The following is a 118734-nucleotide window of genomic DNA, read 5'->3' on the forward strand; positions in this document are numbered from 1 at the left end:
GTAAGATCAATTTCCTTTAAAAAAAAATAAATACAGAGATAATTAATTATTATGATTATTAAATTACATGTTGCATGAGGCAGTAGTTATGCAATCAACAATTTAGGGCAAAATATTATTGAATCTTGCAATCATTTAATATTTTGAAGCAACTACAAGTTACTTCAATGGGTCAACATGTGAACAATCAATCTCAGCAGACATCGTTAATTTACATGACTGCATGGGAAGTAGACCCTTTTTTGTAATTTTTTTTATTTTGCCAGTTATTTACAAATTGTTACATATTTTGTTAATAATATAGGATACATATTTATATAGTACCCATTTACATTAAAAGTAGAATTCTCACAATAACTTAAACTTATTTACAAATCCAATGAGCCATCTCTTGCTTTGTTCATTCAGTTCTGGTGAAACAATTAGATCCATGATGGGTGTTTATAGTTCTTAGTTGATTCTCCACAAATATATTTTTTTTGTATTTACAATAGAAAATCAGGCCTTAGAGTGGGCACTGATTTATATGGGAGCATACTGGATACAGCACAGTGTGTATGTACACAATGCATGTAGCATGTCTGAGATGAATTGGGCTTTAATCAGTTAATCATTTATTCAGCTGCTTTGTCTTAGTTATTATATGTTATTAAAAATCTGTCCTGCACACTTATGTACTTTTTGCTTAATCTTTGAAAAGGATGTTAAAGTAAGTCCTTACTATAGTGAAAAATAAAGTTGTAAATAAACTCAATAAATGAAGGCCTTTCCCCTGCAAGAACCCTAATATTATATTGTCATATAGCTGTAATTAGGTTGAGACTCTGTGGAAAAGACAACATTGGGACAACGTTGTTTTTAAAAGTTATAATTACTTTGATAAAATGACCCCAACACAATGTTGCAAATATTCAAAATGACAGAATATCAAACTTTATTTTATTGTAAGCATTTATGCTAAACATTTAGTAGTATAGAAATACTTATCGCAGAACAGGACAAAGACACATTTCCAGACACAGCATGTGTCTCATGTCTATGTACACAAAGTGCGTGTGCATGTCTTGGGTGTTGTAGTATTATCTCTTTGTAAAATATTATCATGAAGTGAATCCTGGCTCCCAAATGCAGCAAAATCAATGCTAGTGATTGCAGCAGGGAGTCGCTAGTAAAGTATCAATTTGGAAGTGAAACAAAAGGTAATTAAATGATGTCAGAAAATCTGTGCATATTACTAATAATTTAGGCATGTTGCACTTGTACACTTCAGCTACACTGCAATAGCCTATATAGCTTTACTGTCTAACTACAAAACTCTACTGTAATATGGTGAATGCAGAACGTCCAAACTGTAAAACCTCCGATTTCACAAAAGAGGATTTTTCCCCCTTTTGACTCCTTCCTAATTTACTGGTTTGGTAACTTTCAGCTTTCTAGTATTTTGTCTTGGAGGAGTTACTGTATTTTATGGTGTTTTTTTCTTTCTTTTGGACAAAGCAATATGTGTGCCTTTACTTGCATATAACAGCAGATTTTCTAATGGACCAGTGATTAACATTCAGCACTCTTACCATTTATAGGTCCTGCTCCGGGCATCATCATAGTTGCAGTAAGAAAAGTAAAAAAAAACAACAACAACACAGCACTGCAACATTGCATTGGGATCATTCCTTTAACATTATCACAATGCCAGGTGGTCCAAATCCATTTAGTCATTCTACTGTAATTTAACTAACCTTCAAATACAACCTAATACCAATGGTGTTCCAACTTCCATGAAATTGTCAAATTAAAGTTGCTACATCATTCTGACAATTAAAAAATTCTGCTTAAGCTTAACTCCCCACGGCTGACATCCCTCAGGAAATTTCATAATGACATAATTTTTAAATTCAATGCAGTTGACACTTTTAATCAAAGGAAAGACAACAATGCTACATGTGATTTTTTTTATTTATCCTGAATAAATTTATCCTGGAAGTTGGTAAAACCAAACGTAACTGATGTGTTACTTTGAGGGTGCTAAATTCTATATGGCTTAGATCTTACAGAAGTAGCATGGTCTGTACTGTATGTTAAAAAAAGAAGAAAAGAAGCCCAATTTTAAATGTGAGGATTTGCCAAAATATCTAAAGTTTAAAAGTTAAATTTCACATATAGCTACTCCATCTACAGTGATACCAATAGCAGGGCTTATTTATGATTCCAATATCTTACAAAAGAATTAGATGAATCTTCCCTCTGTGAGTTATGCTAGGTAAATAAGTTGGGTATTTCATTTACAGCTTGTGATTTAAATAGATTTTTGGTGACTAAATAGGCAATTTCTTTCAGAAGAAAAAAGGACCAATTGCCCATTACTGTCAAAGTAAACAAACTGAACAAAAGAAAATGGTAGATACATTTTAAAACAGATAATTAAAAAATCATATCCTGAAGTGATAAAAACTGATAAATACAAGTGCATGCACACACACCTGTACACACCCGTAAGATTGAAAAAAAATATATTAAAATATTCTTATGCATTTTTTCAGCTACTGTAGCTAATTGATTAATTACAAGTAATCATTTCTTTATTATTGTTTTTTATTTATTTTTTTTTTTTACCAACAATAATTTTATGAATTTATATAAATGGTAGTGGCACAAGCAATGGTGAATAATTGAATAATTAAAGGTTATGTTGCACAGATGTTTACATTAATCTAGTGTCAATATTTTTGCCAGGACACAATAAAATTTTTTGCTGTGACCCTAAATAGAGATTTAAAGGAAAAAATTACCAAACCATCAAGGACGGACAACATTTAAGTACATGACCTACTGTATGTGCAGATAACCTCATTTCGACCCACAAATGTCAAAATTCATTTTTCTGAAAGGTTTAACTTTAATGTTTATCATGCCGCTTTGACCACCTAATGATAAGCGTACAATCATATAAATGCATGTCACAAAATTGTATAACATATTAAGCCCTATTTTTAATATGTATACTGTAGTCTCCAACATGTTCCAATGTTCCATCTCTACAAATGATTACCCCATATCACCACAGAACCACAAAAAAAAGAGAAACCTGATACTCAGGTATTAAAAGTCCATAGTACATTTATATCATCTAGTATATCATAGTGAAACGTACATTGTCAAAGTATTAAAATATTTTAATACTTTGTAATGTCAACAGAGATACGTAACAGGAGAAAGATCGCATGAGGTCACACTCCTCTGTAATAGCACTCTCATGAGGCATGAAGTGAGAAGCCAGTTAATCATCTGTGCTTGTCTGCCTGAATAAGGTAAAGGATTGAATGGCATCCCAAGCTACGTACAAACAAGGCTTAATTTAAATCTAAATTGCCATACATGTCTTTGGAAACGTACCAGAACCTTGTGTGCTTGTATAAATGACAATAAAGATATTATTGTCTTATCTTTCTTCCTTAAGATAAAACATCATTTAATATCACTCTAAAGCAACTAACCACATGCCTCTCAGCTATCCATTTAAACATCACCTCAATATTTTCAATATTTTAACACCCATAAAGTGGGAAGACATTACAAAATAATCATCACATTTGAAAAGACACAGGTACTGATAGTAAAACAGTTTTTAAAAAATATAATACATCCAGTGTAGGACTTTCACAAGATGGGTGAAAACTCACTCATTACAAAGTCTGTTTTAATACATTTAATACAATGATAGAATTGTAAAAAAAAAAAAAAAAAGAAAGACAAATTATATTAATAATAATGCACCATAAAAGTTTCAAGCAAATGGCCTGTACAGCTTCAGGAGTCAATTGTGATTGGCATGAGTGAACGATCACACCTCTTTTCACTGCTGTACCAGGTTAAGCCGTTAGCATGTGTAAATATTACGATGTTGATTTGTCAGTGCTGCAAGCATTTTTTTTTTCATGTTCATGTTCCATTAAATGTATTTTGATGGGGCAGAGGTTGCCGGTTTGGAGGATGAGGGATGGAATAAGGACTGGGATGGGTAGAAGGCTTCTAGTGATGGAGATGAAGGGGTGTGGTAGAATGCATGTAATAGCAGGCTAATGTTGATCTCATTTTTGTTGCTACACTACACATACCACTCTTTCTTTGAAATGACAGAGCCGTCAGTTTGGGAAACCATATCATCAGCAATCTCAGCCTCAGGCTCATACTGGAAAGCTAGAGTCCGCTCATCATAATCATGACTCTCACCTTCATCCACAGTGAAATAAGGTCTCTTTAGGTCTTCAGAGTTACCATCGAAATCATGTTCTGTGCCCTCAAATGATCCTGGCCCCCCAATCTGCGAGGCCTTCTTCTCGTCGTCTGGGTCATCTGGGTACTGCAGGTTTTTGGGCACATTGGGATGGGCAGGCACAGGCCCCGCCTTACTGTAGCCATTGCCAAAGACATGCTTCTTGGTGCTGTAGTCCCCTTTGAAGGTGCGCTGTCGGCGTCGCAGGAAGTAGATGAGCAACGCAACACCAATGACCAGTACAACCACAGCACCCACACCGCCCCATAATGCAGCACTGGGTGCGGTTTGCTTCTGCTCATTGCCATCGTTGTCTCGAGGGATATGACTGGGGAGTTCTGGGTAGGAAAACACAGATGGAAGGGAGTGTCAGTGCTCAGGTGGGAAGGAGTGCACATGCTCATTTTTAGGAAAGGAACATGGGAAAGGGTAAGCCAAAAGGGAAAAGTACAAAAAGGGTCTCTGCCCCCCCACCAACCCTACCACCTTTTTCCCAAGCCCCACCATATCAGCCCACACCAGTGAGAAACATTTCACATAATATAAAGGCTTCGAACATCCACATGCATTAGAAAAGCACATATTATTTTACGTTACATACTGTACACAAGTACGCAAACATAGCTGCAAATGCAAACTTGCACATCTTGCAATGATATAAAATGGCCACTATTTCCATATATGTGTTCTTCTTCCTTCTTTTGTGTATATAGTGCCTCAGTTGGCAGCAATTGAAAGAATGTGTCCCTTTACAAATTTTGGGAGCGCACATATTCTATGTGCATATTGCAAGTACACTGCTTTTGTAAACCCTTGTGTCACTGTGTATATTAACTTGTGTATAGTATGTAAACATGTCAATTTCACTTAAATTTAAACTACAGTGAAACCTTGGATTGCGAGTAACGCAGATTGTGAGTGTTCCGCAGGACAAGCAAAGATTTTTAAAACATTTTGACTTGGAAAACGAACAAGGATGCGCTTCTATTTTTGACGCTGAGCATCACGTGATCACAACTGAGCCAACAGTTTTTCTCTCTCTTGTACTGCGGAATTGTGGGTCTGCTGGGTCTTAGTCTCTTATTGGTGTAATCAACATCCGTGCGCACGTGTACTGTTTACTATAACACTGTGACCACGTGTGTGTGTAAAACATATTTTATTTTGTGTCTGTATGCGTGTGTGTACAGTGTGAGTGTAAAGCAAAGGCTCAGCCCGCTCTTTGTGGCTGTGTGCGAGCGCGTCACTGGACACCGTGCCACACACACATACAGACAGACCCTTCCTACTTTCGCCTTTTTTGTTGCTAGGTTAATTTGTTTCATTTTTACGTTACAGCAGTGATTCCGTTAGTGTGTTGCTCAATTGAGTGTCATTAGAGAGATTTCTTGTTTCATTTTCCGATAAAACACTTTTTCTGTTGTGTGAAAAGAGTGGAGGAAGTGTAACTGTGTAAGACAAGAAGGAGAAGAGGGGGAGAGGGGCTCCTTACTTTAGCTTCACACACACACACACACACACACACACACACACACACACACACACACACACACACAGCGCCTGCATGTTAATAATTTTTACGTCTTTATTTTTTTGGGCTGTGAAATGAATAATTAGAGTTTCCATTATTTCTTATGTAAAAAATTTGATTTGGTTTATGAGTGTTTTGAGATACGAGCCTGCTTCCGGAAAGAATTATGCTCGTGATCCAAGGTTCCACAATATTTATTTGCACGTCATTTATTTGCACGTCATTTAAAATAATAAGCTACATATGATACTTTATGATAGACTGGCAAAGATATTTAGATTAGCACCTAATATGTGGCATCTGAACCATGCTTTTTTTTGCCATATTCTGATTTCATATTACATATTCAAGTACAGCAATATGAGTTACAAAGTGTGAAACATTTTTAAAGCACAATTAAAAGCAACAAGCAAAAGAGGAGTGTAATTAATTAGTAAGTAGCAGAGAGAGAGAGAAAGAGATAGAGAAAGAGAGCATTTTTTTCTAGCTACCATTCTGTAAAACAAAAATTTAAATAAAAAAAAGGAAATAGCTGGAAATATAAATTTATATACTCATAACTGTTTATGGAATCCTTAGGTTGATAAAGCATATTAATATTAATACACAATAAAATACATAAAATGTGACATGTTATAATTATTCACAATTACAATTACAAATGCACTGCTACATAAGAAATGTATGGAAAGTATACAATTATCATTCTTTGTAAAGAACTGAACTGGAGTCTCATAGACTTTTTTTAAGAACTGAATAAGGTGGCCTTAATAAAATAGCACAGATTGAAAATATAGTAGCCCATCATTGTGTCAACTATCCCAGTTTGCTTCTTAACACTGTTCTTAAAACTGAGGGATCAAGAATGCCTCTGTAATTCTTTTTAATTTTAATTCCCCCAGTTGCCTCATGAATTATAAAAACCCAAGTGTTGATCATATCCTCCCCTCTCTTTTAATCATTTAACATTCTTTTAGGGTTAAGTATTTGTGGATGTATAACCACTCGAGTCTGGTTCCTAATGAGATTAGAAATAATAAGGGGCTTTATTGCCTACATGACTAAGAGAGCAAATAGAGGTCACCTCTGGCTAGTGAGAGTGAATGAGAGAGAGAAACTCATTTAATCATGACTTCCTTTCTTCACTTTACACGTCAATTAGCATGCGCTTACTTTTTAAATATTCTTTGCTATCATGTAAATTCTTGTCTTTTATCTCTCCAGGGTATGGGTTTGCATTCATGATGAATTTATGACAAAATGAAAAGAACATGAACGTGTTCTGGTCTGAAATGTTCCAAATGAATAACTATGAAAAGAATACAGATCTTTCATGACTTAAGGGAAGAACAGGGACACAAACATATATGCATCTAGCAAACTGCATATTAAAAAGATTGTTCAGAGCTGCAAAGAAAGTAATCAACAGTTGGGCCAGACAATTATGTGGCATTGCAAATATGATCATGTACACAGGATCAGAACTTTTTTTTGTTGGTGTAATATTAACTTTGGCTTTTATCTCATGAATGTGCCTTAATATACACTTTCTTAACTTGACTCCACTAAGGTAGTGTATGACAGCAGTAATATAATGTCTAAATGTACACTAGGTGGCAGTCTTGCATGTACCAACAAATAATGTACAATTCTTTTTTTGTTTCACAGTAATAGAGAAAATAAAGACTGGATGTAATATAGATAGATTTTGTTGTGAATACTGTACAGAAAAAATAATAGTGTTTTTTTTGGACTTAAATATAGATAGATTACTTTCCATATAAATATGTTTATGAATAATGTATCCTTTATCCTATCCTCATTGTCAAATGTCTGTTTTTGTATTTTAAATATATTTAAACATACTTGATATATGTATTAAACTGATCAGCCATGGCATTATGATCACAGACAGACAGACAGGAGAAGTGAATAACTGGTTATCTCGTTACAGTAGCACCTGGCCTGGCCTGGAAGTCAGTGGGATATATTAGGCTCAAGTGAACCTTTTGTCTGGAAAGTTGATGTGTTGAAAAAAGAAAAGTTGGAAGGTTTGAGGTTGGCTTGGATCAAGCTTGTTCTAGGTCTCCATGCAAGTACATTTCCTTGCACTTGTTTTATTAATAGTACCAAAAGTTTATGACAAAAAAAAAATTCTTGTTTTCTTTTTAAGGCACATTTTCAATCTGATTGCTTCTTTATTGTTGTTTTTCCTTTTTTTTTTTGTAGCCACTGTTCAAGTGCCATCCTGACTCGCTTAGCTTGCCTTGACAAGCCCATGGATGTTCTGGGGCTGCTGTCATATTTCAAATACTGGAAGAGAAATGCATCTCTGCAGCTCAAATTTGGCCTTGAGCATAAATTAAAAAATAAACAAGCAAACAAAAAGAGAGGAACATGAATGCTTGAAATTCGAAACAGTTTTCAGAAAATTTACACTCCTCCCTAAGAATGCATAGTACTGATTTTAATTGCTTTGATGATATCACAGATTAATCATTTTCTGGCAAAATGCCGGATTTAATTTGATGTGGAGTGGAGTGGAGCATTTACAGTAGCTGTAAGGACATGCAAAGTAAGGGTGGCAACAGATACAGAGGGGAAATAGATAAGGCTTCCCTGTCAGCAGGCTGATAAAATTCAGCTAAAAGCTCCCTGTCAGCTGCTTCGGTAATGTTCCACAAAACAAAAGATACGGCTATTTAGCATGTGCCTGGGAATGTGCCAGTAGTGAGCCTGCCTTAATTGGAACAGCTAAACAGTCCTTAGTTAGTATAGTAGTTGATAATTTTTTTAATCACATGGATTTCACCTTATTTATTTACAGCATTTATTTATTTATAACTTTTTGCACGGCCCATATATTCTTCAACTGCATCTAGTGAATGTATATTCCTAAGATTAAGCATGATCTCCAGCAAATTCTAATCTCACGGTGCTAAACGAATAATTCAATCTGCTTCACTATGCACATGCATTTTGATCAGGCTTTACTGTATACTCATTTTTTTCTTAAACGTCCATAAATCATGGCAGAGACAGAACCAGACACAAAGCTCCTTTAGCACTTGTAAAAGAAACATTGATAAATGTTGGTCATTCACTTTCATATCACTGCAACAACTCCAATGTGAGCACCAACTTGTTTCCTTTATTCTGGTACTGACAACAATTAAGCTGCTTTTTCCGCCTACCAACACAATACACTCATCGTCTAATTAGTCTACATTACAAGTCGTCAACGCAGTCTGGATTTGGACTCAGCAAGGTATTTCAGCAAACTGAAAACTGAAATACTTGGAAAAACGCAGTAGGCAAAGAAGAACAGTGTATAAAAAATAGTTTTGTGATGTCTTTAATATTTAACATGCATGCATGACCAGAGACTAGCTACAGTGATGGAGACAAAATGTTTTTTAGATCATTATGGATTGGTAAATTTAGTTTCTCTTCCTGTGCTGATTGGCAAACTGTCACTTGTTTAAAAAAACATGCTGATGATCGAGACAAATATAAGTGAACAAAGAAGTATGTTTTCATTCTATCCACATAAATTTTAAACAGATGTGCCATCTGTTCAGCATCCATGATGCTAGGCCAAAGGGGCAATGCCATGTGCCACAATTTATTGTAATAAACTAGTGCTGCAACTAACATTTATTTTGATAATCAGTAGTTCTATCATTTTTTTCAATACAATGTTTAGACTAAAATATTTAAGTTATTAAATAACAAACAAAAAAGCTGCTTTGAACAGCCTAACTGTTCCACACTATATATACGCACGGATTTAAATGCAAATGTTGGGTTCATTTCTACCTCTTTAGCAGTAAGTCCATAAATGTAAATGGAAATTAGTTTGAAAAATTAATGTAGTCTGATTAATGATAAGTGCAAGTGGAAGAAGTCAACATCAAGTACTTAAGACATGACATGAGAGACCTGAACGTGTGCCTTTACCCTGGAACCAGCAGATCTCTACTGGGGGTACAGTAGAATAAGTGTTTCATTTATTTTAGGCAGTGGATAAGTCAGTATAGAAATACAGGAAGATAGAAATATAAAGCAGGGGAGAAAAGAGTAGAGAACAGAGAGCAAGTATGGAAAGAAAATAAAGAGAGAGGAATGAAGGTGAAAAGGTGAAAAAAGAGATAAAAGTGAGAGAAGATTATTCTAACCCTATCATTGTGATGAGTGAATATTTATTGCTACAGGTGTGTAGGGGACATACTGTATATTGACCTACCTAAATACGCTATAGGGGGATGGGCTATGGCAAAATTCACAACCAAAAAGGATTCCCCATCCCAAACTGCCGAAAATCCTATATCTGTCTATTGCAACCAGTCCCCAGAGAGGCAAGGGTTTCTGTAACAGTTTAATGCAGTTTATACTCTCTGTCCTACTTGCACTAGGACTATATTCCTTTTTATTTGACCAGCTTACTCTCTACCTCTTGCTAAAGGCACTAGGGTTACTGCTTAAAAAAAGAAACAAGAAGAAAGGAGAGAAATAGAGGGAGGTAAAAAAAAGAGAAAGAGATCAAGAGACTGAGAATACCTAAGCTTATGTAGATAATAAGAAAAGTGCAGAATCACCTTCTTGTTTAGAGCTGATTTTTTTGGCTTCACACTCCATAAACACTGTATAACTAAATTTTGCCAGGTGCTGAGTTGCTGAGCATCATGATCATCTTGGTGCTTTAAGTTCAGGACCAACGCCATGCACATTTTTTATAATGAGGGAGGTGCAATTTTACAAAGAATTTTATGATGCACATCACTGTGTGCCACTGTGTGCCATGAATAATGCAATAGGCATGATGGAGTGTGAAGGTTTGTGAGCATTTTAATGAGTCACACAACTCAAATTAAGACAACATAACTGCACTGGCATGCCAGTGGCATATTTCTCATAATCTGCAAAAAGATTACATTGATCCATCAGGGTTTTACCCCTTGTGCCAGTCGCTGTGGCTCTTGGTGCACACAGAAACTTACAGGGCAAGGGCTATGGTATGTGTAAGGAAGGGAGTGCAAAATGCAGCAGCAAAAGCACATAGCTCCTGGCAGTGCTCCCCCAATGTTTTAAAGCAGGGTTTGATTGGGGAGGGTTTTCATCATGGCAATTTAGTGCTTCTTCCTGGCACAAAAACAGCGCTGGTTAAAGTGCTCAATGTCCTAATATGTGGCATGGTCAGGGTTATGTCTCCTTGCTTTTGTTTTTTGGTTCTGTTTCTTCCAAGCAGACAGCAATTTGCCCTTTTTACAGTATGTACTGCCAAAGAACTAATATAAGCTCATGGTAAATTATGCAATACATAGGTTTTTACTATGCAATTTATGAGTGGTACTAGCAAAACCAGGAATTTCATACAAAACAGCCAAATCTGGTTTGTTAAGATGGACGCAGTTACATGACTGATTTCATGGAGCTTAGGCTTTAAACTGTTTCAAATATTCACTGTATGGTAAGGGTTTATGGAGACCTGAAATTTATATCTGGAGTTGGAAGCATACAGTTTTTAGGATGTGCCTTTGTGCTCGAGGATTACAATTTCTTTTCACTGGAACTAAGGAGAGCAAACCTGTTCCAGCATGTCAATGCCCCTGTGCACAATTCATGGTCCATGACGATACTGTTTGGCAAGTTTTGTGTTGAAGTACCCCCTGACCTCAACCCCACTGAACTCTTTTGGCATGAACCGGAGCACTGACTCCACTCCAGGCCTCCTCATCTACTATAAATTCCCGAGCTCACTAACACTGTTGTGGCTGAATTGGCACAGATCCTCACAAATCCTCACAACGCAAAGAAATCTGGAATGGAATGTTCAAAAACATTTTTGGATGTGATAGTCAGGTGTCCATAAACCCGTGGCCATATAGTGTAGATGAACATAGTGTAGAAAACATGCATGTGTCACATCTGAATGTGTATAAGCACATCAGTACGAAGCTGCTGACAGAATATGACTCAGTGGCCTCTCAATGGAGTGATCCATAATAGCAAAGACAGGCCAACTATTACCCAGATGTAAATTAAGTAGACTGACCTATGGACACTGTGAAATGGATGCTTGAGAGAGAGAAGAAAATAACAGCTTTGTACTTCTTGGATGACTAGATGACTTAAAGCCATGTAATAAAAGGAAATGAATTGTGGGGAAGTATCTTAGAGATACTCAGTGCTGAAATTAGTTTATTCCTTTCCTTATACCAGTCAATATTTACAATCTGAATATTGAAATTCTTTCAGCACACATTAAATCCCTGCATTTTATAACCCCATACAATATTAACCATGACAAGCTATTTGCTTAATTTATCAATTGCATGTAAGCACGGAATGATTTAAAAGTCAAAATCACCTCTCATTGAGCAAAATTACCCAATGCACTTAGCATTTGCAGAGAATGGACCCAATTTCCATTTTGTTAGAGACAGTTTTTCAGACTGTCTCTAATCATTAACCCTTTCATCATGTTGGAATAGCAAGGAATTAGAATTAGCCAGTGTATCGGTTAATATTACTCTACATACATCAATACCATGATATTACTTAGAATTACCAGGAAGCAAGAAGCCATGTAAGTAAATGCAATGCAAGTAAAACGAACTGTAGTAGCCAGCACAAAGCATGCAAAGGTAGCATTTTCAAGTCTGACACATGAGAAAGCATGCACAGAGAAAACACCCCAATACCAAGAATCACATGAGAATGAGAAACTGAGAAGAAACTGAGAAATGCATCATCAGAAGGAATCCAGACACTCCAAAACCAATAAGAGAAAAAATATCTATTCAGGACAAGCTCATCAGGCACGGACTCAAATAATTTAAACAACAGCATTTAATTGCATTTTAGGGAAAAAGAAAAGAAGCTGGGGAATTAGTCTAGCTTTGTTCTTTGTTCTTTTGAATTTATATGACATTATATGAGCACTTTATTCTGCCTTTTACAGCTGTGTGTCTGTGTTTCAAGTGTAACAAGTAGAGGCTACAATGACTCTACTTTATTATTATGTCTGTAACTGCTTGAGTTACAAGTAGACATTTTTCCAGATGCTTGTGCTGATTGCTCAAGTCCAGAATGCCTGATAGAATTCTCTCCCCAGTCTACCCCCAAATCACACACACACATAGGAAAAATAAGAGAAAAGAATCCTCTGCAGCCTGAGCATACCTGTCACGTTGACCTCGACTTGGCCAGAGCGAGTACCGATGCTGTTGGTGGCATCACATATGTACGTGCCACTGAAGTCATATGTCACGGGCCCCCTGAAGACCAGCGTGTTGTTCCTGATTTCCACATTCTTGGGCATTGATCCATTTGATCTGTCAGGAAAATGAGATACAGGTGATTCAGGATTCTGTTTGAAAATATTAGAAACCAAACACAAATCCCTTCCTAGATGATGCAACCTAAGCACCTTAGAACATCACGCCAAGTTGGTTTCAAATGAGATATTTTCCAGACTTCAGCATATTAATTTGATACCATAAATAGATTTCCATTCAGCCTACCCTGCAAACATAACATAAATTCTTATTTTTTTGTTTTTTTATTGCATGTTGTACAATTTGTCAATGCATCTTAAAGTCTGTAATAAAAGCAATACTGTGGCTAGGCTTAGGCTTGCTTTACTTTAGTTTTAGTTTTTCTCTTCCAGGAGTCTCCAGCACAAACAAAACCTAATTTAGTTTTCTACCTCTACTTCGCATATGACAATTTACACAGTGATTCTTTGCAAATTACTTGCAACCATTTGTTGTGCAAGCAATATATATTCCATTGCACATGCAAATTGGTGTATTATTTGTTACCCAACATATTTTCCACCTATTTTTTAATTACTAAGAAATACAGATGAACACTATGTTGAACTTTCTAGTTCGCACATCAGCACAAAAACTTGCGCAATTTGTAAAAACGGCTAAAAAGCACATAGAATTTTTCAACTTTAAATTATTATGTTCAAAAAAGCAATGTCTGGTTTTTATTAGTCAATGTTTATTCAATTATTGTTTATTATTCCTTTTGTCAATTTCAAGTTATTTACAGTAAGTGACCATGGTGGGTTTTTCTTTCTTTAATGGAAAGGGTGTATTTGTGTGGTTGTGTATAACAAAAAAAAAAAAAAAAACAGCAGGAGTACAAACAAGTGTGCTATATAGCTTTTAATAACCTAAATTCACAACTTTAATTTAGAAAATTCCATTTAAAAGTCAAATGTAGGCTACATCTTGTTTAATCTTTCGTTTCATGTTTTTGTAGCTATTTTCTGTATGTACAGTATGTAACATCAGACTTCACAACCCCGCTACCCACTGTGATACAGACACATGAGAATACCATGTGAACAGTTTTCCAGCACATTTCTTCACTTGTGATTGGTTTTAACAGACCATATTTTAATACTAAGTCTGGGCAGGACCATAAGCTTGTAACCCTGGTTATACTGTACTATTGTTTTGGTGTAGAAGAGATATGAAACGTGGGAGTATGTTTGGCTTCCAGAGAGCGCTTAGTAACACAACACCATAAAATTCTGTGTATTTCTGTAACTTCATGGCCTAGACTTGCTTTGTTCTTATTCTCCTGGCCTGGAGAATACCAGATGTTCCTCTGATTGTTCTTAAAACATCTGATAATAGCAATGTCTCAACTACTGCTCCTCCCAGATGTCCACCAGTCTCCCTATTATAGAGCAAAAACATTAACTTTGAGCTGTAAAGCTAATTCAATTCAACTGTGCAGCTTATATTCATTAGCCACTTCCATTTAGTAAACGTAATGAATTTTGGGAAGAGGAGGAGCTATTCTGGCTGCTACATGCTGAGGCTAAATTAGGCATCAGACGCAAGAATTTAGCACTGCAACCTTCATCATTTTGATCCTGGATAGAATTACACATTACTTTTAACAAGATATGTTTTTATTAATTTCCCCTTATTGGTTATCCGTCACTTTGCATAACTTTATTTGCAGGATTTGTTACCTTGAGAATGCACGTTTACAGAGAGGTGTGCCGTTTATGTGTATGTGTGTTCTTCCATCTATGTGCATGTGTGTACATGCTCCATAGCGAGCTACAGTTGACCTCCATAAAACAGCTCCAGGGAAGCTTCACAACACATTTGGTATGTGCTGTACATTGCTACAGTGGCTGTCCTCTTCAATCCATCAGCACCATGGCGCAGTCTCTCTCCTATCAAAACCACCCCTGCTTTCATCCATCTCTTGCTCTACCATCCTTACCTATCCAACCCTCTCTCCTTCCTATTCATTTTTTATTTACTCTTGTCATCCCTGTCTCTATACTTCACCCCCACTTATCTCATATATCTGATCATTTCTCTCCTCGTCTAACTTCTACTACTCTGCATCTCCCCAATTTAACATAACCTTGCCTTGAAGGCCTGCTGCTGCGCTGAGAAAACACCACACCCGAAATGAATTTCACTGCATTAATATTTGCATTATGCATAAAGCTCAGTGTTAAAGCAGCAACAAGAGGATATATTTACAGTTCTCATCTGTTATTCAAAGCAACGATGATACAATCTAAGGCAAAATAAGTGTACCTATAAACAGCAACGCTATAATGCTCAGTCATCAAAAAATGTTGGTTGTTTGAACAACACTTTTCCCATTTCTCTATCTTACACCAGATAAAATGCTTACTGCCTTTTTTCTCACTTGTGAAAAATGAATCTATCTGCAGCCATACACAGTATATGCCAATCTGGTTATTCTATGTTTGATTGCAGAAATACGTGGGGAGAGAAAATGACATTGGAAAACGTATTTCTTAAGAAGCAACAGTAGACTCACAGTTTCCAATGGTAGCTGGTGACAGCTGGATTTGCATCTGCATCACAAGTGAGTTTTACATCCTGACGGTTCAGATACCAATTTCCATCAAAACCTTCAATCTTTACCTCGGGTTCATCTGTAAGAAAACAATGTCCTTGATTATACTTTATTCCTTCCTTTTTTTCATGCTTTCATTTAGAACTTTTTAATTGTAAAGCATTAACTTAATGTTCCAACAGACTGATACAAATTAGTTAATATAGTTTCACACACACACTTGCCATTTTCCCAACCAGTTTCATAATTGAAAAATACATGACCATCAATGGGACTTTCTCTAGCAACTGTACTACTTCCTTTATGTAAAGTCCATTATTCTTGTAACATGCTCTGGACAGGCCATTCCACAGAAGTCCCTTCCTCTTCACAAATCGTTTTGCATAGCTCTGAAGTATGTTTGTTACTGAACGCTAAAGCAGTCGCCATGCTTTGGACAGATATAGCACATATACTTTTTATTTCCATAATAATAAGGTACTTACACTGAACATTGAGGACGACACTGTCACTGAAGTGTTCATTGTTATAGGTCACAATGCATGTGAGTTTCTGCCGGTGACACTCACGACTTGGCACAATAACATAGCTGCTGCGTGTAGTGACTGTGCCATTGGGGTTACGTGTCTCCTGGAACATGGCTTCGCCGTTTAGTTTGGTATCCCACTTAATCACACTAGGTGGCTTTCCATTGGCTGACAGACATGTGGCAACTGTCATCTTATGCTTCTGGGGCCGTGCGATGATGATGGGTGTTGTGAGGGTCATATGCGTCATGGGACGTGCTAGATTGAAAAAAGAAACCCACACAGGTGAATTTTTGATTGTGCAATAGTATTTGCGTGCACCAAAAATCATTTACACTTTGAAGCTATTAATATATCACTCTTATAACATCTATATATACTCCATTCTACTGTTTTAACATTCAAAAAAATCTATTTCCTAACATGTTAAAGTATAGTCAGAAGAAGATGAAGAAGGCACTAGTGTATCCAAACACCCAAAGTAATCCAATCCAAATTCTGGTAATGGCGACATGAAGCAGCAAATTAGCTCTGTATCTAAATTAAAAATGTGCAACTGTGCAAATGTGTGTGCACTGAAAGCTGATCCTATTTCATCCCTCTTAACAGCCAGAAGTGAGGAAAGGCCATCTACATAACCCATTCTGTGCATGTCCTTTCATGCAGAGATATTCCAACGAAGTGAGGTAGGCTGCTGGCTTCTTCCACAGGCTTTCATAGGCTCTGTCCTCAAATTAGAGTCAGGTAGAGCCAAGCTGGCAAAGAAGTACTACTTTAGAATTTTCCTTCTTTTGAAAAGCTTCATAAAAACACAACAAAATCTCATTTTTAAATGTAATTTTCCTCGAAAGGTCCTACATAAATTTTCCACGAGCTGCAATTCACCCTTTCCATTCTTCCCCAATCTGAATTTTGCTTTAAAATATACAAATTAATAATAATACTACTACTTACTAAGAACATGCAAACTCCACGCACTCCAAGGCCCGAGGCGGGACTCGAACTTTCCACCCTGGAGGTTTGAGGTCACAGTGCTAATCACTGCACCACCATCCACCACCAATAATAATAATAATAATAATAATATGGCGATTAAATTTTAATGTGTGCTTGTGCTACATGTATAAGCTGACTTGAAGCAGCATAAGCAAATGGATTGATATAAGTCATAACCCACCTCAGGCACATTGAACTTTTGAATTCACATGACATATGAGCACTGAGACCAGTCTAGCATATGAAGGATTTTCCTCTTAGTACCTCTGAATCATAAATAAATAAGTAACACTTATTTATAAAATAGCCGCAAATGACAATCCTGCATATCATACTCTCCCATGTATTACAATTATAAAGTACATATTAGGTCATTATTGAATACATTATACAATGTATTCAATAATGACCTAATATGTACTTTATAATTGTTACAGTATGTATACAGTGCAGTGAACGAGTCTCAGGCACCCATTTTTTGTCGGAGGTCTTTGATGTCTATTTGACCGCTTCCGCTGTAGTTTCATTCCATGAGAGGTTAAATCTCCAAACATTATTCTTTACAATGATTAATGAACCACATCAGTCAGTTTATAGACAACATTTCAGATTAAACAAACAAAAAATATATCATCTAGGTTTTTACATGCAGACACAAAAGCAAGTGAGACGTATTAACACTCTCAGTAAAGAGTAGAAAAAATGCTATAAAATAAAAAAAAAACTTATGGTTAATTAGCATAATCTTACAATAAAAATATGACTAAGAAATCTAACCTTTGATTAAAGTTAATGTATTTTAAAATGTCAGTCATGTATGTATTAATATATTTCTTTCCCCCCTTTTTCTACTATTACCTGATTATCCATTATTTCCTGTTGCACGTCGTATAAATATGAGATGAATCAGAGGTCAGATTGCTTTAGTCATTTATCAACATGGGGAAAATTTGAGAATACACAAATTAAATAAGACAAATTTTTGCTGACCTCAATGAGTCAGTGGCAGTGGCTATAAAAATAGCCACTTGCATGAAATGTCCATATCTAGTGTTAGGGAAATGATTTAAAACAAGCAGCACTGTGTAGAAAAATTATGTTTTTTGCCCTTATGCACAGTCGCTAAAGAGGCAAACAAATTTCTGTGAATTTGCAGTGGATTTTTGGGTCTCCAAGTGCTCAAATCTTCAATTAGACAGCATCGTCCACTATTAGAAAAGGACTTAATGCTGAAATACAAATAATTGTGAGATATGGTTCTGTTTGAGCTTTTTTTTTTCCCTTCTTAAAATAATTAAATTTTAATTAAAATTTAGATTTCTTCAGGTCGAGAATTAGGTCAAAATGAATCTAACCAACTACAGCCATTTAGAAAAAATGTGTTATAGACTTTATGATGCGCAATTAATTAAACATTTATATATGTAACAATCCAAAAGGTCACTCTACATGCTTGGAATAATAGCTGAAGTTGAATATGCATTACCGTAGACAGTGAGATTGACCATGTTTTCTCTGTTGCCTGCTGGGAAAGTGGTGTACTCGCAGATGTAGGCAGCCTCATCTGAAAGGCGCAGGTTGCTAAAAACAATGGTGGTGTCCTCAAGTGAAGGATTTGACTGTGCGCCCAAATGCTTAAAGCTGACTCGGTCTTTAAAAGCAGGCAGCACAGAGACACCTAGTGCTGGGTTGGCGATGGCCACATTCTGCTTGGTGCCATTGAAGGACTTCTGCCAAGTGACCTGCGAGATCTTCACCGGGGGTTTGCTGTTGATGAAGAGGCAGCTCAGCTCCACTGTAGAGCCCACGAAGCCAGATACCTCTGGGTCCATCTGCACAGACTGCCCATGACCCTCTGTAAAGAAAGACAAAGCAAGAAGGAAGAATGTTATAAAGTCAAACACATGTCCTCTAAAAAAGTATTGGGGTTGAAATGTCCACAATGATAAGAAAAAGGTGTAAAGCCGCAGTGCTATATTCTTCTTCAGGTATAAAGTACAGAAATATGATGATGATAATATTTCTCATATTTGACATCAAAATGCTGGACTGCTGCGCCTGCAAAAACTGCAAGTTGCACCTTATCTAGTGCAATACAGAAAAGAAATATTTACTTGTACATACTGGTAGGCCAAAAAATCCAAGGTTTATAAGAATTTAGTCCCACCAAGAAAAAAAGTTTTATTGCAAAAGATGCAGAAAAAGCCATACTATTGTAGGCCCATTTCTCACGTCCAGTAGTGCCAGTTTGGTGCTGGCATTAGCACTTATCACTCAGACACACACTAACATTAAAAGCACCTAAGTTTGGGTTCCATCTCTGGGGCAGTTTGGAGACCTTGAGGCCTGGCTCCACTGGAGCTGGTGCTGTGGTGTCTGGCACATCCCATGGATACTTCATCAGATTTGGCTTTAAAGAATTTGGAAGCTGAATCAACAACCTTGAACTCTTGCCTGCTAAGTCCCATGTATGGTAGGCTGTGATGCACTGGGTGTTCTGATATCTCTTTGTCATGGCCAATGTTAACTTTTTTCCGTGGTTTGTCTGGCAATGGCCTTTATGTGGAATTGAGCTGGGCGGGCTAGCCTTTGGTTCCCACAGACACAGATGGGCCTTGGGTGCCCATATTTCTGTCACCAGTTTACTGGAATATAATTGATAAGCCATATAAATAAAAGAACACATTATGACCAGTTTTGTGCAGATTAAATCACAGCATCCAGTTCTTTTTTTGGACAAATATAGTGCTTTTCCCCCCCAAGGTGGGCGTGGCTATATGCATCACCTAACAGAGCCAATCAAATCTGTGCTTTTGCCTGAGGTGGGCATGGCCATACTCGTCAATCACTGAGCCAACCAATCAGTGCTCTTCCCCTTAAGGTGGAAGCGGCTATGCGCATCACTTAGCAAAGCCAGTCATCGCGTTAGTTAACTGTGTATAGAGTATGCAGAAGACACAGAAACGATGATCCTTATATGTATATGGCATAAGCCCTAGATATGTTTGACAACTTAGAATATTGTGCCTTTTGTTTTAACCCACCCAATTTCTAGTGGAAATATAGACATTTGACTGACATGTGGTTATTGTTGCTTAGATGTGCCCCGTTAGATTGACTGTTAAAACAATTTATAGCATTGAATGTCTAGTCTTGGCATAAGGCCTGGGCTTCCCTGTGAACAATACATAAAAAAAAAGGATAAACCAACGTGAAAACTGTTGAAACATGAAGCTGAGAAAAAAAGAGAAAATTTACCAAGAGGAAAAATACTGGTGTGTTAACTAATAGACACTGAACTAATAGACACTGAACTAATAGACACTGAACTAATAGACACTGAACAGGTTCCCCAAAGAAAACAGGGCAGGGGTGAAGTTATCACAATCCTCATCAGCAGCAGAATCAGAAAGCCAGATTGGAATTTTCAGTTTCAAATGTTCTGGAACTAAGATTAACCTCTCCCAAAGTAATGATATGGCTCAAGAAGGATAGGATATGCTTGTGATCTAAAAGAGCTCATCAGTCAAGCACAGCGGAGGTAATGCCACTGCATGGATTGCTTCTCAAATAGACTGGCTAATCTTTTCAGTGCTCTAACACATGATGGTAGCAGCAGAGTAAGTTCAGATGTCTACAGAAAAGTCTGCCAATTTACAAAAAAAAAAAAAAGAAATGCATCCAATCGAACTGGGAGGAACTTCATCATGCAGGAAGACAATAACCCAAAACACATCACCAGCACAACAAAGGAGTTTAAAAGAGGAAAGAGTGGAAGGTTTTAGACAGGCCGAGTCAATGACTAGACCTTAACCAAATTGAGCGCACGCTTTCCAAAGAGGAGATTAAATGCAGACCTTGCCAACGAAAACAACAACTTAAAGAAGCTACAGGACAAGCATCTGGAAAAGCATCAGACAAGAAGATCTGAGTCACTGATTTCATGCAGCTACTGCAAGCAAGGCATATCAAATCAAATATGACGTATTATTGACTTTAGTTCACTTTAAGACTCTCTGTTTAAAATACGTTTGCTCATCTTAGGAATGAGTGGTCTATCACCAACCCTGACATGTAAATATCATAAAATTAACTGGAATCTATTCCTTATTAGATCTTAAACCCATGCATTTAAAGTGCTGTTCCAATACTTTCAGGGGGGACTGTACTATATATGTGCAATTCACTGAAAAGCAACGCCCGGTCAGTTTCAGTGTCAGTATTCATTTACCCAACAAAATGCAATACAATCCACATGTTGCCTGCAAACACTTACTTCTTTGCATATGCTTTGCATCCAAACACTTCCTGTCTTACTGTAGGTGGTAACAGAGCCCGTTCCAGTGGCGGCTACACTCTATCAATATTTTTATGAAGGTATTTACAAGAATGACTGCTGGGACTAAACATTTATTGTCTTGCTGATGAGGAAGTCTTGGAGGCAGCCCACCCAGGACCCCTGTAGAAAGCATTTACCGTTGGAATTCTCAGCAAACCCCCGCAAAGTTCACCTTCTTTAATTACTCCACTTCTAAACTGTCTCGTAGCAGCCCAGAATGCCTATTAAACCAAACTTTAAACTAACTCCAGAGTCAGGGTGCCCACAGCGAAAAACATTTGCATTGCATTATCTTAAACCCGAAGCTATTGTATTTTTAATACGAGTGAGAGAACATCCACCAGTCAAATGTTCGGACATATTTTGCTATATTACAAAGAAACACTGAAGATTTTAAAACTATGAAATAACACATGTGACATTAGGTAATTAAGTAACAACAACAACACCAACAACAGTCACTTGTTATTTTAAGACACTGTTCTGGAAATAGTTCTTGCAAGAACAGTATTGTCAGGTGCATTTGCAAAAATCCATCAGGCACCAGGATGAAGCTGGCTCTCATGAAGAACATCCCAGGATTTAGAATTACCGGCCTCAGAAATCACCAATTTACAGCACCTCAGATTAGAGCCGTGAGCCATTATGAAGGCTTTACGGAGCATAAGCGGCCGACACAGGAGATTATCGCAAATTTTGGCTCCCTTCACCATCATGTAGGAAGACATAAAAGTCAAGAAAGACCATGGAATTAGAAGGTGTGTCCAAACTTTTGACTGCTTGTGTGTGTGTATATATATATATATATATATATATATATATACAGGTTGGACCTATGGAACCTTTGGACAGGTTAGACAGGAACTTCCTTCTTTTAAGAATTTAAATTCTGATCTGAGTAATAGGCAATGTCTTGTCCAATAGTCTCTCTTATTGGAGCTGGACAGACAGCACACCCCCACTAACAACCACAATAGTGCTAGCTCCACTCCCACAAGAGATAAACTACAAACAACACAAGCGAAGTGTGAATGCAGGGTTACTGTACTATTCTCCTTGGTGACTCTCTTACACAAACACACACACATACACATGCACACTCACACACGCACGCACACACAACGTATGCCTCTTCTCTGTGTGTTTGTGCATGTGTGTGTGCGTGCAATTGTGCGTGTATGTGTGGATATGGACAGATGTGCCTCCAGCAGCTCTTGGTTCCTGCCGTAAACGATTTGGATTGTCCTACGAGGCACAGGTGAGATTTATCTCTTCTTGACTGCACTATGCCTTCAGGTGCTCCACAAACGTTGCCTGCACAGACTTATTACAAAACACACATGTGCACACACATACACACTGCCGCGTAGACAATGTAAATGTCACAATAGCAATGAAATACAGGGAGAATTTATATTACAGAACTCTCTTAAGAAATGTTTGAAAAGGTAGAATCAACTCGAGTTAAATTCTTTCACTATGCAGGCTTACTATAAACCATTTTAAACCAAGCAAAGAAGCTGGCTGAGAAACAAGCCTTCAGGGGAACTTTAGTTTCACCCCTTAGCAGACCATAACAAGATTAGCTTTGGGCTCTAGTCACCAATGGGAAGCCTTTTATTCATTTAGAAATCTACAAAACCTGACGGTGTAAATTAATCTGAATTTCCTGGCATAGGCAAGGGGGAGACATAAACGGTTAAGGTCCTGCCGCAGGGTTTCATCTAAAAACAATGCTCTTTTGGTTTTATTATCAGAAGCTGGTCGCAGTTGTTATGCAAGTTTACCCTTATGTTTGGAGTGGCAGTTATGGAAATGTTGACCTTTTAGGCGATGCATAAACCCACATTTCTGTATCATCTCAGCATCATCTTCCATTTCAGAATCCTCGGGAGAGAGATGGAAAGACTAACTGATTATTGGGGTTTGATGATGTGAAACTGTTGATCCAGAAAAATTCACTCGCAGGAACACCTGTGTCCCTGTCTAATTCTGGACACCCAGCGGTGTTTGCCTGATAGAGTTTGAATAAAATACAAAGAGAATATCTGATAAAAAGCATGCTTTACAATATCCTCACTCAAATGAGAAAACCATCGATGTAAGCCTTGTGGCAGAAGGGCGTAATGTTTATATGTCATGTCCCACGAGATGGAGGAGGCACTGAGACAACGCCTGACTGGGGAACACAGGGAGACAGATTCACTCCTACACTGCTTTCCTGCTTCAGTCTACATGCGCAATGCAGCAAAGCAACAACAGCCCTGGCATGCAAGGTTCCAGAGAAGGTATAATTACACATTTTCAGACCCCCCTAGTCTAAAAGCTGAGAAAAACAGGGCCTCCAGAGTCTCATTTAGGGCTGGATGAGGTCCTTGTGAAACAGATGGCAGGAGACTGTAATTACAGTGTACACATTAAAGATGCAGGGTGCAGTAAGAAGGAAAGAAAAGCGGAGAGGTAAAAAAAAAAGGAAAAAAAAAGGAAAAGGATATATGTTTTTTTTTTCATTAAATACACAGAGTATTCATTAGAATACCATAGCAGACACATTTAATTACAAGCATATTGATTAGAGGATGCAACTGTTAAAGCTACCCTTTTTGCACCAAAAGTAGTCCACGAGCTTAAAGATAACATACTCTCCCTGGAAACTGAACAGGAAGGTGACGAACAATTCTAAGCAGCCTGTCCTGTCATGGTCTCCATTTGTTTCGCCTACTCCACAATGAGGAACATTTGCTACTTCATGTGTCCATATGGCCTACCCTAGCTCATGTAAACCAGAGACTTAAAGCTAAATCAGATGAATGACCTTGAGTATCATGCTAATACCTATAACTTAAAGCCTAGAATTATCGCTTTTATGTCATAAAGGCAGTCGTCCTTGCAAACACTATTGCTAAGCATCTGCTATAGTTGATAAGTGACTAGAAAAAAGTCTCTCGGGCTAGTGGGTCAGAAGAGCGTTCCAGCACTTTTTTATAAATAAAAAAAATCATCAGACTGGCAGTTCATACGAAAGATTTTAGAAGGCTACCCACTATAATCTTTGGTTCCTACAAATGTTAAGCAAACTGTTAAATTAACCTTTCATGCGTTGCAGTCTGGTTGCAACATGGCTTTCCTTCAAACTCCTACCATTGACACAGTTTCTCAGTATCTCGTCCAGTAACAAATCAGAACCTAATACATGGCGTTTTTCCATTATATATTTTTCTTTCTTTGTTTGTAATAATGGCCACTTATGTCAAAAATAAGGCAGTCTTCGTAAAAAGTTGGAAAGACTTTGTGCACGCCACCAAACTGGAAAATGGAACCAAAATATAAACTGGCATGAATATTATTAAACCACTTGCCAGGGCCAACTAGCACCTGCTTTTGATTAGCCTTATTTTTTCCTCCCTAATATAGCCATGGCCAATTCCCATCTTCACCATAACATATGACAGCCACCAACCAGGGGAGGGGGAGGCTATCACATTACATGAGCAGCAGTTCAGAAGATGCTGTCAGCTATTCTACATGCTTTCTCCAAGACACTTAAAGATGACTGACCACATCTTCTGAACTGCTGCTCATGCAATGTCAGGGTCCAGCGTAACTCACTCTGAAGAAAGCAACCTCCAGGCCCTGCTGCATGCATGTACTCACAGGTGACCAAGACTGGTTAGTTTTACTGTGATTGAAAGTGGACAGAGAGTATTTCAGCCCCAGGGCCCCTGGCTAGGAAGGATTCAAACTCCCAATCTCCAGATGTGAGGGGAGAAGTTTTTAGGACTGCGCGACTTACTGTAGGTGCCGTGCTTTTCATTATCTTTAACATTAATATCAACTGGCAAATAAACGGCAGGTTAAAGGTCCTAAAAAATACTCACTGGACGTTGACAAGAATTGTTTAAATGAGACATGCAAAATAAAAAACAATTCTCCATGCAGGATTGTCGCCTTGATTCTGTCACGAAATACCAAACTACAATACCAGATTTAAGTTTTCGTCTATTTCATACCCGGGGGGGTCGGCTAAACCATAATTTCACAGCATAAGTAAAGCAGAGGAAGACATGTTCTACGATATAGATCAGGTGATATATATATATAAAATATGTACATGATTCATGTGTCTGGTACAGTGTGTATCAGCCAGATATAATTTAATGCATAGTCTGTTTTTTTTGCAGACACATTCTGGAATTCTGGACGCACTTAAATTCAAGTCAAGCGTATCTGTATAGCATTTTAAGCAATTGACATTGAAGCAAAGCAGCTTTACAGAAAGATACGGATTCTGGATAAGAAATGATCCCCAATGAGCACGCCAGAGGTGACAGCAGCAAGAAAAAAATCTTCTCCGCATAAAAGAAAGTCGATTTTTTTTTTTTATGACTGTACATAGTTTTATAAGTTAAAATAGACATCAGTTTCCAAAGTCACTTTCAGGAGGAAATAACTAGAGATAAAAAAGCAACAAATAGTGATGGAAGGTCTTGATTAAATGTTTGTTTTGTGTAGCCTCTGGCATTAGATATATAATTTCTATCATTAACATATACACAGACATCATTATAAATCATTTACAGGTAATTTTATATAATGATGTCTGTGTATATGTTAATGATAAAAGGAATGCAGAATGCATCTGGATAAACAGTGCATTTTTTTTTTAAACATTCTGTATGCATTGTATATAAAAAACTATTTACTGTGCATTAGCATGGATGTGTAATCTCTTAATAGCATGGACGGCTTTTTGGAACTTGTCAGAACCAGGACTGCAACTAACAAGAACTCTATATCTGCACCAGCAACCTGAATTAAAATTGTTAAAGTACCTTTTAAGGTCCTAATGAAATGACACACTCCAAACGGAGCGAGCGAGCGGTCTGTAAAAGCCGCAGTCCAAGCAGAATAGAACAACAGCATCACTTTTTTCATTTCACAAAAATGAGTGCTCTACGTTCTTCTCAACAGAAGACCATTAAGTGACTTGTTTGGCATACTGTAAGCAGCCTTTGACTAAATAGTGCTTTCTTCAGCTCGGAAAAATAAGTGCTCCAATTTTTCATAGATATCTGATACACTGCCATTCACACTCTCGCAGCCATTTCACAGAAACAGTCCGTCTTCTCAAGATTCTAATCACCACACCCGGGACGACGGCAGAATCCGAGATGTGATTCTCCACTTTGAAGAGGATCAAGACCTTCCTGAGAAACACTGTGACACCAGATCTCTTTAATGTGCTGGCTATGCTCTGCATTAAGAGGAAACTTGTCAAGGACATTTCTGACTTCAATAAGAAGGTCATTGAGAGTTTTGCCGCTCGGAAAGCGAGGAGGGTAAATTCCCCGACAAATACGCTGTCAGAAAAACATTCATGTTCCAAAACATTCTTTTTCTCACCATATTGTTTTTGTTTTCTTGTACATAGTGTTCCCCATTTTCATTTGTTTTCATACTTCATGGAAGCATCAATTTGCTTTTTGCATTTAATCTGCAGTATTACCATGGATATGTTGTACAGCTTCGACCACAAGGTTGTGCCTTTGAATAAAGTAACAGAGTTTGTAAGTATACAGTAAGTTTCTAGTTCTCGATGTCTACACCCCCGAACATGCTACTCTCATGCTAATGTCTATTGTCTAGTGTCTCAATAGCAAGCACATTACGACAATGACGACAATGAGATGTCCTGATGTGTTCCCCAAGGTGTTATGTTCATACGGTACATAAAATGGTATATTTCATATTTTTTATAATATGATTGTTAAATATTTAACTCCAACGGAGCAATGCATTTTGGATAACTTCACTTTTAGCACTAAATCATATGGGGATATTTGCTGAACTTTATTCAATGTGGCACAGCCCCACCTACGTACAAAATTTTCCACCAGCCGCCACTTGCAACGACCAACAAGTTAGCACAAGACTCATTAAGCACAACACACATACATGAATAGGACAGAATATTTCTTGCATTTTCAAGTGGTTTTCTTTTAAGTAATAGCTCAGTCCTCTTGTTTCAGATACATTTCCTGGTTTTTGTATCACTGCTTCCCCTTCCATAAATATTTGCATTTAGTAGGAAAGGATACAACAGATGGCCAGCACCGCTGTTTCTCTCCACTTCTTATTTACCAAAATCTTATCAGACTACCTGCCATCTGTGTATCAGACAACTGCGCGTTAAAAGAGAGCCATTTTGCTTATTAAACATCCTGTACGGCGGCTATAAAAAGAGTACCCACCTGTCCTAAAACTGCTAGATTTGTGACCCAAAATTACACCCAAGATAAATCGTATTAGACATTTTCATTAACCTTTAATGCGATATACCAACCAACAAAATTCAAATGAGCAACATTAAAAGAACATTTTAGGAAACAAAAAAAAAAAAAAGAGCAGTAACAACTGGGTGTGTGAGCTCATGCTGGGATAACTCCTGGAGGGTGCGTCACATCCCTGTTTTTTAAACTTTGTGTTTGGTGCTTGGGACTTTTATTTTGCCATGAGTGTTCATTGTTTCTTGTTTTACAGTTGTTCACAGCTGTTCAGTATTGTCTTGATTAGTGTTCTTATTTAGGCCTTGGTCTAGTTTAGCGCTTGATTCCACTGGGCACTTAGAACACAGACCGGCATTGGCGAATACATGAGGCGTGCAAACTTCACAGGCAGCTGCCTCACAATCCAGCAACATTAAGGTGAATTGCGCGGGCGAGAGAGACAGAGAAATGCGAGATCCCATATGCGATCCGTAAAGAGACTAGGGGAAATGGGCGAGCAATGCTGCCAAGCTGGCAAGGCTTCCATCTTGCCATAAGGTATAAGACCTTTGGCACAAAATCTAAAGGTGTGCAGGGTGAAAAGGCTTTGTGTACCTACTGTGAGGGAGGAACCAATGGTTCAGAGCACAGCGGGGTCTAGAGTGACGCACAGCACATCAGCAGTAAGTAATGAAGCTCGCTATACAGCTGGACATTTGCAAAACTGTGCTCCCAACACATGTGGCGGAGTGGGTGCGGGAGCTCATGGACATGGGGGCAATGCTCACCATCCACACCTGTTATAATTCTTGATACCCATATTAATCATGTTTTATTTCCTAATAGCCGGGATTTGTCCCCTCATAGTCCTGCTATGGCTCCTGAATCATGTCTTGTTCCATGTTTTGTGATGCTTGAACCATGCCATGCTCTGCCTCACATATGCCCTGCGCAGCCCGAGCCACGCATTGCACTGCGTGGTCCATGCCCTGCATTGCAAGAGCCACAACATCCCTGTCTCCACCTAGCTCAGTAATATCCTCTGGAAAAAACTGCAGTTTCCACCGGCTGAGATTGAGTCTGGTGTACTCCTTCTACCACCTCGCTGCAAGGACACAATGTTTGCTCTGATTTGAGGACATCATACAAGCAGCACACCCCATCCTCGTGAGTCAGTTTGTTGCTGCCACCACCTGGATCTAGGGACCTCATGCTCATCCCTCCTCCGGGTTTTGAAAACCTCATTCTTGCTCTGCACCCAAGCTACAAGATGCCGGACCCATCTCCCAGCTTTAGGGACTCAATGCCTGGCATTGAGAACACTGGGACATCAGAAGCAACCCCTGAGGGGGCTCTATGCCCCAGGGAACTTCATGTGTTTGGTGATTGGGACTTTTATGTTGACACGAGTGTTCACTATTTCCTTACTTAAGCCTCAGTCGAGTTTAGTGTCATTGTCATCTTTTTATTTACTTGCTGTTGTTTGTACTACTGTTTACCACTCTATTTGTTACTCGACCCTGTTTTGTTGGTTTTATATTCAATACACCTACACCTGCACTTGGCATGCCTGTGACCTTGAATTCGCGTGACATTGTTCACCTAATTAGACATGAGTGCAGAAGTCTTTGATCACCTCTGATTACCATACACCTGTCATCGGGAAGTGACTGACTTTCTTGACAGCTTCACATCCAAAGGTTAAAGCCATGGTCCACAGCTTACAAAATATGTATGAGGTTTCGCTGTTCAAGCATATTGATCAGACTTTTAAAAGAAAAAAGAACATTAGTTGTACCATGGAACACTATGAAGGTCATTAACAACAAATGGAGAAAATGGAGCACCACATTGACATTCACAAAAACAAAATGTCCATCCTAAACTGAAAAAAGGATAAGAAAAAATCTCCAGGTCGCCACCAAGACCTCCAGCAATATTAAACCTACAAGAATGTCTGGTGGTACTGATCACTTCCTGCATGTGACAAAGAAATCCTGTATTCTTTACTTTTGGGGTATGGTGTAGGGGGAGGGAGGTTAGAGGTTTCTTCCTATTCTAAAAATGTTCCAGCAAAAAGGAGACAGTCTATTGCTCAAAGAGCATCATACCCATGGTGAAGCATGGTGGTGGCAGCATCATGCTGTGGGGCTTCTTGTTTTCAGCTGCGACTGAGGTTTTAATCAAAATAGACAGACTCATGGACAGTTCCAAATACCAGTCTATTTTGGCACAAAACCTGCAGGCCTTTAACACAGGCGAAGATGAAGGCAAACGACATGTTTCAGCACAACAACAACCCACAGCAACTAAGAGCTTAACTGAATAAAAATGGTTAGTGATGTATTATGAACAAAAGTTGTTTTATTTCTTTTGTATTATTCATTCATTTATTTTTTATTTTTTTACCTAAAATGTATTTATTTATTTATTTATTATATAACTTGGTGTCTTAGTTTAATTTTGTACATTAAAAAAATGAATTTTTAATGTATAATAAAAATTTTCAATCATACAATAAAGTATTCAGATGTTACAGTTTTCCAATATCGTAATTCGGAAATGGTTTTAATTTGCATATTAATAATAATAATAACATAATAAAATATGTTTAAAAATAATGCCATTTTTAAACATACTACAGTAACTATATTTTTCTTGCTAATCAAAGTGAATATGTTATTAATATGATTAATAACTTATGTATTAAGAGGTAATGAATGATGCATTCAGAGGATTTTGCAGCTGTTTAGCATGACAAGTACCAGCAGCAAAATCGTTAAGAGCAGCATAGTTTTCTACATATGCAACCTTTGATAAAGGAGAAACCTGCCAGTGTCTGGTCCAAAATAATGCAATGGAGGTCAACAGTGCATACCAACCATAAACAGAATAAGTGCAAGCACAACTGACACACACACACACACACACACACACACACACACACACACACACACACACACACAGTAAATAAACAAGGGCTTTGTCATGGTTTCGGTTGCACTGAGAAAAAGAGCAAACACTCCTCAGTCACCACCTGCCCCATTAGCCAATGACCTCATGGCTGATACTAGATAAGGAGCCACCTATAGTGTTTGGTTCCAAATGGGGGATGTGAGTAAAATCTGCATGGCTAATGATTACACAAGGAAAAGTCGGGCAACCGAAACTAGCTATTTGCAAACAGAACAGAAAAAAGTAAAGAAATTGACATGAGGAGAGGGTACACCGGAGCAAAAGACTGTTGTACCCACTGGCATTACAAAAACACATGCAGGTATAAAGACACGAGATCATTCAGACCAGCATTCTAATAAATAATTAACACCCGTATAAATATGACAGCTGTTGTAATGAATAAGCCAGGATAGATGCTGGGGACATTTAGCATGTGCTAATGAGAAAACTGTTTCCTTTTAAAATTAAAAAGTGGATTTTATAAAAACAAAACAATCAATCAAACTAAACTAAAAGAGCCAAATGGTTTCATGTACTAAGATTTACAGAAGATGAAGGTAAAGCATTAATTATCTCTACTGAACATAATGCTAGTGGCAGGTCCTCATAAACTGAATTCATAAAGGAATTGTTAATAAAGTATGTGTGTGTGTGTGTGTGTGTGTGTGTGTGTGTGTGCGTGTGTGTGTGTGTGCAACTAATCAGCATATTTGTTTATGGTGGGATTATTGGCTTGGATTACTCGTCTATACCGATTTATCCTGTATACAGGGTTACAGGGACCTGGAGCCTATCCCAGGAGACTTACGGCATGAGGCGGGGTACACCCTTGACAGGGTGCCAATTCATCGCAGGGCACACACACACACAAGCAGACACACACACAATCATTCACACACTACAGGAAATTTGGGAACGCCGATTAGCCTAATCTGGATGTCTTTGGAGTGTGGGAGGAAACCGGAGAACCCGGAGGAAACCCACCAAGCACGGGGAGAACATGCAAACTGTTTAGACTACTGACCCCCCCAAACAAACTGACCCCCTGAATTCAAATAAGTTTTAAAAGCTGTAAAATGTAATGCTACACCATTATATCAACTACCATCTGGCTCTAGACTAAGAACTGTCTGGACGCATGCCATTTTTTAAATGATGCAGATCTCTTCCCAGTACTAAATTTGTAATAATGCCTGTCTTTTCTCCTAAATAACTAAACAATATATAAATAATTACAGATGGGCCCTAAATAAAAGATTCTTAACCTGAGAGAACCAATATCCCCCGTGGAACAAACAGGTAACACGCTATGGTAAGTTATGTAAAATGTAAACTATCCATAAAACTTTGGATGGAAATAAATGTTATCACATAACGTCACCGAAACGAAACCAAGTCTAACAAAACAATACGGTGTCGCTCTTTTTTTTTTCAGGTAGGTAGGGGCAAGGACAATAATAGTAAGGATGATAATAATAAAAATAGATTGACAGAGGATTCACTGTATAACCACCTGGTCCATTTATAACAAGGCCCAGAGGCATTGGAACACCTGAAAACAGTGCTTATGTGCCATCACTGCAAGTATAAAGGAACTTATTAGACTTCCACTTTCTCTCACTTTTCAGGAAACATCGCTCCTCATAATGCAGTGTGGAGCTTTTAGATTTCTCATGCAGGTATTATCATTCCTGTGTTTTTGCTGTATTCTTTTAAGACATAATGTAAAACATGTGGCAGATTGTGTGTGTGTGTGTGTGAGTGTGTGTGTGTGCGTGTGTGTGTGCGTGCGTGCGTGCGTGTGTGCGTGTGTGTGTGTGTGTGTGTGTGTGTGTGTGTGTGTGTGTGTGTGAGTGTGTGTGTGTGTGTGTGTGTGTGTGTGTGTGTGTGTGTGTGTGTGTGCGCGTGTGTGTGTGTGTGTGTGTGTGTGTGTGTGTGTGTGTGTGTGTGTGTGTGTGTGTGTGAGTGTGTGTGTGTGAGTGTGTGTGTGAGTGTGTGTGTGTGTGAGTGTGTGTGTGTGTGTGTGTGTGTGTGTGTGTGTGTGTGTGTGTGTGTGAGTGTGTGTGTGTGAGTGTGTGTGTGAGTGTGTGTGTGTGTGCATGTGTGTGTGTTGGAGGCGGAGTCCTCAGTTTACTGCAGGCTGTAGCCTCAGCTCAGAAAAGCCTGCAAGCATGGGGAAATGGTCCGGCGTAGCAAATTCGACCCATCTGCTTCCACAGTCAAAATTCCAGACAAAGTTTGGTGCTTTAAGTAGCAATCAATAACTGTGTTCACATGAAGAAGAAAAAAACTCAGAAAAATGAATTGGTCTGGAACGTTCCCCACTTTTTACATACCCACCATTGTGAAGCATCTAAGCACCATGAGATGATGCGACTGTGGGAGAAAAAATATTTTCTGAAATACTTAAAATACCTCACTGCGTGTCCTTCTGATAGAAGAGGATGATGTGGAGAAACATAAATGTTGTCAGCTTGCTCAAAGAGCATAGCTAATTTGCAGCAAGGACAGAAAGCAGGACAGCTGCTGTGATCTCACTGCGCGAAAGTGTGTGTCAGTTGTGCCAAAGATGCACTTGTGTTGAAAGTTGTGCCTCACACATGTGCGTGATTTGCTAACATTCCCAAGTGTGAATTGACATCTTATCTAAAATGGGATAGTGGGAGAAAGAATCCCATCTATGTGCCATTAACACACCCTCGCCACTTGACGATTAAAAGTACAACTGATGCGATTGCTGTATAGACATCTACCTCAATAGAAAAACACTCTACAAAGAGAACTTGCATTATAAAAGCTAATGAGTCGGATGAGTTACAGCTATCTATTTATCCATTGAGAACACGTGTATTATGCATTCCACACAGTGACTACATTTCACAAGACCGAATGTTACGCTTTAAAGAACAACACTTGCATTTCAACACTTAACACCCAACATTGCCTTAACGTACCCCTGTGCTTAAAAGTGACTTTGAGAATCGGAAATTATTGATGCATCCACTTAGCATTTCAAAACGATCTCAGAAAACGTTTCCTAAGGTTAATTTGATATTGTTTTTTTTTTTTTTGGCTACGCACTCAAAGCTCAAACATAATATGTGATTTCTGAGAGCGAAAGCAAGAAAAAGGGGGGAAAAAAAACACTTTTTGTTTCTGTAACAACTAAGCTGTACAATTTCCATAACCGTAACCACAATGGATCCTGCCAGTGGGATTTGGGAAGGCATCCAGGTTCCATACACAACCTTCGGAATGCTCACCACAACTCAACTACCATTTCACTCACTAATGCATATGCTACCCATCTGCGTACTAAACCTCACCTCCTCTTCACTTAACCACACACACACACACACACAGACACACAAACACACAACCACAATGAATGAGTCATTCGCTCCAACTCATTCTTTCCCACACACACACACACACACACACACACACACACTACTGTAAAGACCCTTGACTCCAACCCTCCTTCACACATAGGAAGATTAAACTAGACGAACAGACACAAACACATCTAGAACATCACCTAGATTAGAAACAAACAGCTCTTTAAAAAGTGTCTGTATCGAGATCCATCCATCCAGCTCATCCTATTCAGCCTACACACGATTAATACCAGTCACACACAAGATGCTGGAGAAAGATCAGTCTAAATAGCAGAATAATGCTTGTCTGTCTGTCAAGAAATTTTCACTCCAACTAGCACAGTCAGTCTAGAGTGAATCTCACTCCACTCCATTCGGTGTCATTAGCAAACTGTACAGAACTACTCAGTCAGTGTTTGACAGAAACACCAGTGAAACTGATGAAATAAAAGCAGCAAGTTCTAAAGTTAATGTGTACCAGAGCAGTCGGACTGCTTAAGAGCTTCTCTGATTGAATTTATTAACATGCATGATACAGATGTATGAAATGCACCAGGCCTTTCAATTTAGTGAAAAATGTATGAGCTGGATCGAAGTTAAAACGGCATATACACGGTTGAAGTAAAGAAGAAAGGCTTTGGTCCCATAAATAATATATAAAATCCGAACGCTATCTAGAAAGCTGGATGGGTTTGGGTCCTGGCCTGATGAAAGGTCTGGAAATAGGAATGAAGGTAGTCATCGGGCCTTCCTGAGCACTTCATCTTACCGCTGGCCCTGACGCACTACTCCTCTGTAAATGGTCTGCTGGGTGGGCTGATGACAAGAGAGCTTAGACAGAAAGAAAGTAGAGAGACTCTGTGGGATTCAGTGCTTGTGTTGAAAATATAAAATACAGCCAACAGATAGTAGCTTTTCCTGTTCGGAGAGCCACCTGAAGTGGCGTGACATAACAGATGTACCGCCTCAACTACAGACGATCCTTGTTAACTCCAGCTCGCAAAAGAAAAAGAAAAAGAAGAAAGAAAAAACCAATGCAGATTAAAAAAGAGAACAAAGTTAAAGCACTGGTCTGTGTGTGCAGATTATGGTGGAGTTCAAGGTAACTTGCAAAAGTCACACTGTACTTATTGTGCAGCTGACAAAATAAGACTATGCTACAATTGATCAGAGAGCAGAAAAAAGAGTTGAAGAGGGCTTATTATCTCAGATTTAGATTGCTGTCACTCACTAGCCTTTCACTCAGACAGGATGCCGGTGCTGTTTCAGGACAACAGAGATATAGTCCATTCTCCCACCAGGTTAAGGGCTAAAGCATATTCATATTCCACAAGAAAATAGTAACAAAAGTTGTACTTTTGCTTTTGGAAATGTTTCACCAACCAAAAATCAAAGTATCATCAAATGCATAAACTGTATTCAAGCTGGAATGAAAAGACCTTGGTATAGACGTGTGCAATACTGATTCTCAGCTAGGGCTAGGGCTCAGGACGGGGGGTGGGGGGAGCATGTAACTGAGAAACAACTGTAACTGAGCTAGGGCTCGAGGCATATGAGGCCATTTTGAGGGCCTTTAGGAAGAGCTCGGGAAGAGTGCTTAAAGCCAGGAGGCACATTAGAGTGGAAACCGGAGCATGTGGAGAAAACCCACCAAGCACAGGAAGAACATGCAACTCCATGCACACAGGCGCGAGTGGGACCCTGGCTGTGGAAGGCGATGGTGCTAACTGGGGACAGAATAGATTTTCTTCACCTCTGTTTTCTCGTCAAACGGTTGTTTCACATGATTTATAGGTAATTCATCTCATCTGTACTGCTCACCACAGTTTAGCCTTTTTAGGCGCTGATGCATTGCCAAATAATATTCTTACTTTCATACACAAGAGACAAAATAACTTCCACTACGGTATCTGAGTAAATAAAAAAAAAATTGCAGTTTAGTAGTCATGTCATACTTCCAGCCGTCTGTCAGTTTTCCCATTTAAAGAGTTTTATAGATGTCACTAAATTCAAATGTACTGGGAAAATACTTGCGCTTGTGAAATTAATCAAAAGGATATGTGCCAATACAAATAAATGAACAAATAAATACATCAATAAATAAATAGCCATTTGTTTGGTGTTAATACAAATACTACCCTTGATGAAGGTGCGAAAAAAAATGATATGCTCATCAAAAAATATACCTTCTGGTTTTTAGTGTGCAGATGAATATCAGTTTAGCATAGTCAGTGACAACAGTGATCAAAAGAAGGTTTTAGATATTAGACCTTAATTATTCTGTAGCTTCTGATTAGGTAAACTGCATGAGTAAAATGTCTTTTATTCTCCCACTTACTCCCTCTGCCTTGCTTTGAGTTGTTCACAGCTGACCAGAATGATAAACTTCTCTGGCAGAGTTGATGAACAGCTTCAAGATTGAAGAAGCAGGAAGAAGGTTATTGACCCAATACTTGCCTCACCTCTCAGTCAGACAACCAGACAGCAACCCACTAGGCATGGCCTCCGTCTGGGCTGGATCAATGGCCACGTTAACCTCCTATACCCATTTCTATCTGTCAAAGTAAAGTCTCTTCACAGCAAAACAGTAGACATTTTCAATGAGCAAGTAGGCCTACCAAAATTTCTCCCAACCTGTATGTGTCCCAGAGAGTACACATACGTTTTGCCGACATCTTCCTAAGGGTGGCATGTCGGCCTCCGATTGCCATTTCCAGCTCTTCTATCTAACGTCTGACAAGCAACCGCAACATGCTGCTGAGACGTTGACATTTAATCGAAAATGCCCACCAGACGATGTTTAGAAGAAAGCAGACATACGTCTAGTCAACGTCGACCCCATATATAAAGTTATATTGGCAAATTCGAGCACAGGGAGAGTTCGTAAATTGGCAATATGTTACTGAGATGTCTGCATTTAATCCAAAATGCTTACCAGAGGATGTTTGGACGATAAATCAAAGCTAATAATATCCAAGTATTACACAATTCTCACAGATCATCCTTTATGTCAGTCTGTCCAGCTTTCCCTTTATATTGTATGCGCATAAAAAAATTTAATGTCGACTGAATGCCATCAGAAAGCACTCCATGTCTAACCATTTCCAAGTGGACGTAAACCTAAGAGGGCAGCGGTGAGACCGACCCTAATGTGACGCAAGTGCGAGCTACAGTCTTAGCAGGCATTTTCGTTTAAAACAACAATTTTGTTGTTTATTCTGGTTGTTCATTCTGGGACAACCAGAATGAACAATGCTGTACATACTGCTGGCAGAAACAATCATATATTCGTTGCCTTTGCAGACATCCAGTTCTTAATCTAGATAAAATAAACAGTTAAAAGTACTTAAAAAGTCATTCAAAAAGTGCTCGTGGCTTTTTCTTCCTCATGTAGGCTGTCAAGGAGTGAATGATGTTTAAGTTACTGTTCACTGTTCCCCTGTTTACTCCTACTGTTTGTGTTTCTTCTTGTACCAGAGTTCTTTTTGATGGCATTCAGTCCGACATTAAAACTTGTTAACTCGAATCATGTCTTTTCGTTTCATCTTCACACACAAAATTAGGGAACAGGCAGTGGTGGTGCAGGCGATTAAGGCTCTCGGTTCCTGTTCAGAGGGTTGGGGTTTAAGCTCCGGCACTGCCGTGGTGTGGAAGTGGGATCCAAAGTGCTTTTGGATGCCAGTATTTCATTTTTACTTGGATAGCATTAGCTTTAATTCATCTTTTACACATCGTCTGGTGTGCATTCATGGTATAATTAAATGACAACGCCTCGGCGACATATTCCCAATTAGCAAACACTCTCCATGCTACATCTCGCCAATGTAACTTGATGTAGGCTATAGGGGATAACACTGGGCAGACGTATGTGTGCTGTTAAGAGAGTGAGCAATCTCGGCAACATGGTGCCTGTTTTTGTAGGTCCGGTATCCAAAAAGATCATGAGGGAGAAATAATTTTGCAGACTAGATAATGTATCAGAAAACTGTTGTCAGATAGCTGGAGTCATATAAGAGATAAATTTCCTGAGAATCAGTCACGGCAGTTTTCAGAAGCACTATTATATCGCTATAAAATCACAACACGATATGAGAGTGAAATTGAATGGCATGCTTAAATGCACTCATCTAAAAAGGATCCCATGGAAAAAAAATAATAAAACATACTATAATAAATACTACAACATACGACATGACTGGTAGCCAATTACTTTAGTTAACACTATAATCATTACTATAGGAACGTGTAGGATTTGCTCTTACTAAACTCAGACGGATAAAAAGCTTGAACATGTTAGAGGTGTAACAAACATTATGTCCTAGCAGATTTATTGTGACATACTTGTGAAATTTCCTAAGAGAACTGCTCTATCCCCTAAAGATCTTCTACTAAACAAAGCAAGTTGCAACATGTCTGTCATGTGTTTGCTTTCAACTACGAAAGTAACCAGTTAGTTACTTGCAAAACACACGTGCATGCAGTGGTAAAACTTTAGCAAATTTTCTGTTATTCTTATTATTCTTATTATCATTATTATAATAATTAGTATTAATTAACACAAAATACATTCTTTTCCAGGTATGGTTCCAAAAAGTGTCTCACCCAAACCAGTGAGACAACAACTGAAAACAAACATAATCACTGTTTTCAGACAAGCGCAAGACAACTGAGTTGGATCACAGCTTATGTAGGATTACGTGGAATGATTTTTCGTTCTTTTTTTCTCTCTTGGATTCTTTTTTTTTTTTGCTTGTAGTTCAGTGGGGCTATTTTGTCACCCTATAAGGGGTTAGCTATAACAGAAATGAACAGCTCAATCCCATGCCTAGACATTTGGATATTACTACAGTATATTCCTGGGCCTCACCAAAAACAATCAAGTTTTACTCTGTTCAGTTAAAAAAAAAAAAAAGAAAAATGCTAATATTTACCTCTTAGTGACACAACTTTTTATTTACCTAATCTTTTTTCATTTAATGTTACTTCATTGGCGCGTATATACTGTAATATAGGAGTATCTCTTTTTTTGCCGTTTAACATTTCAGTTCCTGTTCCTGCTTGATGTGGTTTATTGTTTAGATACTTCTCAGACGTTGAGCATGCCCTGATCTGCCTGTTAGTGCCATCTCACTGACTTCAGCCTGTTTTGCAAGTTAGTATATACTTTCTCACCAAGCACAGCGGCATAACCCGTTTGACTTGCTATGAGTCATTTCACATACACAGAAACCCATTGTAGTACCGTTGCTTCCAGGATGGTTGACCTTGAAGGGTTAGCTTCAGCTTTGTTTCGAATAAAGGGTTCAGCTTTATTTCACACGTTCAAAAACTTTGTTAAGAATCATCAACAATTCCCTTAATATTGAGGCATGGCGTTCAATAAAAACAAGACACATAACTAGGGTTTTAGCCTGGGTGTTAAAGGGAAATCCTATAAATATTTAAATAGAAATTTTGCAACTCTTTTGAATTTAAATCTTTCAGTGATCTTAATTGTCATTCAGAAGAAACTTGGCAATTAAGATTTTACATGAAAAGACATACACTTAAAAGAATACATGGTTACGGACACTACAGTTTTTGCTTATTAAGCTTTTACCAAAAAACAATTTAAGCAACAATTGTTACATTTCATATGCTAGAAGCTTACCAGTTTTAGTATCCATACTCATAAAAAGTATAAATAATTTGCATTTTTAATTATTATTGTTTAAAGCAAGACGGTGAAAAGGGGGCATTTGGGGGGCGCACATAACGTCTCTAATAAAAACGAGTGTTATTGGGGTTAAGTTAGCAACTTGAAATTTTTAGGAAAGCAAGAATAATCATTTCCACGTTGCATAAACTTTAGAAGTAGCTTCTTTGGCACACACATTTTCTGTATTATTTGTATGTAGGTAGTTAGCTGGTTAGTGTTTGTTCATTTATGTTGTAAATTTATGATGTATGTAGCACCTTAGTCCTGGAGTAACATTTTTTCCTTTCACTATGTACTGAACTGTATAGGGTTGAAATGATGATAAAAGCCTACTTGACTTGACTTGATAACAAATAATAGCACCAGAAAAAGCAACAATGATCTGGCCTTATGCATCGTATCCATAAAATAAAAACTGATACCACCCTGTGAGTATCTTTATAATCTAGTACAACTCTACCAAGCACATTTAACTTGTTTATATAAAGAACATTCTGTAAAGAAAGCATCAGGAATATCTTGCATAATCTGATCTAATCTAATAATCAGTCACCATTACACACACATTTAAATTGTTTCATGTTTAAAGGAGACAAAACATAAAAACTCACTTTTTAAAATGATTTTTTTTTTATTTAGTATATTTTCATCATAAACAGCCTTTTATCACATGTTTATCGGTTATTCGTGATAGTTTTGTTGCTTGTGATGCATTCATTATTCCTCCTAGATAAATAGAGGTAATCTGTTAAAGACTCTCCTCCAGCTCTGAGCTCAGCTTTACAGTGGAGTCAGCATTTTATCGGTCTAAAAGACACTGGTGTTGTGAACTAGAACATTAGAGAACTACAGCATGACAGAGTCAAAAGCAAGGAAGGAAAATGCTGTGTTGTTGGCTGTAAACAGGAACACCAAACTCGCTAGTTTTTAATCTTCTGAGGGAGTGAAAATATGGTGGTTAGTGTTTATTTACAGGAGAGATGCTCCAACTGTCAAAGCTCTTTGTGTGTGTGTGTTAAACATTTTACCTTGGACTTCTTTTTGCATCAGTAATGTGTCTCAAGAGCAGCTCTTAGCTAGCTAACCGCTAATGGCTAACTAGCCTTCTTCATTTCTTAGGTGTTTAACTTTTATATCGTTTCATAACATTGAATAATGAATGCATCACAAGCAACAAAACACCCGTTTCCAGTCTGTGGAAAACACACTTTTGCGAGGAGGCATTCTGGGGCAGTTCCTTACATGCCTGATCCGGGGGTTATCTCAGCTGGAACATTACCAGACACATTTTGGAGACTGATAAGGAGCATAATAGGACTACTTTAAGTAACAATTTTGTGTCAGTGGTATTTGGAAGATCTGACCTTTTAGTAGAAAAGTGTTTTTGAACAGTGAATGGTAGAACTGATTTCCGCAGACTGTATTATGTTAACATTTAGGGATGCTAACAATATTAAATCCAAGCACAACATTGTGTTACTTCAAGGGATTAATAGATAATTTATATAATAATTATCTATTCATTATCGCTGCTTAAAGGGAATCCATGTTGCTATGGTGTTGAGTACATTTAATTAGGATTTGGCATGCCTAAGAATTCTCATTTGAAGACATTTGCATAGCAGATGCATGTCAGAATTAATGAGCCATATTTCTAGTGCCACTACAAGCACACTCAAGATGGAAATCTTGTTGCTGAGCGAGGAGTCAGTCCAAATGCACAAAAGCTAAAAAGCTTTTAGGACAAAGTCTTTTATATATATATATATATATATATATATATATATATATATTTATTATTATTATTATTATCACAATAAAATCCACAATAAAATGATTCAAAAGTCTGATACCCCTAGTGTAAATGCTTCTACATTACATTATTTGTATTTTTGATTATATTTCATTTTCATTCATATATTACATTGTCATTTTTATTATCAACATCGATTTTAAAAACTCGGTGAGAGATTGATTTATATATATATATATATATATATATATATATATATAATCATCACCATCATCATCATCATTGTCATCAACAGTATATTTATTATTATTATTATTATTATTATTATTATTATTATTAATAATAATAATAATAATATCTCCCAAAGAATATATTATAAAATATACTCTGTATAATAATATTTAGATAAATTCCTTAGTATTTGGAATTTTTGCTTTAATCATCCCAATATAGGCTTAAATAGAAGGGAAATGGCTTAAGGCAAGTCAACATGGCCAATGTAAAAATACTTAAGTTTTCACAATTCTAAAACTTCATTTTTAGTTTTAAATACATAAAACTATTAAATAAATAATAAATGAAACACAGATTTCCAATGTAGTCACAGATTTTTGGACCCACTGCAGTCAGACAGGTAGACAACAGATTTTTCTACCTATACTTATTTTCAATAAGTTGATATACTCTAAAAGGAAATATTAACTATATTATATTTTTACATTTCAGTAAGTGTTATCTACAGTAAAAAAAATAGTGCAAGCAGCTACACTGAGGTGTTATGTTTAGGCACTAAATGAGAAAACATCACATAACATGAAGGCCAATTCGAGTTGTTGTTGTGTCTTTAAGCTTGGAGCAGAGGTAGTCTATCTATGTAAAAGGATCCCCCAATACCGACCCCCCCACCCCACCCCCCACGCTATCATATAACAATTTCATAATGTGTGATGTATGTAATCCATTCAATAGGAGGTTAAAAATAAGACAACACATCAAAACAATGAACTGAGGGATCAGCTGAGGTTGTGACAGATTAACAGTGCAAAGTAAAAGTTTTAATCACATTAAAACAATTTAAATGTCTCAAAGTACAACTGACACTAGCAAGCTTATTCTTACATTTACAGCACTGGGCAGACACACTGATCCAGGGTGACTTACATTTTTATCTCATTGTACAGCTGCTGAGCACAGTTGAGGGTTAAGGGCCTTGTTCAAAGGCCCCTGACATTCCACCATTATTAAATGTAGTAAGAGGTAAAAATTGTATTTTTCAAACAAATCTCTCCTTCAGTGCTATAAATTTATCCACAGCTGTGACATTGAAGAATGAGTTCCGTGTGCCTAAAGTTAAACATTACATTTTATAATACCTCTTCAATTACAGCAACTCCCAAACCAAACAAAAGATTAAGACTTACTCTTGGTAAGGGTGTTTGCCAAATGCCTTAACAGTATTAAAAGTATATGTAAGTATGGATCTGCCTGCTGTCTAATGATAAAGATTTAGCCAGTAAAAAGGCTTAATTTCAATGCAAGCAAAAGGGGTGGAGCTTCATACAGTATATACAGTACTGCCTAGTTTAAAAAGAGTTGCCCTTCGACTGGATAACTACTGCAGTGATTAATATGTTTCAGATGTCAGTAATTCCTTTAACACTGAATGATCCAGTGATTAGTTTGTCACTTCATAATCATGTCGGAAGTTGCGATCAGTGGTCATCCATAAGATGTGTTTCAGCAACAAAACAAACTCAGCTGACTACCTGAATGATCATGCCATCAGTGGGTGTTTTCCTCCCTGATGGTACAGACATGTTCCAGGACAGCAATGTCAAGATTAATTAGGCTCAAACAGTGCAAGAGGGGTTCTAGGGGCATGAGGAATCATTTTGACAGATGAATTGGCCACCAAAAAGACTTAATGGAGTGGTTCGATTTTCCTGTCATCGATACATGATCTCTGCCAAAAATTAATGCAACGCAGGACAGAAATAAATGTAGTAATGTCGCATAAGGTTTTTGAAAGAATGGCTCATTGAATGCGTGCCATAATCGAAGCTAAAGGCTTTGTAAGAGTGGGCATTTCTTTGGCCAGGCAGTAGATGTACAGTAATAGTATGAGACTTACTTGTCTATTGGCACGTAGTGTTTGTGAGATGTCTGATCCACGCACGCACACAAACTGCCCTTGCTCATTTTTCTTGCTCTCACACACATTATAATGAAAATATAGTGTTCCGGCTTCATTCTGTACGAAAAAGCAGCTGAATGAAACAAACCCAGCAATGCACTGGATGCACATTTTTATGATTCAAGTCAAGTCAAGTCAGGTTGCTTTTACTGCCAGTTCAGCCATTTACACTTGGTATAGTACACAGCGAAATGAAAATGTTCCTTCACGACCGTGGTGCTACACACAACAACACACGACTCCCTGAGATTACACAAAACGAAATTATACCAGAGCAGAGGAATACATAACGTGCACGAGTCCAGGCGTGTGCAACCGGTGCAAGACTGTACAATTACTACCAAATTAACAGAAAAGGACAAAGTAAAAGATATGTTATCCTACATAATAATAATAATAATCATAATAATAATTTGTTCTTAAATGACTGACATCGCTTGGCTAGTGGCTCATCAGTCAGGTCACACAGACGCAGTAGTAACAGCAGATCAATGTGTCTATTGTACTGTGATTATAGTTTTACAGACAGCTCTTGAGTTTGGGCCACTACTGGACAAACAGTCAGTGGAATTGGCTGCAAAAAAACACAAAGCAATCAAGTGCTTCACCACTGGAATTTTTTACAAATAAAGAAATAAATAAGTGAAAAGGAGGCACCAAAAATAACCTATTGTAAAACTGGAATAACAATAGACCAATTACTATCCTCTTGCCATTATGGACTATAAATACTATTTAAAAAAAGGTTTTTTTGGTGATTATACTTATAATGCATATGATTCAATCTATAATGAAATGAATGAAATGTGTAATGAATAGCTGTGAATTAAGTGACTAAAATGTGCTTTTTCTAACCATCTATAACAGCATCCTTCCGATTGTCTGACATTAAATTACATTTCCACAATAATGGACTCAAGGCTGTGATCTATGTTACTAAAATTGTCATTTCTCTCTAACATCCAGACACCAGAAAGTAGTAAACTGGGGTATTCAAACACAGCAGCCTTAAACACAAAACACCACCAAAGGAAAGTCAATTTCATTGTACAGAGTTAAAGAACCACATGTGAAATTCTTGGTTTTGTTTTCCAATTGTCAAGTTTGTATGTCATGTGGTACCATAAAGCAGCGTTCTGAGTATAAGAGGCATGTAAGAAGAAAGATTCCAGAAATAATTGGTGCACACACAGACTTGCTAAGAATTCAGCAAATTGAATAAATCACTGAAAGTCAATGGACGAGCTAAAAATAACAACAGCATTATTACGGTGCCGTCTGAGTGCAAGTTACAAGACTTCAAAAACCTCAGACAAACTATCAAGAATTATATAAAATTTATAAACCAAAATATTAGTAGTCCATGTGTGGGTTTTTGATACCCTTCACTATTTGTTATAAATAGGATTGAGCTGTGCATTCAAACAGTACAGAAATGGTGAAAAAGAGCATCTACAGTACTGTATGCATGGAATTTATGTAAAGTCAATCATTTAAGTATTTGTTTTTTTTTATATAATTCCGAGATGTTTAATAAATATTGGCAAACATCCTGTGAATTAGATAATCCGTGCCATTGGTAAATACATTTGAATACAAATGGGATGTTTAACTGTTTAATATGGCAGTTTAAACTGCAATTGCAATATGTGTCAAATTAATCCCAATGTGATTTTGTTTTTCTGATTACATCGTGCAGACCCTGTATGCAGGCATTTATGTGAATACAACAGAGTTTGTGCTCAAAAATCCATCGCAAAAGAAGGAGGAAACGAAAGCGGACTGGAGATCCGAGCATGCACTACAATTTGCTTGTGAGCATCTCAGTGAGCAACTCCAGTGCTGGGAGTGAATGTGTGTTTTATTTATGGAATGTGCTGGGCACTGGCCAGAATGATTTAATTTTAATGCATGATCACACAAATGCGCATCTTCTGCACAGACGAGGCCAGGCTTAGCATTCACTCATATTGATTTCTTTTATTCCCTGAGACAATCCTGTGTTCATGCAAAGTGAAAAAGGAGGGCACAGTATAACGGCCTTGACATGGATACATCGACAGAACTAACTGTTTCACCCTGGCCTGAGAACCATTGTATCTTTTTTTGAGCCAGAGAACTGCAAAACAGGCCTGAACAGGAAAAAGCATTGGAAGTGCTGACATGCTTCTCTGCAGGAAAGTAAGGCAAGGCAAATTTGATCCAAAATGCAGCAGCACAAGAAAGGGCTTGCTATATAGTGTGAGAAATGAGTACACTTCAAGGCTCATACTGTAGGCATCCTAAAATGTAAAAAAAGTTAAACAGCAAGATATGTAAGCAACTAGCTTCACGGTATAATTTTATTCACCACTTATTTGTTAGAACTATAAATAAACTAAAAAAAAAAAAAAAAAACTGTCCCAATAAACTTAGAAATGATGTGCCTTCCTTTTCACCACATTCTGTTTACTGGTCTTAAAAGCAGCACAAGAAGTTGGATTAATAATTATATTAAATATATATTCGCCGATGTTTCATTCTGTTTATACTCTTAGCACTAAAGCTCATTTGACAACGATTCAAGTACAGGAAGCCAAGAATAGGCGACTCTGTACAGGAGAAGTGCAGACATGGAGAGGAATTGGAATCATGGAGGATAAGTCTGGGAGTGTCACATAAAACTCTGAAGATCCAGGGCAGAAACTTTTAAACACATCCCCCTCACATGGGAGTAAAACTGAGCCAAGGACAAAAGCAAGTTCCCTTACTGGCATGCTTCATGGTAAAATAATAATAATAATAATAATAATAATAATTAAATGAAGAGTCTATGAACCAAGTGTATTCAGTCAGTTAGCTTTTGGCATGCTTTATTAGTTAGTTTCATTTTATAATAAATTTAATTGCTAGAGCAAATTATTCAGTAATGATACAGATCCTTGCATTACATTTCGAAAGTCTTTAAATAGCAATCCTTAATTGCTAACAGAAATAATTATCATTCCATAGGCCTTTGCTTTATTGATACCGGACAGAATAAAGAAGATGCAGGTTAACGTACAGGTATTGGGCCAAAACAGCTCAATGTGACTTCGACACATCTCTGAGATGTGACTGAACACCTTTATAAGTTATCACATATGAAGACGGTAGGACAGGTTGCTGTGTTTACTAGAGAAATACAGAGGAGCGTTCTTCAGCCCTAAGGTCCAACAAGGAAGAAGGGGAGGTTCAGTTTGCTATGCTGATTCCCTGAGTCTGCAGTTTGCATTATTTACACCCACTGACAGTTGTAGACTCAGGCGCACTGACACGTCTTGCAAAACCAGCTCAGGCTGGAATTAATACATCTCGGAGCAGCTAAACCGCTTTCCCCAGTTTAATGTTTCCACTAGGAGAGTCAACCGGCTGCTGGTATCTTCTTAACGTTTGTTTTTTTGCATTCCTAATCTCAACTTCTATTTCATTCTTTCCTTCTTTCTGCTGTGCACTTTCTGTCTTGCCTGCACAGCTGTCTCAGAACATGAGTGGCCAATCACCACAGAGTTTGTGCTACAGTGGTTCACCCTGTAATTTTGACATGTTACTCACACCACAACATCGCCAATATGAGAGGGTTGAAACCCCAAGAGAACCAACAGCATCTTCTGCACTCTTACATGCCATATACCTTACAAAAACCTGGGAGTAACAAGAAATAGTTTTTTTTCCCACAAAAGGTAAAAAAATAATGATGAAAGTTAAGTACCGTATATTAACATAAAACACAAGTGTTTGAGTAATATGATTGCATGACTAAAAATGAGGAAGTGCAACTGAACTGCAAATATTACAGTACTGTAATATAGCAACAACGGATTCATCCGTGGTAACTCTTAGCTATTAATGTGTGTGTCTATATTTGGAGATAGTCCGGGCACATTGAATTGAACTCACTGATAAGAGAACGTCAATACAAATGAGAAACGTGGAAAGGAAAACATTTTTCCTGCCTGTGCTTTTAACCTTTTTTTCCTGTCCTCCTTTGTACCGTGCTCGGTTTTATTACATGCCGATGGCTCAGCGTCCATTAATTAAGAAAGTAACAAAAAAAAGTGCTTGCATCCATCTCTTATACTGCAAGCTCACCAGGAAGCAGAAGCTTCATGTTCACATGTGACTCATAACACATACCCGGATGATTACAGAACGCTCTCCACACAATATCTCTATTCATCCTGTGCGACATATTAATGAATGAGTATTGTGAGTTTTGGTTTGGGTCAGAGGTGCTATTTTGTAAATGCTGAGCGGGCAAGAATAGACTTGTGCTTTCCGTCGTAGCATTTCCTAAACGCAGGGGACAGAAACTGGAGAACGTGAATGCAGGAATGTCACATGATAAGGGCGCATCGTCGTTATTTATTCAGGCCCTCCTACACACCAAAGAATACTGGTGATGTCCTGGAAGGTGAAAAGCTTCTGTCCTTTATTTAAAGCATTTCCATCTCTTATGTTACATTACATTTAGTTAGTATCGTATTATTTTATAGATTTGTTAATCATATTTAATATATGTTGTTAAAAAATCTTTTTTTTTTTAATAAAATGACATTCTTATTTTGCCCGTGATGTTTTCTACTCTGACTAACTGGATAAAGCTGATAGAATTTGGCATGATATAAAACATACCGAGTAATAAAGGCAAAATTGTGTAATCAACATTAACAGATTTATAGACCATTGACTGTTGAAATCATTGCCAAGTTTTTTCGTTTTTTTTTTTTTTTTTACGATTTCTAGGCCAAACTGATTCATGATTATGCTTTTGTTTTATGCATATATTATGAAATAATCTTCATCCTGTATTCTTTCCTCATGGTGTTAATTTCAACGCATTAAAGCGAGGCTATATAGCGCTATTGATCTCAAAGAGGAAGAATATTGATGTTGATATTTATGTATGCATTTATGTATTCCATCAAGCCATTGAGCAATCCATAATCCATAAAACAAGCAAAATTGATCAGGCCCAGCATTTCCTCTCTAAACCCAATGCAAACAAATTTAGCCATGGAAATTTATTCTCAACAAAAAAAAACATTAACAAGCTCTCCCAGGCATGAACATGAACTAAATTATAGTTTAATGATCAGACAGTTACCCATTCACTACTGTTTTCCCTGTAGATCTGTGCCCTCCACAGCACCTCTTCACTGTTTATCATGTTCATCTAAACAACACTGTTTCCCAGAAGTGCGGCCCCGTTCTCTATCATTGACATCATATTCTTTCCATTGGCTCCATTATCGTTGCCTGACTATTGCCACAGCCCAGAATCCTTTGCCCCCGGTGTTTACTTCTCACCCTGGCCTCTTTTACACAGCAGGTTTTGTTGTGATGCTTCAGCAGGCCTACAGAGACTGTCATGCTTCCATTATTTATGCCTAACCAGGGAGTCTGAAATTGGCAGGGATGTAAGAGGGCATCGTTCAGTTGATTGCGTGCCACTAGAAATAAGGAGAATCAGAAAGCTTATATTCCAGGCCACACACTCAGAAGGAGCAAAGGAAAGGCATAAAAATAGAAAGGATATCGAGACATTGAGATAATATGGTATTTGAGGTTCCTTCTTGGATATGGTCAATGATTCAAAAGCTGCAATCTGTTGCCTTGCAAAAGAATTCACACACCCCCACCTTAAACCACATTTTGGTTTAAATCCCAGACATCCACACGATGTGATTCGGCTTTAATTCTCAATGCAACGGTTTCACTGAATCAGCTGAAATATGATAACATATGTTTCCATTCAATGGTCCCTAATCGGTTTGTGACCAACTTTGTTCCAGGATAAAAAAAAAATTCTGAAATTACATATGATGACATCAAAAAATAACTATTTAAAGTTATCAGAGTTGCAGGAAAATCACCACATCAGCCTTTTTATAGCCTACATTTGTTTCAAATATTAATCATACCTACACACCATTTTTTAAATACTAACGATATACTACTCATCATTAATCAGAAAGTAAAGTCAGAACGTTTTTCATTTATTTATTTATTTATTATAAGGACGATTCTGATAGCAGAGGTTGTTCACAAAACAATAATAGCTCAATGCCCTTTATTACAGAATAGCAAAAGGAAAAACCATTACTGAAAAAACTTTTTTACAGTCAGACTTGTGGAAATGGTTATAAGCTCTGATCAAACAACAATTCTGACACTGAAGCATGGTGATAGTAACATAGAGGAAAAATGGTCAAGGGTAAGCGCAAGATCAATTGAGTCAAATGCAGGCTGATCCTTGAAAAATCCCACAGAACACTGGCGAAGGTCAAAAACAAGCAACTACACCAAAGCTACACACAAGAATCTGAATGTGTTGGAATGTCCCAGGTGATACTAGAAGCTGAGCATTAGGCACAAATAGACAGGGGGCTTCTCTATTCATTCATCCCCATTATATTATAAATATTAAACTAGGTTGTTACCCCTTTGGGGGGGGGGGGGTCTATGGGGGAGGGGTCTATGGGGGGGGGTCGCTACTGGCCTGGGGCGCCAAGCAGTTGCCTTCCTTGCCTTTTGACAAGCAGCGCCTCTGGTCCCAGTCAAAGCCCATTCCTTTTTCACAGTTTAGAATTTATGGTGATGGCTTGGGACTCTCATCTTTTCTGCATTATGTCATGTTAGGTATTCATTTCCCCGCACACTTCATTAAGCTGCCTATCCATTATGCAGCATTACACAAGCTGGCAGCTGGCCACCCTAACCTTGCCACAGCAAACACTTTTAAATATGCTATACTTGATATTGCAATATAATGAGGTACTTGTTTGGCCTGTGATAAAACACTATAAAATTAGATGAACCTCAAGTGAGGGTTTGTCAAAATGGAACTCAGTCAGCAAACAAAATGGGACTGGTTTGGAGTAGACGAGCAAAGACTACAACAGACAATCAGAATGTCTGAGTCGGTTGAGAGTATGAGAGCTTAAGGGGCGGCGATTTATTCTAAATTGTACCTGGAAAAACAGTAGCTAATGCAAAACTGGTAAAAGGTTATTGATTTGTTTTATGAAATGATTGGTTAGGAGGATTATGATTATGTTATTTGTCCCAACAAACCTGATTGCCTAGTCCTGTCTCCATGGAAATAACATAAATAAATTAAAGACTTTTTTCAGGTCTTATGAGCATCTCCAACTTAAGTAGGTCTTGCTGAGCCAAGACCTGGCCAACTGAAGCAACCCCACATCATAACGCTGCCTACAGAGGTGTGTATAGTGGCCACCATGCATCATTTCATGCGCTTCCCCAGTTACCATGATACACCCATCGCTCTGGAATGGGTCAGTCTGGACTCATCAGACCACATGACCATATTTCCATCGCTCCAAATTCCAACTTTGATGCTCCCCACCAAATTTAAGCTTTTTTTTTAGATGAGTCTCACTAACAAATGGTTTTCTTATGGCCATGCAGCTGTTTAATCCCAATACTGTATGTTTTTATCATATTGTCCATCTATGGAAATGCTCTTACTTATACTATTAAAAACAGTTCTTAACCATTTCCCTAGTTGTTTTCTTCGCTTGATGCAGTCTAATGATTTGATCCTTCTGAAATGGCGACCTTATTTTTGGCCAGGCAATGTATATACATACATGCTTTAATATTTTGACTGCAATTTATGTAGTTTGTTTTTACATCTTGTGCGCGGGCAGCTTTTACGGGCAGTAGGTAGTTAATGCCAGAGGAGCGCATCTCATTCGGCAACAATGTTTTGCTTCTGTCTTCATATCACATTCATGTGTCTCTGCTTTAAATCATCAGGGGATACCTGTGGGAAGGCTATTTTCACTTTATACCCTCGAGATTAAGAAACCATAAAATGTTCACTAGTTTTTTTGTTTTTTTCACCCAACTCCCACATCACAAATTTCACAGTCATTGCAACATCATGGCTCACCCATCCTGACACGCTGCTGTTCACTGAGTTGGTGCTATTCGAAACAAAATGTCTGTCTCGACTGTCTGCCTCTGCTCCGTGTAGTATGCTGGATGGCTGTTCGGAGCCCTGCCCACTCTTTGTGCCACACTCATTTAGCATCCATGTCCTCCTCTGTCACATGGCATCATTCTCTCTGGTGCACCGCTCCGGTCCATGAAGGACAATTGCCTGATAAATGGCATCAGATCAGTAAGTCTGCATTAGTGGGCAAAGCAGGGTGCTTTTAGACAAACCACTCTGGATAAGCGTGAAAGAATGTCATGCTTTCGTTCTTTTATGACACAGTCATTTGCTAAAGAGAGACTAAAGATAACAAAGATAAATAAGGGGCTAACAGAGAACACTGTGTCTTTCAAAGGAAAAGCTTGGCAGTCGTTTTTCCGAGCATTAATATGCAGTGTGTTTGCAAACATGTCAAAAGACCAAACATCTGTATAAATATCATAATACAGTACGTGTACATAATCATCTGGTTGGATGTGAATCATTTGTGGTAACGTTGCATTGTTGTCGAAAATAACAATGTCTAATGTTTGGTCAGAATGTACATGGAAAGTGACTTAAGTGTATGAGTAAAGAAAAATAGGTCAGCCCCATGGGAAGTGAGAAATGGCATCACAGCACAGTCAGCTAGAGAAGATACAGCTAATGCACCACTGCTTTATACGCATGATCTTAACCATTCCCATTCTCAAACGCATATACGTACAGTACATAGAGATACCAACAAAGCTATGGGGGCTCATACAGATATTCTAAAATCAAGATATTAGCTGATCCTTTACTCTTCTAATCTCGAATATTTTTTTTCATTAGTCTTTCAGCTATTTCGTGACAAGACGTGTTGTACTGCACATAAAGGACACTATTCCTTATGTCTAATTCAACATTATTTAAGGCAAAATGTAAACACCATGATTTCAAATGAACTGTAACTAAAGAGTGGCTCTGACCTTGACAAAAATACATCATGCCCCACGGTATCACATCAAAGGAGCCAAAAACAGAGCAGGCAGTTTCTTGATGCTGAAAGGTTGCGAGCTAGAATAGGGACACATCATTTATAGCCCTTTTCATACATGCAGTCCATGCAGACCATTTCTATTCACTGTGCACAAAGGCAAACTCTCGGGTTAAGGCTGCGTCACAGGTTTTAAGTCGCGGATAATTTCTTAAGTCAACATAAAGAAAGTAAAGAAAAATATCATATTGCTTTCCATTCTTGCCCATGGTCTTATATAAATGTATAATGTAACTAAACTGTTATGTTTGATATTATAGTGCAATATGAGGCATGCTGATATCACACGTGAATTAAAAAAATAAAATAAATAATTGGTTTGTTGAGGTTTTCTGCACTGCCTAAGCGGGATTTTTAGTGAGACCTGGCAGCCCATAGTTACAATATCTATTATTTTATGTACTGTAGAATCTCATGAGAATGGAAAATATCTTGCACACCACCCTGACTCTTTCCATCATAGTCATAAGTGTGACTGAAAAAAAAACTGTCCTCTTTAATGAATTGATGAAACCAGCGGATCCTACATACGGCATGATTTTGGTACTTTAGACACTGACTGCATTTCGATTCCACTATATGGACAAATGGATGCAGACAAAGCTAGGTGCCTAAAGGCAATGCTGAGTAAATTGCACAGTAAGTGGAGGAATAAGTGATAAGTAGTGAGGGGTTTTCCTAAACAGCATTAATAGTGGTGAGCATTCATTCGATCTTCTATACCACTTATCCTGCACACCGGGTCACAGGGGGCCTGGAGCCTATCCCAGGAGACTAAGGCCATGAGGCAGGGTGCCAGTCTTTGGACTGAGGGAGTACCCAGAGGAAACCCACCAAGCACAAGGACAATATGCAAACACCATGCACACGGACCTGAGGTGGGAATCGAACCCTCGACCCTGGCGGTGCAAAGTCACAGTGCTAAACACTCTCTACTTAAGTTTGCAGAGTTTTAAAACATGGAAGACATTCTATTTCTGTATTAAATATTGCTTATTCAGTGTGTTTACATCACGGTGCACAGTAAGGCTGCAGCTAAGTGTTGATTTAAATAGCAGCTCCATCCAAATGCCTGGTGGATTTAGTCACACCTGGCAGCTCCGAGGGGTATGACGGCTTTGCTGACCATACAACTGGTTTCCAATTCAATTTGACTGCCAGGGAAATTATGTAACATCACGTGGCACAGCTAAGCCACTAACAAGAAGAGCAGAGATAGGAAAAGGAAAATAAAATACCGAAAGGATGAAAAAGGTTACAGTGAGGGGTTAGATTAATTTATTTTAGCTTACCTTAACCCTGGGGAGGTGCTCAAAGAGATATAATCATCAAAACCTTTTTGTTTACTTAAACGAATATAGGCTTTTTTCACCAGTAATGGCCATGTGCTGTTTTTTTTTCCTTCATTTCTTAATCTCACTCTTGTTTTGCCCCTCATTGCTTTCACTCTCATTTCTCCCCCTTCGAATGCTATAATGATGCAACCCTACAAAAACAAACATTGAGAGGGTGCATGAGCACTGAAGTGTAGTAATGAATTCTGACAGCTTCTTCCCGGGGATGAAAATATTAAATCTTCCCTCTTCAATGTAGCAAATGAGGAGCACCTCGCTCTTTCTCTATCTCTCTCTCTCGCTCCCGCACGTCTTTTCTCATCTTATTCTCCACTAAAGGTTCATACATGACATTAGCTGGCAGGGAAATCTATATAATATTGGCTGGAACGGCACCTAGCTCCTGCACTGCAAGTGTCAAGAAAAGCATAGGTGGAAAAAAAAAACAAGGAGAGAAAGTGAGTGATATTGGTGCATAATGCATTCACTTAATGGCATTAATAATAATAATTAATAATAATGCATTCACTTAATGGCGTTAATAATAATAATTAATAATAATGCATTCACTTAATGGCGTTAATAATAATAATTAATAATAATGCATTCACTTAATGGCGTTAATAATAATAATTAATAATAATGCATTCACTTAATGGCGTTAATAATAATAATTAATAATAATGCATTCACTTAATGGCGTTAATAATAATAATTAATAATAATGCATTCACTTAATGGCGTTAATAATAATAATTAATAATAATGCATTCACTTAATGGCATTAATAATAATAATTAATAATAATGCATTCACTTAATGGCATTAACACTTGACCCTGTCCAGCAACACATCCCCTTGTGTAATAATTCAGCCTGGTTCGCTCACTTTAACTGACTGAAGCAGATCTGAACTCAATGCAAGACAAAGCCATCCATCTGTATCTGAAGACAATGACCAGCTGTGATGGAATATACACAGGATACACAGGAGTTCCTATCAAGTATTAGTATGACTCCCCCAATAAACTGGCCGGTGTGTGTTTATGTTTTATCATAGGCTTATAAGACCTTCACTTCATTGATTAATTCCACAAAGCGGAAGCATCCTGTAACTCAGCTGTTTTATTTCACGTATCTATTTAAAACATCAGTTGTCCGTACAGTATGATAAGGGGGTTCGGTTGAAACCCGCAGTGCCCACTGAAGCTTGACTGTGGACTCTACCCGTACTGTTTTTTAAAATGCTCAATAAAAGAGAGTCACTGTATGCAGATATGCAGATCTAAATGAATGCCGACATTTCACGTTAAAGTCATGAGGAAAAATCAGTGTCTATGCTTGTAATAGCATTTTATTCTCCAACAAACTCTTGAACAAAAAGCAGCATTTAATAGCCTTCCTGTCACATTTGCGTAGGATTTCCCCCTTTAAATAAGATTCCCCAACTGTCAGGCGTGGATGTGGAGATGTTGAAGGCACAACCTCACAGTGTAGCTTAAAATATACCACAATAGAGAGATTGGAAAATGAAAACTGGCAGACTTGTCCTAAAGAATAAATGTATTTATGTCATTCGCCTAATAACTATCGGGTCATACACATAAAATCAAAAGATCCCTTTTGCACAAAACGCAGCTTGAATTGCAAAAAAAAAAAAAAAAAAAAAACGAGACAATAAAAAGTCCAGATGTGAAGCATTGCAGTGTACATTTATGGCAGCTGGTAAGTAGAACAGAAGAATGGACACCGAGCATAAGCAATGGAAACTTATCCAATATAACATTAGATTTATTTGTTGAGGGGCCTCCCTTTCTGTGAGGTCAAAGTAAAAAATAAAAAAAAAACTTGAACTGCTATAGGTTTCCTTTTTATACATCGTCTTTATTTAAAAAGCGCAGGACAGGAAGCACCTATACAAACCCCAATGCTATTCATCAGGACCTAAAGAGCACCTGCAGCACAGACACGCAAACAAGCACAGTAATTTATCGGCAATACCACAGCTCGTTATGAGAACACATCATAAATGTTGTGACTCCCATATACTCCCGAATGTTCCGCCCACACGGCACAGTGCGAGCTGATGAATCGCTATGCTAAGTGTAGGCTGTCAAGGGCAAAGCTGGGGGCTCAGGGGTGATTGATTTTCTGGCCTAGATGTGTGAAAAGCAGCTTTGGGTGGCAGGCTTCCCCTGATGCCTATTCACTAATGATCAATTTTCCATCTGGCACCAAGTAGCCTAATGCATCTTCACCTCACACCTAAAAGAGTTTTCAAACTTGGAGCGAGGCAGACAAATAAAAACAAGAAGTAGTGAGAGGAAAAAGATCTAGATCTCTGAAATAATGGTGGCAGTTGCTCTAGATCAACACTGGCAACAAAAGCTTCTATTGTGCAACCGTACTGGTATCAAGATAGACGTAGCTCCAACACCAGATTCCAGATAAAATGTGCCTCATATGCCTTCAACACACAGTAACAGTAGTAATGCCTGACTCCGGATGGCCTCCACTCACCTCCCATATGCCTGCATAATTAATCTCAGGAAGCAGAAAAGCTTAATCCCAATTCGCTCTCATAACGCAGGGAGCACGCCTTCTCCGGCTGCTGATTCCAAATATAATCCGGACACGTCACGTAATACATACACATCAGATCTGCACACTAGATAGCTTTACTGATTCCAACAACCACACAGCTGCTTTAGAACCACCAAAAAAAAAAAAACATCAGAAAGCCTCCCAATTACTCAGGACCAGTGGGATATCAAATACCAGTAGGAAGAAAAAGACAGCAGTGCCTTGTTTTTGTCATCATCACTGTGTACCTACTTTGTTAGTCTGTAAAGAGAAAAGACAGCTGTCTGGTACCAGGCATTTTTTACCTGATAGTACTGGCATAAAAGGAGCCTTTGATGGACACTATCCCCCTAAAGGAACTGTAAAAGGGAAACTCTGTAAGCATACTGTACATACGACCCAAGCGAAGTCCTATTTCAAGTGCAGACAGCAGAAAAACTGAAATGGCATGATTGCTGGGCCCACCTATTTCCCGACACGAAGAAGAGAGCTTTGTATGTTCCATCACATACAGATCAAAGCAGCAGGTATACATAAAGACAGAAAGAGCACACACCGCGTATCTGTAAAATCTGTGGATCTCCTACTGATAGCACATGTGGCACTGTGAGTGTATGAACATTGATGCTGGTGCAAGTTAATCTTCTAAAGCAAAGCATACCACTCAATTTTCCCCGACATCCCACCAGGAGGAGTTGATATGAAAGATTACAATAATTGATTGTCCCAGCAAACACACACTTTGATGCTCTCAATTGGATCAACACAGATGGCAAACAATCATGAACCTAATTATAATAAACCTCAGAATTCTATTAAAAAGGAACCTTCCCTATATGTGGTATGTCAATTGCATTCAATAAGCTATAACAGCTATTACACACACACACACACACAAAAAAAACTACTAGGGCATGTGTGATATGAATTAAACCAGAGATGTAGTGCTATTTGTTTAAGTAACGGAGCTCAGCTATGAAGTGAGCATGTGTACACATGCATGGTTAGGGTTGTGGCCTGTTCGGAGCGCTGGCAAAAATAAAAAATCATCTCAGCAAGTAAAAATATTTCAAATATAATCATTTTATTAAGCCTAGCTTTAGACATACACCAATCAGCCTTAACAATAAAACCCAAAACATTAAGCCCAATATTGCGTAGGCTTCCCTTTGTGCCAGCGGGGCAGCTGTGGCATTACAGGGCATGACTCCAGAAGACCTCTGGGGTGTGTTATGGTGTCTGGCACCAGGGCGTTAACAGTGGATCTTTCGGTTGCTGTGGGTTGCGAGGAGGGGCCTTCGTGGATCAGAGTTTTGTCTGGCGCATTCCATGAGTGTTCAGTCAGATTGAGATCCGGGGAATTTGAAGGCTGGATCGACAACCTTGAACTCTTTGCCTGCTAAGCCCCATAACACTGTGAAGCACTGAATGTTCTGATACCTTTCCATCAGGCATGCAGGGACATTTTGCTCCAATTTGGGCCATATTGGCTTTTCTGCGGGATCAGACCAGACGAACTGGGCTTTGGTCCCTACAGGTATAGGTGAGGCTTGGGTATCCATAATCCTGGTTTTATATCCTAGGATTATTAGTCTTGTATTTGGTTTAATATAATCTTACACTAGGAAAAAAGTAGATTTGACTAGATTCAAGGTATTTTCGCTTACTAAGAAAGCATTTTTTACATTGAACACAGTTTTAGCATTTTTACATACACGTGTTCAAGTCAAACCAGGACTTTTGATTTTGCAAAATAGGAGAACATCAGTAAAAACTCACTTTATTTCTCTATACAATCTTATGCTACACTAATGCACTTATCCCAACGTTTCACTAGTGCTTGATACCATCAAGGTAGAAAGTTTTCTCAGTCCGTTGGAGCCATGATCTGACTGCCCACAAGTAAAAAATTCAATTCATAAAACATTTAATGGTCCAAACATGTGGAAAAAAAACCTCCTAGTCGTGCTCCTGTAAAGTGCAAATAGTGTTCGTGAATAATTGTGTCTATAGTTCTAACAAACAAATGTGTCTCTTCCGCAGGTTGGCTACGAGTTATTCGTTGATTTTCAAGGATCATGTGTTCCACTTACTGAAAGATAATGGGAATGACTGGAGTGGTCTCTGAATCCACATGAGCTGGAAACATCACTCATGGAGGTACAGCCTTCTTTAACATACGCATTTCTTCCTGCATTTAATAGTCTCATCGCTGTACTGTGCTGGAAGTCTTCTGTAAATGTTAATCGGTTTTATGCCCTCATCTAGGAGAAAAACATCATAAGTCCCAGTTTGACTTGAACACCCTTTATTGATAAGTCAATTAGGCATAGTTTTATCACATTGAGAAGGTTACGCAGCAGTATTTTAAACCTTCATTCCGAGGAAAAATTGCAGTACAGACAGAGGTACTAGCTAAAGGATCAGTAATTTTAAAGGTGGAACGCTTTTAAGGTGGAATGCATGTTACTTGATGTAGGAGTCGTGTGTAGTGAATCAATTAACACACCTACATCTTTAATAGGACAACTTTGATGGCTCCATGTCTCTTGACCTTTAAGTGTTTCCTGAAACATGCATATCATTTCGTTTAACATTCTTTCTCCTAGAAAAAGTGGTGGAACGTCCAATTAAAAAAAATAGATAAAAAGCTATTATATGACTGTAACTAAAACCAGTAGGACCAGAACAGCTCGAATCTTATGCCTGTCAGTACAAAAACTGACGTTAGGTTTTGTAACCATCAAATCAAAAAAGCAAGCGCCATTTCTATTACCATTTCAATTGAGAGCACGGCACCGAAGTATGTTGTTTGGGAACAGAGAGCGAGGGGGAGAACAACAACAGAAAAATACAGCTCACTGAACAACCAGGGTCTGTCTTTCATCTCTCTGTGCAGTGAGAGAATGTGAGTTAAAGCAGAGGTTTTGTCCCAGCGCATACTACACTTTCAAAATCTCAGAATTCACTGACCATTTACACACACACACACACAAACGCACACACACACAGTACACGAGAAAACAATTGCCAAGTTGAGAGACGAAGCCACAAAGGATTGAAATTAGTTACACTCCCATATAATGTTCCTTTTTAAACAAATTAATATAATCATGCACTCAAATCATGCATGCTGGCACGCTTGGTTTTCTTTCTGCCTCACTAATTTTTCAAATGCACTCTTTCTGTCTGTAACTTTGAAGAAACTGCCCATAGATGCCCCTTTGTGGAAGTGCATTTTCCTAGCCAATCCGGTCAGGAAATGGCTACACATTTTTTACACACTTAATTTTGGAATGTTCGGGGTATTTCAGACGATCGAAACAAGTGAAAAGGGATTTGTCAGAAGAAACCGATTTATTATCTTCAATCTGTTTTTACAGATTGAAAAAGTCTCATATTGATTCTCTGATACATTATTACTCCTTCTCAACAGTACTGTTGCAAAGATGTATCCTCTTACAATATACAATAGGAGCTATCACTTTAAAATAGTAAGAGTTTGTGATGTGGGTTTTCTCGTGCTTTTTGCACACACACACACACACACACACGAGAAATCCACGAGACTGAGCAAAAATGATCAAAAAGCGAATTCTCCAAATAGGTCCCATTTAAAGACTAGACGAAAACCATGTGGAGTGCACTAGGCTATATTAGCAGGCACATTAATCAGAGTAATCAAAGGAACTGCATGGAGCAAACCCTCTCTGTCGTTCCATGGTCAAAGGCCGGGTACAAGACTGAATGAGGATGATTACTATTCAATACGTTATTGTTATTGAGAAATCAGAACGATATAAAACATATCTTTGAAATAAATGTGTGAGCTCCGTGGCCCAGCTAATTAGTTCAACCCGGAGTTTTATTTGATACTCTCTCAATTTATGTGAATAGTCACTAAATTGGCGAAGACAAGAAATTGCGAAATAATGAAAAATTACAGCGCATCAGGATAAAGATGATGACCAGAGTAAATCAGTTTGACGCATTCCCTTTAAACATTTCTTTTGATTCTTACATAAAACAAGTATAGGAAAATTTGAACGAAGAAAAAAACACTCCTGCACATTTTAAACAAAAAATATCTAATTACTCTACTTCCCTTCAAGCTGTTTTTTCATTAATTCGTTCATATTCTATACCGCTTATCCTGTTACAGGGTCACAGGGGCCAGCAGCCTATCCCAGGAGACTTTGGGCACAAGGCAGGGCACACCCTGGAAAGGATGCCAACCCATCGCAGAACACACACACACACACACACACACAGACACACACATCCCACAGACAATTTCCATCCATCAATCCATTCATCCATCCATCTAGGAAACTCTGTCGTCCAACTAGGGACCGTGGAGGCCAATGGTGACTCATGTATTTATTCTCATTTTTACAACCGCGTTATGGATTACATTCACACACACTAGGTCCAGTTGACATACACACAAACATGCACACACTACGGCAGTTATATGTATATATACGAGCCAATAAGCTGAATTTCTATGTCGTTAGACTGTGGAAAGAAACCAGAGAACCCAGAGGAAACCCAAAAGCACAGGGGAGAACACGCAAACTCCAAGCACACAGAGCCGAGGTGGGTCAAACCCTCGCCCCTGGAGGTGCGAGGCCGGGGTGCTAAGCACTACGCCACTGTGCTGCCGTGTAATACGTAACACCTTCCAAATTACACTATGAGCTTAAGCCAGGAGTACATGTCAGTTTTAACACATTAGAAACATTTATTCGCAAATTCACATCCACTGTGATTGAGCTTAGTGGCATTTGGCCTGATCTGCATTAAGGCAAGCAGGTGTTAACATAATTACTGCTAAGACATCTACTGAATACAACATACATCTATAATGATGACTGGAACAGTTCTGGTGCCCTTATGACTGCCACTTACTCCATACATGCCTAACTCCATATGCCCCCCCCCCCCCCCCACAAGCCAGTCAGTATAAATCCGAAAAGCTTCCCAGGATCTCCATGGTGACAAACCCTGGCCAAACAGATGGGTTTAGTGTGTTCATCAGCATTTAAAGATGGAGTGAATCTGAGCAGCTAGTGAGGGGAGAGAGAAAGAAAGGGAGAGAAGGGGGGTGAGTGAGTGAGTGAGAGAGAGAGAGAGAGAGAGAGAGAGAGAGAGAGAGGTATAGTGCATGCACAGGGAAAAAGTGGGTCAGGATCAGGGGGAGTGGGGCAGGGAAAGTGAAGCTTACTCTGCTCCAGAGCCACAACACACTCATCCTCAATTGTACACACAGCCATGAGTATGTGTACATCTGTGCATAAAATCTCTCTCTCTCTCTCTCTCTCTCTCTTACACACACACACACACACACAGCTAACTCCCTGTTCTCTCTATTTCCCCCAGTAAAAATGTGCTGCAATCCCACCTCTTCCCCATCACTAAGCTATGAGGGGGGGGGACCATAACAGAGCTCCGACCATAAAATCTTTCAATAAGGCTAAAGGAAGAGGAATCCCTGCTGTCCTCCCAGCAGAAGTAAACCACTAAATCAGGGGTTACCAATTAATATTGTTCAGAGTTTTTCAGCAATGTGGCTTCATAGGGTTTTTATATTGAATGTTTATAAAACATAACCATTGTTCACATGCACACCACTAAGCATTACGACATCTTGTACATACTGTAGCATAGTCACATAACTGTAACAACACTCACTATTGTAGTTCTAAATAAACAGACAGTCATAAAAAAGAAGAGTATTAAACATCCCAACTTCCATCGACCTCATTATGAATGGTTGTGATAAGGGAATGATTTAAACAATTGTAATAGCGCTCACTCTTACATTTTTATAAGGGGGTGAGAGAGAGAGAGAGAGAGAGAGAGAGAGAGAGTAAAGTGAAATAAGTCAGATTTATAGTGTAGCATGTTTGTTCTTTAAAATACATAAAAGACAAAAATGTACCATGTTACCTTTGAATTTGTACAGTCAAAAGTTTAGCGTGTTTGATCTATTCATAGGTTGCTTTGATTAATTACGCCATAATGCATCAAATCCTTTGGATCAACAGAATTGTTTTGTTTTATACTTTGTTAGCTGTCCTAAGTTGCAAAATTATAAACCATAAACTGTCCAACAAACAAATTCTTCACTACATGCATCACCTAATCCCTTCCCCTTCCTCTATATGATGAAAAATGTATGACAGTGCTACTAACAACGATCGCACAACATCTCCCACAACACACTTTAATGCACGCTTGTTTTGAATCTGTTTTTATTGACCATACTTTCTTAATGCTGAATTGCTTTTGAGGTATTCTGGAACATCTGGGAGCTATTTCGGAATTCTGGCCTAATGGGAGATAATCCGGTGGGTTTTAGGACCTGGGAGCATTTCATACAGCACCACGGTCTAATGAAACTAAAATAAAGGAGAAGCCAGAAGGAAACACACTGTTATGGTGAACCTGAGTCAAGCTTCCAACATGGCTTTTTCAGAGCTACAGCACTCGTAAAGCGCACTGGCCTCCATCCCCCACTGATCCAAAGAGAAAATGAGTCCACACATACACAAACACACACACACACACACATACATACACACGTGCATGCGCACATGCACACACACGTGCCCGTGCAAAGCCAATTGTTTTTATATATCTTCCATTAATTAAGCAAGGAAACTCAATTTCATCAACGTCACAGTTTATAAGTAGGCAGCATGAACAGGGTTGGGTCCAGTGGTTCAATATTTTCCTCTAAGAGGTCTGGATCTGGAAGAAATGTATGAGCACATTTCCTCATTTCTTTGGTTTCCAAATCATCTTGGTTAGGAATGGCAATTCCCACATAGAGCTTTTCAACTGTTCAACAGAGAAACTACACAGTTTCATAATGGCAAAAACAGGATCCAAAAGTCAGGCCAACCTAAGCTGCTCAGATCTGCTTTGAGTGCGTGATAGATGCACCAACAGTAAGCCAAGAATTTCTTTTGAGAGAAAACGTCTGGTTGGAAAATATAATTATTCTGCTAGCCTAGCAGTGGTGCGAGGGGAGGAAGTCATGGCTATGTTGGCGTAGTAGGTTTTTCGAAATTGATTCTAGCTACGCATACATGAACCTGCGTGGGATTTTTATCTGCCTGAGTGCGTAACCCTTTATCTCACCATCCAGATATAACTCCTGGCAGTCTATGGAAACGGCAAAGACTTGGCATGTACCACTAACAAGCCGCTATTAATTTTCCCCAGCAGTATTTAAGCTCTTTCTAGCCCTCTTACTGGTTAATTTCATAGCTTAGCCAAGTCTTCCAATGCCATGCCAGATTCTAACCTCCTGAGTTGCTCTGCTGGCATGCAACTGTCCGTTGGCTGTTACTAAAGCAAAGGCGGGGGGGGGATGGGGTTGGGGTTGGGGGGGGGTCAAGTTTGTACTAATTAATTCAATTCAATTCAATTCAATTTTATTTGTATAGCGCTTTTAGCAATTTTCATTGCCGCAAAGCAGCTTTACATAGTCAAAAGAATTATTTAAGTTTGTATGAAATGTGAATTTGTATGAATCAAAATGGTCAGTTTGTCCCTGGTGAGCAAGCCGAGGGCGACAGTGGCAAGGAAAAACTCCCTGAGATGGTAATAGGAAGAAACCTTGAGAGGAACCAGACTCAACAGGGAACCCATCCTCATTTGGGTGAAACAGAAAGAGTAAATGATCTGCATTTATACAGTGTGTAGGGTGGGAGGCAGTTCAGCTATAATAGCTGATGTTAATTGATGTTAATATGGAGTCCAGGTAGTTATTGAAGACCCAGGTAGACTTGTAAGAAGTTCCAGTCATGAACTATCGAACTGTCAAGTCCCCAGAGAAACAGTTGCCAACACCAGTCAAGGCCAGAACCATTTTCTAGGTGGAGAGAATCATTCCCAGACACCAGACGCATCCCAGAGAGACACACGGGGCATCCATGTGACGAGATCTTCAGCCAGAAGCGGGGCACCAGGATGGGTCAGACAGGTCCGGAGGGCAGAGGGAGTCTGGATCACTGGCAGCTCATTTTACAGCTAATTACAGGAGATTTGGTAGTTGAGTCATGTCAACTGGACTTCTTTCTTGTTAAGTCGAAACGTTTCACTACTCATCCAAGAAGCCTTTTCAGGCTGAGGGGAGATGGAAGGATTCCACAAATTTCTTTCCTCCTGGGGCAAGTATCCTCCCCTGCCTATAAGGGCTCATTAGGTGAACAATGGAGAAGGTGAGAATCAACAATGAGTATAGGCAAAGGGCTTTAGGGTGGGGTCTACTTTAACCCTTATATCCTGATCACTACTTAGCAGGAAATGATCCTAGGTTTTATTTAAATAAGATAATGACACAAACATTTTCAATATAACCAACTATATTTATTAATAAGTTTATTTAAAGGTTTTCACAGTCGATCATAAAGTGAGCACAAAAATAATTGGAGGTAATGAGTCAGGAACTAAAATCTTGTTGTCTTAATAAAATGACACCCATTTTAAGCACATTGTTACCTTCAGGACACAATAACCAAATATATGTAAAAAAATGAATCTGATTTTAAGAAGTGTTTATGGTCACCTGAGAAAGTACAGAGTGTCAAGACCCGGTCACACTCTGACGTAGACCACACCATGTGACACGTGCACTTCTTTTCATCACGAAGTGATCAAGTCAGGAATTGGATCCAGTGTTTATATTAAATTCTCTGAACGTGAAATAGACATGCTGATGCGGTCATCTACAATGAGGCCATGACCTACCGTGGTTCATTGCACAAAGCCGAAGAGGTCGTTGTGAGAACTCCATTGATATAGCAACAGCGCAGTAACGCCCCAATGACGGCTCAGTCAGAACGACATCCGATCTTTCCCATTTGTGCCATGGCAATGAAAGTCAATGAAACCTCTAAGAGGTGTTAGTTACGTTGTTAACTGGCCAATGCCGTCGTTTTTCCTGTGTCTTGCTTTTACCACGTCCTCATCTGGCTTTTTTTTTTTTTTTTGGCATGTCCACAAACTCCTTGTCCATGGCAGCACCATGTCAAGAAAGATGATACTACATCCTCATCCGGATTCAACTGCGATCCTGCCTAGTTATATAAACGCCTACTGAGTTCAGCCAATTTTTTTTTGCGGAAGTTGTGGGAATGTCTCTCAGTGTGACGAGGGAAAAAGAGAGATTAACACAATACGAGTTAAATTTGGTATTAGAGCTTAGAGGTACTTCAAGCATGGTTGACAGATAGGTGTGATCTTCATTGATTGCTTGGAGAAAATGAGTATTACAGCTCTGACTTCCCCTGGGGGAAAGTAACCGTGTCTGAGAGCCAATTAATTTTCAGCGCAGGATTAATGGCTGACTTCACCCTTCTTTTACATGGATGGTGCATTATGGTTATGTAGACGTAGATTTTTTTTGTTTAATAGGAGAAGCAAAGCAATTTTAAGCTATGCCTTCTGAAATAACCCATGTACCACTGATCCTTGAAGCTATTTCCCCTTTTCCCCGACAACCTGAACGTAGACCACATGACCCATGGGATCATATTGCAAGCCCTTTAAATGTCAGTGCAAATGGCTGTCACAGATAAAAACAGGGGCTGCTAGTGGCACAGGTCTATTGTGATAAATAACAGCCACGCCCTACAGCACAGGCACATTTACGATAATAACCCCTCACTTAACCCTCCTATGCTCTTTACCACTTATTAATTAACGCTGATCAACCAGAACATTAAAACACCACTGACAGGTGACGGGAATAACGTTGAATATCTTGTTACACTGGGACCTGTGAAAGGGTGGGATATATTCATGCGTTGAAAGCAGGAAACACGAATAAGGAAATAAGCGACTTTGACGAGGGCTAAACTGCAATGTTAGGTGACAGGGTCAGACCATCTCCAAAACAGCAGGTCTTGTGGCATCTTCTCAGTATGTAACAGTCATCACCTAACAAAAGCAGTCCATGGAAAAAACAACCGGTGAACCAACTACAGGGTCATGGACGCCCAGGGCTCACGAATGTGTGTGGGAAGCAAAGGTTGGCCTGTCTGGTCCTCTCTCACAGAAAGGCTGTCTGAAACGCTAAAAAGGTAATGTCGTATATAATAGAAGATGTCAGAACAAACAGAATAGTTAGGAGCGGCAGACCGGTCAGAGTATCCATGGTGACCCTCCTCCATTTACAAAGGGGACATGAGCATCAGAGCTGGACCCTGAACACTGGGAGTATCTGACCTGATCTGACGATTCACATTTTATTCCCGAGTTATTTCTTTCTATATTAACGATGCAATTGACGGAGACATGCTTTACGCTGTCTCTCTCTGTACTCCTTAAGTTCTCTCCCCAAGAAGTCAAGAAATATATCAAATCCATAAGCTTACAGCTTCACCTTCCCCTCTCTTCATCCAGCAAATACCTCTTAACATTTGCAAAGAGAGCTTAGCTAATTAGGTGCTGCTCATGCAAACAGAGCACTAGACTGTGTTGGTACTGGATCACTAGATTGAATAAGATATGTGGATAGGTTTAAGACCGATTCTGTCTTTTTCTGCTCCAAGGCAGCAGCACAGGACCGCTCAGCCTGAAATGTGAAAATCAATTGCTGATGACAATGGTTACTTTAGCATTAGCCCTTCTACTGGGACACAGACGGATCAATGCCAAACTACAGGCGGTCTTTGTGTGCTCTTTGTGGCCTTTATCTTTACACAATCTTCTGTCATTGTAAAGTCCAAAGCCATAACCAGTGCAAGTCTGGAAATTAAACAGGAACAACACAGTCAGACAGTTCTTGAACTGCCGCTGGTCAGACCTCCGTTTGTTGGCGTGGTTGCTTTGAGAATGGAGCTTTGTTCGGAGGAAACAGCGTAGGCATGATCAGATCTAGCTCAAATCCATGTTCAGGATCTTGGCTGCTCAGGTCTCAGCCAGGGCTCACCCACATCCAGCTACGGAGGATAACACAAGCTGGGTTGTGTTGTAGTGGTTAGCATTCCGGTTTGAGTACTGTGTAACTAAATGTTTGACCCACTGAAATTCTTATATCGTGAATTAAAGCTGAAATAAATCTTTCTTCAATCTGTTGTGTTAAAATCACATACGAAATGTGTGTAGCTGTGAGAAAAAGACTGAATATGTTTAGCGTGAGTGCGTGCAAAACATTTGATCTCATTTGTACATTTCCAAGAGATAAAAAGACTGGGAAAATGAGGCAGGTGGATTCACAGACTACGATGATCACAGGATAGCACATGCCTCCAGATGTTCAGGACAACAATGGCACGTCATCTCAGATCACATTCAGCCTATTCACTCACCCCCTTCTCTCTCTCTCTCTCTCTCTATCTTTATCTCTCCTCTTATCCACCCACCCTGACCTGCACACATTCCAAATAAAGTGGCGGCTATAGTCACCTACCTATTTTCTATGCCATATTTCCTTAACAATCTTTTACTCGGACTAGTGATCCCAAAACAACAAAAAATAAACATGTCTCTGGTTGATTTCAGTTTGATATCTGATCCATAAATTTAAATCTAGATAGCCAGGAATGTTCCTGAAAGCTGTCCAACTAACTACAAGTTTTCGACTCGAGTACCGCTTGCCAACCACAGGTTAACCTTCCCTAATATGAAGACTCAAGAAAAGCTGGAATGAGCCAATTATTTATTCTTCTGTCTTTATATAGTACATTTTTACCAGGGAGTGAGTACCAGTGCCGAGCTGTGAAATCAATTCGATTTTCCAGCATGGGTGTTTATACTGGTACTGACAATAGTTTATTGGCTATGAAATTATTTTCCTGAATTGGCCTGCCAGAAGTGAAACATAAAGTATAAAATAAATGTTTACTTTAAAAGTAGGTTAATACGATTTAAGCCATAAAGTATATTATCAACAAGGATGCGAATAAAATAACTGAATAGACAAGGCATAGAAGGAAAAGGCACAGTACAATATATTAGCAAAAATACAGCCTGCCGACTCCGTACTCTGAAGTTGTAGTGGTTCAGACCAGCCACTCCTCACCCCAGGGCAATCAAACATCCAGACATGTCAGTTCTTGTAAAGGTATTGTGTTGAGCAAACCTGGATCTGGCTGCAGAGAGCCAGAAGATCAGGTAGCACAAATTATTATGCAATAAATAGAAATAAATGGATAAAAATATATATATAACTTTAAGACAACAAATTAGTTCATTATGTTTATTTATCATTATTATTATTATTGCCTGAAATTGATTCTAATAAGAATGTCCAGCCTATCATATATCTGCACAGAAAAAAAAATTTAAATAAATATAAAGGATCATCACCGCAGCTTATCTCTCTATTCCGACTGGAGCAAAAGGTGAGAGACTTTACCATTTAATCTTTGAATCAAGATAAAAATCACTAAATCAGACTAATACCAGCTCAGAACAGCACAAGCTACAGAACAACTGAGGTTTGAAGACAGCAGCCAAACACCTCATGTTGACTTTCAATGAAAAAAAGAAAAGTTTCATAATATTAGGCCTCCAATGTGCATGTATGGTATATCTCTAGGTAGAGCCATGTAGCCTCTGAAAGTGCTTACTGTATGTGCATTCATCCACACACAGACACACGTCACTTTGAAAGGAGATCATGAATCGAGATAACCAATAGCAATCACAGCTGTGATTATTAGTGAAATTAAAAGAATTTAGACAGACCCGAGACAACAAGAACTCACAGGGTTCTAGAAAAGTAGTAAGAAAGCCACTTGTTAGTGCTGATTTGCAAGGGAGCATAATGATTAAACATTGGAGCAACGGGAAAAGGTCATGTGGTCTGATGAGTTCAGATTGACGCTATTCCAGAACAATGGGTGCATAAAAGTAAGATGGGAAGCACATGATGTATATTGTCCAGTCTACAAGCCTCTGAAGGTAGTGTTATGATCTGGAGGTGCTTCAGCTGGTCAGGTCATTAAGAGACAATAAAAGCAAGGCAGCTGACTACTTGATTATACTGAATAACCAGGTTATCACATCAATGGATTTTTTTTTCTTCCATGATGCCATGGGTAAATTGTGAAATAGTAGTTCTGGGAACATGATGAATCATTTTACACATGAACTGACTCAAATCGTGTACTGTGATGTTAAAAGAAATAGAAATATTAGTGTCCAGCACTTTTCTGCCCAAGCAATGTATCAGAAATGTCAGGTCAATCTGTCCCATACCCCCACCCTTCCCCAATCCCATCTCAATGACTGTTTAATTACTTAACACACTAACAGTACATCTAAGAGACTTGTGCCAAATGCCGCACCATGTGTCACTGTGTGGCAAACACACATCTCCTTCTCCCATTGGCTATCTCTCTTAATGACTGTCAAACTGGCCAAGAGAACCAGTGGGAAAAAGGTCCTCTGCCTTCCAGCAACCCTTGAGGTTAAGTAAACACACACTGAGATCTGGATGATGACCATAGCAGATTTTCCCTGATTTGCTGGCTCAACGACCTTCTGAAAACACACCTGTTTCTGGTCAACACTTTTCATACTTGCCTTGTTTTATCTGTCCATTTGTTTTCAGAGTAAAAACAGATGTTTCTGTTCAGCAATCGTTCCATCAGCAGGACCGGTGAGACATGACAATCAATTTAAACAGCACAGTTTGTAACACATGCACTTCTACATCCAGAGGAATTCCTCATGTAGCTAATAATGCATGGCTGGTTATTATAGTGCCAAAGTGACCAAGAAAGATATTTGTGAATAGAATTAACAATCCAATGAAGCAGTAAACTGTGAATGGTTGTAAATAACATATTGAAGAATACCTGATGGACAAATTGAACAAATTTTTATAATAACTTTAGACTTTACTTATAGCTTATCTTTAGACCTTACTTATAGCTTATCTTATAGCTCTGGCCTGTATTGTTTCTTCATTTTCTGTTTTGTTTTTACATTATTTTACTGTTTATTGTTTTACACAGTCTTTCCTATTTATCTGGCATTTTCTCCTATACATCCTAGCAGAAGTCTTTTTGTTTATCCAACTCAAACTTATCATCCGACGCTAAAAAAGACAGAGCACCATGGGGTTCCCTTTTCCAGAGAAATTAAAGGCTGATTTATGCTTCTGCGTCAAGTCTATGCCTCGGGTCTCGTGTAACCACGTACTCTATAAAAACGTCGTGGCATATGGCGTAGCCTAACGTGCACCTCCCTAGAAACGCGACTACACGTCAAGGTGACACAGACTTCAACAACTGTGGTTGGTCTGCCTTGTGGCACCAAATTTCTGGCTTTTTCTACACTACCTTTTTTTTTATTGACTTGACCATGGCAATCTCCTCCATTGTCTTCTCTCATTTCTGCATTGCAGTAATTTCAGTAAAAATCCATCTTCAACGTCTATTATCTCCGACTTCAACAAAATCTGCAAAGCGGCATAGAAACGGTCTGGCGGTACATTTGCAGAGTGATCCAGACACACCAGCACTACAAGTACAAATGCTTATAATGGCGTAGGCTCCTCCTAGACCTGATGCAGAAGCAAGACATATGAGCCTACAATTCCATCAGTCTTAATCGGTAATGTGAATTTGCTGGCCAACAAAATGGACAAGCTGGCAGTGTTGATTAGGAATCAGAAGACCTACCAGAAATGCAACACAATCTGTTCATTTCAACATGACTAACCAGCGTCAGAACAGATGCTAGCCGGTTAGACAATACCGGTTTCACTAGTGTGAGGACAGACAGGACCGAAGTCAAGAGGCAAGCAGAAAAGGGAAGGACTTGCACTGTTTATTGACATCAAACAGTGTAACCCACATCGTATCACTTTAAAGGTGCAGCAGATTATCTGTTGCTGGAAGTTTGAAATGCTACTCATGAGTCTCCGTCTATCTACATGCGTACAGTAGGGAATTGTCGTATATGTTTACATTCTGCCCCAGGTGGACACAGATGAGGTAAGTGACATCATTCCCACAACAGTTATGTGGCTGTAAAAACAACACCCTGAGGCCTTTATTGGAATATTTGGACATGTTAATCATGTGACACTTGGTTCTGCAAACAATGTTTTTTTTCAGTCTATGAAGTGCCCCACAAGAAAATACTTGAACAATAGACCTGCTATATCCTAATGTGAGGGGAGTTTAGTATCACCCCCCCTACCACTTGCAAGGCAAAACTGACCGTAATCTGGTCTACTTAAAGCCCCAGTCCAGGCCTGTGTTATGAGCCATTTAAATGCATTTATTACATGCTCACTCAAGAAATAGTTTCATGATGCTGAGAAGTTCCTGAAGTACGTCCCTCACAAGAAGGACCAGCTATCTCAGCTTTGGTATGGACATCATTTTATCTGTTAAAACCATGTACTGCTTCCCTAATAACAAGCCCTGGATTACACGTGACGTCACAGACACCCTTTAAAAAATGTTGGAGGATAGAGCGCATTTAGGAAGGGGTCAAGTTTAGGATGAGGCAGGCCACAGAAGAAAAGTGGAGCAGAAATTGCAGGAGAACAATAAGGGGAAGAGCTGGGATAGTTTGAACACCATCAAAGGCTTAAAGAAGAAGGACGGCAATGCAATAGAACATGGATGTGGAGAGGACGAAAAAGTTTAAGCTGTTTACAACAGGTTTGAGTGCTCCGCCCATGCTATAATTACTACTTGTTCTCACCTCACCCCACCACTCGCAACAACTGACAAGATTGCCCCAGCATGCAGCATGACAATGCAACCCCCACCATCCCTGCAGATAAGGTCAGGTGAGGAGGCATCAAGGCAGATGGCTTGGAAAGGGTTCGCCCCAAGAATGCTTAGAGTCTTTGCTGAGGAACTGACGGGCACCATTTTCTATAGATTTTTAACCTGGGTTTACAAGTTTCCTGCCGTTTTTCTACCAAGAGGAGGCTGGTGTAGACAATGCCACTATCTACCTGCCTCATCGGGCTAAATCTCATCTCAACAAGGAGAAGGGTGCTGATCATGTTCTTTGATTTCTCCAGTCTCTTCAACACTATCTAGCTACTGTGACTAAGAGATAAGCTGACTGAAATGCAATGGACTTTTGGTGGCCTGATCTATATACTACCTCACAAGCAGACCACAGTATGTGAAGCCCAGAGACTGCACCTCAAAGATTGTGGTGAGCAGCATGGAAGCAATTCAGAGGACTATGTTCTCTCCATGATGTCCCTCTGTATGCCTATGACTTTAAGTACAACTTAGAGGCTTGTCACATATACAATGTCTCTAACGGCACTGCCATTGTGGGGGTGATTAGGGTTGGAGGGGGGGGGGTACCTTTGTCGATGCAGGTAAAGCATTATGCAACTGAACACAGCCAAGACCCAGGAGATGGTGATTGACTTTTACTGGTTTGGGTCAATCCCGCTACCGGTCTCCACTGAACGAGGTTATGTCGAGATGATGAGAATTTACTAATACCTGGGGCTGCAGCTGAATGACAAACTGGAATGGACCGCGAACACAAACTCTCCCTACAAGAAGGGACAAAGCCAGCTGTTCTTTCTGAGAAGACTGATCTCTTCCAGATGTTTTATCATTCAGTTATCGCCTGTATGCTCTGCTATGCTGTAGTGTGACTGAGGAGACAGCCTTAGGCGCCAGAATGCCATGATTGGCAAGGCTGACCCGGAGAGCTTGTTCTGAGAGGTTGACTTTGAACTGGACTTCCCGGAATCAGTAATGAAAAGGAGGACCAGAAACAAACTGTTGTCCATCACGTCCAATACTAAGCACTCACTGCACAGAACTTTTTTTCCGAACAGAGGAGTATGTTCAGTGGCAGGCTACTGTCACGGAGCTGCTCAAAAAACAAATGCAGGAAATCCTTTGTCCCCAAAGCCATACGGTGATTTAACACCTCTCAAATGGCCAGGGGGATGGGGATTGGGGTTGTATTTACTGTATATACACACACACATTATTTTTACTTTATCTGATTAATTAAGTGTTGCTGTATAGAGTTATTTTTTTACGCTATATTTCTTCTGCCTGTTTGATCTCCATGGTTGCATCCAACACTGACAAGTTTATTGTAATTTTATCCGTTTGGTAATGGGGGTTCAAATTTCACTTAGAATCAATCAATCAAGTATCTATCTCTATATCTATCTATAAATTGCATTTATTTTGTTTGTACTTCCCAACATATGTAATGTACCTTAAATTTTCATAGTACAAGTTGAAGATTAGGATAAAACTGTTTATAATGGACAAACCTAATAATATTATTATTAATAAATGACTAATAAATGAAAGCAACATTTTAGTCTTCCAGAAATCCTGCACTACATACCTGATTGCTTTCCCTGTCCTGGTACATGTAAGTCTACCTAACAAAAAACTGACCAAGTAAGACATTGACAACCTCTGTATGATGATTTATGTTTAAATAAATTAGTTCTCTTCTGTAAATCTTTCTCTCTCTTTCCCTTCTCCATATAGAAATGTCATATATTGTTGATATATCAAACATTTTCATATATGTTACATATAGTGTTACATGTTCACATCACACCAAATAATTTTACACACATTTTAGACACACACATACATATACTACAATAGACTCCATATATACATTACATTATATCCATGTATAGATTACATTCGCATATGGGTCTCTCACTCACTCTCACAAGCACACAGACACTATTTCAATATACCAAGTACTGTAGTACCACAGCCATACAAAATGCTCAGCTTCTTTACCTTTTATTTTATGGTATATTACATAAAATAATGATTGGCATATGTCTCATAAGTCTCATAAGTCTATAAACTCATGCAATCCCAAAGACGACACGTGCATTTTTACAAACCACTTTTATTAGAAATAATGTGTGTACGATGGGATTACATGCGTTTTTTTAACCGCGTTTTAAATTATATATGACGCATGTAATCAGAGTTATTGTATTCAAAGCAGCAGAGGCACAAGTAATTCTGATTGGAGTGTTAATTGGGAACTGATTTCAATACATGATGATGTAGAGAGCGTGCACTTCATACCAACTTTTTTAAAACCTCTGCTTCAAGAACAAGGGTTCAAATAATCGAAAAGGTCCATACTGTGTCACACTTTTTTACCATGAATAACAGCTGGCTTCAGTCAATAAAAAAAAATGATCAAAGTGGCTTATAGGAAGCAATGGAAAAACCAGTTGTGTGAACATCTGCATCAAGTGACATTATCTCTTTAAATCAGTTTTCAAAGGAAGTGTGGAGGATGTGACTAATCTCTCTATGTCTGAATACATTCTTAAACACCGCAGACATTGCTGGTCTGGCTTTTATTGTAAAGGTTGTATATCACTTAGCACTTCAAAAGAGGTTGACTTCATTAGGTCAGATCTTTGACCTCAACCCGAATGGCTGAGCTGATGGCGAATGACTGAATTCTTTTGATTGCTTGTAAAGAAGAGTAAACCCAAGTGGCACACTACAAGATGTCCCCACTGCATGATGGAAATTTGTTTTTTTTCTTTCCTTGTATCTGTGTGCTGATTGGATAATCCAGATATCTACTGCTCATCAGAACAAAATAAAAGATTGCCAAAACTTAAATTACAAATGTCACACAAGCATAAATTTTGCTGTCAAACAGTAATCAAGGAATAGTCATGATACCTCTCTTTCCAATACCTCTCTCTGATTTAGCACCTTTAAAAAACATCAAAACATCTTAACCTTCACTAAAATCTAGACATCACCCTGAGCCTTGACTAAATCCAACACTTTTCTCATGAGAAACGAATTCCTGTGTTTATGTATAGAACAACTACCACAGATGTCATATACCATTAGCATGTTACACACTTCCAGATCAGACGCGGTAATAACTGTCCATTTGCCGTCCTTCAAGTGCAGGATGTGAAGACCATGCCTGTTATCTGGCAACGGTAATAATAATGCTTATCATGACAATTTGCAAAACGCTGGCAAGACCTACAAATTAAAAATGTCACTCAAACCTACTGTAGCTTGTGCAATCAGTGGGATAAGAAAAGCGTGATGAAAAGGTATAAGAGCATCCCTGCCTTTTTTTTTCTATTTCTCTGGCTGAACAGCTTCAAAGGACTTAAAATGTGATTGCCTTGGCCAGAAATTAATCCTAAGCTTCACCATGAGCCAAACGATCATCTCAACAAATCAGACAAGACTTTCTGATCAAAGAAAAACCCTCAACATTAGCTCACATTGTTACAACCACATCTGTTCTGAAATTGGGTTTAAATGTTTTTCTATATTAAAAAAAATTGCATTATTAAAATGTAATGGGGTTATTAAAGACAATCATTGTAACACTTTAATTTTATTCAAGATTTTGTTCAAATGAAGCAAAGTTATTTCCTAATTTGTAAAACCAGCCAAATGAGTGTGCATTGAAATCTTTGGTCTAAATCAATTTTCCTTATGGAACTACTTTAAAGGCATCAGATCACACCACCCTCAGATGAATAACCTGACCACTTCCGAAACACACAGATTATCTTAAAATGTTGTACTTTAGCGAACAGATACATGAGATAAAACCCTAAATAGTGACCAAAAAACATTTTCTGAAATGAGCAAATGTAAGCACAAAACACTTAATCCTGCATGACTGATACCTACAGCAGATGTGTCAAATCATAAAAATAGCAAGAATATTTTAACTTGCCATCTGATTGGTCCGAGAAAACCTGTATTTCTTGCTGTATATTATATGATAATAAATATATAACTGTGACATTCCCTTTTTAAAGAACAAGTGAAAATTTAAATAGCGCTTGGACATGCAAGAACATCTGCAAAACATATCATATCTAATGCATATATAGTCCTGCTTGGATCTTACACCCTTCTGTCAAACAGACAAGAATGCCCTTTGAAATTCTCAGCCCTAATTACTGACCGAATCACAAGTACTATATATTATCCTGATAATATGTACAAGGTTCATAAGGTTTAGCCATGAACTTAATGTTGAATATGTAAAATCCGTCTGTTTCCAAAGAAAACCTTGAACTATGTCTCCCAGTGAGCTGAAGCTTGCAGTGAGTGGTAAAACAAGATGCAGCATGTTCACATAATTCATCAAGCAGCTTTAATTCTCAATTACAAACCACTGCTTAGTCTGCTATACAGCATGCCTTTTAAAAAGCACAAAACATCTACCATATTGTTCACCATCACTTACGTGAACATGTCTTTTTTGTGCAACGTCTTAACTTTTAACTTCATTTGTCAAACTTCAAGTTTATACAAGTTTATGAGACAAATAACGACCACATGGCAAAAAAAACAGTCTATCCAGATGCAAATTACAGAAGAGATTTTTTACAGTGATGATTTAAATACATGCTTTGTAGACAATTTATATTGTAGACTCTCCTTACTATGCTGGATTTGACAATGGGGAGCGGCCAGGTTTATGTACTCAGAGATCAAGCCGTACAGATCTCAGACATTGCCTCTTTGTGCAAGCTCACAGCCTCACCCAGCTGTGTCTGTATGTGGATTTACATTTCTACAGCTTGAAATCACAAGTCGTAGCTTGCAAACAAATTGCCTGTAATTTGAATGGCTTGAACTAATCATGGGAGAAGGGAGGCTGTGGCTTAACAAAGAATTACAGACACTGAGAAGTAATGCCGAAAAAGCCCATAAGGACCGCTTTGCAAAATTTTATTCGTTTTGCTACAAATAATCTGGATATGACTGCATGAGAAGAAAAACATTGTTCACTAGTTTTTCTCAGCTTTCATTCACTGGTTTATGTCTATTTCTAAGAAGAAATCATCGGAGAATTTAGCTGGCGGCAAGTCCTCTCAAGCCCAAAAAGCTGCCTTGACCTCACCCTATTAACAGTCCTAGTCAAAGGGAGAGGTGTGATAATGACTGAGAAATGTTTTTACAAAGAGCGGTTTAATAAAAACCTGCCTAACAGTGGCTTTATAAACAAAAATGGTTCGGTCGTCAAAGTCTCAGGAAAAGCGACAGCTGCGCAATGCTGCTCAACCACCATGTATGACTTAACTCTTTAGAAATCTACACCGGGTCTCATTTAGTGTTTCATGTGGCACTTTCTCATTTCTGGATAAAGTTAAAGTGGAAGTGAAAACTTATCTAATAAGAACTACATAATAAAGGAGATTCAAGCCTGATGTCGCTTTATGTTAATGCACACTACCTATTACTTCAATGCATGACTAATAATTTAAAAAAAGGAATACTACTACTACTACTACTACTACTACTACTAATAATAATAAGCTCAATTAGGTTATTAATATAAGGTTTCCCTGCAGCTCTGCCCACGTGCAGATCCTGACACCTTGAGCCACCTATTCGTCGTATGTGGTCAACCGTTCCTCACGTTGTCCCAATGCTAAATCCAAGACACGCTCACAGTTTGACATGATGTTACACCACGTTACGACATAAAAGCTGGTGACGACGCTTCCTGCTGTTACAGTCGGAGAGGAAGCCTGTGAAACACTCACGTTTAATTAGACATAAGCGTTGATGATGACGCTGCCTACAATTGCAAACACTGCCCCGCCCACCCCAAACAAGCTGAATTTCGGTTTTATATGTAAGTGATAAGAAGAAAACCAGAGGGTGCTCCGCCCAAATGCTGGTCCTACCATTACCTATGAATGGTCAACTCGCTGCCGCTCCTCACACAGCTCCATATTCTATTACCTCACAGTATGAAGGTACAGGTGATGATGACCCTGTGTACTGTCACCAGACATTAACGGCTGGACAAACAGAATTTCTGTTGTATCTATAAAATAGTTTGCAAACGAGTATACCTAAATCTCAAGGACATTCCTAAACTTTAGGTAATGGACCTTGTCGGGTGGAGCTTTGGATAGGTTCATCTAACGCTTTACATGAATTTGAATCCCTAAAATGACCCTTAAAGGTCAACACAACGGTGTTTTCCATTCTAAAGAATGTTTTCCATGTCCGAAATGTCAGCACCCAGGAACACTTCACCAGGAAAATCAAAGTGTGAGAAAAATGAATGGCTTAATATCGTGTGGACTGATGTGTGTGTACTCCGAAAAAGTGAACAGAAACACATGGAAGAATAAACTACCGAAAAGAAACTCTCCAAACGCTAGATTCTGCCAAACTTTCCATCTGGTGATTTTTTATCATCCTTTCTTCACATGTCTGTCTCTAAACGGCTGTCAGCTTTTTAAGGAGTCGTGCCGCATCGCTGTCGCCATCTTCCTCCTTCACTGAACCCCAGTCGAGGGGGCTCGCGTTCAGCCTGTCTCTTACATATATTCAGGACATTTCACTTTGTCCTGTCCTCCCGCTTCAAGTTCATGTCAACCGCGCATAAAGGGACTTCGGTTTAAGTGGCTCGGCTTACTCGCGTTGCATTTCGTGCAAAATAAAAGTCAACAATGAGCCCTTTTAATAATGCGTTCGCACCTTAAATAGATATTTAATACATCGCGAATAGATCGCTGTAACTGTACTTACCTGGTATGTTGATAAGAGTCACTAAGAGTATCCACACAGCGGGCTGCATTGTGAAAGCTGTGCGCTGAAAATCCCGTGGACAAGCGCGAACACTTCAGAATAATACGGCAAGTTCAGCCCGGGTCGATGATCAGTTCAACGGAGTATTTGTCACAAAGCGACTCTTCTGTGTGTCTTGATCCGCCACGAAGCCCCGCTGATCAAAAACAGATGTCGGCTTCGTCTGGAGCGCGAACTTGAATGGAGACAAAGAATTAAAACAAATTCTGTTGATCGCAACTGTTAGTGCATGAGAACCCGCTAGACAACTGCCACTTTTCTTTCCCCCTGCCGCCCCGGTGTGCCAGTAAAGAAAATGTGATGGGGCATGCAGTCCGCATTAACGATTCGCTTAAGATGCGTCAGTAGCCTACCTCTGAACCCCAGGTCCCTGTTCTCCGCCACAGAAACGGGCCTCTCTCTCTCTCTCTTCTCTCTTCTCTTCTCTTTCTTGGCCAATAACAGACTGAGCGCCAAGTTCTAATTGTCCCGGGTTTGTATCCTTGTTTAAGGATTATGAGATTATTTTGAAATTTGTAAAACAAAAAAAATGTAGGTTTCGGTACATTAAACAAAAACTGTATCCTGATCTTTTAGCAAGAAGGTTTCCCAAGCCAAAAAAACGGGAGTAGAGCGATTTAGATGGAGCTCGATCACCTGAACTGATGTAGCGGACAGCGCGAGCTCAGATCCGAATTTGGTGACGCAACGAAATAGGGCGGAGCCTGGATCGTCACCCACAGCAGGGTAGTAACTTAACTAGAGCTCCGTCCTGACGTGTCCTATATTAGTTCCACGCGATGCCACGCCCCCTACTGTGAGAACCGTGAAGGACCGCTTTCTATAGGGATGGCGCACTAATTCTGACTGCTCTGAAACACGTTTTTTTTTTTTAATGCAAGCGTTCTGCTTTCACACAAATGTTTCTACTAAATATAGATCCATTATTACTTGATAATTGATAGCTGCATAACAGGTGAACTAAGCAGTGACAGTGTCTTTAGATCATAAATGTTTTCAGTCTTTAAAACATTAAGCTAAATTTGGTGCATACAGAAATTCAAATACCGTATTATAAGATTTTAAAAAGTTCTGTTTGTTTGGCGGGCGGTGTTTGCACAGTTGCTTGTGTCATGCCGTGACCCTGACAGAATGATACAGTTGGTAGCGTCATCCCCAGATTTCATGTCATACCGTAATGTCATCTAATGTACCGTCATTATTAGTGTCAGTGAGTTGCCCACATACAATGGTGGGTCGAGTATCATGATCTGCACACGGGCAGAGCCACAGGCAAACATCATACATGCGGGCGTAGCCGCAGGTACTAGAAATTCTGTTTGGCCTGCTGCGGGTCTCCAATGTAGTAGGCACCTGGTGTAGCAGGCATACCCCACTGTGTAATGGTTTGCAGTGTCATCAACTGTAACAGTACACAGCGTCATCATCACATTTTTTTTTCATATTGTGAAGTAATAATATATTTGTCAAAACGCTGAAGCAACGTGATGAGCGGCATCACACATTCCATTTGAAGGTAATAGTAACATGGGTGTTAAGATCTGCATACAGATAAAGCTGTGTGTACCCTCTAGTGTACTATAAATGATTCAGCTAAGTTAATAAAACTAAACCTTCACCCCTTAACTCTCTCTAATCAATCATTTCAATACATTCTTAAAAAACATCTGCATAGTGGGTAGCACTGTGGCCTTGCACCTCCAGGGTCAAGGCTTCGATTCCCACCTCAGGTGTGTGTGCATGTTCTCCTGGTGCTTAGTGGGTATCCTCCCACAGTGGATATGCATAGATATGCATATTACGTTAAACAGTGCTCCCAAATTGCTTGTAGAGTGTGTGTGTGTGTGTGTGTGTGTGTGTGTGTGTGTGTGTGTGTGTGTGTGTGTGTGTGTGTGTCCTGCGATGGTTTGGCACCCTGTCCAGGGCCTACATTTCCTTGGATAGGCTCCCTCCACCCTGTACACAGGATAAGTGGTATAGAAGATATAGATATGTGAATGACAACTGGAAACCTTTCATTAAAAAAATAGCTCTAAACTTATGCTCTAATCCTTCCTACTGTTCTCTTTTAAAGTATTAGAACGACATTGCTAGTTCTATTGATTTACCTATATGCAGAAAAATTGGGGTAACTGCCTCAAGCTGGCAACTCTATGACATCACCAACATGTTGAATTCCCTCTTTTGTTGTTATAAATAAAAAGGCCACTTTTACAGAATGAAGTTTCCGCCAATTAGATTGGATGCATTTGTTTTTGTAAACTGACAGACAGAGCATTCATAATAACAAAATAACAATTTTGCTATTACCAACAAGAGTTACATCATAATTAAAGATTAATAAGCCTTATTTGTCTCGACCTTTCTATCCCTTTGATAGAAGATAATTCTTGAACTTGTGGCTCATTTCTGTGATTCTTTGACTATTCCAATTTGGCCTTACGTTCCTTACTGCTGTTTTATGATTGTTAGCATACCAGAGGTCTTTTTTTTTTCAGGACTTGTTGCAAATTGTTATATTGGCTATGTCCAATGCTTAGATAATGGCATTAATCACTTTTTCTTTTTTTGCATTTTTTTACATGGCTGTTTACTTCATATTGACAGCTCTCTGGCCCCAGTTGTTGTTTATCCTTTAATAAATGTAGGGCTGATACCAAAAGCATGAAATGTGAGAAATATTAATATATCATAAATATCTAAATTATTAAAATGATCCGCCATACAGGGCCCACCTGTCATTTGTCATGGTTCAGTTTTTATGATGACTTGAAAAATAAGTGGGTTCAAACAAAATGTGCCATGTGCCATGTAACAGCTAAATGTACATATTAATAAATAAAGGCTGAAATTCTGATCTATCATCTCATATGTGTCTTTGGATCTAAAACCCAAAGGCTTACAGCGAATTGCAAAAACAAAAGAATTAGTCTTGCTGTACCAATAGAGGGATAGCGGTCCAGTGAGGGAAATCACATTCAGCTAACAGAACTGGTATTTGCTGGTAGTGTTAGTTATGATTTGAGAATCAAAATGACACTTTGTAAATGATCTGGTGATTCTGAACGTGACACTAAACATGGGGTGGTAGTCCAACTGAGCAAAACAAAAACAAAGAGATCTCTATGGACGAAACAAAAACAAAATTTGAATGAACAAATCTGCAGGGAGGGATGGTTTCAGCAAAATTCCCATCCCAAATTCAACACTCACTTACTCACTCACTCAGTCACTCATCGTCTATAACTCTTTGTCCTGTATCCAGGATCGCGAAGTAGAACCTATCCCAGGAGACTTAGGGCATGAAAGCAGGTAAACTCTGGACAGGGTGCCAATCCATTGCATGGCAATCTCGACAGAAAAAACTGCTAATTCAACTTAAAATTAGCATAATTAGCATAAAATATTCTGTACTTTTTCTTATATGGTGATTTTTTTTCCTCATTTGGTACAAAAGCCATAACAGGGATATGCATTTTGATTTACAGTATATATATATATATATATATATCTAAGGTGGCATGGTGACTTAGTGGTTAGCACTGTCGCCTTCCACCATCAGATTCGATTTCTGCCTCTGTGTGCATGGAGTTTGTATGTTTTCCCCATGCTTGGTGGATTTCCTCTAGATACAAAATTTTCCTTCCACAGTCTAAAAACATGCACAAACATGCACATAGCCTCCAGGCTCACCGTGACCCTGAATACAGGATTAAACGGTATAGATGATGAGTGAGTGAGAGTACATATCTCCAATATGCAGACATTATATGTAGTACCTGTTAATCCATAAAATATCAAATAAAGCAAGGTCATTCATGTGATACTAAAAGAAGATACACTACCTGCTGCTATTAGTGCGCTCCAAAACAAAGATAATATTTATACAATATTTCTGCATAAACAAAAGAAATATGATTTTAATATTGCATATATTAATGTTGCTCCACAAAGCTCACAAAGATATTGTGCTTGAAACAGGGCACCATACTGTATCTCTGCTGAATCTGAATACAAAAACATCTCTCACATGTAGGTAAGTGAATGTCTTTAGTCTTCACAGATGTAAAAAAATCATGATTATCGTCACACATAAAGTATATTGACCTTACTTGCATGGCTTTAATGCCAGATTTTTATTATCATAGTTATTATAGCAATTATTTAAGATTATACATTTAGAGACAAATTATTACAATTATATATAATTTGACCGGGAACCTCTTGTAAGTTATTGCTACAAGTATGTTCCCCTTCTCACTAATTTTGACACTGTTTCTAGTTTGTTTGTTTGTTTTATGCATATTTTACTGTACTATTCTCAGTTGGCCACAGCCATATACTTGAGTTTTCATTGTTTTTAAAATGATTGCAAAGATCCACCTAACTACTTAGTTCGCTGCATTTTCCAAAGAAACTATTTCTAACCTCTAAAATAAAATAAGTAAAAATTAAAAACACCCAACACAATCGCTCACCCTCATCTTGTTCTTCAGAAACAACAGCCTGATGGAAATGGATTACCGCTGTCAACTTCAGTAGTGAGAATCATTAGCACCTTTGCCTTTCAGACAATTTCTGTATGTATTTAGGTAGACTGCACTGAGGTCACCTGCCTGTCTAAAATATTTAGTCTAACAAACACAATTAAGCTATTAAGTTATTGAAACACAGCAAACACACAGCTATGCCTGCTTTTTTGTAGGGCAAGAAATGAATGCTGCATTCCTGTTTTGACAAGCAATAGTTCTCACTATGTTTAGGAGGCATCACTGCAGTGACTTATCTATCCTTTAATCCTGAGCAAACTCACACAACCTGTGACTACTTAATTTACCTTGAGATGTGGTTTGTCATGGAGATGCAGATTAAAGATTTAAGGCTAATTTCAGCCATTTAATATGTCACTATCAGTTCTGGCAAGTCTGAGGACAAGGTTAATTATATTTAGCCTGCTTAGCATAAAAGAGGTGACGTCCATAAAAAAGCTTTTAAAATATCTGGTATATTTTTTCCTTCATGTAATTGAGTTGCCGATGTTGGCTCATCAATTTTACCCTTGAAGTCCAGAGGCCAAGGTGTACCCATGTTCATAAGTTAATGGTTTCATTTTGTAATTAAATACAATCATTACTTAAGAAATTGTATAAAAACAACTATTTATTTATTTAAATTTTACCTTTTTCACATGGCTTCAAATGTGTGATATATATACACAAAGATCAAGCTTGTCCATCCGCGCACTGTGGAATTGTGGGTATCCAATGCTCAGTCTCAGCGCACGTGCGTCACTCGTACAGTCAACATCCGTGCGCGTGTACTGTTTATTATAATATTATGATCACATTTGTGTAAAAGCCAGTGTCATTAGAGAGGTGTGTGTGTGTGTGTGTGTTTGTGTATGAAAGTCATCCTACATAGTAGCCCCCTCCCTCCCCTCGCCTTTACACACTTTAACGGAAACACTGTCAGGATTCTTTTCAAAGGTAAAGTGCCAGTTAAATTTTTTTTTTTTTTTTTTGTTACTTTACATATTGATTATTTTTGTATGAATATTTTTGGGTTGTGAAATAAATCACTATTTCTTATGGGAAATTCTCCTTGATATACATTTTAATATACAAATACAAATTCCGAAACAAATTATGCTCACAATCCAAGCTTCCACTGTACAAAAATATCTGTCATTCATACAAGCGACAAATGGGTATGTAAAGTATTTAATTACAAGTAATGACAGACAGACAGACAGACAGACAGACAGACAGACAGACAGACAGACAGATAGATAGATAGATAGATAGATAGATAGATAGATAGATAGATAGATAGATAGATAGATAGATAGATAGATCTGTTAGCATATGCCTGTTTTTTAAATGAAAAGCTCAGCCATTACTGCCACACAGGCCAATGGGATTATAAATGCAACTCTGTAAGGAAGTAACTAAGCTGCTCATGCTGAAGCATCCTGAGTTATGTAAGTGAATTTGAAAATCCGAAAGTGATAATAATATCTAGGGGACATCATTTGTCATAGTTAAATTTGCTGCACAAAATAATGCACTCATTATTCAAACTTATTTTATATGTTCAAATGATCAAATTATGCTAATGGACATCAGCTTTAATGGATGATCCTGCAGAATACAAGGACATTGTTACACCACGACCAAAGAAAAATAAACCAATGTTATTTAGAAGGCTGGCTCACCCATAGTGCAAGATTTTATTTGGTCCTAAGGCTGTTATTTTAAAGATTTTAACCATATTTTTAAAGGAAAAAAGAATCTACAAGTCTTCCAAGCTGGGTTTTAGAAAGATAAACATGCTTTTACAAGTAATTATGATTAAAACTCTTATAGATTTGAAATAGATTTTCATAATGGAATAGCCATTACATCACACAGTAGAATCAAAAACTGAATTATTTACTTTTGGGTTTAACCACTGATGACATGCTACTATTTAGTAGGTAATTCCTTTTTAATTTTCAGTTCATTCCTCTGTAATTGTCTGCAGGCATGTGTATAGTCATGTCCATAAATTTTGGAACAAAGATTTTCCACAAAGGTTTTTTGTCTTTTGGGCTCTGTATACACCACCACATTGAATTTAAAATGAAACACTTTAGATGTTAACAATGTCAAGACTTTCAGCTTTATTTCAAGGTGTTTTCCACTCATTTAGAAATTACACCTATTTTAATACACATACCCTTTTTGATGATTCATAAATAGTGAAACAGACTGCTGATAAGCAGTTTTTTCCCTTATTACTCCAAAAATAATTGTACAGATCAAAATCCTAAAGATGGTCCTGAGAGTTACATTTGCATTTGTTAGCTGTTCATTTGAACTCTTAACATGAAGTGCAAAGAGGTGTCTATGCAAGTAAAGGAGGCCATTATAATGAACAAAATAACAAACCCATAGGAGAAATTCCAATAAAAACAAAAATTTTTTAAAGAAAGGAATTAACTGTCAAGCTCAGCAACAGCAGAGGCCTGGAAGACCACAGAAGACAATTAAAGTGGATGACAGCAGAATCCTGTCCATTGTGAATAAGAACCCTTTCACAAGTTCTAGCCAAGTCAAGCACACTCGTGAGGAGGTATGCCTGGCATTGTCAAAGTCCACATTCAAGAGACAGCATTATGTCTCTTCACAACACGGTGCCAACCACTTGTAATGTTCACGAACAGAAAGGCCAGATTAGACAAAAACTTTGCCAGATTCTTTAGAATGATGAATTAATGTGTACCAGAATGATGGGAAAGAAACAGCTCATGATCCAAAGCATACCACATCATCTGTTAAAAATAGTGGAAGCCATGTTATGGCATAAACGTGTATAGCTGCCAATGGAACCATGTCACTGTTGTTTATTCATGACCTGAGGCACAATGACAATGACGTAACAGGATGAAACCTGAAGTGTATATGCCTGTACTCTATGCTCGGGTCAGAGCCAAATGCTGCAAAACTGATAGAATGCTGCAGCACACTGCAGATGGATAATGACTTAAAACATACATTTAAATGAAAAATACCCAAGGCATAGAAATAGGACATTTTTCACTGCCCAAGTCAGTAACCTGCTCTCAAACCAATAGAGCATGCTTTCCACTTACTAAAGACAGAGACTGAAGCCATAAAAAACAGCAGGTGAAGGCAGATCCAGCAAAGGCTGGGCAAAGCATCTTGAGGGAGGAAACTCAGCATTTAATGTTCATGGGTGCCAGACTTCAGGCAGTCATTGACTACATAGGATTTTCAGCCAAGTATTAAAGGTAGCTGTGGGTCCTCAGGACATGAATCCACAGCACATCCCATGGGTGCTCATTTAGAATGGGGGTTTAAAGGGTTTGGAAAACGGGTTGGCGGCCTTGGGCTCTTTGCTTGTTGTGTCGTACTGTGAACTGTGTGATCTGGTGCCTTTCTGAGTTATGCTGCATTGGCTTTTCTGTAGAATGCCCATGATCCTGATCCTGTCACCAGTTTGCTTTTTGTTAATATTGCACCTGCTTCTTTTTTGCATATAAACATCTGTCTTAAACTTTTATATATATATATGGGGGACCTGGAGCCTATCCCAGGAGATGAATTGGGTATAACCTAGACAGGGTGCCAATCCATCACAGGACACACACATACACACACTCATACGCCCATTTACACACTACAGACAATTTTTGAGAATGCTAATTAGCCTAACATGTATATCTTTGGGCTGTGGGAGAAAACCAGAGCACCAGGAGGAAACCCCCAAACACGGGGAGAGCATGCAAACTCCATGCACACCGACACGAGGCAGAAATCTAACCCTTGAGCCTGGATGTACAAGGCAACAGTTCTTACAATATCACCTAAACATCAGTAGTCTACCGCAAAATTAAAAGAAAAACACTTTGAATGCAAAAAAAAGAAGAAGGTGCAATAGTCAAAATCCTCAGAAGAACTGCGGGTGATTTGGCAGGATGCTCATTAAACCTAGTAGCTAATTTTCTTAGCTAATATCCCCATGGCAGCATTGTGGACATTGGAACATTACTGGTGTTAGGCTGCTTAGATAAAATTACAGCTTACTAACGCTGACATAATGATTTTAAGATAATGTTGAATAAATGACCCTGAAACAACATTGCAAATATGTCATTTAAATTCAAAATGTATTTAATTCTCGTATAGTTAAAGCTCATATTGTTGTTGTTTTCTCCTCGATGTTGTTGGTCTTTCGGCTGCTCCCAGCAAGGGGTCGCCACCGGCGGAATATCTAGTCTGCACAACAACTTGGCACAGGTTTTTACGCCGGATTGAGAAGGCACTGTGTCCAGCGGCTGGGGGTTTGGGCACTGGCTCGATATCCCTAAGTCATTCTCAATACCTGCAAGGAATTGGTTCTATGACCTCATGTGGATAGCAAAATCTGTGGAGGGCACAGATGAAAAATGTCATAGTATTTAAATATAACTACACACATCCTCAACAAATTAATATTTTGCCTTTTGGAACTTTTTAAAGTGTCGTTGGATAGACATTGTGTTTTGGGTGGCAACATGGGATTCTAGTCACAACTACAGTATATGAAAACATAACACAACGACTCCTGGAATAGTGTAGCATAAAGACACTGAAATTTAGAAGAAGGACCCAAATGTATCCTGGCATGATTGTGCTTCTGTGCACAGATTGAGGAAGATGAAGATATGCTTTTGGAGTGGAAGAACTCAAGTGGCCTGCACAGAGCTTTGGCCTCAACTGAAATAAATGCCTTTAGAATAAACTGGATCTCTGACTGTGCCCCAGGCCTCTGTGCTCAACATCAGTGCTTGACCTCATTAATGCTCTTGTGGCTGAATGGGCAATTCCCTGAGGTTATACTCTAAATCTAGTATGAAGCTTTCCCAGTATAATTGAGGATATAATAATGACAAATTGAGCAGTCAGATGACTGTTTCACCCAGCATATGCTGGAGTTTGGATGTGTCGGCATAGGTGTTTGCGCTCAGGTGTACACACCTGTCATCTCTTTTTCTCTTCTGTATGATCATTAAAAGACAAAATCTAAAAATCTAAAACTTTTATATTAAAGTGTAAATGAAATATGAATGTAAGCTTATACTGAATGTGTTGCTCATTTATTATAATTATTATTTCATTATGTTCATTATATATCCCAGTTTTTCACAACTCCACACATTTCAATTATTCATCAATTTTAAATCAATTAATATATCTAATATGTTCAAAGCAGTGAAAATATTACACCAGTTGATTTGGGACAGAATATTTTAGCATTAATTCACTTTACTTTTACATTCACTATACTTTAAAGTAATTCCTGTGGGTTACAAGTTTACATATGTCCGGCTGACAGTCTCTTTAAACTAGGTGACTTCAATTTTATCTGCAAAGATATCATGGTGTTCGTTACAGCCCTAGTGAGGCACACTTAAGAGTTTTGAGACTGATCAAAAAAGTGAAATCAAATGTGGTCCTGCTTGATTGGATCAAAAACCTGCAATCTGCTCTGGATAAAATTGATGGCCCTACTTTAAACAGAAGTTTCCAGCTTTAGAGATACTGCTTTCTTGACAGCATAGAAAAATCCAAAATTGAAATGAAATTGTAGATCTCCACATGTCCGTTCCTTGTTAGGAGCAATTTATAAGCATTAAAGGTCTATATATATATATATATATATATATATATATATATATATATATATATATTAGTGCTGTCAAAATTAGTGCGTTAACGCATGCGATTAATTTGAAATATTTAACGCATTAAAAAAAATTAACGCAATTAACGCGGTTGCAGTTTTTTTTTTTTTCTGTTGTGGCCGACGTGTGTTCAACGTGCAAAGTAGTATGGATAAGACCAAGGAAGGACTTTTAGACGGAAAGTTTCAGTATAAAACTCTGCCCGATGGTCCTGTGGATAAAACAAAAGTAATCTGTACATTTTGCAAAGCCGAATTTAAATACCAGAGAAGTAATTCGTCTTTGACATATCACTTAAAAGCAAAACACCCCACCGAAACAATCTCTACAGGGCCTCACCAATGTAAATTGCATTGATTGTTTTGAAATTCAAATGACACAAATGGCACATACCTGTGTTTTTATTTCTGTAATAAATATGGCTTTCAAGCCAACAGTTAATTTGGAGAATATTGATGGTTTATTGCAGGTATGTTGTTTACATGAGAAAATCTGTGTTACAAGTTAAACAAAAATTCCAATAAACAATCATATTTGAATTTAAATAGTTTCATTGTCTTGAGTTTACATTAATTATTTACATTTACATATCCAAAAAGTTTCAGTCTTTTAATTGTGATTAATCGCGATTAATTGCAAAAAATTTTGCGATTAATTAGTTAATATTTTTTTTAATCGATTGACAGCACTAATATATATATATATATATATATATATATATATATATATATATATATATATATATATATATATATATATATATATATATATATATATACTGTATATATAAAATTTTGAAAGAAATAAACAGGCCATGACCAGTTAGACCATGGAGTTAGACAGTGTGTCCAATGGTAGCATACACACACATATGCACCTTTACCACATTTATCCCATTCGAGCTCCTGTTGACAGGAAGGAAACCCACCCAACAAAGCTATCCTTCCTGATATGTGCATGAAATTCAAGAGCAAATATATAAAGAATTAGAGGGTTGTTGGATGCTACTGGGAATATATTTAAATGTTTACACAGGACTATTAACATTCTCACCTGTTGAGACTGTTAGAAAATCTGAATTCATGTTAAAAGTACATAACATGGGGGCTCAGCGGTTGGCACTGTTACATTGAATCTCCAGTTTCGGTGGTATGAATCGTGCCTTTATCCTATGCGCATGGAGATTGCATGTTCTCCCTGAGCTTAGTGGGTTTTCTCCAGGTACTCCAGTTTCCCCCAGCAGTTCAAAAACATGTCTTGTAGGCGGATTAATGTTCTTAAATTGACCATATTGAACCTGTAACAGTCTTAAAAAACTGCTTTTGGTTACTAGATTGTTAATGTGAGTACTATCATTCACTTCCTGGTCACTTTCAAGGTTTTCCACTACATGAGGACAAACTTATTATGAACACTACAAATTCTGTGGTTACTATTTGTCGTGCCATGTTTAGACTATCGCTGAGTGAGTTTTGGAATTTCTTCCTGGTTTATAACCTTGTCTTGCATTAAAGTCAGTTCTTAAGATGGTATTGTGCCTGAAATCTGTATTAAAACCTTGTGCATATGGATCCTCACTTTTTGCCTCATAACCTCACAAACCTCACAACATTGCTACACTAATCAGTTGTAGCATATTTATAGCTGTGACACTAACTTAAGGGCTATTTTTTCTGGTTGCTTGGTTGTTTCTTCTGAATGTTTTCAACAAGGTTTCCATGTTTGGAACATGATCAAGATCAAAGTCGATAACCAGGCAGTCGGAAAAAGTTAATCACAATACAAACAGGATAAATGAAAGAACGAACCAAGAAAACGGGCAAGGTTTAACCACAGCATAAATTATCAGGGAAAAAAGGTTTACTTACACAATGATAATGTTTGGCAGCGTGTCTTGTGTGTTTAAACTGTATACTGGACATCAAGCAGTGAATTGTAAACATAATAGCAGAGATTCTGTAAGAATCTCAGAAACTGTGACATGTGCTGTCACAGGCAGGGCAACATTTAACATATTCTATATAATCAAAGTTTTTCAAAACAGTAAAATACCAGTTTAATCTGTCAGCGGATTGTAAAGGAACAATAAATATTGGAGTTGCATGATGAAGTCTTACGTGGAGATCCCTGGTGAATGAGACCATCTGTTCTGGGTGTAGTGGAGGATGAGGCCTATTTCTCTTGTCTGCTGCAGTCTTTTTACCTTCTAACTGTGCAATGAAGACAGATTTGTGCTGCTTCACAGGTTTGCTGACTCGTTCTTATCTATTATCAACTACTGATAAGGTTCATTGGATGATTGAAATAGTGGGGTCATCCTGCAACACACTGAAATGTGTGAGGTTTTTAAATGTGTCAATTAGGAAATGTGCCGATTTTGCCAAGGTGATAAAGTGGATAAATTAATGCAAAACCTGAAATATGAAGATGAATGTGATTATGAGTATATGAAATATTTAAACTTGATGACATTCAAATCCCAACAACGAAATCAAGCCCTCAGAAGGAAAATTCTTGACCTCCACAAACCCGGTACAATGTTTGTACATCCTACATTAAGTTCTACATTTCCACGGCCTTTTGTGCTAGAAAGGAGCATCTACTCGAAAAAACTGGCATCACCGGTAGAAGTGTTCTTCAAGCAGAGAAAACACAGAAGTGTTTGGCCATAATGACTAATGCTATGTAGGGAAGAAAAAGTGAAAGGTTGTAGAAGTGGAGGTGGCATCATCAATTTGGGTTTTGTTTCTTTCTGAAAGTAGCTGACATCATGAAAAATAAGACTAATTTAGAAATACCAATATATCAGCCAGGGAATTAAAAACCTGGTCACAACTGAGACTTGATCCCAACCATACCTCCAAACTTGTAATTGCATGGCTTAATGTTAACCAAGCAAAAAACTTTCACCTGAATCATATAGAAAAATACAACAGTTCTGTCAGGAGGACTGAGCCAAAAAGTTCAGCAAAGTTTTGTAAAATGGCTTGTGAGGGCAGCATTTGATTTGATTAATGTAGTGTATGTAAGAGCTTGACTAGTGAATATAGAAAATTTTTGACCCAAACACTGTGTTGCATAAGCTTACTGAATAGATAATATTCTACATTTTTTGTTTTTGTTTCATTCTTCATATATTTGAAAATAGGGCAGAACAGTGGCTTAGTGGCTAGCACTGGGGCCTTGCATCTCCTCATCTTGACCTTGTAGGGGTCAAGGGTTCGATTGTGGGGGAGGGGGGATGAGGGGGGTGATGGTGTGTGTGTATGTATATATGTGTTGTGCCCTGCGATGGATTTGCACCCCATCCAGGGTGTATCCCGCCTCGTGCCCTAAGACTTCTGGGATTTGCTCCAGGTCCCCTGTGACCCTGTATATAAGATAAAGCGGTATAGACAATGAGTGAGTGATATTTGGAAATTATACAATATTATGATGTATTTGCGTTAAATAATGCTTTCAAGCTTGCCTCCAGATCCAGATGTGCACTGAGTAAGAAATGCATTTAAATTCCACAATACTGGTAATCATTTACTGGGCAATAATGGTTAAATAGATAAATTATTATATTATTATGTACACTATGTCTTACAGAATGTACAGATGGCAGACATTATTAAATCTTAGTATGTATTTAACTTCATTCAACAAAAGGTTAAATATTCAAGATTAAATTGTTGATTATTTTTATTAAGTAGTATTGGTATTTTTATAAAATATTTCTTATTCAGTTCTATGCCATGGAACTGTTTGCTGGCTTTGCCCTTTTCAGCAAAATGTAGTGCGTGTAACACCAATGATCTGCTAAAACCAATTTCACTTGGCTGTTGGGGTGTTAATCATTCGCTCATGGCAACAGATAAAAGTAATGACTCTTACATTAGTGTGTGTGTGTGTGTGTGTGTGTGTGTGTGTGTGTGTGTGTGTGTGTGTGTGTGTGTGTGTGTGTGCGTGTGTGTGCGTGTGTGTGCACGTGTGCGTGTTCTTGTGTGGGTGTGCAGATGTATATGATCAATTCCATCTTAAAAGATTTTAATAGGTTAAAAAAATAATAATAATTTATTTCAAAAAGTGAAACTCTCATATATTCTGAGCAAATGACTAGTGACATTGTATGCAGTGCCAACAGAAAGTATCCTTTCAGTGAATACAGACCCTTTCACCTATCGTCTATACTGCTTTCTCCAGTACAGTATATAGTAGGGTCATGGGGGTGATTTTCTCTCCACTCTGATTCTTGGCCGCTCCTGCACACCTGCAGCCTTATTTTTTTTCCTTATTAGCCAGTACTACTAAAGAGCTGACTGACTTTTGCCTGGTTGTCTTAAGCTAGGCCTTTGTGGACCAAGTCTAAATTGATTATCCATATTTTTATTACATTTGGATTTATGGATTTTAAGAGACTTGTGTCAATCACTTTCAACATTTTTAGCCTTTAAGATATTTTGTGACTTGGTCATTCCTCCAGGTTGGATTAAGTACTATGCCTTTTAAATATACATCCCTGCGCCCATGCATTGCCTGTCATGGCCAAAATGGCATCACAAGGACTACTGCCAATGAAGCTTGCATTAGAGGCATGGAGGGGCTGGCTAAAGGGGGGCTGAAGGTTCTAGCAATTCCCTTTCTTTGAATGGACAAATTTAAAGAATCTGGAACTGCCAAGCACCTAAATTCACGCTAAGCCAACAATCTCTTTGTGCCACCATCTGTACGTGCCCAGGTGTTGGATTGGGCTCACGGCTGTAGGGTCACCTACATAGCTTGGAGGGTCTATCCCTTAGCTCTCATCTAGCAATGCTAATGATAAATAACCCCTAGATTAAAAAGAAACCAAATACCTATCTAAAACTGAAGTTAAATGAGAGCCAAATAAGATCATTTTAGGCATATGTACACCAATATCACATAATAGTGAGGACAGATTTTTTTTATTTTTTATTAAAAATATTAGGCAAACAATCAGCTTTAAAAACAGACGATTTAATCACCTGGTGTACTAGACACTGTACCTACAAGGTTACTCTAGAACTCTTTTAAAATGCTCAATTCTGCACTTAGCAATGGCTGTGTACCTAAACCTTTTAACCTAGAGGTTATTGAACCCCTAAATTAAAAAACCTGTCCTTGGCCCCTGTCATCTATTAAATTATAGGCCAACATCAAATCTTATCTTTATCTTCAGGATCCCTAGAAAACGCAGCAGTTTTTCATTGTATCTACATAAGAATAACATTCACGGAATGTATCAGTCAGGATGCCTCAACATAACACAGAGGCAGCACTAGTCTATGTTTACCGATAAGTGGTAAATGTCTGCTTGTTTGTGTTGCTAGACCACTCATCACACTATTTTCCTTGATAGATTTAGGAGATGTTGCAAGAATTAAGGAAACACACTCTCATGACTCAGGTCCTTTTCAACAAATCGTTATCAATTTGTATATGTAAATCTAGACGATTCCAAAAGGCTCTGTTTTTATGCACACCGTTATTTTTTCTCTGTCTGCCTTCTTTGGGTAAGATACAGTGGAACTTCAGATTGCAATGAAATGCGGTTTGCGAGTGTTCTGAAAAACGACTTTTGACTTGGAAAACGAACAATTTTTGGTTTACGAGTCATGTATCACGCGTCACGTGATCACAACTAAGTCAATGGTTTTTCTCTCTCTTGTGCTGCGGAATTGTGGGTAATCGTCTCCCCTGCTGGGTCTTTGTGCTCTTACTGGTATAATCAACATCCGTGCACGTGTGTACTGTTTATTATAACACTGTGACCACATGTGTGTGTGCGTAAAACATATTTTATTTTGTGTCTGTATATGTGTACAGCGCACGTGTAAAGCAGAATAGCTTATTGGAGAGGTTAAAGATCCATTTTCTCTCTCTGCTCAAGGCTCAGCCTGCTCTTTGCGTCTGTGTGTCTATTGGAGGACACCATGTCCCACAGACACACACACACACACACACACACACACTCCTCCTACTTTCACCTTCACAGACACACACACACTCATTCCCTCTGCTCTACACAGAAACACTGCTCTTTCACGATTCTTTTCAAAGGTAACGTGCAGGTTCATTTGTTTTATTTTTACTCTACAGCAGTGATTTCGTTTGTGTGTCACTCAATCGAGTGTCATTAAAGAGATTTCTTGTTTATTTGTCCAATAAAACAGTGCTTCTGTTGTGTGCACGCGTGTGTGAAAAGAGATAGGTAACTGTGTAAGACAAGAAGGGGGAGGGGCTTACACACACATGCACACGCGCGCGCGCACACACACACACACACACAGCGCCTGCCCGCACAACGGAAACACTTATCTGTCAGGATTTATTTTTCCTTTTTTTAAAGGTAAACTGCAGGTTAATTAGTTTTATTTTTACTTTATATCTTGTGTTAGATATTTTTATGTATTAATTTTTGGGGCTGTGGAACAAATAATTTAAGTTTCCATTATTTCTTATAGAAAGATTCGATTTGGTTTTCGAGTGTTTTGTAATACGAGCCCGCTTCCAGAATGAATTATGCTGTTGAGGTCAGGAAAGTGATTCTGCTCTCTGAAGACCAACACAGAGAGACTGAGAAGGAGCTTCAATACGGCAATACAGGCAATACAGTCTCTTAATCAGTACACCACACAGTACTGATCCATTTTCAACATCCACACACACGGTTTTGCGGTCTGTGGTCATTCTGGACATTCACTTACACTAGTGGCCACTGCACAACTACACATTCGTGGACATTAGTTAAGTTAAATTATCACAAGTCACTTTAAATATGTCACTTCAAGTATATTTGCACACCCCCTGGACATTCTGTTACCCGGATGCACAGTCACTTTAAACACTTTAAATCCGTGACATTTCTATTTATACTCAATTTATATTCAACCTCATTCCCACACATATAGTCCTAAATTCTATATCTCTGTATTGCACAGCTGTTCTTATTTTCTTATTTTCCAGATTTTTCATATATGTTTCTTATATTGTATATTTGGTCCTGTACAGTACAGCTGTCTCTTATTCTTCTATATTTTATATTATATCTTATATTGCATATTTTGTACTGTATAGTTATGTTATTTTATTTTATTTCAATTCTATATTTTGTTTTATTCTTACTTAGTTAAATTTACCTTCTGTTTTCCTTTTCATATTTATTTTCTATTTCAAAGTCTTTTATTTTAAGGTCACGTGCAATTGTCTAAAGCATTTCACTGCATATCGTACTGTGTATGACTGTGTATGTGACAAATAAAATTTGAATTTGAATTTAATCCAAGGTTCCACTGTAATTCATAATCATGGTTAAACATGATAATCACGGTATTAATTTTCACTGTTCTAGTGATGACACACAGTTGTATATCTCAAGTAGATAAGCAACATCAGCTTAAGATTGAGGAATATGTTAAGGACGTTAGTCACTAGATGCTTAACTTCTTTCTACTTAATCCTTGCAATACAGACATACTTGTGTTAGTACCACATGCAGTTGGAAGTACGCTTTCTGATCACACAGCAACTGTGGATGGCTTTCTGTTTCATCATGTTCTGCAGTAAAAGATGTTGGCGTGATTATTGATTCCAGTATTTCATTTGAAACTCATGTAGATAATATTACTAGGATAGCATTCTTTCTTTTCAGAAATATTGCCAAGAATTTCATTACATGATGCAGAGAAACTAGTCTAAGTTGGATCATTGTAATGCCTTTCTGTCTGGAAGTAGTAGTTGCATAAACATACTTACTGTAGATAAGAAGATATGAGCAGATCTTATCCTCACTGCAATGGCTCCCAGTGAAATTTTGCATTAATTTTAAAATACTATTTTTGACCCATAAGGCATTAACGGTCTTATGCTACAGTACCAATAGTAAACTGCCAGTATCACAGGAAGTATTCTAATATTTTGAGATATTTACTGTATTATTTTAGAATCTATATTATGATATTATGGATATAATATTTATTGTGATCTGAGTATATCAGTTCCACTTTTTAAATTTAATTATGAAATTAACCATATTCTGTTTTTTAGATGCCTTTGTAGTATGTGTATGCATGCTTTATTATGAAAAGTATAGTAATTAGTAATAGTTAAAATTTCTTCCAAAATTACACTTTGTACCTGTAAACCTTTTAACGTTAAAAGTTGGAGCTGCTTAGGTTTACAAGCAATAATTTGCTAATTGGCTTGTGCCATTTCTTTAAAACGTTTCGACACTTAAATGTGAGTTGCTTTAGAGTTGCTTTGGTTTGAGCACCAGATATCACAACACTCAAATAACAAAGTGAATTTGTGTGTGCACATGCACAAACACACACACACACACTAACACAATCACTCTTCTACTACTGCTACAGCCTTTACGGTTGCGGTTAAAATGCTTTATGCACGCGCAACACACACACACACACACACACACAATGTTATAGTTCAAAGTAAACACACACAGATGTTGACTATACAAATGATGCACATGCACTAAGGCTGAGCATGGGAGATGATTACCCATAATCCCACAGCCCAAGAGAGAGAAGAACCACTGGCTCAGTTGTAATCATGTGACGCTCGAGTGACAAAGTGCGTGTGTACTACAGTACTCGTATATCAAGACATTGCTTGTTTAATAAGTTTTTTTTTTAAACGCTCGCAGACCAATACAAGGTTTTACTGTATATATAAGCGCAAAGGTTTTTTTTTGAAGGCAGATCTTTACCTTGCTGAAAAAATCACTTCTGTTGCATAGTTGCATAAATAATTTATTTATTGATTTCTGCAAGTTTCATCCCAATACCTCTGTACACTTCAGTTGTTGCATCAATGAAAAATTAAGTTCGTGAACACCAGTGAAAGTTGGTTTTCTTGACAGTAGTATTCTACCATCAGCTCCATCCAAGTTAAATTTGAATTCATTTAAAAAAAAGTTTCTCAAGAATCTGCTGTGTTTTTTTATTTCAGTTTGCTAAATTTACCCTTGCTTACCTATTCTTTATTAGGTCATATTGTTTCTGCACTTTCTCAATGATGTCTAAAGTGATCATTGCCTTTTCTTTTCACATGTTTTTATTGTTTCTTCTGTCACAATTATGCTTGTATGTTGTTTGTTTTAATTAATCCTTCATTTTTAAACTTTTTTTAATATGATTAAATGTGATAGAAGTATTAAAGAACTACACTTTGCACCTGTTTTTTATGCATTTGCTCTGGGGAAAAGAGTGGCCTGCTTTGTACAAGCAGAATGACACTCAAAATAAAAAGTTTAATAACAAAGTGAGAACTCAATTTTTGCAGTTTTGAGAAAACTATTTTTTTAAAGGAAACAAAAAGTATTGCAAACTCATAGAGAATGTTTTGTGCATCTTTTTTGTGAGCCACAAAGGTGTTAAAAATAAAAAATTCCAAAGTATTATGTTGAAATTATTATTCTTTTTTTTGTTGTTATATAAGTGTGAATATTGTGTGATGTCTCGGAAGGTTATAACTCTACCTTTGGGCACAATGAAAAAAATCTGCCTACAGTTGTGTGTGTCTGTCAGTTGTAACTTAAGAGTATGATATTGTAGTGCATATCCAGACAAAGCAACTGTAACAGCACATGACAACAGCTTCCCACAAACAGCACATGTCATGTCTCTTGTCTGCAATTCACTTATGCATCTTCATTGTGTTGTTGTAATGTTATTTCTCTGCTTAGCTAAAAATTAACCTTACACTACAGTATTACATATAATATGGTTTTCGTACAACATCCAAATAGTATTATGTCCTATGTAAGTGATGCATAACTGTAATTCATTACTACTGGTGTAACTGCAGTGGCAGTAACGGACTGTAAATGTCCTGTTTCTTGGCCTTAACATTGTTTAAAAATCCACTGAACACATTTAATTAACTCTCAGCCACTGTTTTATTTCACTGATTATGTAATCTATACGATTGCCTTCTCATGAATATACAGTATATCACTTACTCATCGTCTATACCGCTTTATCTCGTATACAGGGTCACAGGGGGCCTGGATCCTATCCCAAGAGACTTAGGGCATGAGGCAGGGTACACCCTAGACAAGGTGCCAATACATTGCAGGGCACACAAACACACACACACACACACACACACACACACACACACATACACACACTATGGGCAATTTGGGAACTGCAGGTCTTTGAACTGTGGGAGGAAACTGGAGTACCAGAGAAAACCCCTCCAAGCACGGGGAGAACAGGAATCGACGCTGGCCAGGAATTGAACCCTAGGTCCAAGTTGACAGTGCTATCCACTGCAAAATAATCAGTTTCTTATTTTTTTTTTCTTATAGGTGCAGTATTGGTGAGATAAACAGTTTGTAAATTTTTTTGTGAACCGCTAACAATATTTCTCATAAATTTTAAATATAATTAGAGTGTATTGTTAAAGGAAATGACATCACAACACATCAAAATAACCCAAGATCATACAGTATTTGTAGAGCTTTAATAACTCAAATGAAACAAAATGCATATAATTTGTAAACAAATTGTGTTAATGCTTTGGATAAATAACATTAAGAATTCAGTATTTGGTGTAATAACCCTGATTTGATTTACAGCTTCCTTGCATTTTTGCCGTGCTCTCCACCAGTTTTTCACATTGCTGTTGGGTTATATCACTCTTTTAGCAAAAAAACAAACAGATGTTTATATATATATATATATATATATATATATATATATATATATATATATATATATATATATATAAACATCTGTTTGTTTTTTTGCTCAACAAAAAAAAGAAACGTCCCTTTTTCAGGACTGTGTATTTCAACAATAATGTTGTAAAAATCCAATTAACTTTACAGATCTTTATTGTAAAGCGTTTAAACAATGTTTTCCATGCATGTTCAATTAACCATAATCAATTAATTAACATGCACCTGTGGAATGGTCGTTAAGACCTTAACAGCTTACAGAAAGTAGGCATTTAAGGTCACAGTTCTAAAAACGCAGGACACTAAAGAGACTTGTCTACCGACTGTGAAAAACACCCAAAGAAAGATGCCCAGGGTCTCTGCTCATCTGTGTGAACGTGCATTAGGCATGCTGCAGGGAGGCATGAGGACTGCTGATGTGGCTAGGGCAATAAATCGCCATGTCCGCACTGTGAGACGCCTAAGACAGCGCTACAGGGAGACAGGAAGGACAGCTGATCATCCTTGCAGTGGAAGACCACGTGTAACAACACCTGCACAGGATCGGTACAGTACATCCGAATATCACACCTGCGTGACAGGTACAGGATGGCCACAACAACTGCCCGGGTCACACCAGGAACACACAATCCCTCCATCAGTGCTCAGCCTGTCCGCAATAGGCAGTCCATGAGGAGGAGATGCACTGCAGTACTTCAAGCAGCTGGTGGCCACACCAGATACTGACTGGTACTTTTGATTTTGAGCCTCCCTTCATTCAGGGACACATTGTGAAACATTTTTAGTTTATGTCTTAAGAGAGTCTGTTGACTCTTTTAGTGTTCATACAAATATTTACACATTAAGTTTACTGAAAGTTAAAAGTCAGAGGACGTTTCTTTTTTTTGCTGAGTATATATAGTACTTATTTTTAAAAGCTTTAAGCTTTCATGTTTTAGGCAATATGGAATGGATCTATTACATAAACAAACCTTTCCTGAAAATCCAATAGCATCACCTTTTTGTATCACTAGACAGTATCACAAATCACTGGGCAAATAGCAGTTGCTTCGAGTGAACTACTGTACCTGCTTTTAATGGATTTCTGGAGAATGTTGAAGCCTTACTGCCAATGTAACATCAACTATAGATATGTGTAAAGTCAATATGTTCCTACAAATATGACATTATGCGATTTGGATGTTGAGTGGACAAAATATTATGTATACATAAAAAAATGCTTTGTGGAATACTGTAGTTTAATCTTCTATTTCACTTCCAAATTGAAACCATTCTTTTTCCCCTTAGCACTACTGTTCTTTCAGCATTTGGGTGCCATAATACACTTCACTGAAATATTTTCATAAAAAATTAAGCAGAGAGATAAGGATACAATGCTACAGCACTCAATAGACATACAAGTGCTTTGTGTACAAGAGACAGGAGATGCACATGCTGCTGCAGGAAGGTGTTTTATTTGATATATCTGGTTATACGCCAGCCTTTTTGTACTTTGAAAAAAAAACAAAAAGCAACTTTGCATTAGAATGAAGGACTTCTTTCCAGTGCCAAGACATTTCATCAGTGATGAACATAACATTGATGACATTCAATTGACGGAATGTAAAGATGAGAAGAATTTTAGAACTTTTGAACCCCAAAGATCCCCAGATCGATCTGTTGATCTATCTATTTATTAATATACCTACAGTATGTCTGTTTCTCATCTGATCAGATCTGTTTGTCTGTCCAGCAGCTTAAGCTGGGACAAAACCAGTTCATGCAAGATTAAAATGATGGTAAGAACACTTACAAATTGGCATTTGTATGGCGAAAAAAATAAAACAAATGAAGGTGTTGGAAAGGCCAAGTAAAAGGCCAGACCTTATACCGACAGAGTTGCGGTGATGGAATCATAAGAGAGCTGTAAATATACTAATGTTCTCAAATATCAGTCATTTAAAATAATATTATAAAGAAAAGTTGGCTAAAATGTCTCCAAAGCAAACAAAGAAATAGTTGTAGAGATATAAAAGTTTATTGGTAGGCAATACTTCTTAAGCCATGTGGACCCAATTGCCCCAACAACGGCACTGTAGTGCATGGTTGTAAATTTTGGTCAATAACTCATTACAACTGAGTCTTACTGATGCTTGCATTCTTTCAAACAAGAGCAACAAAGCCGTTTAGCTTTGCCCGCTCACATGTTTTACTATTTTGCATAATATGCAAAACATACTTTTGCAAATTAGTCCTAGGACCTTTGGCTTCCTCAAACACTTGGTGTCGAACTACTCAGAAAAAGGTAAACCTCAATATTTTTCACTTTTGTGGCATTTGTCACCAATGTGTCCAGCAATCAATAGTAATGAGGTTTTGCATTAAACACGGTTGTATAAATTAACACGCAGTTGTAACTGAACAGTGTGCAAAACATGAAATCCATTGGAAGATGTTAAGGACATTTGCAAAGCTTGGTGTAGTGTGTATATCTCAGGAACTGTGAGTCAAATAGAGGTGAATTTGAATGTGTTGCATTTATGTATTAAAGTGTGAGAGGAGTTTTGATGATAACCTCATCGCTTAAAAAAAAAAAAAAAATCTGTCTGCCAGCCACCAGCAAACCGTTCCAACAAACATTTAACATCATTGCCATTGAGCTATTATTGCAAAACTTGAATAATTGAATTGGATAGGGACTGTATATGATTTCTTCGAGGCTGCTTCTTTTGCTCAAACAATAAAAAAACGCCTTTTGGACCATTAAGTTCTACCTACTAATTTGCGTAAAATGCAAAAACATACTTGTATTTACTAGTCCTAAGATTATCTTGATATCAAATTTCTCAAAAGTGGGTGAATCTCAATAATTATCAAAAACATGTTGATATTTCTAGCTAATATGGTCACCATATGTCAATACACTTTGTACACACAAAAAAACAAGCATATCTATCAACTTCTACCAAAGAATATATGGGCAACGTCTAACTGAAACTGGACAGCTGCAAGCTAAAAAAAAAATCCAATTTCACTGGGTCTGTGCCGACAATAACCTCAGATTCTTGTTCTCAGTTGACAGGAGTATAATCCAATGTTGTGTTCTGCTGTTGTAGCCGATCTGCCTGAAGGGCAGCTTGAACCAGTCTGGTCATTCTTCTCTGACCTGCAGAACTCAAACTCTCAAACCAGCCCATCTGGCACCAACAGCTACACAACGGTAAAGAGAAAGAAATTGCATTTTCTTTCTTTTAATGTATGATGTAAACATTAACTACTCATGACATCAACACCGGAAACAGCATTGCTTTCCTCATCTAATAGTATGGAGCCAAATAAACATGGCCAAGGGCTACAAAACCCAACCACAACAAAGACTCCCATGCTCATCATTCATGACACACAACCTGTGCACAATTATAGCCTTGTAGTGTTTAAGTAGTCACTTCACACCAGCTCAAACAGTGGCACATTTTGTACAGCACTGGCACATTTCTGTACTGCCACTGTTTTAGTACCTGTCAATACCAAGTCTTTTTAATTCAGTCCTAAATCATTTATTGTTACAACTATGCTTCTGGTTTTGTTTTTGACTTTTTTTTACTTTTTTTTTTTAGATTTTTCAAGGATCTCTATTTGTAGATTGTCTGACATCTAGATGTTTGTTGTACTTGTCTTTGCTTCTATTAGCATTTGTCTGCTCTTGGTATAAGTCAGAAACTTTACCTGCAACTGTCACAGTCTTTGCTACCTGACACTAGATAGCTATTTAAATGTAAGCAGATTTGTGACATTGACTATGTTAGCTGCTTTGTAAAAAGGGTCAGATTTTGACCAAAAATGGATCACGAGGAGTGCGGTGTCCATGCCAGCTTGAAAGCACGCTGTCAGTAACTCAAAAAGGAAACATACCAAATACTACTGATTTTACTTTTCACTCAAGTTGTGGTAAAATAATTTCAATCAGTCTTTTTATCAAATGTTTGGATCCTACAGTACATGTTTTAATTTAAGTAATTTTCATAGCCCTATCAGATTTAATGGCATTACTTTGTCTTGTGGTCATGGGCAATGGTCCATTTAGCACTGGAGAATAGACACTGTGATTAATGCTCTTAATCAACTCTTCATTCGACCTCAAAAATATTACTTAGGTAATTAGCCTGGTCGCATTGGTAAAGGTTAGTACATCATAATATTTCTTAATGAAGCCAGCAATTTTATTCTTGGTTTCAGTAAGATATTGTTATAGTCATGGTAAAACAGCTTATTTATTTATTCGTTCATTTATCCTAAATCACCACTTTATAATTTTTAAATTCATGGTGAACCCTATCCCAGGATCAATAGACTTGTGAGGCTGGAATACACCTTAGATGGAAAACATGTTGTTTTATTAAACATAATTTAGTAAATTCAAATTTAAGTTGTCACATACAAGTCATGCACAGTATGATATGCAGTTAAATGCTTATATGACCGCCTGTGACCTTAAAAAATAAAAGCTTATAGATAAGAAATAAATATGAATAAAAAAGTAGAAAATAAATTTAACTAGGATAAAAAAAATAAAATATTCTGTACAAATAAGGACAGTACACAATATAGCAAAATATAGAAAATAGAAATTTAGTTTAAAATATAGAAATTTAGAAATTTAGTGTAAATAAAGATACAAAAAAGGAAGTAAAATTACTTAGGATGTGCAAATATGCATGAAAATGTCTTATTAGAGTGTCTTATTAAAGTGTCTTGTGCAATGATCCAGAAATGAAAATAAATATGTAAGTGTAAGTGTGCATGAATGTGTCCATAAGTGTCCATGGATGTCCAGCACAATAGACCAATAGCTGTTTTCCTTGCTGAAGCATCTCACTTGACAGTTATTCACAATAATAAGAATCTTTAGGCTTACTTGTGTTTTTCATTTACCCATATGTTTTAGCTGTGTTCTTACTTTTTGGTTTCAGGATTGAATTAATGTATATATTTTTAAGCAAATATACACTTTATTTATTTATTTATTTATTTATTTATTTATAAATAAGTTTATAAATGAGTTATGAGTTACATAACAGAGTAGGCTGTAAAAAATGATTTTCAGTAGTAGTTTTACCTCTTTAACTTTAAGTCTAGACAGTCTGGTGACTCAATTCAGACAGAGCAGAGTGTATGGATAGAGTAGGCATAATTTTTATTATTAACTGACAGAGGTTGTTCAAACTGCACACAGAGTGCTTGTGGGGCAAGTCCCTCTGCCAAACAGGCTTGCAGAACCATTTGTCACCCCATCCATGGATTGCACAAAACATATATTTTTATGGAACACATTTTAATAGCTAACAAATAAAATAAATGAATACAATTTATCTAAAATATAAATTGTAATTAAAAAAGCATGACGTCATCATAATGACACTCATTTATAATGTCCATTATAACTGTAAGCTGTAAATCTGACCTAAAGCTTTAGTTTAGGTATTTTTGGTGTGTTGATGTAAATGTTATTAGGAAACAGCTTGTTCACATAAAAGAACTATCCGTGGAGATTCAGTGTATGTGCATTTAACACAGCTCCTGTATGTATGTGTGCACGCTCACAAGTTTTGCCAAGTACGGCCTTCAATTTGTCTGTCGTTTTTGAGCAAAAACCTTTTCAGGCACAGTATTTTCGCTTGTTTAAACTCTTTTTCTCTCTCTCTCTCTCTTGTATGTCCTCAAATTATATTTTGGCTCACTCCAATCATTTCTCAGCATCTCTCAGTCAAAGAAGAAATGCTGGACAATGTATCATTCTGATTTACTTTTTTCTCCCCAATCAGAACCGGTCAGTCATAAACGACGTTGTTCCAGTCTCTGATTGGTCAGGCAGTGTAAGCTTTCCTGTGATCTTGATGGAAGTGGAAAGAGTTTGAATAAGCAAAAACAATTTGTGTACCTGCAAAAGAAGCAAATAATTCTGTTCAAAAAAGAAGCAGAGTATATGTAAAAAGTATATGACTGGACTTGTTGAGCAGCAGTGCTCCGTTGCAGGGCTGTAGGGATACAAAGAGGAGTGTGTACTGCAGTGCCACTTTCCTGTGTGTAATACTGTGTTGTGAGAAACCCCTCTGCATGTTTATTTCATAAGTCTACTTGATCGAAAATTGTGGGATTTATTGGTGTTGAAAGCTCATATCGCCCCTCCTTGACTACTCAACATAGGCTCCATCACAAGTGATGCATTTTTGTCATCTTTGATCCAAGCTCTTGAATCCTCTTTGAAAATCCCTTTTGTCACAGTCGATGGTTTCCCACTGCTCTACAGTTTGTTTACAGAGATGAGACCATTAATAAGAGGAAAAACCAGCATTGAAAAATAAACCACACAGTGGGAGACCTTCAACAGCCATTGGTACAGCCCTTGTATATAACATCACTGATGCTATTATTAGTAGTGGTAGTCGTAGCAGTATGCCATGGTGTATTAAATTATAGTTCAAGTGTTTAGCTCCATTTGCCACTTAAAAAGATAAACAAATTGGACCCATTATTTTGTCTTCTATTCTGTCTATGATCCTCTAATTATGTTTAAGTATTTTACTTCATTCACATAATATTTTACCCTAAGGGCACTGCTGATCTTTCTCAGCATCCAAACTGTTTCACTATTTTAATCAATTTGTTCCAACACTATACTCACTCCATCCCATGGATCCATCTCCACTCCCACACCAGCATTACTGCTATGTCGTATAGTACTATGCCTCTTCATCTCGCCGCTAATATTTTTATGTGTGGAACATTTTAAAAAACTGACATATGATTTATTTTAACTGTATTACTGAACTGTGAACTGATTGTATGTATATTAGTCCTGCTTCATTATGCAATCTCCCCTTTGCAAAGGCTCGTTTACAGTTACTGTACTCTTAGAGCTCCCTCTAGTGGTAAACCCCAGGCCACAATATACCCCTCTCTTAAGAATCAACTTATACAAATCTTATTGAAAGCGATGTACTCGGGGTATTGTAGGATAACTACGTTAAATCTAATGGGAAATAATCCATAGCAAGAATGAATAAAAACACTACACATTAAGAGACAGGACTAACATGTCAAATGGAAACATTTCAGATTGCAGACTATTTCGATACTGTTCATAGTCCTTAGTCTATACAGGTAACGCAGGTAATCTGCTCCTTCTTACAAACCAACTGTGGCAGGACACTCAACTCATGTTCTCTGATGTTGGCAGTAATATATTTCTCTTAGCCTTCTTTTTTTTCTCACTATGCCCTGAAGACTTTTACAGCACCATATGTCAATTTGTACCCACACAGTCCCTTTGATTGAAAAAAATCTATTTGCAGCATGATGTCTGTGTGTAAAGTGAGTTCCCACATCTTAGGCCAGGCCATGTGCCTTTGGCACTTTACCAGTCCACACAGATTGCTCTGATCAGGCCATTACTTGCTTGTACAGTACAGTATATGATTATACTAGATGTGTATGTGAAAATCAGTATACAGTAGCTAAGCATCTGACCATCATGTGCATAACTGCTCTGCCTTGGCTGTAGGATGAGACAAGAGTAACAATGGGTTTTGGTTTGAACAAAGTGTAAAATTGTCTTCTTACAGGAATGCTCTAAATCGCCACGGCAACCACACACATGCCAGTGCTATGGGTTGCAGGGCAGGGCCTCCATGGATAGGACTTATTTTTCCGGCACATTTCATGGACACGCGGATGGAGATCTGGGGGATCTGGAGGTGTTCTGATACTTCTCCACCGTGGCCAGCATTAACCTTTTCTTTAGACCTGACGGGTGGGCGCTTAGTCCCCACAGGCATAAATGAGAACTGGATGCCCATGATCCTGTCACCAGTTTACTGGTCTATAACTATAAATAATTAGTGTTACTTAACTGGCAGTGGTGTTAGTGTTATGGCTGACTGGTGTTTATTGCACAATTCCACACAAGCAATCCAGAACTGGTTGTCATGAATATAACCCCAAGAATACCCCGACTTCTAAAAAGAAAAAAACCTTATCAGTGGAAGTGAAATATAGAGAACAATGTTTCCCAAGTCTGTTTTACAATTGAGACAAGATGTCCATAACGACTGCTTTGTTTGGATCTCTCTTGGCAAATCTTCACCACCTTTTGTAAGTGACCACTCTGGGTGAAACCATATCCAATGCATCAACTGGCTCTATCACATCTTGCACATCACCAACTTTGGTAGTCCCTAAGACATCCCTTGACTTTATTACGTGTGATACCTGTCACCGTTTCCTCTCCACTGGCTGGGCCTCAGGACAGACGTTAACTAGATACATGAACACACATCAGAGTGCTTTGCCTTATATGGTAGCTCCAGCTGAGACTAATCCATTAGTTGTGGCCCAGTAAACATGTCCGTGCTTAGCGCAGCTGATTCTTGTTGTATAGTCTATATCTCTGTGGCAGTGCAATGGTCACCTGAAGACAAAACAGTTAAACAACCAATTACATGAATAACATTCCCTTTATAAGCTTCCCAGACTAAGCTTCAGTGCAGTTATTGGGGTGGAAGCAAAGAAATTGCATGCATATGGACATGGGCAAGATGAAAAAAGCTGAGTTTGTATTCAGAGTTAGCTCCATGTTTTCTATTCCCCTTGCTCACACAGTCATCCTAAGTACTGTACAGCAGTTTTGTTTACTTCTTTGCTTCTCCAACACACTTTGGCATAATGTCACTTTTTGTTGAAGCTCTGGCAATGTGCATCTTTTGCCAGACATCCATGGATGTTGGCTGTGTGATCACCTGATCCACATCTGTAATGGGTACAGTAAGTCCCTGATGCCTTTGGAATTTCCCCTCTGCTGCTCTTTTGTATACACTTTGCATGTGGTTTGTTCAGGTGCTGGACTGTATTTATAGTCTGAAGATCTTGCCTTGGAAACCTTATCCTCAACCTACTATGCAATAATTAAGCCCTCCATGAGGCTGAGCAGCATTTCCAACTAACATCCAGCAACGATTCTGTGCAATTTGAGCTTGTCTTCTCCATGAGATGGTCAAAATTGCATGTAACAGCTATAAAATAATGTCACTAATGTTATAATGTTTTAATACATATCTCACCACATGTTTAAAAGCTTAGGTTTGTTCACCCACACTAAAAGCATTTTAAGTTTGGACTGCTGACCTGGACCTGGTCCATGGATCGTGTGGTCTAGTTTAGTTGGAAAAGCGTGCAATTCTCAATTCTAGTATACAGTAACTTCTGCACTTTCCTAACATACTTCACCAGGTACTTATCAAGTCTTTTTTTTTATGATGTGCAAATTGCAAGCAAATATGTTAAAGATGTATCATGCTGTATCCATATTTATAGACCAACTCTAATGAACTGGTTATTTGATTAACACATGCATGTTATTATTTCAAACTGAGTTCTTTATACTTAGAACTTTATGAAAAAGGTGCAATATACAGATTATGTCAAATGATAACTTGGCACATATCTAAATAATCTAAAATCTACTTAAAGCTTCATGTGTTGCACCCACCACAGATAGTTCACTGCCAGAAAGTACACTTAACTGTAGCTTTTAGCCTCTTCCTTTGTTCTCATCTTTCACTCATTTAATATTTTTATTCATTTTCACATTTTCAGTATGTAAAGATTTGAATATTCAAAGCCGTCATTTCAAATAATCTGACTACCCGACAATCATAAGCACCTAAAAGATGCAGCTTTTGATCTGAACAGACAGCTTAAATATCTGTTGTCTGGCAAAATGTTTTTGACACCCACAGAATAGCATGACAGCTTTTTTTCTTCACAACATAAAAGTGTGCAAAAGGTTATTAGCTGCTGCGAAGTTTCACCCCTTTTAATCAAGGTTGACATAAAGGTATTTTTTTTGGAAAATGGGGGATTGTTTGAGAGCGACTGATCACTGCAGTGGGAAGATAATTATAATTTTTTTTTTATTTCAAAATGCAACTTGACGTGGTGACAAAGTTTAGCCCCGTGAACAGATGAGATCAAAGTGTGAATATTAAGTTTTGCCACAATACCTAGACAACATGTTTGATTGACACACAAGTTACTGCACAAACTAAGTTTTAAATGATAATAGCTAAAACCTTATTATGTAACAGTGAGGGTAAACATCCCTGCATATTTATTATTTACTGCTTGAGCCTGTTGCCATTTTTCTGACAGATGAAAGCAATAGACAAGTGCTGTCAAAAAGCCTTCGTAGTTAGAAAGGGTCTCAGGTAACAGTGACAGCAGTGACAGTTTATTGTCAAAATCGGCTCAAATAAAACCAGCAATAGGTCTCATTGTATACAGTAGGTCAATTATATATGCACATACTTCCATATGTCTCACACTATATTGTTGGATCGGCTGTATTTCTTTCCCAAGACATGTTTTTTTTAGCCCAAGATGATAAAAAGTAGCCCATTTAAGAAAATGTACTCCATCCGACTTTGTTTTACTCTGATGAGCCCTGCACAAAAAAATGTTAATAAATATATAATTTCTGCATTGCGGCTGGGTGTTGTAATATGTCTGGGTTACAGAAGCCTTTGACAGCACCTCTACACATTAGGATAAGTTTCGGATGATATTTAAACAAAAGCTTTTTTATACTGCACCTTTAATTACACTTTCTGAAAGCTTAATTACACTAATTCAACGATTAGTTCTGTAACTGACATTAACTCTGACAAAGCGGTACTTTTTTCATAGAACTATTTTCCTTAATTGGGGAAGCTTTTGGAGGGCTTGGAAGACTGCAGGAGGAAGCATGAGAGCAAATTTGTATATTTATTTGTATAGCGCTTTTAGCAATTGTCATTGTCGCAAAGCAGCTTTACACAATCAGAAGAATTATTTAAGTCTGTATGGAATTTGAATGTGTATGAATCAAAATGGTCAGTTTGTCCCTGGTGAGCAAGCCGAGGGCGACAGTGGCAAGGAAAAACTCCCTGAGATGGTAATAGGAAGAAACCTTGAGAGGAACCAGACTCAACAGGGAACCCATCCTCATTTGGGTAAAACAGAAAGCAGTAAATGATCTTCATTTATACAGTGTGTAGGGTGGCAGGCAGTTTAGCATAACAGTTGATGTTAATATGGAGTCCAGGTAGTTTTTGAAGACTCTAGGTAGACTTGTAGGAAGTTCCAGTCCTGAACTATCGAACTGTCAAGTCCCCAGAGAAACAGTTGCCAACACCAGTCAAGGCCAGAACCATTTTCTAGGTAGAGAGAATCATTCCCAGACACCAGACGCATTCCAGAGAGACACACGGGGCATCCATGTGACGAGATCCTTAGCCAGAAGCGGGGCACCAGGATGGGTCAGACAGGTCCGGAGGGCAGAGGGAGACTGGATCACTGGCAGCTCAGGAACGACATGTGTAGCTCGACAGAAAGAGAGAGAAAAAGTGAAAGGGGGAGACAGGGGGAGAGAGGAAAGAGAAAAAGGGGGAGAAGGAGAAGAAGAGGAGAGATGGCAGTTAGGTATGGTCACAGTCACACAATGTATAATGTGAATGTATATTAACTGTAGAGTGCAAGCAGAGACTCCGGCAGGACTAACTATGACAGCATAACTAAAAGGGAGAGCCAGAAGGAAACACAAACATGAGGGCTTCCTGAGAAATGCTTGGCTAAATAAATAGGTTTTTAGCCTGGACTTAAACACTGAGACTGTGTCTGAGTCCCGAACACTATTTGGAAGACTATTCCATAACTTTGGGGCTTTGTAAGAAAAAGCTCTGCCCCCAGCTGTATTTTTCATAATACACGGTACTGACAAGCAGCCTGCATCCTTTGATCGAAGTAGGCGTGGCGGTTTGTAAGACACTAGCAGTTCGCTCAGGTACTGCGGCGGGAGACCATTTAATGCTTTATATGTCAAGAGTAGTATTTTAAAATCAATGCGAAATTTCACAGGGAGCCAATGAAGTGAAGATAAGATAGGTGTGATGTGCTCTTATCTTCTGGTTCTAGTGAGGACTCTCGCTGCTGCATTCTGGACTAGCTGAAGCTTATTTATGCATCTAGCTGAACAACCAAACAGTAAGGCATTACAATAGTCCAACCTAGAGGTGATAAAAGCGACAATATATTTCTTATCTTGGAAATATTTTTGAGGTGAAAGAATGCTATCCTGGTAATATTATCTACATGAGCATCAAATGAAAGGCTGGAATCAACACCAAGGTCTTTTACTGTTGCACTTGATGGAACAGAAAGGCCATCTAAAGTTATGGTGTGATCTAAAATTTTACTTCTAGCTGTATGCGGTCCTATAACTAGAACTTCTGTCTTATCCGGATTAAGCCGAAGGAAGTTAACCCTGATCAGAGGCCAATAGGAGGTCATTTACTACTTTAACAAGTGCTGTCTCTGTGCTGTGATGAGACCTAAATCCTGACTGATACAGTTCATGTATGCCATTTCTATGTAGATATGAGCATAGCTGCTCCGCTACTATCTTTTCCAGAATCTTAGAGATAAACGGGGGGTTATGGCCCTTGCCCACTCCCCCCCCCCTCCGCTCAGCTCCTCTTATGATCTCCCTTCCTCTCCTTCCTCTGCACCCCCATACCACCATCTCTCCTTAATGACTTTTCAGGATCCTGTCCATTCAGCACAACTTTCTTGCCCTCCACCCACCAAGGGCTCTTTAACAACCCTCCAGTTTCTCCAATTACCCTTATCAAAGAGGGTGTGAGAAAAGGGTTCAATCACCTTTGTCCAGGAAGGGCTTCAGGCTTGAATTGCCTCAGCCATAGAGTCTTACAAGGATGTGTGTCTCAGCTGCATGGGGTTTTTCAGCGCATATTCAACTTAAGCTTAGGTCTGCTGGTTGTCGTTGACCAGCGGAAAACCTCATGCCTGGTTCCTGTGACCAAGGAAAAAAAACAAACAGTCTGAATGACAGTAGCTGAGTGGCATTGACTTGCAATGAAGTCCCTGAAGAGGCTTGGCCTGTGGAACCTTTATACCATCCATCACTGAGTTATCGTTAGACTCCATGTAGTCTGCATACCATATTATTATTATTATTATTATTATTATTATTATTATTATTATTATATTCAATGCTGTATTATAAATATTAGCAATCTGGGACAAGATTTTTATTCAGGATTAATCTTATCTTGTTCTGCTAAGGGCTGAATATGTTACTCCACCTCCCTGCCCCACTGAGTACATCAATTATGCTTTTATTAATTTAGATACAAGGTTAAAAAGGTACTTTGTAACTTAAAGGCAATTCAGTGGCGAAAGCAACTGCTGACCAAAAAAGAAGACAAAAACTGGTCTTACAGTTGCCAAAAACCATCTTGACTTTTGGGCAAATATTTTTGGAAGGTGTGCATCACATTACATTTGTAAAAAAAAACAAAAAAAAACAAATTCATACCAATAGCTAAACATGATAGTGGTGGTACTGTGATGATCTGAGGCTGCAAATGGAACCATGAATTCTGTGCTCTACCAGAAAATCCTGAACGGGAATGTTCGACCATCAGATCATGACCTTAAGCTCAAATGCACTGGATTATACAGCAACAATGGTCCGAAACACACCAGCAAGTGTACCTCTGAATGGCGCAAAAAAAAAAAAAGGGTATGGAGTGGTATAGTCAAAGCACAGACTTAAATCGGTTTATGATGCTGTGGCATGACCTTAAACAGGCCCTTTATGCTCAAAAACCCTCCAATGTGACTTAATTAACACAATTATGCAAAGTAAAGTGGGCCAAAATTCCTCCACAAGAATGTGAAAGACTCATTGCTAGTTATCACAAACACTTGATTGCAGTTGTTGCCAAAGACGGCACAACCAGTTAGTAGGTTTAGGGGCAGTTACTTTTTCACATAGGGCATGGAAATCTTTTTTTCCATAATAAATGAACTTATCAGTTAAAAACTGCATTTTTGTATTTATTTAGGTTATCTTTGTATAATACTAAAATTTGTTTGATGATCTGAATCATTTTAGTGTTACTAATATACAAAAAAAAAATCATACCCAATACATATAAATAAAGCACTTTTTCACATCACTATAACTCTTTTTGTTATACAGCAAAGAAATATACTGGGGTGTAAACACAGTCTGGTGGCACTGCACCTCTCTTTTCTCTCTCTCTCTCTCTCTCTCTCTCTGTGCAAATTTCTGCAGCTGTTTTATTTTTGTAAAATTTTAACGTTAAGCACATTGCCATGACATTGCAATTTCACGTTTTTGTTTGCCTGGTGGAAACAGCTGTACAGGAAGCTCAAATTAAACTTAAGTCTGAAAAAAATTAGTTTTGCTACAAATCTGTAACTTATCTCAGTTAAACCTAAAGGCGTTTAAAAAGATCATGTGTTGAAAAGAATCATGAATCTTCTTGATTACTTACAATTTAATGAAACATTAACGACAAAGCACTGTGCAAAAATATTGTTTGCATTGACCATTACATATTACTAACTAGGTAGCTTTAAAATAAAGTCCTTTATAGATGTTAACGACCCATCACAAATGTAACACCATTCTATTTTTTTTCATGGACTGTTATGTCTTTTTGAACCTTTTCATAGTGTATTAAAACTATTCTAGCTGCATATTGGTCATAATTCTTGTTCTATGCATAACTTTTGAGCCTTTTGGATCACTTTGTCAATCATTATGCTTAAAAGACCTCATCTCAGGGTTTTGTTTAAGAAAAGTAGGGTTTTCCCCATTATGTTTCCTGTTCTGAAACATTAGACATATTTCTTTCTCACTAATAAATTAACATAATAGCCATTGTTTAAGAGTGTGTTTTCACAGCTGTGTCTTTGTTTCATGGTGACCTGAGACAGGATGACATTTTCACCACCTGCAATTGTACACTGTTTCTAGTGGACACTAGGGGGACTCCAAGCTATCCCTATTTGTTTAGGTTAGTTGTTTGTTATTTCACAAATTTCACGACTGTTTATATTTCAAATTACATGTAATTGTCTATGTAAATAAAGGAAATGCTGTGTTTTTGCATTGGTTAGAATTCAGCGATGGCTATATTTCGAGCTGGTAATATTTATTTTTTCAGGCAAATACTGAAGGATTGTTTAAGTTTCATCAAATTCTGTCCAGCCAGTTCCTCAATGATATCTTCACATGTCATACATTGGAGGACCAGAAAGCAGTCTCAGAAAAAAAATTATGTCCGTCTGTCCAGCCTATTTTGTCATAGCATCACGCAAAACTGGCTGAACAGAATCATGATACCATTTCATTTTTGAAATTTATCAGTTCCTTCTTTTTTCCAGCAAATACACTTCCAGGACATTTTACTGTCAGCCCATCACTTTACAGTCATAAGAAGAGAAGAAGAAGTGTTGACTGACATCTAAAGAACTGCAAAGCTCCAAGAATTTGGAAACTCCTGAGTTTCAAGGCGAAAGCCACTGCTGACCAAAAAGAAGACAAAATCTTGTCTTAAATTTGCCAAAAACATCTTTACTTTTGGGCAAATATTTTTTGGAAGATGTGCATCCCATTACATTTGTAAAAAAATAAATAAATAAATAAATAAATCATACCAACAGTTAAACATGATAATGGTGGTAGTGTGATAATCTGGGGCTGCAAATGAAATCATGACTTCTGTGCTCTACCAGAAAATCCTGAATGGGAATGGCCGACCATCAGATCATGACCTCAAGCTCGAATGCACTGGATTTATACAGCAGGACCGAATGGTCCGAATTACACCAGCAAGTGTACCCCTGAATGGCGCAAAAAAAAAAAAGTTTTGGAGTGGTATAGTCAAAGCCCAGACTTAAATCTGATTAAGATGCTGAGGCATGACCTTAAACAGGCCCTTCATGCTCGAAAACCCTCCAATGTGACTTAATTAACACAATTATGCAAAGAAAAGTGGGCCAAAATTACTCCACAATAATGTGAAAGACTCATTGCTAGTTATCACAAACACTTGATTGCAGTTGTTGCTGCCACTACCAACCAGTTAGTAGGTTTAGGGGCAGTTAGGGGCAACTTTTTCATATAGAGCCAGGTAGACTTGGAAATCCTTTTTTCCATAATAAATGAAATCATCAGTTAAAAACTGCATTTATGTATTTATTAAGTCTACCTTTGTATAATACTAAAATTTGTTTGATGATCTGAATAATTTTAGTGTAACTAATATAAAAAAAAAAACTATACCCAATACATATAAATAAAGCACTTTTTCACAGCACTGTAACTCTTTTTGTTATACAGCACAAAATAAAAATAAATATATTGGGGAGTAAACACAGTCTGGTGGCACTGCACCTCTCATCTCTCTCTGTGTGTTTATATCTCTCTCTCCCGCTGTCTCTGTCTCTTTCTCTCTGTATGTGCAAATTTCTGCAGCTAAAAAATCATACCCAATACATATAAATAATGGTGTTTTTTGGATTAAATCATACTTTAAGGAACCTGACATGTGGTAGTCTATGTTTTTTTTCCTATAGTCTTGGTCGAGTCGCTTGGATTTTTTCCCATGGTGTCAAGGACAAAAAAAAATCACTAGCTCAAAATATAGCCACTATTGTACTCCTACTTGCACTTCTAATAATAGCATTGGCCAATTAGAAGATTTTTAAAAAGTCATTACATCCACGTCTGAAATCTTCAAAGAAACTGGCAGCTTATTGTATGCAACTTTTGACCCACTGGAATTCTCATATGGTATAGTGTATTGCAGCTGGTAAGGTGGGTAAGGTGTATCTAATCTTTTGGCATCTGTATGAGCTGTCAAAATATAGTACACTATTCACTAATTTCAAACAAAACCAATCACGTAGAACAAACTAAAAAGATTTAATTTTTAAATTCTTTCAACTGACATATTTTTCCTTGTTTTTGTTCTTTACTGTACAGAATTAGATGGTAAAACATAACATCACTGATTAACACGTGATGCTCCTTCCAAACACGCAGATAAAACTTATTTTCTCTGGCAAAATTATGTTCACATCTCATCCCATTCTCCCATGTCCATCAATGGAACTGAATTGAAATGTGTCCCCTGCTTCAAGTTCCTAGATGTTCACATCTAATGTGTCATATTTTTGTGTTTGTCACTTTTCTTGTTCGCACATTTGCACCTGCACTTTATGTTGTCTCTTTTGTATACGACTAGTATAATAAGATAGTTTTTCTGTTAATTGAAAAACGTCAATCTGTCTTGTCTCAGCTAGTCAGCTACTTAGGTTTCCAAGTTACCTAGTTACTTTTGTTAATTTATGTTATTTATTCATGTTTACCTTCGTTCTGGAGTAACGTTGTTTCATTACCTTGTATACTAAACTGTATATGGTTGAAATGACACTACTCGACTCGACATCTCTGAGGATCTGGCACAACACAGCTTTTAGCACAAAAATGCAACAGCTTCTTTACTTCCTAAGATGCCTAAAGAAGACACTAGACTGCTTATGTCATTGCACTATTAAAAGCATTCTAAAGTTAACACTGTCCAATATGGCAGTTCCATGGTACATTGGAACCTTTGATTATGAGCATAATTCGTTCCAGAAGTGGGCTTGTATTCCAAAACCCTTGTTAACCAAATTTAATTTTCCCATAAGAAATAATGGAAACTGAAATTATTCGTTCCACAGCACGCACAGGCTGAGGGAGAAAATGGATGTTTAGCCCTCTAATGAGACTTCCTTTTGCTTTACACGTGCAAATAACACAAAATAAACTATACTTATAAATAAACATACTGTACATGTGGTCACAGTGTTATAGTAAACAGTACACATATGCATGGATGTGGATTATACCAGTAAGAGACGCGCCCGAATATCAACTATTAAACCCCTTCACCACGAGTGATTCCTCCCAAGTGTTTTACACATCATTTCATCGATGAAAAGGTTTAGGTGTAGATCCAGCTTCTTTCCCTACAACCTTTTCCCACACACATCACACCCACACATAGATACACATAGATACAGTACACATATATACAGTGGATATATATATATATATATATATATATATATATATATATATATATATATGTGGGCACCACAAGTGACAGAAACAATGTGGTCTTCAAACAATCTTTAAAAAATTTGACATCCCTCTAAATTTACAAAAAGACAAGAGTATGTCAGAGAGCCTGTCAAGAGACCTACAGCTATGAAGTAGTTGCAGGAATATGTCAAGTATTGATGAGTCCCTGCATGTGACAATTTTCCATATTGCGTTGTATAAATGAATAATTTCCTTGCAACAAACAAACTGACAGACAGACAGACAAACTAAAAAAAAAATTCACTTTATCCATGCACAGTAACCAGAACCCAGATTTATATCCTATTACCATTTGCAGATTAAATTACAAGCAAAAAAGTTACTTTAAGAAAGCATTAGTTAAGGGTTATGCCCACTCATGCCCCAGCTTACTGTTTCTTACTTTCTTTCTTTCTTTTTTTCTTTAAATGTTTTTCATTTGAATTTTTACAAAAAAGGTGGACAAGAT

General features: G+C 38.0%; 1 protein-coding gene across 2 annotated transcripts; it reads right to left on the reverse strand.

The window, feature by feature from the left end:
- Nucleotides 1-2571: 2571 nt before the first annotated feature.
- nectin1b (nectin cell adhesion molecule 1b) lies at nt 2572-79977 on the reverse strand. Of its 2 annotated transcripts, XM_053500763.1 has the most exons (7): nt 79640-79977; nt 79227-79461; nt 18687-19055; nt 16163-16462; nt 15639-15756; nt 12987-13138; nt 2572-4608 (listed from the first exon to the last, which is right to left on the reverse strand). In XM_053500763.1, exons 2-7 carry the CDS (start codon nt 79273-79275, stop codon nt 4103-4105), a joined length of 1494 nt encoding a protein of 497 aa, XP_053356738.1. In that variant the 5' UTR covers nt 79276-79461; nt 79640-79977; the 3' UTR covers nt 2572-4102. The 2 variants fall into 2 exon arrangements, with proteins under 2 accessions (XP_053356738.1, XP_053356739.1); XM_053500764.1 differs by having other exon boundaries at nt 79227-79977.
- Between the last annotated feature and the right edge of the window lie 38757 nt (nt 79978-118734).

Source organism: Clarias gariepinus, chromosome 7 (assembly GCF_024256425.1).
Source record: "Clarias gariepinus isolate MV-2021 ecotype Netherlands chromosome 7, CGAR_prim_01v2, whole genome shotgun sequence".
NCBI classification, from domain to species: domain Eukaryota; kingdom Metazoa; phylum Chordata; class Actinopteri; order Siluriformes; family Clariidae; genus Clarias; species Clarias gariepinus.

Bases quoted from the DNA above. Each gene is read 5' to 3' on its own strand.
- nectin1b (XM_053500763.1), bottom strand. From the start codon at position 79,275: ATGCAGCCCGCTGTGTGGATACTCTTAGTGACTCTTATCAACATACCA. The intron at 16,463-18,686 runs GTAATGCATATT...TTTTCAATCTAG, and splicing joins GGTCAATCTCACTGTCTACG to CACGTCCCATGACGCATATG. The intron at 4,609-12,986 runs GTATGCTCAGGC...TTTCCTACCCAG, and splicing joins AGTCGAGGTCAACGTGACAG to AACTCCCCAGTCATATCCCT.